Consider the following 116214-nt stretch of genomic DNA (forward strand, 5'->3'; position numbering starts at 1 on the left):
GTCTACGACTCTAAAGAACACTGGGATTCCATTGCATCCCTGCCTTCCTTCTTACAGCAGCCTTAAGGTTTCCTTTTGGGGAACTGCCTCTCTCCATTATGAGAATCTTGGTGGAAGAATAAATTCAGATGCCTTCCCTTCAACATCAGAAGTTGAAGGAGTTTGCCAACACTTTCCCCAGGACAACCAGAGCCAATCAGAGGGCCTCTCCCAAGACTTGACTCATGCGTGAGTAAAACAAGGGCATAAGTGTCTGGAATTTAATCATCTATCCCAGTAATGGCATCCTCACTAGACCATTTCTACTAAGAGATTACTCTCAGGGTTTTTGCTTTCTCGCTTTTTGGAGCTGCTTTCTTCCCACCCCTTTCTAATCCTGGATCTCCAACCTTCCTGTAAATTCTGAAAGCCCAATCCTACCAATGAACTCCCTTCTACTCAGTTAACAGAGACTGTTTCTGTTGCTGGCCAATGGCACCACTGGCCAGCTGTGTGTGGTCTTAAGAAGATCATCTAACCTCTTTGGATACTCTCTTCTCATCATGAAAGGATGGGTTATTACTAAAGTGTTTTCCACTGTGAACAATGTATCACAGCTTTGAATACCTCCAGAAGGCCCTCTTTGTACCAAGTAGGCCCAAATGGACTTCAAAGCCTGGATTATGGTTTTAGCTACAAGAGTGGAATATAAAAGTCCCAGTAGAAAAGACAACTTACAGCATTGGGTGCTGCTACTGGAGCACTCCTTACACAATTAAGCCTAGATAGATGCTAACCAAAACCTACTCCACTTCTGGTGGCACCAGAGTACAAAGTTTTCATTAGTAAACAGGCACTAGTTAGTGTCTTCTTGCCATAATTTCAAGGGTCCACTTACAATTCTATAGTTTCAATTGTTCTTATTTATAAGACTTCTTAATTGCACCACCATAAAGTATGTTTTTAGGGAGTATTTGTTTTCCACTTTAAAGCCTCTTCTGCAGCAGACATGCAAGTGCCTTACAAAACTTCAGAATAAAGGGCAGAGGCCTTTGTAAATTCATAGTCTGTATCTTTTTTTTTGTATCTTAAGGAAAAATTACTTTGTTAGAACAGCAAAGTGGCCCCAGTTTGGCCTTATTTTCTAGCAAAATTTCATTGCTTAGCTGCATTTAATAATCCATGAAATATTTCTATTAACTTTAGTGTGTGAATTGTGTGACTGAAGAATGGGTAAAAAAGTGAGAAATAGGAATACAGAATATGCAGAAAATGAAAATAAATAAGATCTTAAATATTTGATCAAGGCCTCTATTTTCAGGTAACTAGTTACCATTTTGAGCCCTCAAACCCCAACAGAAGCCACAGAACACCATTCTGAATTATTGAAATGACTAGGGGAAACTTTTTTGTTTTTACTACTGTTAAATGAGTATGTAGCCTTTTAAACTAACCTTCGCTTAAATATTTAACACAGACATTGGGCCAGATATAAAAAAGCGAAAGTTCTCAGTCTAATACTCAACTGTAATTATAAGTAAGATTATGTAATACAACTTGGCCACTTCATTTTATTTTTTCTTTCTGTGTTTTAACAATTCTTTTCAGTTTGAGAGGAATCCAATCTAGATTAGTTGAAAGTCTGCATTCTAGAATATTTTTATCTGTATATTTACTGATTATATTTTTCATTAATTCAATTCAATTCACTTATTCATTCAACAAATATTTATTGAATACCTACTGGGTGCTAGGCACTGCTCTGGGTAGGGTGATATATCACAAAACAAAATATATAGAGACTCAATCCCTTTTGGACCCTACACTTAAGTGAAGGAGACAGATAATTAATAAAAATATACTGCAATGACAGGTAAGAAGTACTGTGAAGGGAGTGGCATCAGAGTGGGAGTGTCTGTTTCTTTGTTTGGAAGGGTGGCCTGTTAGAGAGCTAATGAATTAGGTGAGTTACCTTGAGAGTGAGGGAGTGTTTCATTTCAGTCAGTGAGAACAGCAATATAATGGCTCTGGGGTGCAGATAGGTGGTGTGTTCAAGGGACAGCAACAAAGCCAAGGAGACTAGAGGTGAGGACGGCCAACCTCGGAGAGCTTGTCAGAGCCAACCTTGTGAGGGCCTTGCAGGCCATGGGAGGACTTGGGGTTTCACCCTAATGGTGGTGGAAGCCACTGTGGTTTTATGAGCAGGGGAGTGTTACGAATTGAGTTATATTTTAAAAGGATCACTTTAGTACAATAGTGAGTATGGCCAATGGAGCCAGGGTGACAGAATGGAGGCTTTCTAGGGGGGCTGCTTCAATGGCTCTATAAGAAAGATTTCACATGAGCATTATCTGTTCACGGTTTATAAGAAAACATCCACCTTCTAAAGTACTTGCAGTGATTGAAAAGCTCGCCCTCTCTGGTCATTCGAAAAGTCCACCAGTTTCCCTCTCACATTTTATTTTTACCCAGTCAGTGCTTGCTCTTTCTCAGTGAAAGCTCAGAAGTCAAGGTTAGAATGGGCTCATCGAACACAGAGGCTGACCTAGCCTACAGTCTCATCACAAACTTTCCACGAGTGAGTTTTCCAGAAGGCCCTCAGGCCTCGTCCCAAGACTGTGACTCAGCCATCCGCACATTGCTTACTGCCCCAAGTGTTCCTACTGAAACTTCATAAGGAAACTGCAGAATAGTATTATTTTATAGCTCAATGTCATTTTGGTAAACACTTTTTTGTGACTACAAATAATGTCTTAATTGTTCAAAAATATGAGCTAATCTGTCAGTTCCAGTTTTTTCTCCTTAGTGACTTGCCTCCTACAGAGTTTCCTTGAGTGGGATAATTCCAAGGCATGTTCTTCATTCACACTACTTTCTAGACATTCTCCCCAGGATTAAACTCTGATCACCTTTTATAGTGGCTGGTTTAACAATTCTTTATGGGCTCCCTTTCCTTCCCTGTACTACTCCACTCCTCTGCTGGTGTTGCCTGAACCACCCACATAAACTACTTGCATTAGCATTCTCGTCTTGGGATCTGCTTCTGAGGGACTCAAACTGAGACATCCTCTATGTAAAATCCTCCTCCTTTCTGAGGTGGCATTACCTGGCCACCCTCCTTGAGCCATAGTGGCAGATAGGATCCTGAAGAAATGAAACACACCAACAAAGGGGAGATCCAAAAATATTATTCCCATTATACCCATGATCCAATAGCCCTTTGTGAGCTTAAGCAAAGGACATGATTTGCATCTAGATATTCCCCCTTCTACACAGTTAGGAGCTAGTTTCCTCTTCAGAATGAATTTCTCAGCCACTGCCCTTCCTCCACTTAGGTTAGGTAAAGCTTGGCTATTGTGTGAGGTTCTTACCTCCCACCACAGGGGACACTACTTCTTGCCCAGGAAACCAGGCTTCCTCCTAGACCAAGCCTTAGTCTTCCCTACCCCAGAAAAAGAAAGCTTCCCTTAGGAGGGGAAATCATCGCCCGGCCTCTTCACTTGCTCTATGACTTGGCCCTTGATTTTAATACAAGGGTTCTAATCAACCTGTGGTATCACATGCCACACACAGATACTTAGAAATTCCTAAACTTTCTCATAAGCCTCCCATCCTGCTGGGAGACAAATTGACTTAATTAATAAGACAATATCCAAAGATAATTATTCTTGCACACTTAGATATTAAACCACTTAATCCTCCCAAAAACCAGTGTGGTAGGGGTTATCTCCAGTTACAGAAAAAGAAACTGATGCTTGTAGAGGTAAAGTGACTTGCCCAAGGTCACCTTGTAGAGCCACATTTCTTATGGTAAGCAGGAAAAAAGGAATTAGAGAGAGCATGGATGCTGTGTCTTCCATGTGAGGGAGGAAGTACCTTTTACCTGGGCACTTACTGGGTGCTAGCTGTGTTAGAGCCGGTTCCCCTCGGCCCCAGGAACAGAGAGGCAGAGTCACCGAGGCTGCAAAAGGCAAAGGAGTTTATTGGCTAGCTCGAGCTAGGATCCAAGTCCCAGAGCGCCAACGCCAAAGCAGTGGTCTCTCCACAAACCAGGACCCCGCCCTGGGGTAAAGGTTAAGCTTTTATACTTTTCTGTATGCTAGTTTTCACACGACACATTAGTCTGCACACAACATACTGGTCTGCACATGACATACTGGTCTGCACTCCATCCCCCTTTAGTTTATTTGTTCTTTTAGAAGTGGCTGATCGCGTTGGCTCCTGATTGGTTGACTCTAAGCTTCGGGCTTTTCGCGCTGGCGCCAGTTGTAGTTAATGTCATTTAGGGGAAGAGGAGGGTCTCCGACGGGGCGGGGGGGAGGGGGGGCTGTTGTTGCATACCTTCTAGTTTTTGGTTACAAGCGATACTGGGAACACACGCCCTGCACTGGCCTTTCATGTGCTGATCATGTCTTGCCCTTCTTATCTACTTAGTTGGTTGGAGGGCCCCTGGACTCTCCAGCCCTTTATCAGGAAGTAACTTGCGGTTACCTCCCTGGGGCCTTGTTTTCCTTTACTTTAGTGAAGCCTGCCATGGCTCCACTTACGCTAAGCACCAAGCCAGCAAGCCATATATACAGAAGCAGAACTAGGCTGGTAGCTTCTCACATCCAGGAAGCCTAGCCTATCATGGAGTTACCCTTGCTCTTATACCTGTTTTTCATTCTGATTAACTATATTTTTCAAACAACTAAAAGCAAGCACAGTCACAGAAGCGAATAGCATCAGTTAGAATCAAAGAGAGCACACATTTTCCTACTATCAATTCCTGTTCTTCAGCTGCATGCCCCCTGCACTGATACAAAAGGGACAAGTTTATGGGCCCTCCTCTAAGTGCGGACAGTGTGCCTGCCCAGCCAACCTCATGGGAGAACTGTGAGGCTCTGGTGACAGAGGCAGGGTCCAGAGTCAGCTTTATAAATCACTGCCAATACTAAGGTGAAGACTTGTCACTGTGGCTAGGAAAAGCTGGAAATTGATTGCCTAGCAATCACAAAACCTTGACATCATCCTTGATGTCTCTCTGTCTTTGCACTGCAATTCACTCCATTAGGAAATCCTATTGGCAGAAGTTGGTGGAATCTTGACCTTCAGGGCCCCTCCCTGCAAAGCCCATGTGAGTGCTGGGAGTTATGGAGAGTTCTGGGTAGCCAGAGGAAGCCAGACTGCATTAGGGAAGCAAATTCAGGACCTAAATTACCTGAGAAAATCTCAAGGGATAGGGAACCCAATCTCCAAGGTTCCAGGATTTTATGATTTCTTTTCTCATTCTAAATAGATGTTCACTTGTATGCCATAAATTCTGTATTCTCTTTCTAAAACAGTCCCTTCCCCTTTCCTCCCACAATTGTGTAAGCTTCAGGCTCCAGAAAACCTTCATCCACTCCTGGTTTGAGGTCTCAGCGCTCACCAGGGCAGGGCTTGGGAATAGAGGTGTAAATTTGTCAGAAGGATGTGTGGGCGGCGCAGTAAGAGAGTAAATCCTCATCTAACATGGCAGGAAGTCAATAGATAAATCAAGAAATCGCTATGTAAGCTTATTTTTTTAGCGACAAAGGGGCGACCACCAGAACTACATGGAGGAACTTAAAAAGGAGCAAGGGAGAAGCGGCCTGTTGCTTTCCTTATAAGCAAATCTAGGTTAATTTTATTTTGTAAAAGGTGCTCGTGCATTACTTTGATATATATTTTTTAATTCAGTTGTTAAAAAAGAAAGTAAAATGAAATAAAAATAAGAAATAAACGCAATACAAAACATAGGAAAATAAAAAGCAAACGCTCACGCACTACAAAAGGTTCCCTGCGGTTGAGAGCCAGTGGGCGGGGCTTGTTCCAAGGGCGGGTCTCCTTAGGGCCCGCCCCCAGCGAGGGGGCGGGGCGCAGACTGCTTCCCTCAGACTCGGTCTTCCCGGGGGAGCTGGGGTAGGCCAAGGTCAAGTTCGCCTTAGGCCCCGACCCCCAGCGCCGGAGCAAGGCAGGCTAGTCCCAGGCTGCCCCCCGGAAGGCGGCCTGGCGTCCCGAGACCCAGTGCCACCCACGCCCAGTCCTCGCGTGCGGGGCCGCGCTGGCCAACAGCCGCGGTTCGGCCCTCCGGTCCCCCAGTCCCCTGCAGTTCCCCGAGACAAGCCGAGCGCCGCTACTCGGCCCCGCGACGCGCAGGTAAGCGCAGCCTGGGGCCCTGGTCAGCCCGCTCCCGCCCGCGCGGGCGCCCGCGAGGACCCGGATGGTGGCCAGACTCCCGGCCCACACCACCGGGCCGGGGCGGAGACCTGGGCGCCGGCTCCCGGGCGACAGGTGGCGGCGGAGTGCCGCTCGGGTGCCGCGTCAGACAGAGCCGGGAACAGCTCCCTCCTACCTCTGCGCGCCGCGCGTTCTCGCTGCACCGTTATCGACCAGACCCTCAGTACTCCCTTGGCTGTGACCCGAGCCCCAGCAGACATGAGTTCAGATCCCACCCTCAGCAATTATGCACTCAGCATTTAACACATTAACTGCCACGAGAGTTGTGTTTAACCATGCTAGTTTTGAGCCCGGGGCCTGGTGAAGCATATGTAACTCGCAGATTTCACCTTGAGAGCGCGAAAACCATTTTTCAGCTTGCATATAACTCACGCACGGAAAACAATACAAAATAACAAATTTTCATTAAATTAGAAAGGATCATTTTGTTTTCGAAGTTTTCTATTTTCATAATAAAACACCGTAGCCCCAAGGGAAAAAAAAACATTTTTTCCTAGTGTGGCAGTCAATGTGTTAAAAATAAACACAATATCTACTTACCGTGGGCCACTGAGTGCCCACCACTGGGCTAAGTGCTGAGGATAAACTGGTGGGCCAACTAAGGTGGGGCCCGCCCTGTGGAGACACAATCCAGTGTGGGAAATTTACACCAAATGGATCCATACAAACAAATTGCAAACGTTAAAACTAAGGTGAGAGCTCTGAAGATAGAAAGTGCAGGGTGCTGGAGATCTTTTATCAGGGTCCCCTGCTATAAAAAGTCTACTGGAACTAAAACTTCAGAGAATTCTAGGGTGGAGAACAACAGAGCAAACACATTTTGTTGGGAGAGGATGTTGGCTTGTTTGAGGAAAGGAGTGTGAGTGGGGCTGGCTGCAGAGAGCTAGGGGAAGGCAAGTTCCTTCACTTTGACTTCCTTCTCTGTATAATGGAACTGTTCTGCCCATAGAGGATGAAAACGGTTGAATGTAAATGACCTAGCACTGTTTTAGGTGTGCAATAAGTGAAGCAAAGATGAAGATGTTCTGGATGGAGGCTGGATGTTGTTGTGGGCTAAACACAGTGTGCCTGCCTCTGAGCAAACTCACCCCTCTCCTTGAGGCCCGTTTCCTCCTCTGTGAGATAAGGGGTTCTGAGTAGAATCTCTCAAACAGCCTGTTCTCTAAAATGATGACTGGTTTAGTCTGGTGTAGTCCTTCATTCTTGGAACATTTAACTGGTACCCCTTTACCCTGGCTCTGAGGATTCAGAGAAAAGTCAGACAAGGCCCCTGTCCTGGAGCCCATGTGGGGTGAACTGGTGAAATAAAGCGACAGTTCCAGCCTGGCAGAGCCCAAAGGAAGGGGTCCGACCCTCTGGCCTTGCCAGGGAAAGCCCTCTGCTTCTGGCCAAGTACACATTTCCCCGAAAGCCAGCTCTTTGAGTCTCCAGAATGTGTGGTTGATGCTACTCCATGAACAAAGGTTCCTTCCTGACTTTCACTGGTCACTCTCAGCTTTTGGTGTCACCCCCTAAAACTGGCCAGACTCCCCAGAGGCAGCAACTCTGCTAGTCCCTTGCTGAGGACCCCTAAGACCTTGAGACTCCATGAATTTGGGAGACCTTTTTAGGCTTTAGGAGATACCCGTCAGCTGCTCGCTGTATTTTATTGGCTTGAGTGATCCCAATTTCTTCTTTGGCTCTATTCACACCATTGGTGTAGACACAGGATTTGCTCCATGAAACCTGGCTGGGAGGCCCAGAAAGTGAGGAAACCTAGCTGAGGGTGGAGTCTGGCACAGTTTGTGGGGAGTGGTCAAAAACAGAGGACAAATGTTAACAAAGGGTGCCGGAGGGAGACGGGGAGAGGGCAGCCTTTGTGCAGCCCCTCTGTTCACCTCTCAGACCACAGCAGTGTCCCAGCCAAAGAGAGAAGGGAAGCTCCAGGCTTGGTGGTCACAGACCTGACACTTCCCAGCCGCGTGACTAACCCTGGGCACTTAGCACTTACCATCTGAGTTACAAGGATTGTGCATACTTGACAGATGCTTGGCACGTAGTTGGCCCTGAAGAAATATTAACTCCCACCCTCTTGTTTCCCTGAATGAACTAAAATGGGAACAATAAGTGCCTACCTCAGAGGGTTATCATGGGGACTTAATGAGTACCTACAATACGTAGAGCAGCATCTGACATGTAGGATATTACTGCTAGTAGTACAATTGACATTATTCCTTAGTCTGGACAAAAATTGGTGAAACAAGGCAGCTGAGGGCAGGGCGATTAGCTGGGGAGTTGGGTTATCTGTTGCAGTGGTTTTTCCAGAAAGCATCAGCCTGGAAGCAGAGAGGGGTGTTCTGTGTGATAAAGGGCTCTTGGGCAGCCACACTGTCAGAAGGCCCTGCAGTTTCAGTGTCTTTGGGGACGTGGGCCAAAGAAGAGACAGCAAAAGTTGTGGGGGGGAAACTAGTGTTGAAAAGGTCTAAAATTGTCTTTTTCAAGATATTATCTCTAACTCAAGGCTGGGTGTGGGTCCCCTGCAGGGGCTGCCACTGTCCCTTGCTGGCCTCTGCCATCCTTATGGGCATGGTAATTGCCTGACACTGGCCTGGCTGTTTGACTGGCCTGGGACCTGTGGAGTCTAATTTTGTAACCCTTGTACCAGCAGAGAACCAGGCATGCCAAAAGGCATGCATGAATGAACGAACAAATAAATGAACAGAAGCCCAAGAGGCAAACTTTTTGTTGTGTATTATGTATATTTAAAAAAAAAAAAAAAGGAGTGTGAAGATAGGGAAAGACAACTAATGTATTTAAGCATTTGCTGAGGACCAAGCATTTTCATGTATGTTGCAGCTTAGTGGTGAACACTACAGCTATGTAGTCAGATAAAATTTCTTGTGTGACCTCCCATACATCACCAAAGTTCTCTAAACCTAAGTTTTTGCATCTGTAAAGTGGGAATGTTTGTGCCTAATTCATAGGGCTGTTAGGAGCGTTAGTCAGGATAAGTATGTGAAGTGCTGCCTTCAGTGCACAGCATGTAGTATGGTAATTGCTCAGAGAATAATAGCTGCTGTATTATTATGACATTTATTAATCCTCCCAATGATCTCCACTCTGATGAGGAAACTGATGGCCACAGGCACAGATGGGTGGCACTGATTCAGAACTCAGTCCCTCTGGAGTCAAACTCTGCAGACACCAGCCAGATAGCTTGTGTGAAATGAAGTCAACCTTATATGCATTTCATTCATTACTTAAAGCATTTGACTATGTGAAATCTTAAAAAAGAGAGAAACTGCAAAATTATAATTTATGTGCCTTTCAAGTTCAGGTATTTTATCATCTAGATAAATCTTCCATGCATCCATGTTAAACCACTTTGGGCTGTCGAAGCTCTTAAATAAAGTGGCTTATCCTGACCAGTGTCTGTCTTTGCTCATTTATCATAGTTCCCCAGTAAAGATGGACAGATCCCATTTTGCAGTGCAGGCTTCAGGATGGCAGCACCTGCCCCACTGTTTTAGCCATGCAGTTCTTCATGATGGTGTTTAACAAACCACAGTGGACTCATGATTCCTTCATTATTGTTACTCTCGCATACACACAGACCCATGTGCCAATCTAGGAATTAGGAACAGAAAGGCATTCTGTTGCTAGTGTGAATCTGGGAAATCAACTGGGGAAATCTAAGATTCTCTGTAATGGGTTTCTGGGGTAAGAGTGACCGCATTTTCTGCAAGCCAGAGCTGTCTGCTCCTTCCTCCAGGACTGCCATCTCTGGGCCTGGCCTCCTACCCAGTGAATGCCTGATCTGGATCTCTATGCCTCCCTGCTGTCCCTGCCTCTGGCCAGACCTGCCCCTAAAGCCAGAATCCTTGGGACAGCTGCAGAGGCCCAGCCTGTTGCAGGGAAGCCTCCCTGAATCAACTCCTGTGCCTTCCCACAGTACCAGTGGGCACCTGTCAGCATGCCCTTCTCCAGCTGCCCTGAATTACCTCCTCTGCTGGGCTGTGAGCTCTTCCACAGCTCTTGGACCAAGTGTTCCCGGCACCCAGCACTGTGCCTGGCACATTGTCCTCCCTCCCTCACTTTCTTCCCTTCTTCTACAGATACTTCAGGCAGTGTCCTGGGGATTTGAATGGTGAGTCAAAATGACACAGTCCTGACCCTTGTGGAGCCCACACACATCATGAGACAGTTTTACTAAAGACAGAATTAAGCACATAAGCACGCAGAGTAAGAGATTATAAACTGGGTTAACTGCCCTGAAAGAGGAGCCTGGTGTGCCATGGCAGCGTGCAAAAGCGAGGCAGATACAGAAATGCAGGCAGTATCGGTGTGGCCAGAGTGGGCCTGTAAGTGGTGTTTGGAGGCTTATGTTCATTTATTCATATACCTTTGAAGACCACTGGATGGTATTTTTCTATAAACTCTGGTAAACAATGCTTTATGCTGCCAAAGTAATCTTATTGAGAATGTGTATTTTTAAAAACAATTGTGCTGCAGCTTCCAAATGGGAGAATAATGCTAATGCTCTAATTTGCTTACCGCTTTAGAGTTTACAGAGCCCTGTCGGCTGTTGTCTGGTTGGGTGCTCAGTTCTCAGCGTCGTATGTCTCACACTGGGTGGCAGCAGCAAACGGGGACCCAGCTCACCTGAGGGAAGATCTGGTAGGGGTGAGCACTGGGGGTCTTTCCCTTCCAAGTGACAGAGTCCACCTGGGGTCCTGTTTATTTTCTCCTTCTCTGATACCGCTGGGCACGCCAGACTGAGGTTCCAGCATAGATTTTATCCCGCTGTGGCTTGTGGCCTGCCCTTTGAGAGGAAAGAAAGGCAAAGCTGACTGCTGTCCAGAGGGTGGGCCTGCTGTCTGCACACAGCGGTGGCAGGGTGAGCTGGCAGCTATCCCGCCCATGCAGAGCTGTGCCATCTCAGCACGGTCCCTCGTGAGGGACACCATGCTTGCCTTCCAGCCCATTCAGTTCCACTGAAAACAGGGAGAAAATAACACTAAAAAGGGCTGTTTTAAATAAGACGTAATCCAGACAGCCCCAGGAAACATTCTCTCTGCATGCCTGAATGTTATTAGAGAGTTATTTTGTTTGTTTGGACAGAACTGTTAACAAAATACATCTCCAATCCCCACCAGTCTCAGATGCAGACCTTATTACGAGAGATGAGCTGCTATCTTCTCCACACAAGGCAAGGTTACTAGCATAACCACGGTGGGTTTGACTGCCGTGCGTAGGCCTGTGAGGAAGGGCTGTATTCTCAGGGTACAGCTTTAATAGGGTTGTAATTGTGTGGCTCTTAGCCATGGAGAAAAGAAGTGGTTCTGGAAATCTCCCTTCCATAAAGGCTGACACAGTGACAGTATTTATGCCTCTTGAAAGTGCATGTTAAGTGGTGGATATTTATGAAAAGGGTTCTGAGGAGTAAATGTGTCCATCAGTCAACCTGGAACTTTTTAGAGCTCCTAAGATGGTTTTAAATTAGAGCCAATCTTCTTCCTGCCTTCCCCCTTCCATCAGCTCCCCGCCCCCTTTGCTTCCTCTTATAAAAATGAAGTGTCAAAGCAGGACAGAGCCCAGGGGGAAGGTTGGAACTGCCTTGCAGAAGCACAGCTACTGTATTAAAGGCAAGTGTGTGGGGGTTAGTGCCTTGATTCTGGTACTTCTCTAGTCACAGTGTTCTGAAGAGAGAAGAATATGGAGCCAGGCTGACAAACATGGTTCAGCCTAATTGCATCCCAACTATAGCCATCAGCAACTCTACTGTCAGCCCGGCTGCTCACTGAAAAGAGTTTGCAACTGGAGGGGAAAAGAATGATGAAAACAACTGATGCAAACTAACCTGAATTTGGGCGCAGTAAGTGGCAGATGGGAGAGAATGAATGTCAGTGTCAGTGAGGGAATCACACCAGGTCAAGTAAAGAGAAAGCTTTAGGAGGCTGGAGATGTCTCTGTGAGCAGGTGATCATTAGGACAGAATGCCTGTTACAAGAATTAGTGTGTGGGAGCCTAACTTGAAATTATTATTGACTTTCAAATGTTCATTTTAAAGATCAGAAATAGGTGTTTATTGCATGAACCTTATACTTAGTATCAAAGACTGCTTTGCTTTTAATTTCCCCATCTGGTCTTCTCCATAACTTTTATGATACTATTGGCCATTCTTGTTTTAGTGTTTTTTATAAGAAAAAGGAAGCTAGTATCTGTTACCCACTTTATATTTTGTAAGTAATCAAAGAACGATAGATGATATAAATAGAGGGGCTGCCTGTTTCAGGTGCTACTGAAATGCTACTACCTTTTGGCTTCTTCTGGGATTCAGCTTTGAAAAGAAAATAATCTGAAAAATGGAAAGAGCCACTATATAAAAAAATACTCTCTGCATCATTATTTCTAACGGTGAAAACTTGGAAGTGCTCTGAAATACAGTATAGGAGGATAGTCAAATTACAGAACACCAGTGGTGGTGGATATTTATGAAAAGGTTTTGAGGAGTAAATATGTCCATCAGTCAACCTGGAACTTAATGCCAACTCTCCCTGTGACAGCTCTATATCCATGTATCCTTTGCTCCCTAATGCTGGCCAAAGCCTAGTGCATGGCCAGTGGTATGCTCTAAATTGAACTTGTTCAGTTGGTCCAACATTGAGAAATCATGATACAAGACAAAGATTTGAGTCTGAGTAGTTTATTTGGAAGGAGATCCCAGGAAGCACTAGTAAGAAGTAGGGAAATGAGCCAGTGGAGCGCACTCTCAAGCAGGCTACCAGGTTACCACTGTGGGCAACTGAACTTTAATCCTGCTTGGATCTCCAAAGTCTGTGTAGAACACCCATCCCAGAGTTATCCCCTCGTGGGGTTAGGGGCTGGGTGTGTACACACCATTCCTGTCAGTCATTGGTTGAGCATTATTCCTTATGGGAAGTCCATTCTTGAATTCTCCTGGCAGGTTCCAGTCGCTAGGTAAAGCACCTGGGCAAAGAGATACAGATGCTGGCAGATGGAAGTCAAGCTGGTTTGCGCTAAGATGGCCAGGCCTGGAGCTAAGGGCACGGCACTCACAGTGTCTGCTGTACTGTCCTTCCCTAACCGCCATGAACATTAACAGTGTACTATGCTGAAAATAATCAAATCCACAGTTCCCTACTAAATCTCAGACCTGGTTACACTAAATTGAAGAGTGCATTAAGTAATAAGCAACCCCAAAAGTTTAAGGAAAAAAATCATGGGAAGAAAACTTTAAATAAGAAAAATATTACCATATTTTCCCAGGGTATTGAAATAAACTACCAATATTTGATTTAAGTGGCAGAATGCTAATATTCTGCAGCTATATGGTTTGAGACCCAACACTTTAAAAGAGGGCCTGAATATATAAGATTTATCTTAATGTGGAAATGTTTTCCCCTCTGCTATAGCTTGATTACTCCTCTTATTTCTCTAGTAGATTGAGATGATTTTAAAAGAAAAATTCACTGGCTAAAATATTTAACCTCATTTGTATCCACCCATGATTATATCTCCAGTGCCATGTTTTAATATTAATACTGGATTTACTGTACTCACTAACACCAGAGGATGGCAGAGAATCTCTATAGTTATGGCTCTAGGCGCTATGATAAATGTTTTGTAGTCATTGCCTTTATATAGAAACACTCCATCTCCAATTAAAGATTTAGTAAGCTCTTCATCAAAGTATCTATTCACAATTGAGGCATAGGAGATGGTTGTGCTGACATTTCAGCTTAATTCACTCTATAGTTTTGTGGGTCCCAATCCATTTTATATGTTTTTTCCCCTATGCATAGAGGAGAAATAGCAGCAGAAATTTGGGGCTTAATGCAGATTCTAGAAACACTTTCCATGTATTTACTAAGTATATTGGAACATTTGTCACTGTAAATGAAGGCCTTACTCTAAGAAATGATTTAAAATTGTAAATCATGTAGAAAGCACAATAGGGTTTAGCAGCTAAAGTTCACATGCTTTGATTTATGGGCATTTTAGAATTTGTATAGAAAGATTTTAAGAACCCAGTGTTTTAGAGAAATGAAGCCATTTTCTTTTAAGTTGTGGTCCAAGATGCATTTCATAAAGACTATGATGACAAATATCTGGTGTTCATTCCCGTGCCCTGTGCACATGGCAGGCATCATTGGCTTATACTCAAACCTGCATCCTCTTCTACAAAGTGCTCCACGCAGCCAGCTGCTACAATTCATCAGAACTGGTTCACCAGATGAAGCCTAGGGACTTCCCATGCTCTTGCATACCTTTTTATAATACCTGTTCCTGCCATTGCTGGGAATGGTCAACAAAGGAAGCTTTCATAGTCCCCCTACAAAAAAAAAAAAAAAAAATGAATTCAAGAGTCAGGTGGTTTGCTCGCCTAGTGCCTTTTTAGTCACCTTTCTGCCATCAGATGATAGGTATTCAGTTTGTCAATGATTGTCTCCCTTCCATTTTTCCTTTTGTCATGTGCATTTTGATTTTTTCTTTCTTCTTTGTGTCCTGAAATGTTGCTTAGAAGATAAAGCAGGAAGCCCCAAATTATTTGTTATTCTCTCCCATAAAATTTAGTTGAAGTCATTTGTATTAATGGAAATGCATTGAAATTGTGATTTTTTTTTTCTACCACTTCAGGAAGAATGCTTTGCTGTAGGGCACTGGCAACCTCCACATTATCAAATCTTACAGGCTTTTCTCTCCATATTTTCTGTGCAACATTTGATACCTCTGACTATATCCACCTTTTGGTTTCTTGGATTTTCTTCCCTCCTCCCTGATTATTTCTTCTCTGACTTCTCTACTTGTTCTCTTTCCTCTGCTTGCATTTCCAGTGGGTTGTCCCCAGGGTTCTTCCCTTGCCTCCTCTTGTCCATGGAGTCCACCTGGAAGATTTCATCCACATACTTGGTTTTTAACTATAACCTTTACACAGATACCTCTCATATTCTTATCTCCATCACATCCCCTCTCTGGAGCCCAGACCTCTGTGTCCAGCAGCCTGTTAAATGTTTCTTCTTGTGGCTGCCATAGGGATCCAAAGTCAACATGTTTCATTTGTTCTAGACTATTTCTCCTTTAGCAGGGCCAACTAAATATTTGTCCCTGTCAGGTTGTTTCTGCTACCTCCTTGGAGTCATAGGTACGCTGTTCTGAACTTGTGAGAAAGCTGTGTCTTGGGGAATCAAATATAAGACAAGGGCTCATACCAAAACTATGCTTAAAACTAAGGATCTTAAAACAAAAACAATCATTTGATTATCTCTCGCAATGCTGGGGGTTGACTGGACTCAGTGAAGCAGTTCTCGCACTCGGTCTCTCATCCAGTGGCACTTAGATGGTAGCTGGGGCTGGAGCCACCTCAAAAGCTTTCTCACTTAAGAGACAACCTGCAGAATGGGAGAAAATATTTGCAAACTATCCATTTGACAAAGGATTAATACCCAGAATATGTAAGGAACCCAAACAACTCAAAAACAAACAAATAAAAAATATTAAAAAATAGGCAAAAGACCTGAATAGATGTTTCTTAAAAGAAGACATACAAATGGCCAACAGGCATTTTTAAAAATGCTCAACATCACTAATCATCAGAGAAATGCAAATCAAAACCTCAGTGAGATATCATCTCATTCAAGTTAAAATGGCTGTTATCAAAAAGACAAAAAATAAATGCTGTCAAGGATGAGGAGAAAGAGGAATGCTAGTATACTCACAATTGGTGGAAATATGAATTAGTGCAACCACTATGCAAAATAGTATGGAGGTTCCTCAGAAAACTAAAAGTATAACTATCATATGATCCAGCAATTCCACTACTGGGTATATATCCAAAAGAAAGGAAATCAGCGTATCAAAGAGATATCTGCACTCCCATGTTTATTACTACATTATTCACAATAGTCAAGATATGGAAGCAACCTGCGTGTCCATCAGTGGATGAATGGATAAAGAAAATGTGGCATATATACACAATGGAATGTTATTCAGCCATAAAAAAGAATGAAATTCTTTCATTTGCAGCAACATAGATGGAACTGAAGGACATTGTGTTAGGTGAAATAAGCCAGGCACAGAAAGACAAATGTATGTTCTCATCCATGTGAGAGGTAACAAAGTTGATCTCATGAAGGTAGAGAGTACAACTGTAGATATTAGAAGCTGAGTAGGTGGAAAGAGATGAATAGAGGTTGGTTAATGAGTATAAAATACAGTTAGGTAGAAGGAATAAGTTCTAGTGTTTGATAGCACAGTAGGGTAACAATAGTTAACAATAATTTATCATGTATTTTAAAATAACTAGAAGAAAAGATTTGGAATGTTCCTAACACAAAGAAAAGATAAATGTTTGAGGTAATGGATATCCTGATTACCCTGATCTGATCATTACACATTGTATTCATGTATCAAAATATCACAAATACCCCATAAATATGTGCAATATGCATTAATACTTTTTTTTTTCTTAAAAAGACTTCCTCACTCAGTGGCTGGCAGTTGATGTTTGCTGGCAGCTGAGACCTCAGCTGGGATGCTGTCTGGAATGCCTTGTCATGTGGCCTGAATTTTCTCACAGCATGGCAGCTGGGTTCTAAGAACAAGTATACCAAGAAGACCAGGTGGAAGGTGTATCACCTCTTATGATCTGCCCTCAGAAGTCTCACACCATCCCTTTTGCCTGCCATTACTCATACCATTACTAGCCTGCCCAGCTTCAAGTGCATGGGACATAGACCTGCCTCTTGATGGGAGACATGTCACAGTCACATTGTGAGAAGAGCGTATGGACAGGAGATACTGTTGTGCCTGTGTTGGAAAATACATTTTGCCACAGGCCCCCAACACATCTAAGCATTCCCTCGAGAGCTACCTTAAATGCCACAGGTTTCTATTTAGGTGGATTATTTTTTATAGGTAACATATTTACATGATTCAAAAGTTAGGAAAAATAAATGTAAATGTGCACAATGAAAATATTCCCTCTCATATCATAGTTTCTACCTCTACTTTCTGTAGACAATCACTGTTAAATGTTTTTATATCCTTTCAGAGTTTATAGATATTTTTATATATCATCCTATCGTACAAAACAGTGTTCTATATATACTGTTCTACACTTTCCCTTTTTTTCACTTAACAATGTATCTGGACATAATTTCCTTATCAGTGCACAGAATCAATCTCTGTCTCTCTCTCTCTCTCTCTCTCTCTCTCTCTCATGCATAGTGTCCTATTGCTCTATTGTGTGGCTTTACCGTAGGTCACTTAATCAGTTTTCTGTGGGTGGGCACTGAGCTGCTACACACAGTGCTGCTACACACAGCGCTGCAGTGAATAACACACATACGCCATCTCGCATGGGAGAGAATAAATTAGGACGCCTTCCCCAAGAGCCCCGGCCAGTTGTGGGCATCCTTCTTGCCTCAGTGCCTTATATCTCATCCCGCCACATCTCCTCTCACCAGACCATGGGCTCCCTCCCGGAGATTACAAACTGTGGCCGTTGTAGCTTATTTCCACACTGCTTAGCACAGGAAGCTACGTGTCCACATGGTGTAGAGGAAGCCTATGCAAGGAGGGAGGAGGAAGGAAGAGCAGAGGAGGTGACCGAGTACCAGCACCTGAGTGGCCTTGTTCCACCTCGTCTCATTGCCCTTGCAATCGCATTTCTTAGTGGCAGTTACCACTTCGGGCCTGTGCAAAACTGGAATCTGGTCCTACCCTGCTTTACCTGGCTTCCTGCAGAGGGTATGCCCCAGAAGGCTCAGTCCCAAAGCCCAGTTTTTGCAGTCTCCCAGATCAGCCCAGGACTACTCCCTGCACCGGCAGGGGTTTGTTGTGAGAGATGATGTGGGTGGTGGTCATCACATAGTACTAAGATATCATGGATAAATTGCTGTCCTGATTTAAAACAGCAAAAAAAAAGAGTTCTCCTTTGTCACGGAAGTATTCTTAAATCACATGCTTTTTATTGTTTCTGTTAGGAACATTCTTTAAGGAATATAGATTGCTTTTGTTAAATTAAAGAGGCCAACCTCTAATCTCCACAAGAAAGATTGACAGTTGCGCTTGTTGCTTTAAGGAAAGCTTTCTGGGAGCGTTTATGTTCAAGATTCTTTCTATCATAAGGAAGAGAAACGTCCCTGAAACTAGACTAAGCAAAACTACAAATATGGCTATCATAATGGAAAATTTGGGGGTATCAGGCACAGCTGCATTCAGGTGAATCAGATCGATGATAGCACTAGCAAGCCCACTCTCTCTGTCTTTCAGCTCTTCTCACCACCGTGGTAGCTCCATTCTCTAAGGTAGGGAAGATGGCAGTTCCAGGCTTACATGGAGCTTACAACCCCTCATCTTCGAAGAAGAAACTGTTGTCCAGCGTCCATTTTGAAAAAGTGATCTGATTTGTTCTTCAGGAATCATGTGTCCACTCCTGGACTAATGATTTTTTCCAAGAAGTGGAAGTTTTCTGTCCATCCTGGTTGACAGACCTTCCAGAATGGTGAAGAGTTATATATGGCTGAGCAGCTTTCAAAACAAAGGTGTTGCAGGACCAATACAATGGAGCTGCCTGCCATGGATGTGATTCAAAACCTGAATTTTAGACTGTGAAGAGTATCTGAATTGGTGATGGTTTACCTGATAGTTAAGAAAAGGTTCATTATGCTGATCTCTCTTGTTTTGTATATGTTTGAAGATTTCTGTAATAAAAAGTGCTTTTTTTAAAAAAAAAATGCATTAAAAGGAGAGGAGCTTTTTTCTGCCTTTTTTGGGAACTCTCCACAAATAATCCTTCACATTCCTGTATGTTTACTCTCTGATTTTCTTGCTCTGTGTTTTTCTTTTCATTGTACAAAGAAACCTTAATCCTTACTTTCCTCCAAGCTGGGGATTGGGAAGAAAACACACAGTACTTGACTTTAGATTTGTGTGGTGTGTTTGGAGGCGGTTGAGCGGAGGACAGTCAAGTGCCCTTAAATCCTTGTCTCCATGGTTCCCAGGACAAAAACCTCAGGAAATTCCAGCTGGGGAGAGAAGGATGTCTATGCTGTGACCATGAGTCTGCATCTCCACCTTTCATGGGCAGTTACTTGAGCCTGGGTGAGTGTGGACAGGCTTTCTGATCCATGTGTGTAATTAGGGAGGCCCGGAGGCTCAGAAGGTCATGAACTGACTGCTGGAGGAAAGCTTAGAGTGTTTAGGCTGCCTTTTTATTTTATAGGTGAGGAAGCTGAGGCCAGAGGAGTTAAGCGACTGCCCTAAGGTCACACAGTGAAGTAGCAGAGGCAGAGGTAGGTTTAAGTCCCCATAATCTGACTTTGGGGTCTAGTACCACTTAATAGCTGTGTGACTTTGAGCTGTGTGACTCCTCACCTGTTCGGGAGGCAGAATGATGACCCTCCAAAAATGTCCACATCCTAATTTCCAGAACCTATGAATGTGTTAGGCTCCGTGGTATGGGAGAATTAAGGTTGCAGATGAAATTAAGGTTGCTAATCAGCTGACCTTAAGATAAGGAGTGTATCCTGGATCATCTAGCTCAGCCCAGTCTAGTCACAGGGGTCCTTGCAGGTGAAAGACAGAGGTAGGAGAGTCAGTGAGAGAGATGCAGCATGAGAAAAACCAGATGGGCCACTGCCTGCTCAGAAGATAGAAGGGGAAGGTAGAAGCTGGAAAAGGCAGCAAATGGATTCTCACCTAGAGCCTCCAGAGAGGAATACAGCCCTGCCAACACTTTTGTTTTAGTCCTTTTTGACTTCTGACTTCCAGAACTGTAAGATAATAAATGTGTGTTGTTTTAAGCGTGGGGTGATTCATTACAACAGCAGTAGGAAACCAGTACCCTTGTAAGGGGAATAACATGCCTCCCCAAAAGATTGGAATTTAGAGTCAGGGAGTTGATTTCCCAGCAAAGATCCTGGAACATGGTAGATGCTTAATAAATGGTAATGTTGACAGTGGATAGTGGTGGTATAGGCAGTGGTGGTCATTAAAAGGGAGAGTAGCTGATAGGCAGATGTCTTTGAAGAACTGAAGCTAGTGCCTTGTGGTGAGATTCAGGGCCATTAATAGGAGGCCAGTAGGAGACCCCAGATGGCCCAGTTGGGTGGCCAAGGGCACCCTGCGGGAACCCCTCTGTGTCTAGGGTCAGCAAAGCCTTCCCCCTGCAGTTCTTCGGCACTTCCATCTCCGGCAGCACCGCCCTACATCGTAGGAAGCAAGAGCTTGGAAAGGCTGACCCTGTGATCCCTTCCATCAGGTAGAGCCCTGCTGGGGGTGTCTAGTGAGATGTGGGCCTCTCTCCGAGCTCTGAGCTTCTGCCTGGCCTTCACCCTAAAGCCATTGGGTGGCCTTAAAGATTATTACTGCCACTCCCAGTGTCAGAAGCTGAACTTCAGTGAGCTTACTATGGGCCAGGCAGCATGCTAGGTGTCCTGTGACCATTGTCTCATTTAATCTTCACGACCGCCCTCTGAGGCAAGTCTTTGTTTCCCATATTGCAAATGTGCAGATAGAGGCTCCAAGAAGTTTGACAGCTTGCTCAAGCTCAAACAGTGGTAGAGCTAGAATTACAAACTAGGTTTGTCTGACTCCGAATCTAGCCTCATGGACAAAACGGGTCACCAGGTAGGAGAAGAGAGATGACTGGCATTTGCCGGCTGGCTGGAAGGGTCTTGGGAGTGCTGTTTGGATGCTGTGGGCCTGTTGGAATGAGAGCCCCCAAATATCCAGGAGGAGGCCCCCCACTAGAGGGAACACCCCCTCCTGTCCTTGTGCACCTCTGGGAATGATGGAATGGGGTCCCCCAGGGGGGATGGGGGTGAGGCACACATGCTTCTTGGGGACTCTGTGGGGGCATTCACATCTGCCATTCTCTGAGTCACCTCGCCTGTATCTGTGTTTTACTTTCCAAAAGACATACACTGATATTTGGATTGGTGTTAGATGATATTAAGGAATTTTTGTTAATTTTTAATATTGTCAGGTGTGATGATATTGAGTAAAAAAGTGTCCTATATTTTTGAAGTATTTAGAGGTAAAATGTCATGGTGTTTATAATGTAACTTAATATGCTCTGGGGGGGGAAAGGTGAAATAAATATGGAAACAAGTTAATGGTCATTTGAGGACCTCTATGTGGCAGTCCATTATATTGTTTCCTCTATTTTTTTGTATGTTTGAATTTTTCATAACAGAAAGTTTTTTAAAAAGTCATTCACTGAGCACTTGGGTGTACACAGTTTAGGCTGAACTAGAGACAGCCCTGCACGCCGAAAGAAGACCCACAAAGAAGTCATTTGACCGCAATGGAAGAGGCACCTTGACCGGGTGGGGCGGAGCTTAGAAGCAGAGGGGGTGGGGTGGGGCAGCTGGGAGGGGCAGGCTCTGCAAGGAAGTCTTATCCCCGTTCTGATTCTCAGATCACCCGGTTGCACAGGTGTTCTTGTTGAGCTCTTTATTGTCAGTCCTCAGTCAAGTAAGTAAGAAATAGTTGGCTGAGTCTTTTCTGATGCCTGATCATTGAAAGAGTCCTTACAGTGTGCCACTGTCCTTCCACAAACAGGTGGGCTGATTTTTCCTCCGAAGTGACATTATTCTTTTGCTGCATTATGATAATAAAAAAAGACCATGGTGTTTTGTCAAACATTTTCTCATGGTACATTCTGCTTAATAGGCATTGCCTTTGTCACTTCAGATTTCCCAGCACGTTTTCTCTGGCAAATTCTGTAATCTTTTTGGTTGTACATGAAAGTTCATTTTTCAAAGTTAGCATTGGAACAGATAATCAGATTCCTTGATCTCCCATTAGCCTCCTCTTACTTTGTATTTTTCCTTATCAAAATAGCCAGCTGGTGAGGAGGAGCAGCTCTCGGAGTGTTTGTTCTTACATTATCTTCTCTCTAACTGTAAGGTAACATTTCCGACGACTTTACCAAATCTGAAGAACTATGTTGAGCATCCTTTAATAGAGATATCACTGCTAATCAAGAGGCCAGGCTTTGCCAAGTTCTCTGGTTTAGCTCTTGAAATAGTGTTATCCTTCAAATAAAACTCTATTCCTTTCCTATAAGCCTTCGGACATATGAATGCATAACAGGTGACCTCTAAGTGATAATTTCATAAATTCTTGGTGAAATGAATTGTATAAGATCAATATATCTGCAGACTCATCACGTTTTTTGAGCTGTGAGGGACTTTAAGATGAATCTGGTACAGCTCTGCTAGTGGAGGAAACATTCATTTTAACTGTGTAGTCAATTCTCAATTAACAAGGGTAATGGAGTGGAAGGAGGTCACTGATAATCAAAAATCATGGTGAAAATAAAATTATAGTCAACACTCAATTTTCTAGAGGATGAATAATTGGTTTGTGGATTGAGGTTAAGACACAGTGGGCCCTAAGATGTCATCCCTTTGGTAATTGGCCAGCAGCTGCACAGCACGTGGCACCCACCCACCCTCTCTGTCCCAGGGAGGGAAAGGGCTTCTCAGGGGCTGGATCAGGCAGACCTGGTTGACCTTGGCTGCACTGGTACCACAGTGGTGTTGACCTTAGCCTTGGGAGCTAGGTAGAGGTGGCCTTCAGGGACTTGTCCCACCGGCTTGTAAAGCAGTAGGTCTCAAACTTCAAGCATCAGAACCACCTAGAGGGCTTGTTAAGACCCTGATTGCTGGACCCCAGCCCAAATTTCTGATTGAGAAGGTCTGGAGTGGGACCTAAGAATTTGTATTTCTAACAAGTGCCCAGGTGATGTTAATACTGCTAGTCTGAAAACCACGCCTCTCTCAGCCCAAGTTGCACATTAGAATCACCTGGGGAGCTTTTCAAACCTGTTGATGCCTAGATGCTCCTTGACCAATTACATGAAAGGCTTGTGTTGTGGGTCCCAGTAGGGGTATTTTTTAAAGCTCTCCAAGTGGTTCTAATGTGCATCTAGGATTGACAGCCATTGCTCTAGATAATGTTTCCCACACCTCAGACATCTGCATACAAGTCTGATGATTTTTTTATGTCTTTACCCCTCTTTTAATATTTTTCTTTAAATCGGGTATTTTGTCATCTAAATACATTCATTTAAAAAGTACTCGAGGCACAATGGCTCATGCCTGTAATCCCAGCACTTTGGGAGGCTGAGGCAGGAGGATCACTTGAGGCCAGGGGTTTGAGACCAGCCTGGGCAACATAGCAAGCCTTTGTCTCTATAAAAAAAAAAAAACAGAAAAATTAAGCAGGTATGGTGGTACATGTCTCTCCCAGCTACTTGGGAGGCTGAGGCAGGAGGATCAGGAGTTTGAGGTTGCAGTAAGCTATGATGACGACACTGCACTTGAGCCTGGGCAACAGAATGAGACCGTGTCTAAAAAAATGGAAAAAAAAAAGCAAACTATATATCCCCCACATGTAGGAAAACTAGTTTCATAGGCCACAAATAGGACATAATTTTATAAAAACAAATCATTTAGCTGTTAACATTTTTAAGTTCTCACCTGAAATCATCTTGTATCCCATCATGCTTTGGGAGTATTTACTCTAGAACTTTGATTTTCTATCTTTTTTCGGTCACAAAAGTGATGAAATATATTACTTATGTTCTGTGTATACTCCCATGGGCCAGAGAGCTGTGCTAACTCTGAGCATACCTGATCTACTGCCCAAGACAAACAGGTCTGAATGCAAGTAGGAGTGACCATATTATAGAATAGCCTCAATTAGGGGATAATCTTTACTTTAAAAAAAAAGTAATTCATCAATGGGAGAATAAACTGTGGTATACCCAAATAATGGAATACCACTAAGCAATGAAAAGGAACAAACTGCTGACACAGAGAACAACAGGGATGAATCTCAAAAACATTGCGCTGAGTAAATCCAGACACAGGAGACTACACAGTGTGTAATTTCATTTATATTTAAAGGCATGAGCCTGTAATCCTAGCACTCTGGGAGGCCAAGGCGGGTGGATCGTTTGAGCTCAGGAATTCAAGACCAGCTTGAGCAAGAGCAAGACCCCATCTCTACTAAAAACAGAAAGAAATTATATGGACAACTAAAAAGATATACAGAAAAAATTAGCCGGGCATGGTGGCACATGCCTGTAGTCCCAGCTACTCAGGAGGCTGAGGCAGGAGGATTGCTTGAGCCCAGGAGTTTGAAGTTGCTGTGAGCTAGGCTGACGCCACAGCACTCTAGCCCGGGCAACAGAGTGAGACTCTGTCTCAAAAACAACAACAACAACAACAACAAAAAAAAGTTCTAAACTGGGAAAACTAGTCTGTAATGTAAAAACTTAGAATAGTGGTTGCCTCAAGGGTGGGACAGGGAAATTGAGTGGGAGGGGACACAGGAGACTCAGGGTAAAGGGGATATTCTGTATGTTGATAGGGGTTGGAGTTACATGGGTGTGTACATTTGTCAAAATTCGTTGAATGGTACCTCGAGATACGTGCATTTCATTGTATGTTCAAAGGAAGGAAAGAAGAATGCTAAACAAATACTGAACTCTAGTTAATAATATGCATGCCGAAAGGTATAGGGATAAGTACACTGCCGTCTGCAACTTACTTTTTTTAATTTCAGAATATTACAGGGACACAAATGTTTGAAAGGCATCAGAAAAATAAGCTGGGCTCTTGGGCTCCTGGGCAGGGTTCCTGTTGGTTTCTGTGCCTCCAAAAGCAGTGGGAGTGCAATGGCCTGGCCAGCCCTTTGCTACGGGAGCTTTTACTTGCTTGTTTCCTAGTACTGCATCTTTGGACCAAGCCCCGAGCTTCGGTGGCCCCTTCAGAAACAAGATGATTGTACTTCTCTGTACAGTGTTTGCAAAGATTAAAGATAGCACAGAATACATTGAAGTGACAGGCACAGTAGAGGTATTGCCAAAATGAGAGTTAGGTGACAAAAAAGTACCTATTACATAATACACTTTTAGCTATTGTTATTGTTACTATTGTTGATTTACTATGATTATGATTTATTATTGTCATCCATGAAGGTTTAAAATATGAAAAGTGTAATTTTGGAATTTCTGCAGCTACAATAATATGATTTTTTTTTTAACCACAAATAGAACTTTGAACATTTATGTAGCTGCTTGTTTGTTCTGTATCTGACTACTGCACTCAAATTAGTTTCTCGAGGGCAGGGACTGTATCCTCCACACCTCTGTCCCACAAGGAAGATGTTAGGAATTTGTATGATTGGCACAATTTCTTAATGAGCAAGTCATCCCAATGACAAAACTGTTTAAACCGAGCTGCACTTTAGGAAGAACACTGCCAACAGCACCTTTAAAACCATGGGTGTGTTCTTATTTACATGCTACTCTGTCAATTAATGTTACATGCCAATTAAATGGGACATTAAGCTGCCAATAGGTCTGCAACTCTGCATGGTGGAATTCTTTTCACTTCAGCCAGTGACCTGAATTCATTGCCTCCCATCCATTAATTACCAAGGCTTGTCCCCAGGCGCATCCCTAGTCATCCCCTACCAGAACAGAAAGGCAACCAGACCTGGCCCTGCCCTCCGTCTTGTTTAGGAGGGATCGCGATGCAGGTTACCATGGCTGGATTCCAATCATGATATGAACAGACTTTGTAGTTGCTTGGATGCATCTGAGTTAGTGACATTCCTATCTTTTGAAATTCATACTAGAAACTGAAAAAGCAAGAGTAGTGCCCAAGAGCGTGAGGGACCTGCCCGTCAACTAAAGCCGGGCAATTTCCAAGGAGCTGCTCTTGGAGAGCCCTCACAAGCTGCAGTTCTGCTGCCAGCCGAGCCCTCCCCTGGTTTGTTGCAGTCCAGGCCAGGTTTTAGATAAACTGGTGGCAGTGAGCAAATGTGCCCATGTGGAAGGCCTGGTCTAACACAGCAGCAAGCCTCGCATTTCCTTTTTCAGACTCTTGCTATTATATTGCCTTTGGCAAAAGATGCAGCAGTGGTTACTACTTTCCTCCCTCTGTGGCTCGGGCACTTTAGTAATTTAAAAGTGCTTCTTCTCCTTCTTCATCTAGAGAAGTAGAAATAATTATAATAGAAAATGGGTAATTTGCAGCTACAATGCCAGGCTGATAATCAAAAACTTGTAAATGGAAACATGAGCATATGTTTATCACTTCTTGAAATTAGAATGCAATTGAACGTAGCTGTGGCCACAAACAGGGCATTATGGTAGGGAAGGCAGGCTTAGTTGTTAGTTGGAGACCTGCCTGCTAATGAGGTTTTTAAGTTGCTGTTGCCTTGGGAGCAGTGAATAAAGGAAGGCACACCTGAGAGCTGCTCAGCTGTTCAGAGGACCCTCAGGTAATCACTTGGAGATTGATCACTCCCCTGTGTAAAACCATGCAGAGGCTCACCAGCCACCACCATCAGGATCCAGGTCAGCCTTGCCGACCACGGTGACCTGACCTATCCCCCTCCTTAGCCACTCTGTCGAACCTCTTATGGCCTCCGCACACCTCATGCCCCTCTCACTTTCCCAGGCTTTTGCAAACTGTTTCCTCCTCCCAACTTAATTACTGCCTAATTCCTATTCATCCTTCAAAACTGAAAACACCTGTTACTTCCTCCTAGAGCCTTTCCGTCAACCTGGCTGGGCTGGGGGCCATGCTCTGCACCCAAGCTCCCTCTGTTTCCATTTATGCCAGCTCTCACCACCCTGGGTAGTGACCATCACGAGCCTTTCCGCCTCCCACAGCACGGACAGGTGAGCCTCTGGGCAGGACTATGGCACGTCCTGTCTCTGGTTCCTGGCATAGTGCCTGACACACAGTGGCTGCTATTTGATGTTTGCTGAATGAAGGGATTATTAATGGCAGTCAAGGACTTTGGAACCATTTCAAAGTTTGTCTTTGAAAAAGCAGAGTTATGACATAGAGTTATTGACAAACTAAATCCCATAATGCCTTCCCCAGCCAACTGGGGTACTTGGATCCTCTTTGTCTGTGTTCATTTTTGTGAGAGACTGAGGGTGGATCATTAGGTAGTCCTGCCCAGAGAGACATAATGGTTTTGCCTCTGTCTTGAATTCTTTGTGCCTCTGTACTGTAATCAGGACAGCATTGTGTTTGCTGCTTTGCATCTTATTTTTGTGATATTATTAGAAGTATTGAAGGGCACACAAATGCTTTTGGCATCAAAAGGAGGTCAGTCTTATTAATGAATCAGTTGTGAGCCCAGAAAGCGAGATTTCCCACTTTATCCTCTTGCTCTGTAACTCAGCATTTGGCTCTCTGTCCCAGGTAGGCCACGGGACTTGTGGCCCTGCCGGTGAGTGGGCATGTCTGCCGGTGGCTGAGTTTTCCTCACCACCCTTATTCTGAGTCAGTTCCAGGCTCATAGGTCAGTAGAGACACAGTGTTTACATTTAAATCAGCCCCCTGGTTTGAAGTTGACTTTATTTTTATCTACAGGTTAATTGCCAGATACTTGGCTTTTCAGCTAATCAGCTACCTCTCATGCCCCTAGACATCAGGAAGAAAAGGGGAGTCAGGAATGATTCCTGCCTAAAGGATCTCACCCATAAGACACGGAGAGCAAGGATAGTCTAGAGCCGTCCTCGTCTCGGGGGCTGTCCCAACACAGGACTCTGTGTGTGCTGTGTGCTCTACTTAATCCTAGAGACCAAGGGACAAGAGAGGATCGGAGTCAGGGCCAGGAGGGCAAAGGAGAAGTGCTGGTCACAAGGCACTGTGTGCTCCCACTGATCTCTAGCTTGTCTCCGTCTTCCTGACCTACAGAATGATGAGGCCAGACTGGAAAGTGCCTCTAGTCCCTTTCGCCTTGTTCAGAAATGCTGCCACACTCCGGGTCTGAGTCAGAACGTGCTGCTGACTGTGTGACTCAGGCAGTGAGTGCGTGGAAGTGCAGAGAGGAGGGAGTGTCTAGGCAGCCTGGATTTGCTGGAGGAGTTCCTGGGGATGAGCTAGGGCTGGTCTGTGGGGAGGCTCATTTATATCCATTCCAGCAGCATTTCCTGAGCCCAGATTATGTTCCAGTCCTGTGCTAGGCCCAGAGACCCTGAAGGCAACGAGCAGAACCCTCTGCCTGAATCCTCCTGCGCCACCACGTGTGTACTGCACTTACCAGTCAAGCCTTTGTTTCCAAATGTGTTGAGGTCGGTTGTATTTGTTAACATAGTCGCATAACTTTATTAAATATAACATAAACTGATGGAACTATGAGTATAAACGGAAAGAGTAGGTTTTGCTGATAAATGATCTGTTTGCTCAGAAAATAATGGCTTCAATTCACATAAGCATTTTATAACTTCTCATTTCTATTATTTTTAAATTGAACAGTTTTTTAAAAATTATGACGTTTTTAACAATATTACCTTTTGCATTATTCCATGACACATTAAGAGGTGTGAGATATTTTTGCATTTTAAAAAACACCTCCGAGTCCCACTGTATTTGCAGGATGACCTCTTAGGAGCCATTTAATCCAACCATAAGTATTTCTGTAAAATGCAGTAGACAGAAAATGACAGAATAACAGCAGTAAAGTGACATTTATGAAAGCAATGATTCCTTCACTGGAACTTCTGGCATTTCCCCCCATATCTATCCTTTCCTTTAACATTTTAACTCCATTATTTCAATAAAATGAGGGTGAGGTACTTATCATGAAACCCATCTTGTACTTTTGAATCTTTTTTTAATCCTCTCTTAAGTGAATGTGCCTCTGACTGGTTAAGTGCATCAAGCTCCAGCTTTTCTTTGGTTGCATTTGCTATTGGATTTGTAGAGTTACAGTCAAAACTGCTGTCCAAGAGGTGATTCCCAGCCTCTCTTTAGGGTGGGAAGAGATGATGGTTTATTAGATCTCAATTCCCTCTCCTAAGGGAAGAAGCTGTAGGGCATCTGTTTGTTTTGCTTTCAAATTAAAGTAGATTTAATTTGGTTTTGGAAGTTTTGCAATTTCACTTAAAAATATTGTACTCTTGGGAACCCGGTCACTCTGTCATGGCTCCCTGAGAAGTGCTGTTGCCACCTATAGGCTGCCCTGTTCCCACCGAGGGTGTCAGTACTACACAGCCCAGCCGAGATACCAGGAGAACCTGAAACTGCGGGGTGGAATCCCAGCTCGCTCCTCCTTGCAATGCAACCTTGAGCAAAAAAGTTAACTTCTCTAGGTCCCAGTTTCCTTATCTGCAAAGATGGAGTAATAGCATCTAATTGAAATATGTGTGCCCCTTAAATGGTTGGTAATATTATCCAGCTCAGATGCTAACTCTACAGTTTTCCTTGGATTGTCCACCCAGAGCCATTTAGCCTCACTTCTGAGTCCACTGGCATTTGTGGGTACACAGATGACCAGATTATGGCTGCCAACTCGTGTAGCTCCTCCACCGGCCCCAGGCTGTCACAGGGCAGCAGTGCTGCTGAGTCTCCTGGGACCCCACACCTGCCTGAGCACAGTCTGGCTTGGGGTAGACCCCAGGATGCGAGGATCTTCCTGAAGCATGGCTTCCTCCCGAGCATTGCTTCCAGGCTTGGCTTCTGGGACTCTACCTGAGGCTCTAGAACTTTCTCTGTCGGGCCTGAAGCTGGGTGGAACCACGGGGGCTTCACGCAGATCAAGGAGTGGGTCTATATATGCTGTTTGCAGGAGAAAGGAGGATGTGGATTCCCAGACTGCCAGTCTCCCTCCACCTGGGGAAGGAGCGGGGAGCAGTCAGAGAAATACTTGCTTTGGAACAGCAGAGAAGGGGAGAAATGGCTCCAATAGGAGCACTGAGTTATAGCCACCTGGAGAAGCTTTAAAGGGCCATTAGGGGATGGGATGGGGTGGCGGGAGAAATTAAGGAAGGCCACTTTGCACCCTTGCCCAGAGCCTGGGATGCTGAGGCCAGGACAGCCTGAGCTGCACCCACAGATGTGGGCCCCCTTAATTCCAGCAGCTGCCTTTGAGGTGCACCTCTTGATCTTCCAGAGCCTGGACTGTCATCAACTCTGATGGAATGGCAGTTCCAAGCCTTTGGCATCATCTGCAGATAAAGTACCACACATTATTAGCTTCTCCTCTCTTAATATCATGGGTGTTAGGCAGACTTCCTCCTCTCAGAATAACCTCTGGCTTTTGAATCATTTGGCATGAATATATGTGGCATCATTGGAGTTTTCAATCTATTTTGTTTTTATTTTACTTTTCCATTTCAATCACTTGGAAATGTACCTTCTTAAGCTAAGACCTAATACAGAAACTACTTTGTAAAAAAATGGGGTCTTATAAAACTTAAAATGAAAATCATATGGTGGGAGCCGTCACTGAGTTTCTAAGTCATGAGTTTTCATGTTTCAAACGTTTTATGCTCGGCAGGGGTCTATATATTCTAGTTTCTACCAAAGTTCTTTATACAGCCAGGCCTGAGTGAGTCTCTCACATTCTTATCAATCAATTCTTACAAAAATCATAGTTAAGGTGTCATGACAACTCCATGTTCTTCTTATTTTCTAAAATGTTTTCCGTTTGCAGTAGAAGTGTTCATGTTGGATTAAACTACAAAGTTATTTTAAATAATCACTTGTGAGGTATTGAAGTGAGGAAGATTTTATATTTTTTTATTTAAAAAACTATGTGGTGATTTTCTCTGATTATTTGTTGAATTCGACTGTTAGGAGAAAATCAGATATTCTCTTTTGTAAGTGAAGTTATGAAATCTTCCCTGAAGGGTTTTAGAAATAAAATAAATACTTCTCACTTGGCATGATGTCAGCACCTTCTGCCTCAAGGAAGGGAAATGGAGTGGAGAGTCCCTCCAGGTCCTTTTCAGCCGTCTGTTTCTCTGAATTTATTACCTTCACAGAAGGGATCTCCCACACCTTCCACATTTGTCCCAGGGTGTCAGTCTCATTAGGCCTGGCAATGAGGGTTATATGTCAGGATGCATTCCGTAGACAAAACCTAAAAATCTTCATAACCAAAGAGCTTGGTTTATAAGGTGGTGTCACAGTGTGATAGAAGTCTCAGCCCTGAGCTGGGAGTTTGAGCCCGGAGCTCTGGCTCTAGCTCTGTTATTAACTTACTGTGTAACCCTGGATAAGCAACATCACCTCTCTGGTCCTCAGTTTCCTCACAGAACTGTACCATAGAGGGTTTGGACCAGATGTTAACATTCTGCAAATGGAAGCACAAAACCGACAGGGTTAAATATTTTGATTTTGATTCAGCATAAGCCATCTAGATAGAGTGGTCCCTCTGCTTAAGGAAAGATCCAGCTCCCAATCTGTGTGTTTTTGTAACAGTTTCTTTAAAATACAGAAGATGAGAGTCTTTCCTGAAATTCGTAATAAGAAATCATAAAGTGCCATGACTTTTTATGATTTGCAGCAAATCTTAGAGAAACATACCTTAAAAAATAAACATGAAGGAGAGAGAAGATTGGTTGCTTTCATTCAGCAAAAAGTGGTGATTTCACTAAGAGCCACCACTTAAGAAGTGTTTGTAGAGACCTGTCATCTTCATAGCACCGTGCTCATGTAGCATCCGTTTGAGGTAGGAGTGACCCATGTCCCTTCTTTTATTTACCCAAAAGGTAATTGGGCTCATAGTTTCTTGTTGTCCAGAAATCGCATCTTTGCTTTGGGGTCTTGAGACACACTCTCATTCTTCTCCTCAGTGACCGTGAATTGAATGCTGTGAGGTCAGTACATATTTCCCGTCTATATTAATGCCTTGCGGGAGTGCAGTTGACCAGCTTGACTGTGCATTAATCCAAAACAGTGTTTGAAATCAGCAAGTAAGGGGGACTCTCTTGATCTGAGAACTCTCCCTCTGTGTGTAGAGTTGCATGGATCGCGTGTACTTTGGGGTGTGGTCCAAGGAGTGGGACCAGGAATGTCCTTTTCCCAGGTAGAGTGCCTTCCTTCCTGGTGTGCAGCTCACAGACACAAGGAGGGCTGTGTACAATAGCTAACCCTGCAGGAACTCTCTGCTCACTGGTGAGAAAACTGCCTTTCCAGGAGGTAAAACAGCCTTTGGAAACATCCTTATATAGAATTTTTCAGGAAGAAGTGTTCAAAAGACAGAATCCCTTGGCTTTTTTGTGAAACTGCTGAGTCAGTGAATAGTGACTTTACCCCACTCTTGTAAAAGAGACAAAACACACACTTGCCTGGGACTTTGGCTACTGACTGTGCCTTTTTTTCTTTTTGAAAATAAAAACATGGCAGCATCAACAGGGAGCTTGGTGTAAAAACCAAGGTTTTTTGCCCCCTGCCCTGCCCCATTAACATGTAACAGGAACCCTCCAGAAGCCACAGGCAATCTATAAAGTCCATCTGCTGCACAGCCATTTGTTGAGTACTAAGGGTCTCCACTGTTTACCAGACATCATATTAAACAAGGTTCTCATAGCATATTTTTATTGCATTTTTATCTTCTCTTTGTTTCTTTGAACTACAGAACAAGTACATGCTTAGGGGGAAAGTGCATTTAATATAAAGTAATATGAATAGAGCCCAAGTCTGTTCACTCCTCCTGCCATTGCCCCAACTCCACCTCTTCCCGCAGAGGTAATGACGGTTTGATGTGCACCCATGCAGTGAATTTCTAAACCTACATAGGTGTATATATATTGTATAGTCTTTCTGTAGATCACAACATAGATTGCTTTGTTTAAAAAATATGAGATAATACTATGATACTGTTTGCAACTTGCATTTTTACCCAATATTTACTCATTAATAATCCTCCACATCACATACGTAGAAATACGTCACTCTTTTTAGCAGCTGCATAGTATTACATGGAATTTAACCATTCTCCTGTTGGTGGACACTTGGGTCTCTAATTTTTCACTATTGCAGCTAAACTTTCAGAGAAAAGCCTGATAAAATATATTTGCAGGCATCTGGCCGTGTTAATTAACAATTATACTGTGTGTGTTTGAAGATGTGCTTCCCGGACACGTGGACATACCTGTGCAGCCTAATCTGAGCTATGAGGTCAACTTATGGGAAGTTTCTTAAATCCTTGGTCTGCCCCACCCGCTTCACACTTATCTGTTCAAATGTTGGCTTCAAGAACTACACATTTTTTCCTCATGCCCTCGGTCTCCTGCTTCAGGAGGGAACATTGCCCAGAGCTGGGCCTTGGCTGCCTGCTTTTCTTAACCTGTGCTCGCATTCAACCCTCTCCTGTCCCTCTTGCTGAAGGCGGGAAGTTGGATTTTGCCAAATACCATCAAAGAACCATAGAATGTTTGGGAGAGCTTTGGAATAAACTACAACTCTTCCCTCCAGCACCTCTATGAGTATATTAGTTTCCTATAGCTGCTGTAACAAATTACCACACACTTGATAGTTTAGAACAACAGAAATTTATTTTCTCACAATTCTGGAGGCCAAAAGTTTAAAATCAGGTATCGCTAGGCCAAAATGAAGGTGTCAGCAAGGCCTCATTCCGTTCAGAGGTTCTAGGGAGGACTCTGTTCCTTGCTTCTTCTACCTCCTGGTGGCTACATCACCCCAACCTGCAAGGCCAGCATCTTCAACTTTCTGTCCATCCTCATACAGACCTGTGTGTGTGTGCGCGCAAAATCTCCCTCTGCCTCCCTCTTATAAAGCTACATGTGATTGCATTTAGCCCCTCCCCAGCTCAAGATTCTTAATCAGATCTGCAATGACCCTTTATCCAAATAAAGTGATTTTTATAGGTTCTAGGGATTAGGACCTGAGATCTTTGGGGGATATTACTCGGCCTACTTTGATGGAGTTGTTCAACCTCTTTTCCAATATATTTTAACATACTGCTGGGGCACACTTGATATTTCCTTTGAACCCTTTGGAAGAATGTATTTTTATTTATAAGGAAGGCAGAAATAGATGTTATTTTGCTCTGTGCATTGAAAAATTGGTTAGAAAGGTGAGGTGGCAGAATCAAGGTCAGACAGAAAATCTCTGGCTTACAAGCTCTTTAAACCAGAGACTGCATGGCATGAACTGCACACACAACTGCAATGATTTAAATTAAAACATGCCTATCTTCCCTTTTTAATTTAGAAATAAATTAAATTAGCTGTATGATATTTTGTATGCCCTAGCCAGGATGAAGTTGAGAAGCTGTTACACCTTCCTTCTTGCAGATCAAACCACACCCAAGCCATGACATTCGTTTTTTAAATCTGCCCAGATGCGCATACAGGTGTTCCACTGTTGTTAAAAATAATGGAGGGTGTTGGGCAATATTAAGGGCATAAGTCCAGGAGAAGTGCATATCTCTTAGGTAGTTCACAGCATTGCAATATTTAATACAAAGGTGAGGTTCATGAGCACACATTTAGCTGACAGAGTATGTCTGCTCCTTCGAACCCTGCATTCCTCCCTGTGAAAAGCCTACTACAGTTTTGGACTTGGCCCTGCCCTTGCCATGTGAATGTTAATGTCTTATACTTCCATTTCCCAATTTCACAGCAGACCTGCATGCTCATAAATTAAACTGCATCGCTCAGCATTATCGTGTGCATTCTAGGATTTAGTCCAAAATGGCCCAAACTACTGCCTATTTCAGCAGAACTCCCTTTGGCCACTGCCTGTTAATATATTATAGGGACATTAGGACAGTGATTTGAGAGTGCAGACCAGGCAGGTAGAGAACATACTTCCCTGCAGAGAGTTCCCCGGGCATATGGGAGTGGCCCGGGGGAGTGAATGTGGGGAGATGCTGGCTGCTTCGTTTCAGACAGAGGACGGGGCATAGGTGGACCTGCCCCACCAGAAACGGAGGGTGATGCATCTGCCAGAGTCTGTCTGATCATTAAAAAAAAAAAAAAATTCAATGTGAATGGTTAGAGTTTAAAAGATAAATCAATTAAAAGAAGTAAAATAAAGAAAGCCCTGATTATGATTGGGTTTTGTCACTTTCTAAGCCAGTGATAGGGATTAAAAAACATACTGAAATGTCCACTACAGAACCAAGTCGCCAAAGATAAAGGGAATATAGTGGTGTCTTGCTTCCCAATATAACAAATACTGATTTTTTAAAAAATCAAAATAATATCTGCGCATGGGTTTAAAAAAATAATAATAATACAGAATGGATTTTAATGAATAGTCACGGCTCTGTCCCTACTTCCCAAAGGCAAGTTCCTTTAGCCTCTCAAGTCTTTCAACTATTTTGGAGGTTAAATGCTCCCAAGCTTTAAATTTTATGCCACTGAGTCCCATTATTAAAGATAAAGATTTAACTCATTTATACTCTCCACACTCTACCCTTCCTCCTTTCTTTCGTTTTTGGTGGTTCTATTATAATTTTTATTCTTTAATTGGTTACTTTTTTACTTTAAATAATATACTTCTATATCTTGAGTCACAGATGGCAAGATAGCTATTTTCCCCTTGTTACTTATTAAAACAAACCCAATTTTGTTCAGAGCAGCAGTGTATCATCTTAAAAAAACTACACTTTTCAGTTTTTCTTGTGATAGTTGTCCTTGTCATTGTGTTCTGGCCAGTGAGATGTAAGCAGAAGTTGTTTGGTGGGGCCTCAGGAAAACTGTTTATAAAGGGGGCTGACTCAGCAGGTAGGTTTCTTTTGCCTTTCTCCCCTCTTTCTCTTTCTTACTTGGAACACTGATATGATGGCTGGAGCTGCACCAGCCATAATGTGACCATGAGACAAGCTTGCGGGTAGCTAGAAGGCATGTTCTAAGAATGACAGAGAAAAAAAAGGTAGAAAAAAAGAGAGATCCTGGGATATTGATGACATCAGAGCTGCTGCACTAGCCCTGAACTACCTACCTTCCAACTCCATTATATGGGAGAGAAGTTTAAGCCTTGTCTTGGTTAAGGCATTATTTCCCGATATTTGTTATTCACAACCAAATCTGTGATTCTTGTTCATCAACTTTAATCAGTATCTAGACTTTCCCAGAGGTAAGAGAAAAATATTAGTGCTTCTCCCCTTCTTCCCATCATTCTTTCCCCAACTGCTTCCTTCTGGTTGCTGTATTCTTACATTGCCAATGCTGCTAACGTTACCTTTCTATTGTGTAATCACAATTAAGCTTTCTGTGCCTTTTCACTAAGATTGACTTTAAAAGTTGAACATCACTGAATAGGATTTAGATCATTATGACCACATGCATGTTTGCTCCTGGGTCAAGTAGCCCTAGATCACTCAAAGGGAATTCTTAATATCAGGGTCAAATGAATTTTCTTTTCTGATGTTCTATCAAAGTCTTCAAATTATGTCACATTTAAATTTAAATTATTTTTGGACCATGTTACTTATATAGCTTTTTTGTTTTACTTGGATTTGTTGTCATTACTGTTGAGAGAGAGGTGTTCTCACCATATCCTCAGTTTACCTAGCCTCTCCAGCATTCACCTTTTTGCTTAGAGGCCCACATTTTCATGCTCTACCCTAGGCTGGTGCTCTCCAGCCTGTACCACTTTCATTCTAGTTTCATCATCCTCCTGGGTTGAATTACTTCTACATTTTTTTATTGTTGTTGTTGTTTTTCTTCCTAGTTTCGCGGGAACACATCCTCAAAGAACTTCTTAAGAAGGAGTTCCTGAAAGGTAAACGTTGAGTCCTTGCATATCTAAAAATGTATTTACTCTATTTTCATACTTAATTCATAGCCTAGATTTAAAGTTATTTTCTCTCAGAAGTATTCAGGCATTGCTCATTGGCTTTTGCATGTAATGTTGCAAATGAGAGTTCAGATAGTAGTCTTATTTTCATTCCTTTTTCTATGTACTTTCTGGAAATCTCTAGTGTCTTTTCGTTATTCTTAGTGTTCTGTTATTTCAAACCATTTATATTATCAACTAGGTTGATTTTGGTTGTGTCACACCAGCTCAGATTGGCTTAATGATAAAAAGGGTATTTATTGGCTCACATAATTGAAATGCCCTAGATAGGATTGACCTTAGTTCTATCAGGACTCTGGCACTATTTTGGCACTCTGTGATTTTCTTGGTATAGGCAACCAGGTAAATCTAAAAACGATCCTGATAGCATAGAAAATAAGGAATCAAGACAGAGGTTGACAAGTAATGCAGTGGACTTGGAGCCTAACATCAGAGAAGGCTTAACAAAGGAGAGCTTTTATTTTAAATGTTTAATTGTGACAAAGTATACACAACAAAATTTATCATCTTAACCATTTTTAAGTATACAATTTAGTAGTGTTAAGTACATTGACGTTGTTGTGCAACCAGTCTTCAGAACTCTTTTTATCTTACAAAACTAAAATTCTGTAGTCATTAAACAGTAATTGTCTATTCCGCCTCCTCTCAGCCCCTGGTACCACAATTCTACTTTTCTATCTCTACGAATTTGACTATTCCAGATACCTCATATTAGTGGAATGATACAATATTGTCTTTTTAGGACTAGCTTATTTTACCTAGCATAATGTTCTCAATTGTTGTAGCATGTGTCAAAATTTCCTTCCTTTTTAAGACTGAATACTATTCCATTATATACATACAATGTATATTTTGTTTCTCCATTCATCTGTTAATGAATACTTGAGTTCCTTCCACCTTCTGGCTACTGTGAATAATGCTGCTGTGAACATGGGTGTATAAATATCTGTTTGTGTCACTGCTTTCAATTCTTTTGGTTATATATCCAAAAGTGGATCATATAGCAATTCTATTTTTACTCTTTTGAGGAACCACTATACTGTTTTCCATAGCAGCTACACCATTTTACATTCCCACCAACAATGCATAAGGGTTCCCATTTCTCCATATCCTTACAACACGAATTATTTTCTATTTTTTTGTTAATAGTCATTCTAGTGGGTATGAGGTGGTATCTCATTGTGGTTTTGATTTACATTTCCTAGGGATCTTTTTGTGTGCTTCTTGGCCATTTGGCTATCTTTAGGGAAATATTTATTCAAGTCCTTTGCCCATTTTTTAATTGGGTTGTCTATTTTTGTTGTTGTTGAGTAAAAGAGCCCTTTATGGGTAGTCTAATATGTGCTGAGTATTGGAGGAGCAAACTTTAATAGGTAGACATGGGTGGAAAGGGCATTCTGGCCAGAGGGCGCCGCAAGAGCAAAGGCACGGAGGTGACAGAGTGCAGGGTGCGTTCACGGTCAGGCTTCCTCAAGTCACCAGGCTGTGTTGAGCCATAAATCACAGTAGGGAAGCAGCCAGCAGAGAGGCGGGAAAAGCAGGGCTGCCCCACCCTGTGGAGAGCTGGAGTGAGGAGGCTGCCTGGAAGGTAGTGCCCCTCGGGAGCCATCAAGAGTGTGGAGACTGTTCTACCTGATGCAGAGCTGCCCTCAGCAAGGTCCCGATGCAGCCATGGGGACATTGAATGCAGTTCACAGGGGCCTGTTAAGAGGCTCAGTCAGGAAGCAGCTTCCCTTGGGGTTAAGTTACGAGGTCATAGTGTCAGCCAAAAATCATGTTTATTCAAAACAGTGCTGAAAAATTCCCAGTGCAGTGCCACGTTGGGACATACCATCCCTCCCTGGGTCCCACACAACAAGGTTTCCTCAAGCACAGGTGCAGTCTGTCTTGACTGCAGAAGGAAGTAGCTTCACCCAGAGGAAGTAGCTGCCTTGATTTTAGGAGACACAGTATACAGAAAGTACTTTTCTTTATCTTCTGGAATCACATTAGGCCCATGGAAGTGCACACACTGTGGGAGAAAGGCAAGAAGCTAGGCCTCCTGGGGTGTATCTCTTTGGATGACTTGGGCCATAAGTCACTGAATACTTGACCAGCAGGAGCTTCAGCATAAAAATATTTTAGCACTTCGTAGAATAATAAGTCTAGAGAAAGGTAGTACTGTACAAGGTTAATGAAGATGAAGCTCTTTAGGCCTTCCCATCGTGGTCTCAGGAGGGCCACAGCAGCCCCAAGAATCCCATCCCTACCCAGGACAGAGGGAGGGAAGTGGCAGAAAAGGGGCCTTCGCATCAGTGTTCTTTCATCACCTGAAAAATCTTTCCGTGGGTCTCCAGGCACTTCCTCTTGCATCTCATTGGCCAAAACTGGGTCACATGCCCACGCCTGACCAATCACTGGCAAAGGGCTTGGGACAACCATGGTGGATGTGGTGCTGTGTTCCCCCTTGTCCCTGAAGTGGAACAAAATCGGGGTGTGTTCGCCAGGAGAAAGGGACTCGCTGTGCTGCAGGAGGACCAACAGATTTTCCTCAGCTACATCACACTCCCTCTGGAACATCTGCTCGTGGAAGACAGCCTAACTCATTTTATGTCAGCCTACATTTTATTTTATACTTAAATTGTTATTTTATTGATTTGGTGAGGCCAGCACGTTCAGGTGAATGCACATGAGTTGGATGCCTGTGGGATAAAGCTTTACTGTGTCAGTCTTGGAGCTGGTACGTCCAGATGTCTGCCCTGGGCTTTAGCCCATCTCTGGGCATGGGATACTCTTTAGTTCCCCTGGCCTGACTGGACTCCAGCTCTGCCCATTGACCCTGAGGCCTGGGGATCTGCCGTTGCCCTGGAGCCAGCCCCTCCCTTCCGGAACCTCTGGGCAGGCTGTCTGCTCCAACTACAGGGAACCTGTGCTTGTGCTGTGCACACTCACACATTGCCGTGAATCACAGTGGCCTAACAAAAAGAGCCATTGGCCAAAGTATGGCAGAAAAATGCATTAGTTCTTCAGCAGTCGTAGAAGCAAATTAACTCTTTGTTAGTTTTTAAATTCATACATAGTAAGGAAAGTCAACAAGTCCTCACTTTGTAGGACACATTGTGTGTAACTTGCTGGCAGATGTGTCAGGCTTCTTAGACTGCCCCAAGCCAGGCACAAGTCAGCTGGACGGCTGGCTCCATTAAATCCCCAGTTCTGTGCTACGCAGGGCTGGATGCCCTCAGACAGACAATGGCTTCGTTTGGCCTGCTCTTGTGGGGACAGGTGGAATCTGTCGTGAACAGTAGTGTCTTGACACAGGGATAGCACAGGTAACTCCAACTCCCCGACTGTACAATGGAAAGCTTCCTCCTCCCCTTAAAAAGGTATCGGAGGCACAGTCCTCAGGTGTCTTTTAGTTCATCTCCACTGAACCCCCCATAGGTGCGTGTTGGGTTAGTCTCATTTTAGAGAGGACTAAAGGGTTTGCTCAAGGTCACATAGCTTGTGAATGCCAAGCTCTTCCCATTCCAGAGATCCCCCAAGTGCAAGTACAGGCAATCTTAGTTCAAGGCCAGAGTAAGTGCTTCATGCCTGTCACTGTCTGAGAGTACATATCTTTGTGTACGAAAGAAATGTTCACCTATACATAGGCTTCGGTGGGGACAGGGATAAAGACTGTTCTGCCAGTCTTACTTATAAGTTCTGAAGCAATAACTGAAGGAAGAAACAAAATAAAGTTTGTCTGTTTAAAAATCATAGACTACAGTGGTTACTATGAACTACCCACCATTCTGGCCTAAGTTCCAGCCAACACAATGGCAATTATGCATACTATTAAATATATATTGGATGAAGTTAAAATTTTTAATTAATCACAGCCCCAAACCTGGCTCAGGTCTGCTCTGACTTCATAGATCACTGCCCAGATTTGCAGTTATCTGCTCATCACCATAGCAGTCTGCTCACAGCTCAATAAGGAAGGGAAGATGGGCTGCTTGGCTCATAGTTTCTAGAGGAAATTATATTGCATGAGCTGAACTTGGTTATGTTATGTGCCCAGTGAAATTCTCAGGTGAACAGCTATCCTTGAGCATCAAGGCTCTTTGCCTGCGTATGCCCTACTGTGATTCACTGTATCTCCATTGGTCTGTTCTGCTTCATGGGGAGCCTGGCCAAGTTTCCACCCTCCCAGGTGTTTCAGGATTTCCCTGTTAGCCTCCCATTGCCTTGTGGAACTTGGTAGCAATGATAACTTGTTTTCTATTTGAGTGAATGAATGAATAAACAAGCTGAAACAAGTGGACCTTTTTGATAGAATTTTTAGATTATATTTTAGATCTGGCCCTAAAATTCAGTCCAAGGGGATTTGAGATCTTAGGGACTAGGCTGACAGTAGCATAGGAGAGACAGCTGTCACCCTATATTCCTCAGCAGTTTTTTTTTTCTCTTTGTCATAATCTTCATTCCTCAAAACTGGAAAGCAGCCTGGCTGACCTCCTGAGTGCTCTTCCCCATTAGGCTGCTTCTGTGCACTGAGGCACAGGACAAGCCTCACAGGGCAGACACTGGGCCACTAGCCCCTTCTGTTTGACTTCATTCTGTTGTCTGGAATCCACCACCCACAATGATGCTCATGTTACCGTTTCTACTAGAGGGTGTCCAGGAGCCTCATGCAAGCACAGCTTCAGGCAACCTGTCCTGCCCTCCACCCCCCAGTCCCACCATACACTATCCTCACTGGGAAAGGGGTTCGTTCCCCTGATCCCTCGATATGAGGACAGCTGAACTGCAGTTGTAGATAATCATTTTTATCAGCGTCTCTTTCTGACAAAAATAAAAGAATTTTATTATGCTTGGAAGAAGTGTGGTGAGGGCCTTGGGGCCTCTAATATCGTCTCGACATCTTTCTCAATTGTCCCTCCCTCTGTGGTATTTCCTGGGTCACCAGGGGCAGTCCACAATTGACTCTTATGTCCATCAAGAACTGTAAAGGGTCTGACGAGTTAGCCTGCCGCAGCTTCATGAATGCTGGCAGAAGACATGGAGGCTCCTGGGTCAGAGACAAAGGATTTCATCACTCACAGCAACAACAGAAGCCAGATGTCAGCATTTTCTTGTGCCACTTCCCCGAGCCACAGTTTCCACAGGGTGAAGGAAAGAGAGTCAGGTGGCACTCACACAGGCAGTGGATTTTGTTACAGGGGAGGGACCCTGTGCCTAGGGACCCCAGATATTTCATCAGGGCAGTAAACATGCCTCTCCTTTGCCCCAAAAAGAGATATCATCTTTGTTGTACTGGACAGTAACTAAGCCTGCCTTTGCCCCAGCAGGACACAATATCTGTCTTCCAGGGCTGCTGTTGGCTGTACAGATATCTTTGAAAGATAATTCAAAACAATGAGCAGCCAATGCCTTGCCTGGAAGACATGCAGAAACATGAGCAACCTATGAAGAATTGCCTCCCAACATTGTCCTTGTCTTGAACTCATCCATACATTTAATTTGATTATTTCACACACGTGTTTTACAACTACCATGTGCAAGGCTCCGTGCTTGGAGCTGAGGATACAGAAAATAAAACCTATCCTTTGCCCTGAAAAAGCTCCAGTAGGATAGACAGACAATGGACAAGAGAGTAAAGTAGGATGGGATTAGATAGGAGAGGAGGGTCCAAGGGGATGTGGAAGGCCAGAGGAGGGGACCCCAACATAGCTTGGGAGGAATGGGCATTGAGAAGCTTTCTGGAGGAGGTGAATTCTAAGTGATGTAGCCCATAAGAGCATAAACTCTCATCATAAATGGACGAGAGGGAGCACAGTGTTTAGGAGAGGATGAAAAGCAGTTTGATGGAACAGACGTGGAGAGGGGGTGGGAGGGTAAGTAATGAGGCTGGGGAAAGAGGTGATGACCAGATAAGGGGTTGTGGATGACACACCAAAGTGTTTTAGGATTATCCAGAATGTGACTGGTGGGGAAGGGGATTAAGCAGGGAATCAACATGTTGATATGCATATTATAAAGATTCCTTGGGCAGCTGGGTAGAGGATAGATCAGAGGAGGTAAGATTGGAAACAGGAGACCGGTTAAGAGTGCATTCAGGGCTTTCAGCCCCAATCTAAGGCAGTGATTGTGGAGTCTGAGAGAAGGGTGGATACTAAAGATACTGCAGAGGTGGCACTGACAGGCTGTCAAGGCGAGGGAGAGGGAAGAGCCCAGATGGCTGCCAGTTTTGTGGTTTGGGCACTAAAGGGCCATGGTGCCATCCCCTGCTGCCATTATGAATGGCTGTTTCTGCATTTTGCTGCCACCCAGGGAAGTCCTGCGGGCTGCAGAAGGTGCGGGACTCCTCTTCCGACACCAAACACGGCATATTGCCCACTGCTGGACTGGAGTGCGGGCCTTGGGCATCGACCCCAGGTTAGGCAGGGCAGAGGCAGAGAGAGGACAAAGGAATCAAATGATGCCTCTGAGGTGGGAATCAGGAATCAGGGTCTTTGGGTGGGGTCCAGCCAAGGCAGCAGACACAACTTATGGGGAAAGAACAAAATTTAAGTTCAGAAGAGAACTGATACCCCATATTGGGAGACAGAAACTCTCAAGGGATAAAGCAAACTGAGCAAACCAGAAGTGCCAGATGTTGAAAGCAAGAATGGGGATGGGAGGGTGAGCAAGCCTGGGGCTCTGCTGTTTTGATTTAGGGGTATTTTTTCCTCCACTACTTCGACCTACTTCAGCCTGGACCCAGCCATGAAGCAGCTGTTGCGCCCTGGCTCCCATTTAGATCTGCTTTTCACTTTTGCCTTGTCCCCACTACATAAGGTGAATATTCCTCATATTCATTCTCCACTTTGCATTAGACCCTGTGGGACCCCTCCCCTCAGGGATTGACAGTGTGCTAGGCAAGAAAAGAGTGGGGGCTCAAAAGTAGAGAATAGACAGCGTGTCACCTCTAAGAGGTCAGAGGAAGGAGCACTGACTTCCAGATGGGCCACCAGGGAAGCCCCACAGGACAGTTGGCGTGGAAGAGAACATTTCAGCACTAGGAAATGGCATAAACAGAGGCCCAAGAAGCAGGAACCCTGAGCAGACACATGAGAGAACAGTAGGTGATCCCAGCTTGGTGAGGATATGGAGAGCATGCAGGAAATAGAGAGGGTAGTTGGGAGACAAGTAGGAGAGGTAGAGTGAGGCCAAAATCTCCAAAGCCCTGATGCCAGATGAAGGACATGGCCTAGCAGGTAAATGCCAGTGGAGAAAAAATTACTCAGTAGTTTATCACTGGGTTGGCATAAGGGCCCAGATTTTATACAATGCTTGGTAAGCACTCAATAGTTTATCACATTAGTTTGAGTGATTGAACCTAGGCTTTAGGACAGTTAATCTGCTTAGCATATTGAGAATCGATTGGATTGGGGCCAAATTGGTGGTAGGGAAAGGATTCAGAGTTTCTGTCACCTTAACAAGTGCGGGAGCCTTCGCTGGGCTGGGGTAGGAGGTGTGCAACTCACGGCAATTGCCCCTCTCTAGGAACAGCATTGTACACTGGTGTGAGGCCAGTGACCATGTCTGTGCCATGAGACCCTGTCCATGCTGAGGCCGTGGCACTGTCCTGTCTTGTCCACCCTGAGATGTCATGTTTAGCTCTTCCTGTATTCTGTGAGATGGTCTGGTAGCCTTCTGATAGTGCTGCATGCTCCTTCACTGCTTTGCCTTTGGTGGGGAGGGGAACCAAGATAACCAGAGGTTGCTTCTCTTGTTTGCAATTAAAAAAAAAAAAAAAACCCATTCATTGATACAATAAGGTAATTAAATCCTTTATACAGTAAGTGGGTCTCAGTAGTGGGGGAAAATGAAGTCTTTATGCAAGGAATATTGGCTGTACTTGGAGGCTAATTGTATTGGCCTGAGAGGGGTCTGATGAAGGATGAGGAGATGTCCTAACTGATGAGCAGGTTTTGATCATGGGTGACTAGAAAAATGGCAGAGTGTTTTTCAGATAAAAGGTACAGGCAGCCAGAAGCAGGTGTAGGAGATAGTGAATTACCTTTTGAATACAAGTAAAGGACAGGAGCTCATATTTCTGGAGGAACCTCCTATGTGAGCCAGGCACTATTCTGAGTGCTCTTTATGAGTCAACTCTGATAACCTTTATGACAATCGTAGGAGGTGTATGTGATTATCTCCATGTTCCATATGGGCCACTGAGGCTCAAAATGGTTAGTCACTATAGTAAGAACAAGGATATTCACAAATATTTCTGGCTCTCTACCTTCAGCACACAAAGTCCAATTGTACTGTCTAGCTCACTCTAGTTGGTGGGGTCTGTGGAAGTGACATATGCCAATTTGGGGCCAAGCATAAAATTGCTAGTGAGGGACCTTCCAGAGCCTTCTTTTTCTCTGCTGCAGTTATTGACTATACTCCAGATAGTGGCTAATCTATCATCTTGAGTCCTGGATTGAGGGACAAAGATGACACAGAGCAGAGGCCCCAGCCAACATGGAATGAGTGTATATTATGAACATGAAATAAACCTTTATTGTGTTAGGCCACTAAGTTAGGATAGCTCACCTGGCTTCTCCTGATTGAAGCACTCAATTAGGAAGTGCCCATTGGCTTTGATTCCATGTCTTGTTATCAAGCCAGTGCCAGGTGGACATCTGTGGATCTGTAGGAGCTCATAAGCAAGGTCAAGACTAGAACTGTAGATTTGCTCATCATCTACACAAATGTGGTAGGGAATGCAAAGAAAGGAATAGGTATTTAGTCTATAGGCTTTGGGGTAATGCTCCTCTCTCTCTCATGTTCTTTCTTTCCCATAGGTTTGTGGTCATCTCCACATGGCCTGTTGTTAAGGACATCACTGCTGCCTGCAGGGTCTGGTGGTTCAGAGACGTTGGCTTGAGCTTGTTGACAGCTGCACACTCATACCAGTGCTAAAAACTTCATAAACTCTGACGCCTGGAAATAGCCCAAGTGATTTGAGGTTTTGCTCACTTGTAAATGTCTGAGTGTTTTGTCCACAAATTGCAAATTGAGTAACTCAATTTTGAGGCACAGCTGTTATTTGGAAAAGACCCATCTAGGAATGCAAGCTCCTTGCAAAATAATTGTGCTTCATTTTTGTCAAGTATCAGAAAACCATTAAACTGCCAAGCCATATGGCAAATGCCCACTCGAAGCAGAGTGTGACAACTAACTATAATGAATCTGTTTTGGGGGGGAAGTAGATAGGACAACGTCTGGTTTCTGTGATCTATAGAAAAGCAAATTTGCTGCTGCACATTTCAGCCTTCCAGGGTCCTGAGTAAGGAATTTTTCTCCCATGAAAAATTCATATAAAAAATTAAGTTATGGTAAATTTTTTTCTTAGGTATATTTTCTCTTTCAAACAATATCCATTTGAGTTTCTGCATATAAAATAGGTTGAACTGGGGCAATAGGAACTTCTAAAAGTTTACATACTTTTCCATTTTTTATATACTAATTCAATAATCACTCATTAGATATCAGTATATCAGTTAGAATTAAGTTTAGCTGCATATAACAGAAAATAATGGTGGCTTAGAAGATTATTTCTTCCCCAGGTAAAAGAAACTTGGAGATAGGTAGTCTGGGGCTGGTGTGACAGCTTCAGGGACATCAGGGTCCTGGTTTTCTCTTAGCCTATTCTTTGTCACACCTGGAGTTGGTGCCTGTTTCTATTCAAAAATCACTGGCCAGACCTTAGTCACCTGGCTTTGCCCAACTGTCAAAGACACTGGGAAAGGTAGCAGTATGCCCAGCTCCAGACAGAGATTCTATGACTAAAGAAGAGGGGAGAACAGATATTGAGAAGTCACCATCAGACTCTACCCTCCCAGAGGTCCTTGATGTTTGTTCTTCCTGCAGGATTGTAACCTTGGGGACAGGAACAGATTTTACTTATCCTTTTATCTTCAAGGCACTAGCCCAGTAGCTGGTATTAATAGGTTGTGTTTTTAATGACCTACTATTTTGTATTTCTCACAGCAGAGCCCAGGCACTTCTGGTCTTCTATCCCCTCTTCTGCTTTCTTTGTTCCAAGTTGGGACAAGTCAGCTGGGATTTGGGCACATTTCTTTTTCATCATCAAAAGATGTTATTTCTACCAGGATAACATTTCTACCAGGATAATCAGTTTTTTAATATTGACTCTTAATTCCAGGGACAAGTGCTTAGAGCTGAGTGGTTATGGTTGGAGCTAGACGGAAGGCTGTGGCAGTCTGTGGGATTGGCCTTCCTCAGCAGCACCTTCCATGGTGACATCTCCCAGGCCACGGGGGTCTGAGCAAGCTGCCTCACAGGCAGCAGGATGCTGAATGTGTGCCCGAAGCCTGCCCGGTCTTGATTATGGGTGACTAGAAAAATACTGGGGTCCTTTTCAAGCAAGGTAAACAAGCATCTGGAAGGAGGTGTAGAGAATGGTGAATTAGGTTTAAACATAATGAAAGGAAAGAGAAAGGAGCTAATGTTTCTGGAGAACCCCCTCTGGGCCAGGTACTGTGCTAGATTGGTCAACTCTAAAACCCCTCATGAGAGCTCTAAGAGATATATGTAATTATCTCCATTTTCCGTGTGGCTCGCTGGGCTTAGGGAAGTTGATTAGGCTCTTCACCAGAAAGTAAGCACCCCTGCCAGGCGTGTTAAAAGAATTAGCATCAATGTGTGTAAAGTTTTTAGCACAGCCTGTCACTCAGTAAGCCCAGTAGCTGTTAATCTGCTCCACCTTATTGTAGCAGCAATTGAAATCAATCCCAAAGTCATGCCTGTGGCATTGCAGAGACCTCGTCCTATTCCTTGTGCTCCTTCAAATCTTGTGAAAGTTCTCAAAACTGAAGAGCCGGCTGCCTGCTTTCCTGAGAGCCTCACAATTAGGACGAGTGCTTAATTGACATGTTTGTTTCCTCCAAGTTCTGGCTGGCAGAGGATCCTCACACCAACAAGGAAGGGTTGCTTTGCTTTTGTTCTTCGCAGCACTATGTGCCCATAGCAACAGTGGGCAAATCCAGCAAAGTTGAAAAGAAAAAGTACTGGAGTTCGCATGAAGGTTGATTGCCCTGGAGAAGTTGACACGCTTGCACAGATGGAAATGATTTCCCCAAGTCGTGAAAAATGTGGTCGTCAACCCCACATACAAACCGTGTCTCCTGTTTTCTTTAAGATGAGGAGTCCGGTCAAGAGGTCTGTGTAATGAAAGATGTTTGTAGAATCCATTTCCGTTCTGCCTGAAGCCATCTGCTTTATGTCTATAATAAACAGGGATGTTTTCAGCCACTTTCCTGGGCCTGGGCCCGTTAGAGGCGTTCACCGCGAGGAAAGGTAAATTGACTGCCTCCCAAGCGGTGAGCATTAGCACATTACATCTGCGGTGGCGGCACTTAACCTTCCGGCTCGCCTTGCTTTCTGTGCCTCTGTGACCGCCTGTGACAAATGGGCCGAGGGGCACATGCGGAGTTAGAATTTAGTACACATGGGGCATTGGCCAGCATCACATTACTTGGTGAGTGCAGTGAGATGTGAGCAGCAGAAAAGGCCATCACCCAAGAAGCTGGGGACCGCCTGGCCTTTGCCAGGCAGAAGAGCCCGGGACAGCTGGCCCTCCTGAGGCTTTCCTGCCATCCTGAGGCTTCCTGATGCACATCCTGGAAGCGCTTAAGTGCTCTTTCTGAGACAGAAACCTGAGGAAGTCACGCCCTGTTTAAAATCCTTCGAAGCTCCTTCTTGCTCATAGGATAGTATCTAAATTCCACAGGCCCCAGAGGTCTGTGTGCTCCTTCCACGCTCTGCAGCTTCCTCCTGGGCCACTCACACATCCATCAGCTCACAGCTTTTAGTTCATTCCCCACCTTAAGCTGTCTTGTGGTGCTGGTGATTTCTAGGCCTTTGCTGTGCTGTTCCCTGTGCCCGACACAGGTTCACTATCCTCCTCCACGTCTCAATTCCTATTCCCTCCCTGCCCCAGCTCAAAGGTCACTTCTGGCATCCTGGCTCTATGTAGGCGAGTGTCTCAGTTTCCTGTGGCTGCTGTAACGAATCATCACAACAGCCATAGGAAACTAATGTGTGGCTTAAAACAACACAGATTTATTCTCTTAAAGTTCTGGAGGTCAGAAGTTGGAAAGGAAGGTGTGGGCAGGCCTGCGTTCCTTCTAGGGGCTCTAGAGACTGTCCTTTCCCTACCTTTTCTGGCCTTTTCTAGCATCTAGAGGCCTCTTTCTTTGCTTGGCTCATAGCCCCTCCCTAGCACCTTCTCTCCTCTCTGACCACTGCCTCCTCCATACATCTTCTTTATGTATCTGGCCCCCTTGTCTCCCTCCTGTGAGCACACTCCTGATAAAACTGGGTAATCCAGGATACCCTCCCCACTTCAAGATTCTTTAATCACACCTGCACAGTCCCTTTCACTATGTACCATAACATATTTGCAGGTTCCAAGGATTAGCAGGTGGCCATCTTCGGGGACCATTGTTGACCCTCTTGCAGTGAGGTGTGAAGCCCTGAGCCCTTGCCCTGGTGGCAAAACACTTGGTCAGGAACAGTCACTCACTCTTGTTCATTCCACACACATTTCCTGAGCACCTATTATGTGCTAGGCACAGTGCTAGAAGTTGAGGGAACCAAGATGGATAAAAAACCACCCTCTAGGAGTTTACCTTCTACTTGAGGAAGAGAAACCTGGGGAAAAAAGCAATGACAAGGCTGCGGTGATGAAAGAAAAAAGTGATGAAATGTGTAACAGGTACAGTGTTAGCATGGTGGGGAAGGGTAAATACTCCAAGGAGAGGCCATGAAGGCAGATCAGGGTGGCCAAGGTGATGAGAGTGTTTCAGGTGGTCATAACCACATTTGCAGAAGCAGCATGTGGTGTTTGAGGAGCCGGATGAAGAGCTATCCAGATGCCTGTGGAGTGGGAGGTGGTGAGCTGGAGAGAGGGCGGGGGCCAAATGGGGAACAAGTTTGCCTTGTCTCCAGTTTAATGGTAAATTCCAAGAAGCCCATATGCCACCTTCTTAACTGGTTAGCTCCTGCAGCAGCAATTATTGCTTGCTCTGTGGGCCTCCACTGAATGCCTGTTGATGAGAAGCCTTTCCCAACAGCAGAAGTCTCTCTTACTTGCTTCATCTCACTAGATATTATTAGATGATAAGAGCAGAAGGGTCACTTTATGGCATGCATCTTGCCTTGTGTCTAAGAGGTTTGTACTCCAATCAGAGCCATTTATTCTCCTGGTGGACCCTGGAGTTAGCCCATTTCAACCCTGTCATTGTGTATGTCTAGGCTGGGGTTGAAAGGGTGCTCAGTGAAGCAAGTTGGAGCACGCAGGTGGTGCAGGAGCACACTGACCTTGGTACTGTGCCTGGGAATGTGCATTCACTGTGTCCTCCAGCCTGAGATGTGGCCCAGACAGGGCAGTCACCACTAGAGCAGTGTGGCTCAGTGTGCCCATGGCAAGGAAAGAGAAAGAAAGAAAGGTGCTTAGTAAAGGTCATTCATGCTCCTTCCCAGCATCATACTTCATTGCGGTTGACGCTACTGTTCAAACAAATGTTCTAATTTACAGTTTCTGGGAACTTTTAGAAAAAATGGGTCAAAACCTCAGGTTACCAGAGATGCTGCAGTTATATGTTTTAATGGCTCTAACAATTTATATTTTGTCAAAATGAAATACAATTTTGAAAGGCTTCGTAATAGTTGCGAAAAACAGCCACCCTCTTCAAATACACTCATCATGAGGCTGCTCTTATGAATAGCTCGGCACATTTTGCAAATAATGTCTCATTAAACCATCCAACCTCCCCCGGGAAGAAGCTAGCAGCAGCCTGTTGACTGCCTTCTTCCCACGCAGGAGGGGGTGTTCCCGCCGCCTCAAAGGAAGCTTGGAGAGACCAAGCCTGCCTCACCTGAGAGCTTTTCCTCTTCACACTGTAGCTCGTAATACATCGAGAACAACTTCTGTGTGTGCAGTAGGAGGTGCAGTGGGCCTTGCCGCTACCAGGGGCAGCTCTACTCTCCAGCCGGCTGGTGCCCCGTGTCAGTCTCCACTGAGCCCTGCTCTGGGCCAGCCTCTGCGCTTGCAGCTGAGATCCAAAGAGGAAGAAAACACCACTCCTGCTCTTAAAAGTTTTACTGTCTGGTGGGTAGGAAAGATACCTGAGCAGGTTTTTTCAATAGAATGTGGCATTTGATCTACTAAAGGGAAGTCGGATAAGCTAATTCAAGCTTGGGGTCAGAGAAGCCATCTCAGCAGCCTCTACACTCCCAGCTCCCAGACAGTTGTATCCGCAACTCTGTGGCAGCCCCTGTGGACTAGCTAATCCAATTCCCAGTCCCCTTTCCCTTGCTGTTCCCACCGGAGACGCAGTGAGGCTAAATGTGTGCCTCTCGAGCCTCTCCCTTAGCTAGAGTGGTTAGGTGACCTAGTTCTGGCCAATGAGACAGAAGCAAAATCTACAGGGGGGTTCTGAAAAAGCTCTTGTGTTCTTGATTAAGAGGGACAACCAGGCTGGTACAGCTCCTTGCTCCTTGTCCTTGCGTTGATTGAGGTCAGGATGGCTGTAGCTGCAGTAGCAATCTTGTGACCAAGAGAATTGCAGGTGATTGTTGAGCCCATTATCTAATGCCATCAGCTGCCTACTTCTAGACTTTTTTTTTTTAACTTCAAAACTTTTTTTTTATTCATATTTCAGCATATTGTGGGGGTACAAAAGTTTAGGTTACGTATATTGCCCTTGCCCCACCCCCGATCAGAGCTTCAAACGTGTCCATCCCCTAGACAGTGTGCATCGCACTCATTATGTATGCATACACCCATCCCCTCCCCCCCCCACATCTGCCGACACCCCATCAATGTTATTCCTGAATGTTCTCTTAGGTGATGATCAGTGAAACGAATTTGATGGTGAGTACATGTGGTGCTTATTTTTCCATTCTTGGGATACTTCACTTAGTAGAATTAGACTTTTTTTCATGTGAGAAACAAGTGAACCTCTATTTGTTTAGGCCACTGAGGCTAGGCTTCTGGGACTGGCATCCAATGCATCCCTAACTGATGCAAGCACCTAGTATCTAGCACCTAGTAGGTAGTCAATAAAGAATGATGGAAGTCGTAAATAATGTGATCATCTGAGTTGAGTCTTAACAGATTGAAGTGTGCTCAGGGTGTTCTGGTTGGAGGAAACCAAAATAGCATGTACAGAAACTAGAAGCAGGAGGCCATGAAGCACTCACAAAGGAACCACTGACAAATAGTTCATTGTTGCTAGAGTATAAAGTAGGAAGCTGGGTTAAAGCCTGGAGAAGTAGACAGTAAGGGCCAAATTAAATTACTTCCCTTAGATACAAAGAGGGTCCCAGGTTCAGTGAAGGAGAACTCTCCATGTTACTCCCAGAACTATAGGATTGCAGCCAAGGCCACCATAGCTGCAAGAAGTAAGGAAGTGAATGCTTTCCTCCCATTGGTCGCTGTATTCACAATCGCTGCATAACAAACTACTCCAAAATGTAGCAGCTTAAAACAATACATTTAGTTGTTATTTTTATGTATTATCTAACAGGTTCTGTGGGTCAGGAATCCAGGTATAACTTAACTACATCTTCTGGCTCAGAGTCTCTTACAAAGCTCAGCCAGGGTGTTCACAGGGCTGCAGTCTCAACCGAAAACCTGGCCGGGGAAAGGTCCACTTCCACCAACGCACATGGTTGTTGGCAGACTCAATTCCTCATGGCTGCTGGACTGAGGGGCTCAGTTCCGCATGGGCTGGTGGCCACCAGGCGTCTCCCCCAGTTCCCTGGCCATGGACCTCTCCACAGAGCCACTCACAACCTGGCCGCTGGGCTCATCACAGTGAGCAAGAGGGAGCCAGGGACCTTTTGTAACCTCATCTTGGAAACGGCATCCCACTACTTTTGTGGTACTCATCAGAAGCAAGTTACTGGGTCCAGCCCCTATGCAAGGGGAAGGGATTAGAGGTGAAGACAAGGAGGGCCGTTGGGAACCATCTTAAAAGCTGCCTGCTGCAGGCACACTGCCATCGCCTTTGTCCTCCCTCTCGCTCGTCAGGGCAGCAGCATCTCTTTTACCATTGTCATCAGCAGCAAGCACAGCCGCAGTGATTACTAAATGCTCCGTATGCACCAGATACTTTCCATATGAAGCTCATCTGTTCTCCCTACAACCTTATAAGAGTAAGTTACATTACCCCCACCTTGCAGATGAGGAAGCTGTGGCTCAGAGAGGTGCTGTGACTTGCCCTAGGTCTCACAGCCAGAGAGAGCAGAACTAGCAGTCAGGTCAGGCCAGGCCCACCTCCAGTGGAGCTCGTCACCACCCCTGGGGGAGGCAGCACCTGCCAGCCTGCCCTGGAGCCCAGGCTAGTCCTCGCCCTTAACTTACCTGGTGCTGGAAGCAACAGAGTGGAGAGGACAGAGGGTGGGCTGTGCCTTCTCAAAATACTTGGGCCCAGATAAAGGACAACAGGTAAAATCAGAATATGGTCTGTAGATGAGATAGTAGTCCTGAAACAATATTGATTTCCTGATTTTAATCATCATTTTTTCAATTGTGAAAGAAAATGTCTTGGTTCTTAGAAAATATATACTGCAGTATTTAGAGGTAAAGCGGTATTACATCTATAACTTACAAACATGTCAGAAAAAAATTACTTATAGGTGTATACAGATGTGTGTGTATATGGAGAAAGAATGAACGATAGCAAATATGATAAAATGTTAACATTTGGGGACTCTAGATAAAGAGTATATAAAATTCTTTGTATAAATTTTGCAACTTTTTTTCCAATGTCTGAAGTTATTTGAAAATAAAAGTTTTTTAAAAGTGCTGGTCTATTCTGGGACTTTGTGAGTTCTATTTGGACTATCAGAGATGACATTATGGGAGGCCTACAGACCTCCTCTTGACCCCAAGGTGACCCGTCAGAGCCCAGGAAGGGTGTAGAGGTTAAGAACAAAACATGAGCTATGGGTCCGGCTGCCGGGGTTCCAGTCCCGGCCCAGCAGCTTCTGAGGTCCCTGAGCTATATGAGTAACCACTCAGGGTTGTTAAAAAGGATTTGGCAAGAGAAGATGTATACCATGGCATAGTTTCTGGCCTATGGTGAGCCCTCCATAAATGTTATTGTTCTTATTGCCTCATTGGTCATCTTACAAGTGAGGACTAATGGCTCATGTGTGGTTTAGAGACACTGATCTGGACAATTATCTTGGTGCCAACTCCCTGACGTGACTTCTTGCCCCCATAAAGGCACGGTGGCCACTGTCGTGGGTGCGGATGCGCCTAACATGATGAAGAGCCGAATCCCTGTGGTGCTCCTGGCCTGTGGCAGCTTCAACCCCATCACCAACATGCACCTGCGCTTGTTTGAGGTGGCCAGAGACCACCTACACCAAACAGGTTGGTCAGGGGGCCCCGAGTCCAACAGAACTGGGGGGTTGGGCCTCATGGGGTTTTGTAGGCTGCTGTCATCATTGCCATTATTGAAATGGCTCAGTTTATTTATGCGTAGCATAGCTGGTGGCATATATTTTCTCATAATTTGACACCCTATAGTTTTATGACATGTATACAAGTCATGTCCCTGGCCCTAGAGTTGAACACATCTCAGGGCCTCCCCTCCCTGCCCACCTCATGTTGTCCTTGAATGCAAAAAAGACAGAGGCACTGTCTAGAACCTGTGCCTCAGTCAGGGTGCCCTTCCTGGTGCTCCCAGCATTTACCTACACAGCCAGGTAGGCAGGTAGCATGTGCCTTGGAAAGCTTCTGATGCTCTTCAGTGGGTGAGCAAATGTTCAGTAATGGCAATTTTGACATTAAATAGATCTTGGATGATTACAAATTAGCGATCTTGCATATAGAGCATTTCCAATACAAATGGCATGAATTTGCCAGAAATATTTAATCAGGTAGCAATATATGATCTGGGAATGTTTCATTTCCTTTACTTTCTGTTTCATTATTAAGGGAGTAAAATGGCATTTGGGATCTGTATGATTATTTCTAAAGAATATAAGTCACGTATATGTTGATGTCAGATATATGTGAAATTATTTACTTATATATTTATGTATGTCTTATGTATTCAAATATGTATTTTGTATTTTTGTATTGTTTGAAAAGTTTGCCTTTAAGGGTATTGTTTTTACACCAGAGTCAATTCCCATTTACTTTTAATATAGCAAAAAGTATTTAAGTAACATGTAAGTCATTTCTTCAAATAAATCATGTACAAATTAGTCTATTTTAAAGGAAATGTCTTAATTTACAAAACATATTTTTTGTTTGTTTTTTTTTGGGGGGGGGGTTGTTTGTTTGTTTGTTTGACAACCGCAAAGCTTTTTATTTACACCAACCCTTGATTTTAAGCTATTTTACATTTGTTACAATTCCTCACATTCTTTGATTGCCTGTCGATATTAAACACATATTGAAGATGCTTTGCAAAATGTCCAGATACAGGAGCTCTAATGTGGAGGAAGGAAATTAATATTTGTCAGGGAATCCCAGGGACAAACTTGGTATAGAAAATTATTATAACATTTTATTTCAAAATTTTTATGGGGGTACAAATGTTTAGGTAACATAGATTGCATTTGCACTGCCCGAGTCGGAGCTACAAGCATGCCCCTCCCAGACAGTGCACACCACACCCATAAGGTGTGCATTTACCCACCTCCTCCTCCACCCTCCCACCTGCCTGACACCCGATGAATGTTACTTCCATATGTGCACATAAGTGTTGATCAATTAGTACCAATTTGATGGTGAGTACATGTGGTGCTTATTTTTCCATTCTTATGATACTTTTTTACTTAGTGGAATGAGCTCCAGTTCCATCCAGGATAATACAAGAGGTGCTAGATCACCATGGTTTTTTGTGGCTGAGTAGAACTCCATGGTATACATATACCACATTTTATTAATCCACTCATGTATTGATGGGCACTTGGGTTGTTTCCACATCTTTGCAATTGTGAATTGTGCTGCTGTAAACATTCAAGTGCAAATATCTTTATTATAGAATGTCTTTTTTTCCTTTGAGTAGATGCCCCCATAGTAGGATTGCTGCACCAATTGGTAAATCTACTTGTATCTGTTTAAAGTATCTCCATATTGATTTCCACAGAGGTTGCACTAGTTTGCAGTCCCACCAGCAGTGTATGAGTGTTCCTATCTCTCCGCATCCACGCCAACATTTGTTTTGGGACTTTTTGATAAAGGCCATTCTCACTGGAGTGAAGTGATATCTCATTGTGGTTTTGATTTGCATTTCCCTGATAATTAGAGACATTGAGCATTTTTTCATATGTTTGTTACCCATTAGCCTATCTTCTTTTGAAAAGTTTCTGTTCATGTCCTTTGCCCACTTTTTAATGGGGTTATTTGATTTTTTTCTTACAGAGTTTCCTGAATTCTATATGGATTCTAGTTATTAGCCCTTTATCAGATGTATGGCCTGCAATATTTTCTTCCATTCTGTAGGTTTTCTGTTCACTCTACTGGATAGTTTCTTTGGCTGTGCAGAAGCTTTTTAATTTGATTAGGTCCCATTTATTTATTTTTGTTATTGCTGTGATTGCTTTTGAGATCTTCTTCATAAATTCTTTGCCTAGACTGATGTCTAAAAACTTATTTTTTATTCTTGAAAAGTGAAAGTGGTTTTCAATCCTTAGTAAATAAATAGCTCTTACAAAGGAATAAAAAAAATTCAAACAATTCTTTAAAACTGATCAGTGGCCATTGGTAGACAATCTACCAAAGAAGAAATATAAATGGCCAATAAACCTAGGAAAAGATGCTCAAAATCAATGAAAGTGCAAATAAAACATGGTAAACTACCACAAGGGTATTAGTACCATGAGGACAGCTACTGTGGCTGCTTGAACACCACAGAATTGTCACCGTGTGTCATTAGGCTTATGGTTGGTGCTCAATAAATATCTGTTGCAGGACTAAATAGTTTTAGCATATGAGATTGGTAAAGATCAAAGATTGACAAAATTCAGTACTGGTAGAATAAGAAGGGAAACAGACACTCTCATGTACTTGTTATGATGGGATAAATGATAAAACATTTTTGAAGGACAATTTGGTATTCTTTAACATAAAAATTTAAAGTTTGTACCCACACCCATAATGAGAAGACAAATTAATCTATAGAAACCAAACCCGAACTGATGCAGATGTTAGGATTAACAAAGTTATTAGAATTATTTCATTTATAATAACTGAAAACAGTTATTACAATTAGGTGCCATATATTAAAGTTAAGTAGATACAAGGAAAATATAAAAAGGACCCAAATGAAACCTCTTGAGTTGAAGACTACAGTGTGTGAGATGAAAAATATACTGGATAGAATTAACAGATTAGACATTGGAGAAGAAAAGATTAGTGAACTTCAAGCTATAACAATAGGAACTATCAAAAATGAAATACAAAAAGAAAAAAGAATTTTAAAAATAAAGAAAGACTATATTAGTAAGATGTAGGATAACTTGAAGCAGCTTAATATACTTGTAATTAGAATCCCAGAAGGAGAAAACAAAGATGGAACTAAAAAGTATGTGAAGAAATAATGACCCAAATTTTATGAAAACAATAAACCCATAAATACAATAAACTTTGAGCACAAGAAACATGAAGAAAAAAATACCAAGGTATATGATAATCAAATTTCTCAAAACTAGTAATAAATTGAAAATCTTAAAAGCAGCCACAGAAGGACAAAAATAAGGATGACAGCAGATATCTTGTTACTGAATTCACCAAAAAAGAATTCAGTGGAATAACATCATTAAAGAACTGTAAGACAAAACTGTCAAACTAGAATTCTATATCTAGCAAAAATATCTTTCAAAAACAAAAGTGAAGTACATTTTCTGATATACAAAAGCTGTAAAAGAACTCAACTCCAGCAAACCTGCACTATAACATATGCTAAAATATTCCTTCAGGCAGAAGGAAAATGATACCAAATGGAAATATAGATGTATACAAAGGAATGCAAACCATTGGAAATGGTAACCACATGTGGTAATTTTATGAGATTTTTTTTCTTACAATATAAATTTCTTTAAAAGTAATTGACAGCTTAAACAAAAATAATAACAATGTCTTATGGGATTTATAACTTACATAGAGGTAAAATATATGACAATAGTAGCATAAAGGCTGAGGGGGTGAAATAGACATATACTATACATAAAGTGGTATATATAATATCATTTAAAGGTAGACTGTGACAAGCAAAAGATATATAGTTTAAATGCTAATGCAACTGCTAAAATAACAAAGCAAACAGGTATAGTTAATAAGCATACAAAAGAATTAAAATAGAATCAGAATATACTCAGTTAATGCAAAAGGAGGGAGAAAGGAAAAGGGGAACAAAAAATAGATCAGACAAATGGAAAACAAATAACAAAATGAGAGATTTAAACCAAATTATATCAATAATCACATTAAATATAGATAGCCTAATGACTTCTACAAAAAGGATTGTTAGATTTGATAAAATAAGCAAGACCCAACTATATATAGGAAACATACTTTAAATATAAAAACACAAATAGGTTAAAAGTAAGGGAATAGAAAACTGTCCCATGCTAACACTAGTTAAAAGAAAGCTGGAGTAGCTCTAGTAATATCAGAGAAAGTATATTTCAGAGGAAAGAATATTACCAGGGATAAATAAGATCATTTCATAATTATAAAAGGATCAATTCTTTAAGCGGAAATAATCCTAAACCTTTTGAACTTAATAGAACCTCAAAATACATAGGAAGTGAAAACTTACAGAATTGCAAGGAGAAATAGACAACTCCACAATTATAGTAAGCTATTTTCAATGCTCTTCTCACTAATTAATAGAATAAACACACAGAAAATATGCATATAGAAGATTTGAACAACACAATCAACTAATTTGACCTAATTGACATTTATAGACCACTCCACCATACATCAGCGGAATACACATTCTTTATAAAGGCACACAGCACATTTACCAAGACAGACCATATCCTGAACCATAAAAGAAGTCTCAATAAATATAAAAGGATTGAAGTCACACAAAGTGTATCTCTGACCACAGTGGAATTAAATTAGGAATCAATAACAGAAAGACCTCTGGAAGATCCCCAGATATGGAAATGAAATAACATACTTCTAAAAACCCATGGGTCACAAAAAGAAATCAAAATGAAAATTAGAAAACATTTTAAACTGGATGAAAATGAAAACAATATATTAAAAAATTGGGGATGCCACAAAAGCAGTACTTAGGGGGAATTTTATAGCACTAAATATTATATTAGAAAAAAAAGTCTCAAGTTAGTGATTTCAACTTCCCCCTTAAGAAACTAGGAATAGAGGAGTAGATGAAGTACCAAACAAACAGAAGAAAGGATATACAATCATGTGCCACATAACATTTCAGCCAACGACAGACCATATATATAACGGCGGTCCCATAATATTATAACAGAGCTGAAAGATTTCTATTGCTTAGTGACGTTCATAGCATGATAGTGCAAAGCATTACTCATGTGTTTGTGGTGATTCTGGTGCAAACAAACCTATTGTGCTGCAAGTCCTATAAAAGTATAGCACAGACTATTATGTACAGTGTATAATACTTGATAATGATGATAAATGACTATGTTACTGGTTTATGTCTTTACCATACTAATTATTATTTTAGAGTATACTCCTACTTATTAAAAAAAAAATGTTAACTGTAAAACAGCCTCGGGCAGTTCCTTCAGGAAGTATTCCAAAAGAAAACATTATTATTGTAGGAGATGACAGCTCCATGCGTGTTACCACCCCAAAGACCTTGCAGTGGCACAAGATGTGGAGGTAGAAGATAGTGATGCTGATAATCTTGACCTTGCATAGGCCTGGGATAATTTGTGTGTTTGTGTGTCAGTTTTTAACAAAATTTTAAAAATTAAAATACAAAAAATTTTAATAATAAAAAAGCTTATAGAATAAGGATTTAAAGAAAATATTTTTATACAGCTGTACAATGTGTTTGTGCTTTAAGCTAAGTATTATAACAAAAGAGTTGAAAAGTTTTTTTTTAAATGACAACTTTATAAAGTAAAAAGTTACAGTAAGCTAAGGTCAATTTATTATAGAAGAAAGAAAAATATTTTTTATAAATTAAGTATAGCTTAATATATAGTGTTTATAAAGTTTACAATAGTGTACAGTAATGTCCTAGACCTTCACATCCACTCACTGACTCACCCAGAGCAACTTCCAGTCCTGTAAGCTCAATTCATGGTAAGTGCCTTATACAAGCATACCATTTTTTATCTTTTATGCCATATTTTTACTGTATCTTTTTTGTGTTTAGATATGTTAAAGGCACAAATACTTACCACTGTGTTACAACTGCCTACAGTATTCAGTACAGTAACATGCCGTACAGGTTTGTAGCCTAGGAGCAGTAGGCTATACCACATAGCCTAGGTGTGTAGTAGGCTGTAACTCTAGGTTTGTGTAAGCACACTTTGTGATGTTTGCACAATGATGAAACCACCTAACGTTGCATTTCCTAGAACATATTTCTGTTGTGAAATGACACGTGACTGTAATGAAAATCAGAGCCAACATCAGTGAAATAGAAAACAGAAACAGAAAATTAATTAAACCTGTAGCTGTTTCTTTGAGGAAATCAATAAAATTGATAAACCTCTAGTCATTTAAAAATCAATCAATATGATTTAACATATTGGCAAACTAAAAAAGAAAAATTATATGATTATCTCCATAGACACAGGGAAGACAATTGTCAAAAGCTAAAATCAATCTCTAATTTAAAAGAAAACCTCTCAGCAAACTAGGAATAGAAAGGAACTTCCTCAACCCAATAAAAAAGGCATCTATGAAAAACCTACAACTAACATCTTAATGGTGAAAGACTGAATACTTTACCCCTTAAGATATACTTTACCCTTTTATCCCCATAAGACGGGCAACAAGGTAAGGATGTCCATTCTCACCATTTCTATTCAACATTGTTCTAGATGTTCTAGCCAAAACAATAAGGCAAGAAAAATAAATAAAAAACATCCAGATTGGGATGGAAAAATGAAACTCTATTTGTTGATGACATAGTTGTCTATAGAGAAAATCCATAGACATCTACAAGAAGGCTACTAGAACTAATAGGTAAGTTTAGTAAGGTTGCTGGATATACAATCAATATATAAAAATCAATTGTATTTTTATATATTAGCAATAAAGGATCAAAAATTAAAATTTTAATCTCTATCAAGGATAATATAAGAGGTGCTAGTTCACCATTGTTTTTTGTAATTGAGAGACTGAGCCCATCTTTCGAAGTGAGGTAGCACAAGAATGGAAAAACATGCACCACATGTACTCACCATCACATTGGTACTAACTAACTGATCAACAATAGGGTGCCCACGTGGTAGTAATACTCATTGGGTGCTGGTCAGGTGGGGGTGCTGGCAGGGGTAAACCCACAACTAATGGAAGTGGAGCGCACTGTATGGGGGAAGGGCACGCTTAGTAGCCCTGGCTTGGGCAAGGCAAACGTATTACATGTAACCAAAATGTTGGTACCCCCACAATATCCTGAGTTTTTTAAAAAATTAAAATTTTAAAATAATATCATTTACAATAGCATAAAAAAGAAATATTTATGGATAAATCTGACAAAAGTGTGCGAGACCTATACACTAAAAACTACAAAACATTGTTGAGAGAAATTAAAGACAGACTAATTAAAATAAAGAGATGTACCTTGTCCAAGGTTTGGAAGACTCAACAATGTTAAGATTTCAATTCTCCCCAAATTTATCTATAGATTCTATACAATCCCATTGGGCTTTTTGGTTGAAACTGATAAGCCGATTCTAAAATTCACATGGAGATGGAATTGATCTAGGATGGCTAAAATAATTTTGAAAAAATACAATGTTGGAGGATTAACACTATATGATTTTAAGACTAATTATAAAGCTACAGTACTCGTGACAGTGTGGTATCAGTGTAAATATAGTTAAATAGATTAATGGAACAGAATAGGAAGTACCAAATTTGACCCCTACTTACATAGACAACTGATTTTTAACAAAGGTACAAAGGCAATGCAGTGGAGAAAGGATAGTGCTTTCAACAAATGGTGCTGGAACAATTGGATATCCATATGCCAAAAATGAACTTCAATTCATAGCTCACACCCTATACAAAAACTAATTCAAAGTGGATCATAAACCATAACATAAAACCTAAAACTACAAAATTTCTAGAAGAAGACATAGGAGAAAATCTTTATGACCTTAGGTTCGGTAAAGATTTCTTAGATAAGACACCAAAAGCATGATCCGTAATAGAAAAAAATTGATAAGCTGGACTTCATCAAAATTAAAAGCTACTCTTCAAAAGACACTGAAGAGAATGAAAAGACAAACCACAGACTGGGAGAAAAGATTTGCAAAGCATATATCTAATAAAGGACTTGTGTCCAAAATATAATAATAACCCAATAAAAATGGGCCAAATATTTGAACAGACTCTCTACCGAACAGTGTATATGGATGACAAGTAAGTACATGGAAAGATGCTCAATAGCATAAACGAAATGCAGGTTAAGACCACAATGCACTGATACTGCACCCCCACTAGAATGACTAAAACGAAAGACTGACATGCCCAGTATGACTAAGGATGTGGAGCAACTGGAATTTTCATACACGACTCGGTGGGAATGTAAATGCTGCAGTGGCCGTGGAAAACAGCTTGGCAGTTTCTTAAAGCTTAAATGTACACCTACTGTATGATTCAGCCATTCCATTCCTAGATAGTTACCAAAGAGAAGTGAAAACATATGTTCGTGCAAAAACTTGTGCGTGAATGTTCAGAGCAGCTTTAAATATAGTAGCCACAAACTGTAAATAAGCCAAACATCCATCAACATGTGAATACTTAAACAGATTGGGAGTTATTCCAACAGTGGAATAGTACTCAGGGATAAAAAGGAATGAACCAACAATAGAAATGAATCTCAAAATAATTATGCTGAGGAAAGAAATCAGACCAAAGACAGCATATGTTGCATGTATTCCATTTATATGAAATTCTAGGAAGTACAAATTAAGCTACAGTGCCAGCAAACAGATTAGGAGCTGGGGACAGGGGAGCAACACAGGCCAGAAGGGAAGCAGGAACTTTGGAGGATGATGGTTATGTTCACTATCTTGCTGGTGGTGTTGGTTTCAGGGATGTACATATATTAAGACTTGTCAAATTATACCCTTTAAATATATACAGTTTATTACATATCAGTTACTGCTCAGTAAACAATATCAAACTTTAAAAAAAGACTCCTCCACAGCATTGTTCCAGTTATATATAATATGCAATAAATTCTTTAGGACAAAAGACACAATTTCTTCAATAAATAAATAAAGCAAGAAAGAAAGAATAATTGGCAACTGTATAATTCAACAGAGATTTAAGACACATATAAACCAAATACCATGTATGGACCTTATTTAAATCCTAATTCAAACAAATCAACTATAAAATGATATTCGTGAGGGAGTTGGGGAAATTTGAAGACTGGGTATTAGATGGTATTAAATTATTGTTTAATTTTTAAGGCCAATAATGGTATTGCATTTGTGTTAAAATAAAACATGTCCTTATCTCTTAGGAAAAATATTTGTACCCTTGGTCTAGCAGGGGAAGAAAGGATGTATTCCCTATATATCTTAAAATAGTGTGCAGAATTAAAGTTATTTTCAGGGTATATAACTTCTGCTTGGCTTGATATAAACATCTGCTTGACTCTTAGCCACCGAGTGGCTTTTCCTGCCAACCTTGACTCATCAGAAAAGCCCCCAGCTTCATGGCTTGTCTTTGTGGTGAGGTTTATCAGGGGGCAGGGCCTGTGCTCTACTCTGCAGAAAGTGCTGCTTCTCAGACAGCTACATCTTTACGCTGTATTGGAGACTTAAGACACTTGATGTTGTACTTACAGGCTTTCTTTTAGCCTCAGGGGTAGGCTTTGGCATGGCCCAGTGAGGTTTCAGAGAGTACTCCTGGTCCCCAAAGGTTATGGTAACCACAGAATGCACAGATAATTCATCATATTGGATATGTTATATGTTTATGTTATATATGATTTCTATCACTTGGGATATTAATAGGTAGAAGGGCCTTGGTCACACATGACCTCAGTCACCCTCTTGTCTTCATTTTTAGTCCTCCATCTATGGAAAGTACTTGGTCATTTTTGAAAGTCCAGAATGGGCTCTTCTGCCCATATCTTTGAATGCCATACATTGGGTTGCCACGTTTCAATGTTCCACAGATATTTACTGCATCTTCTCCAAGCCAGGCACTGTTGCTGGAAATAGAGTTGATTAAATTGCATCCCCTGCCCAGAAGGAGTGAACAGCGTAGGTGGCAATCACTGCATGGTAGCAGGTGACTGTGGCACTAGGTGCAGAGGAGGCGCATCTTCCACCTGGAGTTGGGGGGAAGCTCCTTGGAAGAGGTGACACACAAGACTTGAAGATGTAAAAGACTTAGCCAGGCACAGGTGAGGAAGCAGTATAGGCAAAGAAAGCAGTATTGATAAAACCCAGAGACAGAAGAGAATCACGTTCCAGCGTATGCAAGAGAGATGAGGCTGATGAGGTAGGGAGGACCCAGTTGTGGAGATGGGGAGTTTCTTGCCATCGTGAGGGGGGTGTGGTGTGAATTTTCCTTCCCTGCACAGTCAGACATCATCCACTCCTATCCACAGCCCCAGACGCTGGCCACAGCCTCCTACAACCAGCAGGTCTGTGCACTGAGCCATAACCCAACCCATTGTCTCTCCAGTGACAGATATATAAATAGCGCATTTACTATCCATCTGCATCAAGTCACGATTAAGTCCCAATGAAAATTTGGCCCTAAGCTTCCTTTTTTCATGAAGAAAACTAAATCTCACTTCAGTTGGTGTATTTTCACTAAAACAACTCACAATTTTAATTCAATGTTGCATGCATATAAGTTGAAGTAAGCCAGCCAAAGCAATTTGTTTAGTACCCTTAAGTAGAAATTAATAGTGTCTTCCCAGTTTGCTGTAGCAGCTCTGACTTCTCTTTTGCTTTGAACTCTTTCCCCTCTTGCAAGCCTCCCTTCTTCAGTCTGTAATTGTCCTTCCTTCCTTTGTTTATTTCTTCCTTTGTCTCCTGAAATAACAACATAACCTTAAAAATTGACAGAGGCACTATATAATATATCAAAACTTTTAACTATCTTTAGTCCTATGATAATACACGTCTTTATAATGAAAAAAGTATACATTAGATAAAAAGAAATCCACATCTGTAGATTTTCATTGTCAAAGTCATACCTGCTCAAGGGATACAATGTGGAAGCCATCTATTTTTTCACACTCCTTTACTTTAAAGGATGTTTGAGAAGAAGCCACGGGCGGGTGCGAATGTGCGGCATCCGTGGGTTTTCTGTACTGTGCAGTGTGGTCCCTCGGTCACAGGCACATCCGGGCCTTGCGCCGCGGGCTGTGCGGCTCTCACAGGAGATTCCCACAGGCTTGGTGGATGGATTTGTGTGCTGGGTGTGGGTGGTTTTAAAAAGTTCGTTTGTGGTTTTTATTCTTATTTTGCTGATTTTTGACAGAAATGATTCAGCCCAACATATGACTAGTCAGTAACTTCAGACATACCTAAAGTATTCATTGACTATATTAGGAATTTGAGCCTGCCTTTCTCTTAAGATGTTGGACATATTCCCAGTTGTAAATGCTTGTTTTCCTAACATGTAAGTAAGTTTCCCAACAAACTTCCTAATGGAGGTTAAATTAAATTTAAATTCTGTTTTCTGTTCTTTAGACAGTTATTTTTAGTCAGTATAATTTGGCTATTGGCCTGTATTTCAACAATAGTCCACTTGTATTTTTTTTTATCAAAATTTGTCAGTTTAATTTCTACTTACTCATTTAACAAGTATTTAGCACCTGTTCATTTTATGTATTTAACAAACACTTATATCTTCCTTACTATGTACCTGGTTGTATTCTAAGTGCATTATATGAACTCATGTACTCTTCATAACAATCCTGTGAGGTGGCTACTGTTACTCTCCCTATCTTGCATATGAGGAAGCTGCGGCTAAAGCTCAGAGAGATTTAGTAACCTGCCTGAGATCACACAGCTAGGAAATGGTAGAGCCAGTCTTCCCCAGGGTCCGTGCTCATAACCACGAGGCCGTGCTGCCTCCACTCATTCAACCAATCTCTTGCTGAACAACTGTCTGTGCTGGGTGCTGTGCTAGATGCAAGGACGCATGAAAATGGAAGTAGCCCCTGTGCTCCTGGAAAGGACAGACGCTAATCAAATCCCACAGAGACAAAAATTACCAAGGCAGCATATGCCACTAAAGGGACACTCCCCATGCCATCAATGTGAACAGCGTGGCAATCTGACGTAGGCAGAGAGTCCAAGGAAGGTGTTTTTGAGAATGTTAAGGATTGAATTGGAGAAGAACGATGAAGCACTTCTTGTGTTAAAGGTGAGGTTGGCTGGGCTCAGGGGATACAGGGAAAGAGCATGTGCAAAGGCCCTGTGGTAGAAAAGAACATGGCCACTGAGGAGGGACTGGGAAGCAGGGAGCAAAGGGAGATGTTACAGTAGGTAAGGTGAGAGAGAGAGAGATGAAGGAGCAAACCTTAAGAGCCTTGCAGGCCATTTGTAAGGAATTTAATTTTTATCCTTAGAGCTGTGAGAAGATGAGAGTATCCCTCCCCCCTCTCTCCTCCTTTCTCTCCCTCTCCCTCCTTCTCAACCTGCCAGCACACAGACCCAGACCTCCCACCCAGCCCTGGCTTACTGCCCACCTAAGCTCAGCTCTGACTTGGTTGCTTCTGAGTCCTGGGATTCTCCTCTCTATTTTTGCTTTCCCTTAGATGCCACAACCCAGAAAAGAAATAACTGCACAATGGTGGTGAACTTCAGACAGGACACTGCACCTCTCATGACCATGGTGTCACAGAAAGAGGCCACTGACTTTGGAGTCAACCTTGCTGTCTAACTCACCCACTAGCTACATGACCTGAACAATTTGCTCCACCCCTTTAGCCTGTGCTTCCTCAATTGTAAATTAGGAATAGTATCTCCTAATCTTACAGGGTTATTTATTTTAAGCCTTAAATAAGATGATGTACATGAACTGTCCAGTCTATGCAATATATCCAATATATGTTTGGTCTCTTCTCTTGCATCCTGAGTAGGACCCAACTCGGTGCTGGCTTAAAGCATCCCCTATTCCTGTGGCCAAGACCAGACAGGTTAACATAATATTCTCATATCTATGCATGGAAGGGAGAAACCACAAAACAGTTTCTCCTGTTTTCTTTTAGCCCTATTCTTGATACTTTATGATGTTATTTCCTAACGATCTTGCCCCACGTGCTTGTGGCATCGCAGATTAAATTGCATCGTAAAGATAACAACCCAGTCCAAAGCCTTCTCCTTTTTTTTCCCCCTTTGGACAACCTTGAAGAGGGGAAAGGTATTTTATGGCTCTAAGCTTTTCCTCTCAGTGACTTGCATTTTAAATTGAAGCATATTTATTTTAATATCATTTACACCAGCAACTTTCTGTGTTAAATAAAAATGTCTGATCAGGGTCCAGTGTGATACACATCACTTTTGTTACTACTATGATTTTAATTTTAATTCTCTATTACACAGTGAGTACGGAGAGAATTAAATGCATTATGATAAGGTGGTGCAGTACAATCTGCGATAAGGGAGAAAATTAAGCTATAATAATTCCACTTAAGGCAGTGACGAGTGACGGCCCCAGTTCTGGGTCTTCTGGGCTTCAGGAGATACCATGAGAGCGTGAGTAAATATTATATAAGCTCAGCATGTTACTTTAATCTTGGAATCACATGGATAGTTATTAATCAAATAGAGTGATTTTAATATATATCCATGGGTAGTTCTCCAGCCTGGTCTAAAAACCTGTTCATTTTCACATTACTAGTTTAAAAGATTTTACTGGAGAAGATAGATTTAAGAATGTTGAATTACTCCAGCAATTGTTTTGAACCAATTTTTTTTCCTATTGTGTGAGGCTTCAAGGATTTGAGGTTACACGTGTTACATTCCAAATTCTTTCAAAAGGAGGAGCTTTCCTGGTTTAATAACAAACCAGCGTTTTGCCTTTTCCTATATATTTACCTTGAAATGTGACTTAAGTGAAACAGATCTTAAATGGATCTCTGAGGAGGCAGTTTCCATGGCCTGTGTTCTAGCACCAGACTGAACTGTACCAGGGTAGCAGGTGAGCAGCACTTCACAGGTGAGTGTGCTTTATATTGAGGCCCTCGGGCACTTCCCGAGGCCCCTGTGTTCTGGACTCTACTGCCCCACTACTGCTGAAAGCAAAGCTGGGCCCTTGTCGTCTGGCCGTGGGGTGCCCTTCTCCTGAGCAGACCACGCTGTCTCTGCTGCCTGCTGCCGCTGCGACCCCAGCCAGTCAGGCCCGGCTCTCGACTCCCTGAGGAGACAGCTCCAGGGTTACTCTGCCAGGGCCAGGAACCATCTCTGTCTTCTAAATGGGAAGCAAGGATCTTTCAGAGTCAGGAACCAGCATTTGGCTTCTTTGCTAAGCAGATCATAAAGAGAATCCGTGCAAAGAGCATTCAGAAAACCCAGACTGACGTCAGATAAAGTGGCCAGTGAAGTAAAACTCCCCCCAGCACAAAGGGCATTAATTAAAATGAATTGAATAGATGTGTCTGTATAAATATTCCTAAAGATGAGATTGTCAAGACAGAGTTAGACCTCAGGGAAATTTATGTTACTGATAATTATAGGGAAAATAAATCTTAAAAGGACAAGATCATTTAAGAATAGATTTTATAAACTAATGAGATTGGTCGCTTACAAGGGGTGGATGGGAATGGAATAGAAAGATTCGGGGGACGCAAAGGGGTAGAAGCTGGATGAGGGCAGAGAGACCCATCTGTGGGTGTACCTCTTTCTGTAGCTCTGACTCAGAACCATGGAATCACATGCCAGAAAAACTAAATATATAATTAAAGTCAACCAGGATGCAAGAGGAGCCCAAGATGAAATACAAGCAGTAACAGATCAGCCTGACTCTATTACAAATGAATACACAATCACACTGAAGGCAGCAGGAAAGAAAAGAGCTTCACCTCCGTAATGGAAAGCAGCATTATCACTGGATACCGTGAGGCTAAGAGGCTAAGGACAAAAAGCATATGTTAAGTACTGTTCTCTAGTTAGTAAATTTGTTTTCCACAGGAGTATGGATGAGCATTTGAAACTACTAGATGTAAATACTAGGATTAAGCAAATGAGTAAATTATTGCGAATGGTAGAGCCAGATTTCTTGCTGTTGAAAAAAGGAATTACAAATAAAGAAAGGAGGAGCTAGAATAAACTCTTTGGTGTTGGATTGGAATTGGAGGTTTCAGTATGAACACAGTTTCTAATATATATACAGACTGATAGTTTTATAAATAAATACAGAGAGGATTGTGTACACGTGTGAAGATAGACATAGTTTATATATATATATATATATATATTTTTACATGTATATAAAATTTCTTAGCTCTGTCCTCTAAGAGGAACTAGAAACCATGAAACCCGCAGTAGCAATGAGTACATGTAATTTGCCCCCTTGGTTTCTATGCCATCCTTCAAGCAAAGGAACTAGGGCTTCTTGGAGAAATGGTTGATTCTAGGGATGGGGCAGGGCTATTACTAGATAAGCCTGAACATCTTGTGGTTCCAAAAAGCAAGGATTGCTTAATAAATGGTGGGAGCATGTCAAAAAAGACATAAGAGCCAATTTAAAGGAGCTTCCACTGGACAAATCTGAGATAATTTAAGTAGCAAAATAAATAATGATAATGGATTACACTCCATAGAATAAAATACCCATAAGCTCATAAAACTCATGTTAAAAATAAATGATTGAATAAGTAAGTATAGGAGAAAGGGCAGTTCTTCTTTACAGTAGAACTCTAATACTATGGAAGGAATGTCAGAAATAGAAAATCACCATTTTGCAAACATCACACTTTTAATTGTTGCAGACCAGAATCATCAATGGATGCTAAAAATAGTGGGCAAAAGTATGATGGGCTATTGACATAGTCTCAAAGTGTTTTCTAATGAGATACTTATTAACTATAGATACACAGGGGAGAATAGTAACTTCACTGTAGAGAAATTTTGCAGATACCACCTCAGCCAAGTATCAAAGTTAATGTCACCAGAATCAAGACAAATCAACATCATGTACCCCCTAATAGAATGCACTGAGAAGGGCACAGTAGCACTTCTCACATGCAATGTGAGATCCGGATTGGACCCTAGGTGGGAAAAGGGGCATTCTGGGACAATAAGGGAAAGATTAATGAAATCTCTAGATCAGTGAATAGTGTTGAATTAATGTTAATTTCCTGGTTTAGATCATTAACACATGGTTATGTAGGATGTTAACATTAGCAGAAGGTGGGTGAAGGATATATAGGAATTCTTTGCACTCTCTCTACAACTTCTGTAAGTCTAAAAGTATTTCAAAATAAAAAGAAAATATGTAGAATTACAAAGTAAGTCAATTATGTTAAAATCATTATCTAAATATTTAAGTAAATTTGTTACAGCAGAAACAATTTTATCACATGAAATCAGAATAATATTAGTAGTAATAATATTACATGTGAATGACTCCTTACATTTTAGAAAATATTTTTACATCTTATTTAATCTCCAGAATAATCTCATAATGTTGGCATTATTCCCCTCCTATTTTAGAGATGAAGTTTTAATCTAAGAGGTGCTTGGTATAGTTAAAACAAGCCCAAAACACATAAACAGGCAAAAAGTACAAAGCCAGACAAATGGACCTGCTTTCGAATCCCAGAACTACCAATTTCCAGCCTGTGCAACCTTGGCCAAGCCAATTAAGAAAATTTAGAGGAATTCCAGCAATCACCTTTTGAGATTTTTGTGAGGATAGTAATCCTATAAACACTCAGCACAGAGCCTGGCACATCCTGGGCACTTAAAAAGAAGAGGATGATGAGGGTGATGATGATGACGGGATCTTAGAGCGGAGGGGCATCTTTGGGCTCAGCCCAGCAACCTCCCCCTGTACAGAATTGGAACAGCCCTGACAATGGTCCTTGCCCCACTGCAAACACTGTGGAGTGGGGCACGGCTTAACACTGTCTGAGGGAGTCCTTCTCTTTTAAAAAAAATCTTTATGCATGTCTGTATATATGTAGAATATACATATGTTTACCTATGATTGTATTTTTTAAAAACTAACAATAGGTTCATTTGTAAAGCGATCATTTCTAATATCAAGATGTCTAAGGAATGAACAAGGATGAGGTGGAAGGATTGATGACTCCCTGGTGGCACCCTCTGCACTGCCCCTCGAATCATCCTTGATCTATCTCTAACAACTCTTGCTGTCCGTGGAAGTGCTTGGAAAACTTTACAGCTATTCAAACCTGAGGCATTTTTTTCTTGAGACCCACGCAGGGCTTCAACACACCTAATGAGCCGTGGAAGGACCAGGAGGACCACCCAGCACACCACAGCTCCTCATTGCGTACTTACTGGCATTGGTACTGACCTGCCTTTGCCAGAGTAGGCGTTGCTCCATGTTTCGCACCACATTGCTTTGCACTTTGGGCTCTTTCATGTCTCTTGTTTCCCCTTAGATTTCAGTGGACGTGCATCTCCTCTGGGTCTAGGCTCAAAAGTCAGCACGAGACAAGTCACATGTAATCAACAATCCCTTAAATTACCCCAGGCAGGATGATGTGTATACAGCTGATGTTTATACACTGCATCTGTGCAGACAATGTTCAGATAGTATGTTAACAGTGTAGATCTTTGGTTAAGATCATGTGCCCTGGAACCAGACTACCTGAATTTAGATCCCGGTCCTACCATTAATTAGCTTTATAACCTTGGGCTAGTTATTTAACTTCTCTATGCCACAGTTTGTGCATTAAGAAAATAAGCATGATAATCACACTTCTTTCATACAGGAGTTGTAAGGATTAAAGAGATAATATATGTAAAGCCTTTAGCACAGTTTCTGACTTTGTTAGCACTCATATATGCCACGTATTATTGTTATTAATATACATTTATATATGTGCTATATATGGTAGTGCATACATTAAAAATATAATTTTAAAATAGCTTAATTACCTAAACAGGGCATATAATTGAGTAAGTTAAGTACTTGTCTGCTGTGACACCCTCCACCCCTGAACTGGCTCCTCAAAGCAGCAGGAAGCTTCATTTTGTGCTGGTTTTAAAGCCCCTCTGTTGTTGTCACATGGCTGCCACCATGGGCTACTCCCTAATAACTAGCTGAAGTCCACAGTCCGCATTTCTGAAGGCAGATTGGGGCTGAATCTTCCAGTAAGGTTAGCTGACATGCAGCCCTGTGTGACAGCTTTGACTCTTGTCGTGGATCAGAGGTCCTGTTTAGACTCCAGACTTTAGATCCCAGGATTCTGCTGTGATACAATGTCTAGTTCCACTCAATGGTTACTGGGATGCCATAGTAACTAGGGGAAAATATGTGTAATGATATCTAGCCTTCTGACCTCTGAGTACAAGCTAGAATAATGACACTGTGCTTTCTATCTCCTCTCCCCATCTGGACATGGGAAGGATGGTAGCAACAGTGGGAGCAGTGGTGGTGGATGCTTTAATAGCAGTTCTAGTGGCTGCAGTGGTGGTCATGTTTGTACTAGTGGCAGTGGTGGTATATAGATCACAGTAACAATGGCAGCAGTGTTGGTTAGTCAGAGTATGGTGGTGATGGTGTTGGCGGTCATTAGCATAGCAATGGGGGTGGTAGTGCTGGTGTCAATCATGGTGACCTTCATGGCAATGATCTTGCTGGTCATGGTATGATGGTGGTGGTGGTGGGTATCATGGTGTTGGTCAACAATGCAGATCATGATTTGACAGTGACAGTGTTGGTGATGATCAAGTAAATTGTGATTCCCATAATTTAAGTCAGTGCTTAAAGCTGGATGTTAAGAACGGGAGATTTGTATTTGAGGAAGCTACCCCAAATGATCTCATATACACCCGAAATTGTAAAATACTTTCCTAGGCCCAGGTTTCATGGACAGTACATCCAAATGGAAACAACCTGATCCCTGATAGAATTTGCTTGTAGAGTTAACCGAGTATTTCTCAAAGTGTGGTCCTCTGAATGCTCATCCAGCAGAATGATCCACAAAAGCTAAAGATGCTTGATAAACCCTTGGATTTATGTCCCTTTCCTGGAGAGTTACTGTGCACATCTATGCATCAGGGGTTCTCAGAGGATCTGCAATCTGCACTAAAAATGTGTTTCACTTTGTCTACCCCAGTGTTTCCCAAGCATATCTGGTGACTGAACGCTTTTTCTTTGGGGGAGGTAGTAGGTGCCTATTATAGAACAATTAGAGAAACATTAAATACTTGAAAAGAAAAATAAAACTTAAAAAATAGTGTTTCCCCACAGTAATTTTTAGGTGCTTGGTGAGAGTGGTTAGCTTTAGGTTAGTTTAAATTAAATTATGTCTTATATTACGAGTGGGAAAGATCATCTTAAATTTACTTAATCAGAATTGACCAAGGAATACATTAGATATGTAAATTAAGGGTATTAGTAGAAACAAACTTCAAAACTGAAATTGCATTAACTTCATAAAACATTTACAACACCCATATACTTTTATTCCATACTCATAAACTTGGCAATTTGATCCTTGTAGAAATGTGGCCCTTGTTTACTTTGGTGCCCAGTCTGGGTTAATAAAATAACCTTGGATGACCAAAAGGAAATACGATGTCTACAGTCAGTGCCCATCTGTGGTTCTCCACTAGCATATAAGAATCACCTGAGATGCTTATGAAAAATTAAAGTTCCTAAGCCTCACTGCCAGTGAGCGGGTCTGGCTGCAACCTGGAATATGCATTTTTAACAATGACATAAATGCAATCCTCACTTTGAAAAATACCAGAAGAACTGATGTTAGAACATTGTCTTCCTTCTGCTCATTCTCCCCAATGTCAATCTTAGGGAAAATTCCTGTTTCAGGCTTCCTATTCCTATAGCAGTTGCAGGAGCAGCCCAGGTTGGGGAGGTGGCCTGGGGGCCACCCACGTCTCTTTCCGAATGCCCTGTCTGTTGACCTGGAGGCAGAGTTCACAAGCACACCAGATGCGCTTGAAGAATTAGAAAGATGGCTTCCTGATTTCCATAGTGATCCCTCCCATTTACTGAGTAATCATTAGTCTTAACACGAATAATGCAAAAAAGGCAGCTAAGCAGTTTAAATTGTATCCATAAAATCAAGCCTTCTGTTTCACCACAGCATTTAACTCCATGACCTATTTTATTGAATCCCCTAGCAGATCTTGGACAGTTTCCTTGAGTGTAAATTACCATGAAGGTAAATTGAAAATGTATCAAGAAATGGGCCAGGATATTAACGCAGAATCAAGGTATCATCAAGCTTCAGTTGTTCTGAAGACTTTTCTTAAGTCTCTTTTCAAAGAATTCATCTGACTAACAAGGCTTCACCTTTCTTAGGTTACCGTCTGCCTTCTGCATTGTAGGTGACTCAGTTTAGATGTCTCATTCTTCAGAAAACCTGCTGCAACCTGTTCAGAGCCTTTTTCAGGCTCTTGAGGCTTCCCTGTATATCTTTGCCCAGCTCTGACTACCCACGTGGTGACTGTCCCCAGTTGTTTGTTAACAGAGAACAGCTGCTTTGCACAGAGTCTGCGTGCAGAGGATGCCTGTGACTCCTTCTGCGGGCTACGTACCCAGCCAGAACTCCCTGATTACAACCTGTCCCCACCACCCACTGCCACAGGCCTTTGTTCCTTTGTGAAGTTCCTGCTTTAGGGCCCCCCCCCAAAAGAAAGTAATGAGTTTCAGAGGAGTCATGGGACCCTAACATTTGGAAGTTCTGGTGAGTTCTTTTTAAAACCCACCTACTTTAAAAGGACAATCATTCCATTCAGCAAGAAGAGAGACACAGCTGAGAGTGGAATGGGGGAAGATAGAGGTATGCAAAAGAAGGGTTCTAACACCTTGAAAGCAGGTAGGACCCCAGTGGGGCAGCCACCCCACCGGAAGCTTTGTCCGTGCTCAGACACACAGAAGGCGCTGCTAGCCGACCAGCACCACGTGCCTGAGATGCAGGGAGATGACTGCAGAAGAGAGGGGCAGAGGAGAGAGGAAACAAAGACGTGCTTTCTATCCAGGACCAGAGGGAAGTTTAAACCCTATGAAATATTGCCGCTCTGTTGTTTACTTTGCCAAGTTTTAAAGAAATTGCACACAAAGAAAGCAGGACATTTGGAAATGAAAGAAAGAGAAACCTCATACTGACAAGCCCAGGCATTGAAAGATTCTGGAGACCAGAGGGGGCTTTAGAGTGTGCAGAAAGTTTGCTGATTGAAAGACTCTTCACACAGAAAGAAGTAAGGGAAATCGAGGGCAGACAGAAGAGCAGTGCACTCCGAGGGCACTGAGGAGGGAGGGCAGACTATCACACTTCCAGTGACGTCCACCCCACCATGGCTCCAGCCAGCCTACGGTGTTGTCAGAGGGCCTGACTCTATTTGGGGTAATGGGACTAGCTGGATCTGTTCTCCCTGTTCCAGGCTTCTTCCATCCAGGCATGCAGTGGCCTGTGCAATTGATGGGTGCTCCTGGCCAGCAGGGTGCAGAGTGGAGCAGTAAATATTAATAGGTGGTCTCAAGTTCATTTAGACCATAAGGGATAAGAGCTCTCTGACTGAAGATACAAAAGAATGCAAAATTTGTTAAATAAGCTTGAAATCTGATGAAGAAAATAAAGAAAAGGGTGCCAAAATGTCCTCAAAGCCTCAGTCTGATCATGTTTTACACATACAGCCTGGAGGCAAAGTTTAATCACAGTAATCTCTTTTTAAAAGCATGTATAACCATGTAGTTGAGATTCTGTTGTTTTTTTTTTTAACCTGCTATACTACTCCACCTTCCTTTCCCTGTTGCTTGATTCCAGCAGCACTTGCAACAGCTGCTCCTATCTCTTAGATTTTTGCCTTTCAAGCCTTTGTTTCCCAGGGTGCCGTTTCAGCCAGCATAACCAAAGAAAATGGACAAGAGGGTGCATGCGGTGGGTAAGGGTAGACTGTGCTTGTGCCCATTAGATGCTGAGCTGCTTTCAGCGAAAGCCCCAGAACCAAAGTCTGCAAAAGAGAAGAGGAGAATTATTAAATAGTAATCAGTCTATGCTACAGGGTAGCCACGTCTGAGCATTACCTGATGTTTTTCTCAAAACAACGTGTAGTTTTTGTTTTAAATATGTATGGTAATTCTTAATAAAAGGCTGATAAATGTGCCAAGGCATTCTCTGTGGAAATAATGAAGTCTTTACAGTTTGGAACACTATTAAGTCTTTGCTTCACGGTTTGTGAGGCTGCTCGCATTTTAAGCAGCAATAACATTTTATTGAAGGCCAGTCGTGGGGGACATGGTCTCATTTTTCAGGTCAGCTACAGAGGGAGAAATTTCCCCATCTTACCCTAGAGTGACCTGGTTTGGAGCTACACGTAGACAGAGGTGGGGCTGCCTAGTGGTACCCTTCTTAGCCCTGCCTAGCTTAGCCATCACCTCTCCTGACTTCACTGTCCCTCATCAGTACAGTAGGAAAAGTACAGGCAGACCTGGGTTCATATCCCAATCCTACCCTTTTCTGGTAGTATAACCATGGGAAAATCACATACACTTTTTGAGTGTCCATTCCTGTTCCAGTTATTATTACTGCGTAACATACTACCCAAAACTTAGTGGTGTAAATTGACCATTCTGTACGCTCATAGATTCAGTGGGTCAGGAATTTGGACAGAGCATAATAGGGGTGGCTTGTCCCTGTTCCATGATGTCTGGGGACTCAGCTGAGAAGACACAAAGACCAGAATTGACTGAACAGCTGGAGGCAGGAATCATCTGGAGACTTTTTCACTCACACACCTGGCAGTCGATGCTGGGTATTAGGATGTTGACCATAACACATGTCTGTGGCTACTCTGTGGGGTCTCTCTGTGCAGGCTCTTTGTGCTTTTACAGCATGGCAACTGGGTCACTTATGTGACCTGGCCTTAGAAGTCACACAGTATCGCTTCTGCCACTGGGTAAAGCAGTCACAAATGCCCACCCTGGTCCAAGAGGAGGGGCACAGACTTCACCTCTCATTTGAGGAGTGGTTAGGTTCTAGAAGAGCGTGCAGACCAGGGATAACTGGCCATGTTTAGAAGAAACAATATTCCACAATTCTCTCCTCTGCTGAGCCCACCAGGCCTGGGAGAGGAGGGAGTAATGATTGCTGAGCACCAGCTAAGTGCCACGAACTGTTCATATGTTATCTAATTTTAATTAAAGTATTTAGGTCTTAAAAATAGTATTCATGCACTTTTTTGTTTCCAGATAAGCCATTATACTGGTCAGCTTCAGCTGCATAAAAACCACTAAATATCAATGGCATGCAAGAATAAGCAGTTTATTTCTTGATCACAGATCTGTGGGTTGCCTGGGACAGGTGTGTTCCTCCTCTCCTATTCTGGGGTCTAGGAGAATAGGACAGGCAGTGGCTACCATATGTATTCTTCCCATGGGGAAGGCACAGGAGCAGGATTGCAAGCCCCACTAAGCAAGCAAGTTTTGAGTTTCTGTTTATGTCCAATCTGCTGTTACCCCATTGGTCAAAGCAGTCTCATGGCCAAACTCCAAAGTCAAGGGGCAGGGCAGTACATTCTGCCTTTGTGAGGCTGTGGCAGAGGTATGTAATGCTATAATGGAATTGGGAGCAATAACTCAATCTACCATAGCTATTTTCTAGCGCAAAGAAAATTGGGTAAGGATATTGTGGCATTACAGCTATGCTTAACAGTATAATCTTGGGTGCAAAATACCCATATAAAGTAGTAGGTTATCAAATTGCTAATAAAAGAATAATTCAACAAGACCAGGTAGCATTTATTCCAGGTATTCAAGGACAATATACCATAAAGATATCTATTAATATATTGTATTACTAAGACAATATATTTTTATGAAACCTAAATCATCGTCTCAATACACACTTAAAAGTCATTCAATAAAATCCAACATCTACTCAGGGAGTTTTTTATGCTCTTAGTAAATTGGAACTATAAGCATAATGCATAATGGCATAACACTTCGGAATCATTCCCACAGAAGCAAGGAAATAGAAAAGAATGCATACTCACCACTCTTATTTTCCAATGGCATCAGTCAACAATAAGAAATATAGAAAGGAGACTCTGTTTTCATTATTTGCAGGTGGTGGTACTGTATCCCTAGAAAATCTCAGAGAAGCATTTGAAAAACTAGCAGAATTAATAAGTTCAATATGATAGGCCAGATTCAAAACAAACCAGCCAAAGTCAGGGTTTCCTGTATAACCATTGTAATACAATGCAAAAAAAACAAAATATGTGATAAAATATAAGAAAGATCTCATTCACAAGAGAAACAGCCAAGGACACGTGTCCCTGGGGCCAACCTGAACAGATTCGTGACGGGCATGAGGCCGGCAGCGCTGCTCCTCTGCTGAGAGACTTGACTAAGTGGAAATACGACCAGCTCCTCGCAGAAACCATCATTTATTGATTGGCTTTCCACTGAAAATGCCAGTGGGTGGATATGTTTCTTTATTTAGTTAACTTGAGGGAAAGTATCCCGAGGTTCTCCCAGAAGACTAATCAGGTGCTCAGAAAGCTCTCCCAGATATTAAAATGTAATTTTTTTTTTAAAAGAAGTGATTAACTGCACTAAGGAACTGACTAACAATGCCTGATATCTAGTAAGTACTTAATAAATGTTAGTTCCCTTCCATCATCATGGCATTTTGACATCGTTTTCCTATCTCATTCTAGATTTGCATTAGATAATGCAGTTACTATCAGCCAAAATAAGAAAAATTTTATTAATGGTGACACTCATACAAAGTCTCTGGTCTGCCCCTCATCATGTGTTAAAAATATAAATAAAAGTCTCTGGTGCCCTTTCAGCCATTCTGGAAGCAAAGATACAATTTTGGAGGAGCCAGATGTCAATGCCAGGGAAGGTTTGTTATTGGCGAGTCTGTGATAGTGGGAAAACATCTGCCAATATACATTCCTGGAGCCTGTGGCACACGTCTTGACAAAATCAACCAGTGACAAGAGGACACCAACGGTGATGCAATGTATGATGGCAAATGGGAATGAGAGAGGACTGGTAAACCGAGGAAGGAGGCACTAGCAGAGGCAGCAGAGGGGCTTGGTGCTTGCAACAAGGCTGTAGCTTAAAAAGAATAAAAAGGTTTTACCTTCACAGCCACAATCTATCTGTCCGCTCCGATGGAGGGCATCATTGATGAGGTCTGGCAGGCGCCCATTCAAGTCCACTGATGCCAGACTTCCCTGAAAGCCATCCCGGGAGGCCACGAGCTTTGGGAGGTTGCTGTACATGCCTTGGGCCAGACCAGCCATGTAGAGGTCTCCTGGAAAAGAAAGGAAATAGCAAAAGAGAATGAGCAACCAAAGCCAATGCACTTTAGACTGTTCATTAGATACTGATAATATAGCTGGGGGAATAACAGCTTAAACAAAATAATTACCAGAGTTTCTATATTGCAAAACAAACCAACATCTCTTATGTGTCCTTCATTTTATGCACATCATCTCACAAATTTTAATCACCGCAGACGAAATAAAGGTTAACGTTTTCAACAACAACAACAAAAAAAGTGATTAAATGAGTATGATATTGACTCCAGACAGCATAATGGAACATAAAGTCCTTATAAAAAGATAGCATGTGATAATGGAAAATAATCAGTGAGGGTAGAGGTGGATTTATTTAATAAAAAGAAACAAGGCACTTAAGTTTAGAGGAAAAAAAGCAATTTGATTTCCTACTTCATATATTTCATTCAGTAAAATACTAAAGATAAAACCTGTAAGTGGAGAATTCCCTGTCAATGGCTGTTTCCTTTGACCTGCAGCTACCTCTTTGAACTACACAAGCAACGTATTCCTCAGGTACAAATAAAAATTATAGTAAGCCTAAATGTTGCCTTTATCTTTTTGCTGTGAATGAAATAATTAAATGGGACCTACCCAGCTGCCCTTACTGGATAGATAGGCCTTTCTAGAGGAGGCTAACCAGTCAGAGAAAAATCACAGATTACAGGAAAAAGGACTGCAGTTCCAAAGATGGTGCCAGGCTATAGATTTGGGGCAAGTAGCCCTCCACTTAAGAAGAAGATAAAATTTTTAAATGTCTGATTCTCCATGAGACTCCAGAGGAGAATGTGATAATAGCAAAAGAACAGCCTGTCATGCAAAAGAGCAGTTTGAGAACAGGTCAATGTTTTTGGAATGAATAGCATCATTGCCCAGTTAGTTCTCAGGGGAGACAGGGCAGCAGGGAGGCCATTGCTGGCAACTAAATAGAGAATTAGAACACCAGTCTGAGGAATTCTCCCAGAGCTCAAGAACAAGATAAGGAGATGAAGATTATAAGATGAGACAGAGAACTGATGCAACACAATAGAGCAGAGGATCAATAACAGTCCAAGAAATGACAGAAGAACTAATCCCTAAGATGAAGACTGGAGGCTTTACTTCACGTGAAGGAGGAAAACTGAGTCAATCTAGGACCTGGGCCCAATTCCTAGCAGCCAGACAGGAGTTGGGCAAAAACGTCCATGATTGGAAGAGGGTCTTCTCTATATGGTTGCCAAAAGACCTAATAGACAAACAATAATATTAGTAATGATAACAGTTGACCCTCCATATCCATAAGGTCCACATCCCCAGATTCAACCAACTACAGATCAAAAACATTAGGGCATCTGTACTGAATATGTACGGGCCTTCTTTTTGGTCATCACTCCCTAAGCAATACAGTTTAGCAACTATTTACATAGCATTGACATTGTATTAGATATTATAAGTAACTAGAGATGATTTAAAGTACACAGAAGGATGCACAGGTTATATGCAAATACTGCACCATTTTATATGAGGGACTTGAGCATCCAGGGATTTTGGTATCCGTGGGAGGTCCTGGCACTAATCCCCCATGGATACTGAAGGACAGCTGCACTTGTTAAAAAGAGTTCCTACGTATCAGTAGATAGACAAGCAGTGAATGTGAGCAGGCAGTTCACAAAGGGAGAAATATAAATGTCTAATAAGTAATAAAAATCATGTAAGTAATTTTAAATGCAAATTTTAAACTACAAAAAATTCCTACAGATTGGCAAAGATGTTTTTAAATGAGTAGTCCCAGTACTGGCCGTATGCAGTGAGATGGAATCTTTCATACCTGCTGGTGTCTCTCTCCCCTTGCTCAGAATTTCTGAAAGGCAGTTTAGCAAGATGTAACAAAAGCCCCCAAAATGTTCAATTTCCTTTCTAATAATCTGTCTTTAAAAACTATTCAAAACTTGCAACCAAATTCTACAAAGATGGTCATATATAGATTCTAGCACAAAAAAAATTGATTTTTAATCTCCATCATTATGCAGCAATTAAAAATGATGTTTTCAAGAGTGCTAATGATCAAGAAGAACATGTATGATATTATCCAAATAAAGAAGATATAAAAGTGAATTTACATTATATGAAGTATACAAGAAAAATACAATGAACCAAAATATAAATAGTAATATCTCTTAGATATGTTTTATTAACTTTTGATCCCTTATACTTTTCAGTATATTACAATATTTCTAGTGTGCATTAATTTTTAAACTAACTTTATATATCATGTTTATAAACTTATATATAATAAAAGTTAAGTTACCATAAGGCTTATTTCTTCCATCCCTCCCTATGCCTGATTCATGGTTCCCAGAGCAGTCACTGTTTTCTCTGATATTTGAAATGTGTAACAAGCTTATACTGTTGTTTCTTGATTTTTCAGATTTAGCTATTATCTATTGGCTTCCAGTTAGGAATAATGAGGATTTAGCTCCTTCACACCTCCACCCTCACATTCACACTTCACTTCCACAACGGGCTCCCAAATTGATTAGCTCACAGCTTTGGGTTCAATTAATATTTATTGTTTACATTTACGTCCATGTAAATAGTATGAACTAAACCATGGAGTTCACTCTGATTCCATTGTCTCTCACATAAACCTAGTTTTTTCCTAGAGTTCATTGCTTCATTTATTTATTGCCTTAGTTTCCTATACCTATCACTAATTCAGTCCCAAATTTTCCAAAAAATCCTGAAACTGTTCTTAGTACAGACTCATGGGATGGTCTGTGTGTTCAGTTTTGTTCTGCTCATATCCCTGCTGGAGCCTTCCAGCTCCTATCTAGACAGCTAGCTCTCTATGTCCACTATACCTGACTCAAAGCCCTTGTTTCTTGGACCCCATGCCTTCCACTCACTTGTTTGCTTTACTTATTTACTTGTTTTGGTGGATTGCATCCTCCAGCATGTTTCAGAGAAAGGCTATATGGGAGGCACATTTTCTGAGACCTTGTATATATGAATAGAACTTTATGCCATACTCCAATTCAAAGGCTAGTAAACTACAGCCCACAAGCCAAATCTGGCCCACAGCATGAGTTCATTCATTTCATGAGCTAAGAATGGTTTATTTACATTTTAAACATTGTTGGCCAGGCACAGTAGCTCATGCCTGTAATGCCAGCACTTTGGGAGGCCAAGGCAAGAGGATTGCTTGTAGGCCAGGAGTTCAAGACTATCCTGGGCAATACAGCAAGACCCCATTTCAAGAAAAGAAATGAAATGAAAAGAAAAAAGAAGGGGAGGGGAAAGGAGAGAGAGGACGGGGCAGGGGGAGAAAGAAAGGAAGGAAGGAAGGAAAGAGAAAGAAAGAAAAAAAAGAAAGAAAGAAAAGTTTGAAAATAAAAGTTGTTTTTAAAAAATATGTGACAAAGCTTGTATGTGGCCCACAAAGCCTAAACTATTTATAATCTGTACCTTAATAGCAAAACTTTGCCAACGCCTGTCCTAATTGATTGGTAGTTTGGCCACATATAGAATTCTAGGTTGGAAATCATTTTCCTTTAACATTTTGAAGGTTGCTTCACTATCTTCTGGATTTCAGACTTGCTGGTGAGAAATTCAATGCTATCCTGCTCTCCAGTCCTGTGTATTTGACCTCTGGTTGTCTCTCTGGGAACTTTTAGGATCATCTCTTTAAACCTAGTGGTTGAAATTTTATAATGGTTTGCCATTGTGTGGACCTTCTTTTATTCCAAGTGCTGAGTACTCGGAGGGCCGTTGATTCTGAAAATGTATATCCTTCTAGTCTGGGAAAATATTTGTCTTATTTCTTTGATGATTTCCTTTCTATTATTCTCTTCTCTTTCAGAAATTTCTACTAGTTAAATGTTGGACCTCTTGGACCAAACCTCTAACTTTATCTTTTCAGCATATGATTCTCTCAAATTAATTTTTAATTCTTCTACTAATTGATTTTATTGCTGTTATCATCTACCAAAGTGTAAAGTCATGAGGGCAAGAATTGGTGTGTTTGATCAGCAATGTATTTCCCTAGTATCTAGCACTATACCTGGCATATAATATAGGCAGTTGGTGAATATTGTTGAATGAGTGAATATTTGTTAATTTCTAAAAGCTTCTTCCTGCTTTCTCATTGTTCCTCTATAAAACACACCATTCTTGTTTCATGGACAGGACATCATCTCTGTAGTCTTTCTGACAATGTTATGTGGAAGTTTTTGAAATTTCCTTTTGCTCTCTGCCTTGCCTTTGTGTCTTCCAAGTTCCTTTGCTCCTGGTGGTGGTTTTTGACTCTGTCTTTCATAGTCGGCACCTTTCTAAAATGTGTCTCTTCCCAGGCTGTCCACTCATATTTGCAGATCAGGCCCTAGGTGCAGGCTGGAAGCTCTGGGTGTGCCGGTAAAGCTGGTGGCCATATGATCAGGCCCTAGGCTCAAGAACCCCAAATGTCAACATGTGTCGATGTCTACTGGGTGGGTCTGTTTCCCCAGAGACGCATCCCTAATCTGGTATTCTGGGAGACAAACTTAATCCTCCTGTCTTAAAGATGTCCCTTCCCTTTCCCTTAGCTGTGTCTATATCTGAGAGTCAAGGTTCTCTCTGGTCCAACCTAGGCAGAAAGCCGCTATCTGGCCTTCTGCCAGGATGGGAGAATAAGGTAGGTGATTAGGGGCTGAGGCGGATCTAAGGGCTCCTTAGACAAACTCTCAACCATTCTTTCCATTTTCGGGCCCTCTGGCACCCCCACCTAGAGCGGTTACTGGCTCCTCCAGTTGTTGAGCCCCTCTGGGCTTCTACTGTGCATGGAGCTCGCCCCCCCTGCCTACACGCTTGGCTTGGTCTGTTACCATTATTCATCAGCTCTTCAGCTTCCAAAATGGTGTTGACTTTTCCCAACTATTGTTATCTCCTTTCTCACTCTCTTTGCCATTGTGAGTCCGTACTTTTTTAATTCATTTATTGCCACTGTATTAGTCTTCAGAGGGGGTGAAGATAAACAAGGAATTCTATTGCCATATTAGGAAAGCAGATAGCTTCATACCAACTGATGTGCTAGGCATGTTACCCAGAATGAAAAGACAAGGTCATGTCCTTAAGGAGCTCTCAGTCTCATGGGAAAGGCAAGGGCAGATGGATCATTTTCATGCAAGTGCTGTAATGGATGTATGTCTGAGCAGCAAAGAGTCAGGAGAAGCACCTGCACCTAATGGAGCGGGGGGATATTGGGAGTGGTCACTGGGATTGTGGCCAAGAGCAGTGGGGAAGGGAAAAGGCTGGGACTCATGATCATTTGGAGGACAAGGAGTTTCAGCTCAAATTGTTATTTTTATTGGCTCTCCTCTCCTGGGTGCTATAAAAAGCATTGATTTCTCAATGCAGGACCTGCCCTGTCAAGATGAGCTAAATCATCACAGGTGACACCTGGGTATCCAAGATGCCCAGCAGAGCTGCCTGGATGGGCCCCTGTCCTCCCACCCCATTTCATCCTGTAAAACAGAAATTAATGTGTAGGTTAAATGTATGTAAATTTCCCAAGAGGGTCAGCAGCCAACAGGAGTTAGCCCTCCCAGCCCCCATTTCTTTTAAAGAGGAAAAGAGAAGTAGCATAAATATGCCATGTATAGCATGGGACTCATGTGCAGAAATGTGATTTATTTTGCTTTCTGTAACACTGAACTTGCTCTTAAGGCACCATTTCCATGAATGGTGAAACAATTTGCCACTCTATTGTAAGCTATCTTCTAATTTTAAACTTAGTTTCTTTTTTTTTTTTTTTTTTTTTTTGGAGACAGAGTCTCACTCTGTTGCCCAGGCTAGAGTGAGTGCCGTGGCGTCAGCCTAGCTCACAGCAACCTCAAACTCCTGAGCTCAAGCGATCCTCCTGCCTCAGCCTCCCGAGTAGCTGGGACTACAGGCATGCGCCACCATGCCCGGCTAATTTTTTTTTTTTTCTATATATATTTTTAGCTGTCCATATAATTTCTTTCTATTTTTAGTAGAGATGGGGTCTCGCTCTTGCTCAGGCTGGTCTCGAACTCCTGAGCTCAAACGATCCGCCCACCTCGGCCTCCCAGAGTGCTAGGATTACAGGCGTGAGCCACCGCGCCCGGCCTAAACTTAGTTTCTTACAGGCCAATTATTAATCAAGTCCATCTTTTCCTGCCTAGCTCCCCAAGAGTGAGTTAAGCATCCTGAGTGGCTTAGCATCCTGGCATCCAAAAAGGGGCAGCTGGCCCTCCCTGCCCTCTAGCTGAGGGGTCTGCCCTCAGTCGTAGGCATTGGCCTTTGTTTTCTCTGCCTCCACTATTGAAGCTGCCCCATCTTCTCTTGTCTCAGCTGCTGTGTCCCTGCCATCTGGGCCCGTGCCTGGGCTCTCTCTGGTACTGCCAACACTATGGTCTCTGGCTTTGGGCTGCACTCCCTTGCCTCCCCTCCTCAAGTAGCCCTGCTGACTGTTAAATCTCAACCTCCTTCACTACTCCTCTCAAGGAGCCTGTGCCATGCCCTGCTGAGACTGAGGAAGCAGGTGTGTTCTGAAGCCCTCTCTGCCTGTACATGCCACATTGCCATTTGTCCTGTCAGTGCTGTTCTGTTTGCACAGGGCAATGCAAGATGGTCTCCTCCCAGAATTCCAAGTAGGACGCAAAACACAAGCCTGTCTGCCCCACTGTTTCCAAACTTACCTGGGCCTCTTAACTATGCCCTTTCCAGCCCCAACACAAACAAGGCTTATCTCTGAAGAGTACAAGAGTGTAGGGAGCAGGCCTTAACTGGTGTCTGAACTCTCTGTCACCATGGACCTTTTCTACCAAGCTCTTTTCTGCCCTGATGCCCATTCTTCCACCCCACCCAGCCTCAGCCCAGAAAGGGCCTTTCATTTCCATTTCATACTCTCTTCTTCCTACTACTCTGTGCATTTTAGTAAAACTGTGTGCTCTGATTCCCTGGGCTCTGCTCCTTGATTTTTTTAAGGGTAACTTTTTAAAATTAAATAAACCTTTTCTCTCTCAACAAAGCCTGGCTCTTACAAATGAAAGCTTTAACCTTCACAAGTATTACCTCTGAAATGAGTTTTAGGAGCCAGTTCTGGAAGTCAAAAGCTGCACACCACCTCCTTGTTCTCAGCTGGGTCCTGCCATCCCCTTGAAGCAGTGGATACCTCAGCCCCCAGGAAGGAGGGCCCTGCCAGCTAGGATTACTAGGGATGGAAAATGCATCAGAGAACTTCCAGCTTCCAGGGGGCAGGCTACACTCCTAGGACAAGTCTCCCATGAAAACAAGAAATGGTGATTAGAACGTTTCCCAAACTTCACTTTCAAAGCTGAAAAGCTGAGAGAGAAACACCTGTAACCAGGGAGGTGAGCAGGCTGCTGGAGCAGCAGAGCCCTGATGCTCTGCAGGCACTTGCAGAACTGCTCACTTAAGCTTGAAATCAGCTGCCATGCAAGTCAGGAGGGACAGATCCAAAGGCAGGAGCCCTCCCAAGCTGAGGAGCCTCACAGTAGACTTCCGCCACAGTAGGGTGCACTCCCAAGAAACTACACCCTCAGCACTGGGGTGAACTAGATCTTAGCCCACCTCCTCTCCCTAATCCTAGAGGACTTCAGAGAAGCCTTGGTGCCTTAGTGCTGAGGCAAGCAGGAGAAGAAAAACAAAAGGATAAAATATCCTTAGGAAGAAGAGGTCACACATGAGTCTTTGCTCAGATTTGCAACCCTCAGCCTGGATCAGCCAAGATAGCTCAAGCTGGGAACTTGATTTAAGTTCATCCATGACTTTTAAGAACTCCAGGTGCCTGGCAAAAACAAACATGAAGCCTCTCTGGAGGAAGGCATATCTATCTTAGGTTTGGAGAAGCTCTTAAAAATCAGGGTCATTGACTAGCATGCTTTCAAAAATAAGCACAAAAGAAACAAAGCAATATGACTAAGAACTAGTAGAAAAAACAAGTAGCAGAAATAACTTGTACAGACCTTGAAATTGGCATTGCCAGATACAGATTTTAAAAGTTGTGCCTCTACATATAGTAATAACATTCATCGGGTGTCAGGCAGATGGGAGGGGGGAGGAGAGGATGGGTATATACACACCTAATGGGTGTGGTGTGCACCGTCTGGGGGATGGACACGCTTGAAGCTCTGACTCAGGTGGGGCAAAGGCAATACATGTAATGTAAACATTTGTACCCCCGTAAGATGCTGAAATAAAAAAATAAAAAAAGTTGTGCTTCTATTTGAAGAAAAACTATGAAAAATGACTTACCAGATGTGATGAAGAACCTCTCAGAATTTATAGAAATGATGACTAAAATAAACAAAATTAAAAGTTCAATGCAGGTCCATTAAGAAGACATAATAATCCTAAATGTGTACACACCAAAAAACAGGGTCTCAAAATACATGAAGCAAAACTAATAAAGCTGAAAGACAAAATAGACAAATTCACAATTATAGGTAGGAACTTCAATACCCTACTCTTGTCAATTGCTACTACTAGACAGAACTACTAGACAGAACATCAGCCAGGTTAAGAAGGAACAACGCAGTCAACAGCAGGCTCTAATTGATGTATACAGAACTTTCTACCAACAACAGCAGAATATACTTTTTTTCCAGCATCCATGGAACATTCACTAAAATAGTAAATTCTGAGCCTTAAAAAAAACCTCAACAAGCTTTAAGCTTGAATTGGAATCATATAAAGTATGATCTCTGACCATAATGGAGTCAAACTGAAATCAATAAAGGAAAAATAACAGAAAAACATTAAACCATTTGGAAATTAAACAACACACTTCTGAATAATCCATAGGCCAAAGAGAAAGTTCAAAGAAAATTTTTAAAAATATGTATAAGTAAATGGAAATGAAAATACAGCACATCAAAATAAGTTGGATGCAACTAAAGCAGTGCAAAGAGGGAAATTTGTAACACTCAATATTTAGAGAAAAAGGAAAAGTCTCAAATCAAGAATAAAAGACATACAAATTGGAAAGGAAGAAATCAGATAATTCCTATTTGCATATGACATGCTTGTCTATATAGAAAATCCCAAGGAATCTACAAAAAAAATCTCCCAGAATAAGTGAGTTCAGTTGCAAGATAAAGATCAGCACACAAAAATCAATCACATTTCTATATACTAATAACAAACATGTACAAACCAAAATTAAAAGCACAAATTCATTTACTAATGATCTAAAGAAAATGAAATGCAGGTATAAATCTAACAAAACATAGAATTTGTGTCCTGAAAACTACAAGATGCTGATGAAAGAAACTGAAGATCTAAATAAATGGACAGACACACCATATTCATAGGTTGGAAGACTCAAAAGTTCAATGAATGATTTTGAACACTACATTTTGCTCTATCATATTAGATAGTTCTATCAAATTAGATAGAGCAAAATGTAGACTTAGTGAATTGGAATATAGATCAAATGAAATTATACAGAATGGAACATAGAAAAAGATTTAATTTTAGCAGAGAGAGTAAAAGACTGGAAGCTACAAATTTACAATGAGAGAGTGCAAAGAAAAGGGAAGGAAACAGGGCAGAGGCAATTTCTGAAGAGATAATAACTTGGAATTTTCAAATCTAATGAAGGGCACAGATTTAAGAGACCTAGTGATCTCAAAGCATGTTAAATAAAAAGAAACTCATATGTAAACAAAGGAAATTTTTAAACCACCCAGAAAAATACAGATTGCCTTCACAGGAATGGCAATTAGACTTGTAGATGACTTCTCAGCACCAACAATGAAAGACAATGGAACAATAACTGCAGAGTATTGAAAAAAGTGATTGCAACCAATTATTTTATACCCAGTAAAATGGCTTTCAAGACTGAAGGTAATATTTTGAAAATGTCTTTCACCAATGAAGTCACTAATTTAAGGAAATTCCACAGGCTGCATTTTGTAAGTAGAGTGATTCCCAGATAGAAGGTCTGATATGCAAGAAGAAATGAAATGAAGCACAAAGAAAACAACAAATACATGGGAAATTTTAAATGAGCATTGGTTATATGAAACAGAATAATAAGGTCTGATAGGGTTAGGGGGAAATAGACTTAAAATAGCAGCAACAATAACATGTAAGTCAGGAGGGTAATAAATGGAGTTACAGAGTTCTAGAGTCCTTGTGTTATTGAGGAAGAGGGTAAAGGTCTTGATTTACTTTGGAAATAAAGCTGTGTATGTAACTTCTAGTCTGAGAGAGAAAAAATGAAATAATAAAATCCAAACAGAGTCAAGAAAAATGGAATAAAGGAAACAGAAGAGATGCGACAAAAAGAAAAGGCAAAATAAGATACTAGCTTTAAACTCAAATATATCAGAATTTACATTAAATGTCAGTGAACCTGATGTTCCTGTTAAGTCAATAATTATCAATCTTGACCCCTCAAAAAACAATTTTTAACCCAGTTATAGGCTATTTATGATAGTCTTGCCAAAAACAAAAGTGTAGAAAAGTTGAAGATAAAAGGGTGGATAAAAGATAAAAGCATATGCCATGCAAACACTAACCAAAATAAAGCTGGTGAGGCTGTATTAGACATGTAGACTTTAAGTCAAAAAAAATGACTAGAGATAAAGAGGCTCAATTCACAGAAGGAAGGATACATAAGAATTATAAATATGTAGGCACTTGATAGCATATCCTTAAAATATATGAAACAAAAATTGAAAGAACTAAAAGGAAAAATCCACAATCATAGTGGGAGATTTTAACATGTCTCTCTCCATAACTAATAAATAGGCAGACAAAAAAATAAATAAGATTGAATGGTAGGTCTACTTGTAGTTCTTTGAGGAATCTCCATACTGTTTCCAGAGAGGTTGTACTAATTTGCAGTCCCACTACTAGGTAGATGGGTATTTACCCAAAAGAAAAGAAGTCATTTTATCAAAAAGACACCTGCACTCAAATGTTTATTGCAGCACAATTCACAATCGCAAAGATGTGGAATCAACCCAAATGTCCCTCAATTCATGAGTGGATTAACAAAATGTGCTACATGTGTACCATGGAATACTACTCAGCCATGAAGAAGGATGACTTAATGCCTTTTACAACAATGTGGATGAAACTGGAGACCATTATCCTAAGTGAAGTATGTAAGGAATGGAAAAACAAACACCATATGTACTCACTATTAAACTGGAACTAACCAATGCACAGGGGGAAGTATAATTCAATGGAAATCAACCAGGGGAGTGGGGAGGAGGGGATGGATGAAAACCTATCTAATAGATACAGTGAACACTCTCTTGGTGATGGGCACACTTATAACCCTGACTCATGCGTTACAAAAGCCAATCCTTGTAACCAAAAATATTTGTACTCCTGTAATACTTTGAAATAAAAAAAAATAAAAAGAGGAAAAAAAATCAGTAGGAACATAAATTTAAACAAAACAATTAGTAATCCTGACCGAATGGACAGAACATTATCTCCAACAACTACAGCATACACATTCTTTTAAAGCACACATGGAACATTTACCAAAACTCACCACATACTGGGACGTAAAGGAAGTATCAACACATTTCAAGAGAACAAACATAGAATATGTTCTCTGACTATAATGCAACTAAGCTAAAAAAATCAATAACAAAAAGGTAACCAAAAATCATGATATGTTTGGTAATTAAGAAAAATACTTCTAAATAACTCATGGATCAAAACAGACATCATAATGGAAATAGGAAAATATTTTGAACTGAATGATCATGAAAACACTGCATATCAAAACTTGTGGGATTGCTTAGAGGGAAATATTTTAGCCTGAACTGTGTATATTAGGAAATAAGACAAACTGCAAACTAACTAGCTAGGCATACATCACACGAAGTTAGAAAAAGAACAGCAAAATAACACCGGGAGAGTAGAAGGATAGAATTAATAAAAAGAAGAACATAAATTGGTAAAACATAAAACAAACCTTCAGTAGAGAAAATCAATATGCCAAAAGTTAGTCCCTTGAAAAGACTAATAAAGTGACAAACCTCCAGCAATATTGCACAAGGAAAAAGAAAGGAGACACAACCAACATTAGGGATGAAAAAGGACATCACTGCAGATGGTGCAGACATTAAACAGATAAGTGAATATTATAAAGAACCTTATGGCAATAAACTTCAAATTTTAGATATGATGGACAAAGTCCTAGAAAATGTAAGTTGCCAAAATTATAATGAAGTAATGAAAATCTGAATTATAACCATTAAAGAAATTAAATCAGTAACCAAAACTTTTCACACAACTTAAACTCTAACCTCATAAGACTTCGCTGGTGATTTCTATCAAACACTTAAGAAAAAGTGTTATTTTAGCCTTATGCGTAAGCTCTCTTAGAACATAGAAAAAGAGGGAATTCTTCAGCACTTTTTTAAGGCTAACATAACCTTGATACCAAAACCTGATTAGGATAGTAAGAGAAAGGAAAATTATATATCTGTCTTACTTCCTAAAAAAAAAAATTAGCAAAGCAAACCCACCAATATATTATAAAGATAATGTGTCACAACCAAATCAGTTTTGTCTCAGGAATGCAATTGTTAGTTTAAGATTAGAAAATTAATCAGTACAATCCACTATATTAACTGACTAAAGGAGAAAATCACACAATCATTTTAAGAGTTGCAGAGAAAGCATTTGATAAAATTCAATATTCATTTCTGACAGAAGCTCTTAGACTAGGAAATGTCTCTTAAAGTAACATACTTGTCATGGTAGAGTAGGCTAGTTAGGATAATAAATCTTCCAGTTGCAGGGGCTTAACACATGTGAAGTTTATCTATCATCAGATAAATCTCATGTGGGTTCTACAAGGTGGCTTGATTGCTCATCACCAGAGCGCACATCTGTCCCAAAGAGGATCTTCCCCTTCCACTGGCAGCACATTCTTCCAGCGTCAACAGGGGCCTGTGCAGTCCATCTTCAGCCCATCCTCCACCAACCCTGGCTCATACTGAATCCCATCCTTTCATCTTTCATCCTCAAAGTTTCCTATTTAGGCCAAGAAACTACATATAACTAGTGCTCCTGTTAAGTCCCACACAGGGGAAGTAAGTCATGGTGTTCCTCAAGCACATTCTGACCCTAACTGTCCACCCTGCTGTAGGGACCCCTTGCCCGAGCTCCACCCTCACAGCCTTCCTCTCAGGAGAAGTGCCACTCCTGGGCATAGACTACTCTGGAGGGGAGGCACGTGGTCACTTGAAGTAGTGGCATTACCCTTGCCTAAGGGAAACCCACCCACTCCGCCACCCCTCACCTCTGCCACCCCTCAATACCCTCACCCACCCTGGAGAGAATGCCAGCATCTCCTCCTACTCATCAAGAGGCATGGAGATGTTTAGCACCTGCCTGGCAGCAAGCATCCATCGATATGTGCAACACCACTGCTCTCCCTTGCCTAGGAAGGTACCAGGTGGTCCAGGGCATCATCTCTCCTGTCAATGACCACTATGGGAAGAAAGACCTCGCACCTTCCCATCACCGAGTGGCCATGGCCCGGCTGGCCCTGCAGACTTCCGACTGGATCCGGGTGGACCCCTGGGAGAGTGAGCAGGCGCAGTGGATGGAGACGGTGCAGGTGCTGAGGTAATGGGGGTCACGCTCCCGTGTGATGTCCAGGGGCGGTGGGAGACTTCTGGAGAGCCCGCAGGGTGAAAGGTAGAGCAGATTGTTGAGCAGGGATTCAGCTAGGCCAGCCTTCTTAGCCAAGATCTGAGAAGCATTTCTATTTCAGGGGAGAGAGACCAACAAATTCACATTCTCAGAAAGGTCCCTGAGCAAAAAAGAAAAGACAATATTACAAACAACTGTCCTTCAGGTGCACTTTGTCGAAACAATCTTGTTTCAGAAGGCTGTAGCATCGGGGTCCAGGGCCACCACCAAGTAGCTGTGTGACTTTGGGCAAGTGATTTAACTTCTCTGAACAAACATTTCTCACTTGCAAAATTAGGACAATTAAACCTAATGAGGATTTTAAAAATGTAAATAAACTTCCTGACCCATAACTATGTAATAATGTTTAGTAAGTGGTGTCTTTTCATATTTTTATCATTGTCTTGGTTGAAAACTACATCTATGTAATAAGCCATCTTTTCTAATTGTACAAATCCTGGGTTTTATAAATCCAGGCTTTTATGTAAAATAGAAAAAGAGGACTATAAATCCAGAAATAGTTAACTCAGGATTATTTCTTTCTTCTGCAATTGCTATTGGTGTTCAGCATAAGTAATATAGCTGTTTAAAAGCCCCAAGCCATCCCTGCACATTAGGGATGTTTGCCAGAGAAGCGGGAAGTCCCACCTGTCCTGGCTGTCAGAGGGGATTGTGAGGTGGGCCTGCCTCATCGCTAATGACAACCAGCTCTGCTGGAAGGGATTGCAAATTGGTCCGTGTCTTTTCTCTGTCTGGAAGCACTAGCATTGGCAGGGAGTAGGAGGCATAGAGGACAGGTGTAATTATTGGCAGGCCTGTTCATAATGAGTTTCGGTTTTCATTTTTTACTTATCTTCCAAATCACTTGGAAGAAAAATGTTTACCTTTTTAGTAAAGGTAAACATTTAGTTTCCATATTCTGGTTCTTATTATTTATCTTTTACTGGGGAAAGAGCCAGCTAGAAGCATCCAGCAGTTACAGTGCTGCTTCAGAACCTGTTGCCAAGCTAAAGGGAGTGCAAATGTGAAATAACTGTTAGGACATGCTCCCTATTATTTTTTAAACTACCCATTGGTGTAAGCAAAGACTCGTCTATTGAAAATTATATAAAGAATACAATGGACACCTAGATCATTTTTTTAGACTGAGTCCTATAGTCACCTCTCATTTTTCTAGGCTAAGAGAGAGGAATAGAAGCAAAAGAAATAGCTAATGCAAGAAATAATTTAGCTTTAATACGTAGGCAGAAACAGATGCTTTTTCTCCACCCTGTGAGAGGAAGTGTGGCCTAGGGCACAGATTTTGGAGCCAAATTTACTGAGTGACTTGATGGAAGCAATTTAGCCTCCCTGAGCCTCAATTACTCACCTAATAAAATGGAAATGACATCACCTACTTCACTAGGATACTGTGTGAATTAAGTGAGATAATGTAGGCAAAACACCTGGTTTATGGTAGGTGCTTAATACCATTAGCCACCTTCCCTGCATCCCCACCTGACACTGGCCCGTAATTTGTCCTTGAAATGGGGAAGCCATTCATGGATAAATAGGAGTTGACCATAACACTATTTAAAGTTACCAGTGCTTCTGCTGCAAAACGTAGGTGTGAACTAAGATTTTGCTGAACACATTCTTTTTTTTATTTTTTATTTTTTTTTACCGTTACATATCCTTTAGTCCAGTGCTTCTCAACTCTGGCTGCACACTGGAATCACCTAGGGAGCTTTTAAAAATACCCATGTTTGGGTCTCACTCCAGAGACAGAGATGTCATTGGTTTGGATGGGACATCGGGATTTTTAAGAGCTCCCTGGTGATTCTGATGTATGGCTAGGGTTGGCCCCACAGCCTCAGGTGCCAAGTATGTGAATTAGGCTTGTGATCAGTACAGAGACCCAGCCAAACCAGCAGTCTCAACTCTGACTGCAGGAATCACTGGAGAAGCTTTTGCTAAATGCTCGTCACTCCACACCCCTACCCCCAGAGATTTTGATTTGTCTGGGGCCAGCTCTATTTTTATAAAGGTCCCCAGATTATTTATTTTTTGTAACCAAGGTGAAGAATCATTGATATAAATAGTCAACACAGTTTTACCAAATAACTAATTAAGATTTTTTATTATTAATATTTGGAGTGAGCTCCATCTTTAAACTGTATCAATTGCATTAGAAAATGTGTTTTATTACAAACGTTTTCCTAAAATTACCAAAAGTGGGTTTTTTTGAGATCGAAAAATCTGGCTAAAATTGTAGTCAGGTGTACCTGGTTGATCCTGCCAGCAGAAAAAAAAAAAGAAAGAAAAAAGAATTGTAGCCAGGTGGTTTTAGAAATGTGGAAAAAATCCACCCATCCTTTGCTCCGTTTAATGTTCTCTTGATAGAATCCACAGTGAAGCTACCTCATAGTAACAGGTATCTACAGGATGTAAATTCACTGCAGGGCTTATTGAGGATTATTTTTCTCTTTGTCAGACTGGGTTTTTTTTTAATTCTAATTTTTAAAAGCTAGGCCAACTTTCATGCATTTAGGGCATTTGATAACTTATTTCACTTACCTTTTCCCATGTTGAGGGGGGAAAGGCCTTAGTCACAAGGCCATTTTATATGGTCTGTCATCACCATTTCATGTACCCCTTTGCAGACATGATCTTATGGTGCCTTCATTATACAGATGAGGAAACCGAGGCTCAGAGAGGTGAAGTTAATCACAGTCACACTACAAATAAGCAAGAGGTGGCACTCCAGTCTGTTCAGCGCTAAAGCCGTGCTTATGGCCCTCTTCAGAAACAGGGGTCTGCGATTAGGAACATCATGGTGCTGACTTTGCTCCTGCCACAGTTACCCTCCAATGGGGCTTCCCTGGAGACCACAGAAGCTGCTGAGGACACAGAGAACATGTGCCCAGGGTCAATCCACAGGCCCAGGGTACCTACCACTCAGGCAGGCAGCAAGAAGCAGCAGTGGCCACTGCCCCACAGAGGCGGAGTAGAAGTCTGTGGGGAAAATGCATTTTGTACTCAAAGTAATCATTTGCACAATAAAGTTCAGAGATTCCGCTATGTTCAAAGTAGGATCAACTTGAACTAGAAGCTTCGAGGTAAATAAAATAAAATGCCAGTCACCACCTTTGATTGATCACCTGCTCTATGTGCCAAGCTCTTCCACATATATTATATCTCAGCCCAGCCACTCGGAGAGGTAGGTGAGTGTAGCCCCATTTTACAAACAAAGAAATTGAGATTTTAAAAGGCTTATAAAATATTCAAAGTTCTACAGTTAGAAAGTGGAGATGAGACTCAAACATACTTCAGTCTGATGCGAGAGGCCAGACCCACCAAGAAGTAAATCTTCAGAGATGAAGCTTACCAAAACCAGGGTAATAAAACAATGATGAAAATGAGTCCAGCCAGGCTCTAAGAAGACTCCACTGAGTCTCGGAGATAATCAGGAAGGGCTTTGACCCAAGGTTAAATGTATTCGTGCATCCATTCCTTCCATTGTTGCTGAATTTGGCAGACTTTAGGGGAGCATTTTCCTAGGTGCTAAGAATGGAAAGATGAATTAAATGGGGTCCCTGTTCACAATCTGGTGAGCAGATAGACTGAGAGTAATAATGATAATAACAGCTAACATTTACTGGGCTCTTTCTCTGCATGGGCTGGTACGAAGCTCTTCAGTTAATCCTCACAACAGCTCTCTGGGGTAGGTACCGTCACTATCCCCCATTCTAGAGATAAGGAAACTGGAGACAGCAGGATTGCAAAACTACTAGTTAGAATCAGATAGTCTAATTCTAGAGCTTAAACTTTCCACTGTGCCCCCTCCCCATAATAATCAGCAGCAGGCCACTGCCCCAGCATTTGGCAGAGGAGAAGCACTTGCTCTTTCATGGTCTTGAGATACCGGGTATACATAAGGCCAGCATTAACTTTTATGACCCATTAACAGATGAGGTCAGTGAGGCTCTGACGGTGTTAGTGACTTCTCCAGGATCATTGCAAGGAGGACAGCCTGAACTTGAACCCACCCACTCTGGCTGAAAAGTATATGCTTTTTCTAGTAGGCAGTGCCCCCTCCCAAATGCATAATACAGTAAGTGGAAGACGGAAGATCAAAATGATACAAGAAGGGGTATATAATGAGTGCCCGTGTTTGATAAGAAAAAAAAGTACAGATGTCTCTTGATTTGCAGAATATAGATCACTTTGAAAGCTGGACATGCCAAATTCATGTAAGGCTAATCATATTTTAAATGTTCAGTGCACTTTGCATACATTAACTCCTTTAGTCTTCGTGACCACCCGTCAGAGGTGGACACTATCATGATTCCTCATTGGCAGATGCAGAACCATCCACATAGAGACCTGAAATCACTCACCCAGGGTCACGCAGCCAGCTGGTGGAGGAGCTGGGATTCAACCCAGGCCATCTGGCTCCACGCCCTATTGGAGGTTGGCCATCACCCTATTGCCTTCTAAAGTACCATCTTCTAATAAGAGTGAGCAGCTTTTTTAGGAGCTAGCTGTGGGCCATGTGCCGTACCAGCGCTTAATGTGCATGGCTAGTCTACCTTCACAAAAGTCTAAAAGGAGGTGCTGTTATCCCTGGTTCACAAATGAAAAGTGTGTTTTGAACTCAGGTCTAATAGCCCACGTCTTTAACCCTTTAACCCCTACTCAACACTGATTCCTTTTTTTAAAGTGAAAAATATTTAAGAAAATGTTATAAGAGTAGAAATGTGCTAATTTCCCTGCTTGTACCCAGATCGCACAGAAGGTAGTGAACTATGTTGGATAGGGCTCCCCATGAGGCCCCACGGGGCTTCCTATCCCAGCACCGGGCACAGTGCCTGCCACACTGTAGGCCCTCAGCAAGCATCGGTGGAATGAGCAAACTAAAATGGATAAAAGCAGGTTGAAACTTAAAATCTGAGAACCCCTGGGTGGCTTTGAAGGCTGGAGGACAGATACCCTGAGCCCGTGTGTTTACGATGCAGGCATCATCACAGCGAACTGCTCAGATCTCCGCCCCGGATGAAAGGGCCAGACCACGTCTGTGCAGGTGGGTGCCGACCCTCTTGTCTGTAGGAGGGGGAGATGTCAGGGATTCTCTGAGACCTGGGGTGGCTGGGGCAGGGGGGGTGGTGATCAGTCACAGCTGCAGATGACTTGAGTCCAGCACTCGGGGCACAGATAAGGCCCTGGAGACCTGCCTGGTGGGGGGTGACATTTCCAAGGTTGAAAGGTCAGATTAGACAATCTGCCCCCACCCACTGTAATTTACTGCGTTAATTTGGGATTATCTGCCCCAAAGGAGTTTACCTACCCTTGTGACTTGTGCTTATGACAGGGATTACGGTCAGGGCCACCCGGGGATAAACTGATGAGCGCTGCTGGGGTTCTTTTCAAAGCTTTAGCTCCTTTGAATACAAAATATGCCATTATAAAACTCAAACAAAGAGACTAACACTTTATAAAAGTGTTACTCAGAAGAGGAAACCTATTTTTTAGGGGATTTAAAGTCGATTCGGATTATCCTTTTAATTTGTAAGCCTGGGTTTATAACCCTGTTGTCATACCCTGGTGTTTGACGGAACCTTGTAGGCTGTGATTTCAGAGTATGAGCTGCCTTGGTGGCAGGGTCGAATGCACAGCCCTCGTGCAAATAGGAAGAGCATCGTGTGCTGCTCGGAGGGCAGCTTCCAGCAGGCCCCCATCTGCAGGTTCCCTGCTGCAGGGTCTCACAACTCTAGTGGGCAGAACACTACTTCCAGATCAGAAAGACTCAGGAACGCCAAGGTTAAACACACCTAAAATAATTCCTTTACTGCAGGACTTTTCAGAGCCTTTCCTATGTCCACATGCATTATGTGGAACTCTTTTTTTAATGCCTGTTAATATTCCTCAGAACTAGTGCCCCCCCGGAACATGATTAGGAAACATTCTTCTAAAAGGATTTGGAAATGCCACCAGGCCCTAAAGGTGCCATGAAGCAGTCCCCAAATGCTGGCCTAAGGATCACTCACAGCAGAAACCTACAGGGCTTATTAAAAACACTAATTCCCAGACCCCTTCCCAGACCTCCTGAGTGGGAGTGGGACCAAGGAATCTGGATGTTTAGTGAGCACTCCGGGGATTTGCTCTAAGCCAGTTCTGGGAACTGTGCACTAGAGGAGGAATCTAAGGAGTTATAGTGTCTCCTACATAATCATCATATACAATGTTCGTTGTAGTCCTCTGGTCTCTCTGTCTGTCTGTCCACTGCCACATTCAAGCTCCTTCCCTCCTACCCCTGTGAGCACTGTGCCCAGGGGTCATTTCTAGCGGCTGCCTCCTTTCTGCATCGTCTCTGGCCCAGCAGGCACTCCTAAAAGGATTCCAGACACTCCCCGAGCACCTCCCCAGGCCAGGCAGGCTCAGAACAGGGACAGCCAGCCCCGCCCCTGCCCCTGCCCCTGCCCCGAGCTGGAGGCAGGGTGTGAATGGAGGTGAGTCCAGGCATGGATCAGGGGGGCCGCGTGGAGGAGGAGACACCTGTGCCAAGACTTGTAGGATGAGTAGCTTATTGAGATGGGGAGTGTTTCTAGGCAGAGGGCAGCACAAGTGCAGGGCACTCTGTGCCACGGGGGGAGATGCTGGAGCCTCCAGCCAGAGGAACCCAGGAGGGACGCCACGCCAACGCTGTCAGCCTCCCCACACTTCACCTTTCTGCAGATGCTTCCTGAATCTCCGTCTCTGCTCTTTACCTGCCCCTCCTTGCCCTTCCCTTCTTGGCTCCCCTGTTGAAAACTTATCTGTCCTGGGAGGCCCAGTTCAGGATCCACCTTCCCTGTGAATCCAGTCCCGGCTGCTGCCACCAATACGGGCTCTCTCCCGCTGCCACAGCCCATTCAGTGTTCTTTGCAGATTCATTTTCCAGGAGCTGCAAGCCTGCTCTGCTCGGCCGTATACGGTCGAGGTTTGTCCCTTATCCTCCTTCTCTCTGTGCAGCCCCTAAGTCCTGCTCATCTTGTTCTATTCTGAACTGTTTTAAAAAAGGAAGTTTATAGAGAATGAAAAGTGAGCTTGTCAACTGACCAAAATATATCAGAGACTTTAAAAATCTTTGTGATCTCTGCTTGATAAATTCCCCTGTAGGAATCTGGCTGAGGAAATAATTAGAAATTGGGGCAAATATGTATGCAGAAAGATGTTTATCACAGTGGTTTTTATGATGGCAGAAAATAAAAGCAACCTCAATGTTTAAATATAAAGGAATGTGTAAGTAAATTATATTATATGCATAGGATGAAGAACCTACATAAAAGGTTTTGATGATATGGAGAAACACTTATAAAGTAAGTGGGAAAAAGTCAGGATACAATACTGTATGTATCTTCTCAAGTATATAAAAATGTGAATATACTTTCACATCTGTTTGCATGTCTAAATATCTAGAAAAGACTAAGGAAATACACCAAAATAGTGAGGGTTTTTGGAGAAAGCAGAATTGTAGTCATTATTTTCTAGTTTAACACATTGACTGCCACGTGAGTTATGTTTAACTCAAGCTAGTTTTGACCCCAGGGCCACATTAGGCAAAGCCTGCAGTTGGCTCACGAACATCTTACTTGTTGATGTTCTTACTGTTACAATTAATACTGACAATTTAATTCTAAAAACGTGGATTGTGTTGCATATAACTCATGCACAGAAAACAATAAAAAATAAAAAATTAGGAAAAAAATTTTTTTCTACTGTGACTGTCAACGTGCTAAATACTTATGTATTTCTATACATTCCATAATGAGCACGGATTTCATGTTTGTAATCAGGGAAAACTAGAGCAATTTAAGAAAGGAAGGTGGAGTTTTTTTCAGCATAAGTTTGGCCTTTGGTAAGATGGCATGTATGTTACTAGTGACATATTTTCAAAGGACCATTTTGTGTCTGTGTATTTTATTGGTGTGCTGTTAGGCTCTGGGGTTGCAAATTACGTGATGAGCTCAGCATTTTCTGGCTGCAGGGCCCTGCTGTACCCTCTCTGCTGTGATTTGCAGTCCTCCTTGGACTCACCCGGAGTCTCATGGATTGCTAAATTCTGGGCTGCTTGGGTGTGACACTTTGGGATGGACGATGCCTCCAGTCCTTAACAGCCCGACTCTGTCCTTTGTGAAGGTGGCCCCCACCTCTGACTGATGGGGCTGAGCGCAGTTCAGCAATGTTCAGAGGATTCTCTTTCCGTACAAACAGAGCAGGCACTTTACCTGCTTCCATTTTACACTGGTTATTCCAAGGTGGCCTTGTATAGTTAGTTTAGGTGCTGTCTGTCAGATGCTTCATCTCTGGGGTCCTCTTTAGAGGACCTCTCAGAAGTCCCACACTTCTGAGAGTGTCTGTGAGGTGCCACGACAGACGTCATGGTGGCCATGTTCATGTGCTGCACCAGGCAGGAAATTTGCATTGCATTATGTTCATCACTCAATTCCCATAACTTCCAGAGTAGGTTTTATTATCCCCATTTTACAGCTGAGGAAACAGACCCATAGGCTAAGGAACTTTCCCAAGGTCCCAGCAGATCTAAAATTCAAACCCAGGGGTGTCCAACCTCAAAATTGGTGCTCTTTGATGTCATAGACTTAGGACAGTCAAAGAAAAGGTCCTGGTGGCACTTTCCTCACAGTCTATATAAATTTCCTCTTCATTTGCTTTTCAAAGCCCTTGGCTACTCAAAGACAGGACACACTGCCCCCAACATGCCCATGGTCATCCTGTTTATGTCACTGTATCACTGTTAGGACAAATCATATTGGCAGCCTTTATTCTACACTCTGCAGTTTTACATACTTTGGACTTGGACAGAGTCACTTGGTGTGAAAATTTTGTGGCAGTGTTGTGAATGGATTTGGAAGGGATATGTCAATGCCTTTGTGATCCCTGAAGACAAGATTGCCCAGAGTTGGAGTCTGAGTCATGTTCTGCCATGAGAAGTTATCCATCACATGGTATTGTCGTCATGGAGTAATAGGCACCACCAGCATCACAGATGTGCCTTTGATTTGGGAGAGCAGGGGAAGTATGGGTACTTGTCCCCTCCAGGCAAGGCTCAAAGTCAATAGTATTCCTTACTGTCATTGTTCATGAATCAAACAGTACTCAAGATAGAAGCCAATATGTAAAAATTGTCCCTACAAAACAAATCTACTGGGAGAATAAAGTGGTGTCTTTTTGTGTTCTCTGATCTGTGGGAACAGAGGGGATATACCACAGGCCCCAGCAGACCCTGGAATTAAATGCACATCGTTGAACCTCCCCTGTAAGAAGACCATGTAGAAACCACCCAATTGTTTGAGAGGCCAAGGACTGTTCTCTTGCAATACTATAGTGGTTGGATAATTAAGAAATTAGAGTAAAATCTCACAGATGCAGAACTGTTCAAATCTACAGATATGCTATGAGCAATGGGAATGTCCCAAATAAGTGAAAAGTGTGAGTTACTGAATAATTTTTTTTTTTTTTTTTTTTTTTTTGAGACAGAGTCTCATTCTGTTGCCCAGGCTAGGGTACAGCACGTCATCATAGCTCACTGCAACCTCAGACTCCTGGGCTTAAGTGGTTCACCTGCCTTAGCCTACTGAGTAGCTGAGACTACAGGCACATACCACCATGTCCAGCTAATTTTTCTACTTTTTGTAGAAATGGGGTCTTGCTATGTTGCTCAGGCTAGTGTTGACCTCCTGGGCTCAAGTGATCCTCCCGCCTCAACCTCCCAAATCACAAGGATTACAGGAGTGAGCCACCGGTCCCAGCTGACTGAATAATCTTAAATGTAATTTTAGTGGTTTTAAAAGGCCAGACACTCATTTATAAACTCATTTATAAATGTTGAATGGATGTTTTGGTGAATAGATTGGTAGATAAATGGGTAAATGAATAAGTGCATGAAGGAAGGAAGGATAGTTAACACATATCACACTCTGTGTCAAGCACTGTTGTAAGTACTTTACATTTTTAAACTCACTCAATTCTAAAATAACCTTATAAAGTAAGTACTATTAATAATCCTCATTTTAAAGTTGAGATAATGTGAGCTTTTGAATGGCAGAACCAGAATTTGAATGTAAGGTGTGTAGCTCTACAGTCTTAGTAACCACCAAGAATTCATACATGCATGAATGAAGGAATGTTTGAATATCATTTACTATAGCAATATTATGCTGCTAGAGTGTTTGAAAACCACGTTTCCGTAATTGCATCTGTTGCTTTAAACGAGTCCAAGGTCCATCATCTCATGGGTGGGGGAACTGAGGCCCAGAGGAGTAAAAGTCTTGGCTCCAGCCCCGCAGCGGCATGTGCCCAGCTGAGGCCAGAACTCGGACTTCTCCATGACGCCTCCAGTCTCTTACTTTCCATTCCTCAGCGCCCCTGTGCTCTTCTGTAAACCCGTCTCTCTGGTCCGAGTTCAGACTCCTTGGAAGTTCCCCAATGGCGGATCCTGAACTGCCCATTGACACCAAGCTTTTCCCAGTGTGTGGAAGCCCTGGGGCCCTCCTTACTGAGGCTTCACGGTGACTGAGAGATGCCTGTGCTCTAGCAGCCCAGCCTTTGCCATCGACGGAAGCTAGAGCCACCTTCTGGAAGGACCAGATAGCCTGAAGCTTGCTTCTACTGTGGACTTGGTTCTTCCTTTTCAGATTAGCCCACTCAAGAGGGACAAGCTCCATGCCAGGAAAATCACAGTCTGGCCCCCAGCGCCCCAGAAGCTTCTCGGTTATGATGCAAGTGCGGATTCCCACCAGCAGGCGGCAGCAGAGCCTCTCAGTTACAAATGCCCCAGCTGGAGGATGGCTGCCTGGGTTTGAATCCGACTTCTCTGCCTAGCTGAGTGAGCTCAGGCTACTCACTTGCCTCTCTGTGCCTCAGTTTCCCCCTCCACAAAGTGAGCACACAATACTTACCTCATAAAGTTGTTCTGAGGATCATATACACATAAACCGCTTACTGGTAATAACAGTGTCCATAATAATCACCCAATAAATGCTAGGTATTATTTTACCATGACAGCATTCTGTTAGAACAAATTCCAAAGGATCAGCCACATTCGTCAGTTGTTCTAGAGCTTTGTACCTTTTTTTGGAAACTGAAATGGAAAGACCACCAGCTGGAATCTTAGAGACCTTTCAGTTATCCGAAGAGTCTTTATAATTTCTATGATGAGGCTTTTATATAAAAGTACCAGGTACTAGTACCTAGTAACACTAGGGCTGAAATGGATTTCAAATAGGGCTTAGACTTGTCCAAGGCCCACAACCTGTTGGTCGTAGGGCTTCCAGAACCTTACCTTCCATCAGAAGATGTGGTTCTGGGTGTAGCAAAGCCATTTTGGGAGCCCTCTGCATGATTCAAAGCAACCACAGACAGACTTCTGTTACAACACTGAAAAAAAATAAAAAAATAAAATCTCTTTTGTGTTACTTGGCACTTTGCCAATATTAAACAAACGGTGTATTGATTAAATCATTACTTTCAACTGTATTCCTTGAAATAGCTTCAGATTCATTTACGTGCTTTTTTCTTTTTAAGTCATGAACACGGAAACATTGAGTTCTCGATACATTCCACAAAAAGTGTTTTGTGAGATTTTCCAGGGGAATATGATGTTATCTTTCCTGGCAGTGACCCTTCTGTAACTTTGCTGAGTCCACCCTTGTTTTTGCAGCTGTGCCTGAGCTGAAGCTCCTCTGCGGGGCAGACATCTTGAATACCTTCCGGACCCCCAACCTCTGGAAGGAGGCACACATCCAGGAAATAGTGGAGAAGTTTGGTTTGGTGTGCGTGGGCCGAGCGGGTCACGACCCAAAGGGATACATCTTGGAATCACCCATCCTGCGGAGGTACCAGCACAACGTTCACCTGGCCAGGGAGCCTGTGCAGAATGAGATCAGCGCCACATACATCAGGCGAGCCTTGGGCCAAGGGCAGAGCGTCAAGTACCTGCTCCCTGACGCTGTCATTGCCTACATCAAGGACCACAACCTCTACACCCAGAACAGTTCCCCGGAAGGCAAAAGCACCCAGAGCAATGAAGGAAAAACAAGCTAGGGAGAGACCCAGCGGGCAGGCCAGCCACTCCTCCTCCACCAGTCTCCTGCCGGGGAGAAGGCAGTTCAGGTTTTTGTTTTGCTTTGATTTTTGCTTTTCCATTTTTCATTTGTTTTATTTCTACAATGATTTTACTTCGAGTAGTCTTCTGTCTCAGAAAGAGATAGATACCTTATTATGGAGACAGGGAATGTGTACATCACAAAAATGGACATTTATCAAAGAAGTTAAAATGGTGTGGCAGGTCATTAAGATTAGGCAAAATCTCTCAGAACGGCTGAATGAGGAGGCCTTCTTATTTTGTGTAAACGGTAATTATGGTGCGCACACTGAATGCAGTTCTGAGCATGGCCGGGGCCCCTGAAGGTCAGATCAGAATTGCCCACAATGCGTTTTTTTTTTAACTAGGACCAGATGCAGTGAGCTGGTCTTGATTAGAGAGATTTGACAGGATGCTAATTACTGAACAGTAGGCTTTGTCAACGCTCTTGTTTCTAACAGAATACTAACTGAAGAGTCAAAAATTTGGAAACAGCACATTGCTGATTTATATTGAATTTCCCCTTGCAAACCATTGTCTGACAGCCTCCTGGCCTTTCAAAAAATTTAAACTAAACTTTTTCTAAGTAGTGACCCTCAAGCAATATTTTTGATATAACAAGTATTTTTGATACTGCTATACCATAAATGTCAGGGTTCCTGATTTCCAAGTTTCTAAAAAGGAACTGAGGTCAAACAGATGCCTATATTAAAGGATGTTTTTGAATGTTTTATGACTGCCTGCCTGTTTGAATATTGGCAAAGGGATAAATAATAAATTGACATCAAAAAGTACTAATAAAAAGTTTCTCTTTTTTCTTCTTTTGTTATATTATTAATGATTGATGTGCCAGCTGTTGCCCTTCTTTTTAGCTACTCTGTGAAATTTGCTACTGTACCAATCAAACTGGTATGAATCTAAAAGTTTGTGTTCCCAGGTAGTAGGAGTCGAGGAAACAATTGCTTTTCAGTGCCATGCAAATGAGTTTTTAATTGAAAGCTCTGGGTCAATAGCTCTGGGCCCTGAAAGCTGAGAACAGGAGCCTCACGTGTGTTCAGGATTTGTCATTCCACTCCCAGATTAGAAAAGGTTTTGATTGGCCTCATTCTGTTTGAGTTTACTCTTTACACTTGTTGGCCACATGACTGAACACATTCAGAACTTACTTCTCCATAGTTTGACTCTGGTTCATCCTTGCTACAGATTTAGTCATGCAGAAAAACAAAGGGCAGTTGGAAAGAATCTAATATCTGTCCCCAAATATCCCAGTGTTCACATGTGTGTCATGAAATAGACGAGTGGAGTAGAAAATCAGAGTTTCCTGGGTCCAGAGCAGTGGGACCTTCCCTGCAGTCACTGAAGCTGCCAGCCATTCCCTACTCTGATTGAGCTCTGCCCTCCAAGAGGTCCCTAAGGACCCTGATAATTCAGGAGAAGAGGAATCAGACAGCCTTGTCCAAAAGCTGCCACTGTAGGCTGTGAGCCTTCAACCAACTCCCTTCCCCACTGTGAGCCTGGTTTCCCTTGCCTCTCAAACGGGGGGTTTGATTAGACATCCTCCAAATTCTCTTTTTTTTTTTAATTCAAAATATTATGGAGGAAAGCGGGAGGAGGCAATGGGCAAAAACCTACCTAACGGGTGCAAATTCTCTTTTAGCTCTGATTTTCTAAGACTCTTGTGTGCCTCTCACTTCAGCCTATGTAGCCTGCTTTGGGTCCAGTACATTTCTAGCCAGACTAGAAGCTCCTCAAGCTCAGGGCATCCTGGTTTTGTTTGCTGATGTATCCCAAGTGCCTAGAAATGTGTTACTCAAAGTGCAGTCCCAGGCCAGCAGTGTTGGCATCCCCTGGGAGCTAGGAAGGACGGCCGGCTCTCAGGCCCCACCGCAGACCCACTGACTCAGAATCAGCGTTTTAATACGATTCACTGGCCTAGAACAGTGCCTATGACAAGTATTAGCTTTATTTTTAATAAATAGAATGTATGATTGAAATTACATGATATTTACTCCAGTAAATATCTTCTCCCTTATCCTCAAGGCCACATTGCCCCACTTTTCAGTGTGGGGCAGAGAAGAAAAAAACAAGTTTCGTACAGTTGTCGTGTCCAGAAGAAGTACAGAGAGGGAGCCTGCGGGCTGCGGCAGGGCTGCTCAGCCTCGGCAACACTGACGTTCTGGGCTGTGGGGCTCTTCTGTGCATTTAGGATGATGAGCAGCGTCCCTGGCTCTGTCCACCAAATGCTGGTAGTATCCCCTAACTGTGACATCAAAAGTGCCCCAAGACATTGCCAGATATCACCCGGGGCACCAGATAATCACCCGGGAGGTTATAGATCTCGCTGGTTTAAGGATGTGGCTGTGAGGAGTGTGCAGGTGGGCAGGGTTCCCTGTTTCCCAACAGGAGAAGTCAGGAAGCAGCAGCTTTAGAATAGTCTCCTTTTATAATGGACTCGGCGGGGCAGTGGGGACACAGTGCCGTCCACAGTAGGAATTAGAGCCACATCCATACTCATAGGCACCCCCACCCCAGCTTTAGCCTCCCTTTTGTTCCAAGCACACTTAGTGGCTTTCCCGTCCATGTTGTTACAAGCTGAGGATTCAACAGACTCTGGACCCTCGTGCTGACATCCAGGGCCTGGCAAGTGGAGACTCGCAGTGAGTGGGAGCTAGTAGTTTTATTACTATTTAAAATTCAGGTCTTACTCATTCAAATAACATTTACTGAGAGCCTCTCTTGTGTCACGCACTGGACTAAACACTGGGGTACAGTGGTGAGCAAAAAAGACACGGTCTCTGGCCCTCGAGGAGTCCACAGTCCAGTGGGGAGTGGACAGGAAGCAAATGATCACGTGTGGGATTCAAGCTGTGATGAGGGCTCTGGAGGCAAATGCACCCTGTAGTCCGACAGCCAGAGGCAGCAGGGTCACTGCAAAGCTAATGAAGCTTAAGCCTCAGTCCCTCACTTGCCCAGGCCCTTTCCAATGCCCCAGAAGGGCCCTAATTGTGTGGGTATCTCATTTCAAATTCATAATTTTTATTCTTTTTCTGAAAAGGGACCTTCAAAAGTGTATAAGGTTTAGACTCCGTAAAATGGATTCTCCCTGATGACAGTCTTGACAGCAGGGAAGTGACAATGGATTTGAGACCTGCAGGATGAATTCACAAGACGTAGGAATGGGTGGAGACAACAGTCTTTCAGAAAGGAGCAGCACGTACAAAGGCCCTGAGGCAGAGGGGGCAGAATGGGCAGCATGATGAGCACCTCCTTGGTGGTGGGAATGGTGGGGGGGAGTAGATGATTGCATCGTGCACCTGACAGCAGATGTCCTTGAATGCCACTGTCTCCTGTCCAACCTTTCCGTAGGCTCAGGGCACCAGGCCCAATGAGGCTTGGAGGTGATGCCTTTGTCTTCCTGATCCATGTCTGTATCATGCGGCTCCCTCCAGGCAAAACATCAATTCCTGAGCCTTTACATTGTCTCTTTCAAAATAAAACACCACCACAACAAAACCTACTTTGTTAAAAATATGTATAAATAAAAAATTATATATCTTAATTTCTGTACTGTCACTTTGTCTCACTGATACATGTAGCCTCCCTTTTCAGTATCAGAGGAGAACATAGGTATCGCTGCTGCGCTCCTGATTGATTGCGTTGACACTGACCTGCATACCTGATCTCACATTCCTTTCCATTCCCTCAGGCCTTCTCCGCATCTACTTTGCGGGGTGTTTTGTTTATTTTGCAAGAACAGAAAAACAGTGGTTTGGGCTCCTGGGTAAATAGAATTTCCAGCCTTAAATAAAGGTTCCTCTGTGATAGCAGACGCTGCCCAAATGAGAGGAGTTCTGTATCCTAGCCTGGGGAAAGGATTTTTCATTTACAATACCGTCTGTGTCGCTTGGGACAGAATGATGTGAAATCCCATGTTAAACCGACAGTGCTCTGGATTTGCAAGGTGCGTTTGGTAATTGGGTTAATACATGAATATGAATTTCCTCATCCTCACCCTCATGCTTTCTGTGCTAACAATGTCTCTGCCCTCCCTGTTTGCAAGGGTCTTCATGCATAGATTGTGTTCAATTTCAGTCATGAAGTTATTTTCTTGGACCAGAACTTGGCATTATAGATATACATGTGTGACTAATAAACAATCCATAATAATACCTAGGCATGTGCCTCAGAATATTTTAATATTGTTAAAATAACCTCAAAACGGATTGTTTGTGGCACCATAGACTGTGAGGACTAAGGGGGACCCTAAAGTTCATCTGATCCCACATTTCCAAATTACCAAACACACAAATCCCACAAATGAATAGGAGTTTCACTACTAAAAACAATAATAATGTGTTCTGCGGACAACTTAGGGGAGCCCTACCTGTCTTTCTCCCGCTGGCAATCTGCCATGTGTGTTTTGCTTGCCCTGTCAGTCTCAGTCCTACCTTCCACACATCCCTCATACGCACCTGCTTCCCTCCTGTCACCTCCCTGTCCAAGCTGCCATCATCTTTCTCACCCGGACCCCTGCAGCAGCCTCCTAACAGGATTCCCCAGTCCCCTCCTGGCCCTTGCAGCCCATTCTCCACAGAGGAGCCGGAGCAGCTGTCCACGTGCCCCGTACGGGCATATCAGTTCCCTTCCCAAACTCCTTCCAAGGGACACCATTCAGAAAAGGGAAAGACAAGCCACAGACTGGGAGCAAACATTTGCAAAAAAGTATATCTGATAAATGACATACCCAAGATATGCAACAGAAATAAGAAGACCAACAACCCAATTTAAAAAGTGGTCAGAAGGTGTGACTACACCTGTGCAGGAGAGGGCTGACACAGCAGCCCGCTGATCTGTGGAAGGGTTTCCTTGTGGGGCTGGTCCTTGCCTGGCATCTGACAACCTGGCTTTTGCAGTGTTCCCTATGTTTCTAACTGATACGGCTATTTTGTCTTCCTGGGGCCCCGAGTCCCGCTGCAGCAGCTGGCCTAGACTGTTGGAATATACAATGTGATTTATGGTGAATACTCGCTTTCCTTCTAGGAGTTTGGGATTTCAGTAACCACAGTGGGTCCTGTGACAGAAGAGTGCCCACCTCACCAGCCCAGGAAAAAACCCTGGACTCAGAGTGTCCGGCAGGCCCCGGGCAGAAACAATGCACACTGTCGCTGCATTTTACTGCTGGAGAAAGAAGCATGTCCTGTGTGAAGCCCCACCCCAGGAGGGAGGAATTGAAAGCCTGCACCTGGACTCCTCCAGACTCTAGACCCTGCTGTGTCTTTTCCCCTGCTGTGTGTCCTTTCACCTGCCTCTGAGGTCAGTGAGTCCTTCAAGCAAGTCACCAAATGTAGAACCCCCAAATAAGACACTTCCCCAGAGAAGATATATGGATGAATATAAATATGGGCATGAAAAGATGCCCAATACCATTAGTCATTAGGGAAATGCAAACTAGAACCACAAGGAGAGATTGATACAATTAGAATGGTTAAAAGCAATCCAGCAATTCTATTTCTAGGTATCTACACCAAAGAGATAAAAATATATGTCCGTTCAGACTTACATGCAAATATTTATAGCAGCATTATTCACTGCAGTCAAAGACAGGAAACAGTTCAGATGTCCATGAACTGGTAGAGGTATAAACAAATGTTTCTATCCATGCAATGTGATACTGTTCAGCAGTCTTCACAAGGCTACTGATACCTGCAACAGCATGGATGAACCTCAAAACACGCTAAGTGAAAGAAGCCAGACACAGAAGGTGGGCATATTATATGATTCCCTTTCTATGAAATTTCGAGAAAAGGTAAGACTGTAGAGGCAGAAAGTGGCTGCCTGAGGACAGGAGTGGATTGATTGCGAGTGGGCATGAGGGAACTTCGGTGGGTGATAGAAACGTCCCAAAACTAGACTGTGGTGATGGCTGCACAACTATATAAGTTTACTAAAGCCCATCAAACTGTGCACATAAAATGGGTACATTTTGTGGTATTTAAATTACACCTCAATAAAGGTGTTTAAAAGAAAAATCCTTGTGGCCTTCCTCTGCCTGCCCTTGGAGTGAAGACCGGACGACTCCTGGGGTGGCTGGCTGCACCCCCAGGCCTTTCCCTCTCTGTTCCATCCAGGGGGCGCTCTCCAGCCTCTTACCCACCTGTCTGTCCCCTGAGCGCTGTAGCAGGGGCGGCTCCCTCTGCCTGGCGTGCTTTCTCCCTCCTCCCCTTCTTTGGACCAACTCCCGTTTCCTCTCCAGCACCGGCCTCACACCCCTTCTTGCAGGAAGCCCCCTCTGGGCCCACCCCCAGTCCCCCCAGCTCCCGGCCCTTTCCTCTGTGACGCTCCTAACTCCTGAAACTGCTGACTCTTCCCCCAGCATGGCTCCTGGCCCACAGTGGGCGCTCAATAAATATTTCATAAAATAATGTCTGAATAAGCACCTGAATAGTACTGAGAAGCCCATGATAAACAAACCTGTTTAACTTTGTGTAAACCAGTGTTTTTGAAGCATGTTTGCACACTGAATCCCTTTTTATACACATACTTAATAATATGTGGAACACAGTACTCGGAGGAGCAGTTTAGGAAGTTCTTATCTAAATTTTTTTTCTAGCCTTTTGCTGCCACAAACAATGCTGCAATAAACACCCTTCTGCATAAACCCTTACGAGCCAGTGCTTTTGTAGGATGAATTCCCGGGAGTGGGGTTGATGGGTCAAATGGTGTGTGTACTTTTTATTCTAAAAGATGTTATCAGATTGTAGACACTAGATTTTTTTTTTTTTAAGTAAGTTGAATGTTTTTCAAAAAGCAGAATCACATAGAGCTGCTGAAATTCTCATTTCCTTATTCCTTTTCAGAGAATCACCTTCATTATCTTTGGCACAAGCCAAAGCAAAATCCATTTCTTCATTTCAATAGGTAATCTGTGAGGAAGAATTTCAGGAATTCATTTGCCACAGAGAGACATACCAATTCATGGGCAAAAGCATGGTGTTTTCTGGGTGCCTTAGTCAAGGATTATTTTTTCTTTTTGGCAAAAGGAACACTTAAATTAGCCTAAATAATGGAAGTGGGAGCATCAGAGAGCATAAGAATGTCGGGAATGAGAAGGAACCAAGGACAGGACATGTATACATGTTGCAGGAGAAACTGGAAAAGAAGAAATTGATGTTTCCTCTTCTCTCCCTTCTCCCTCCCTTCCTCCCTCCTCCTCCTCCTCTTCCTCTTTCTCTCCCTCCTCTCTCTCTCTCTCTCTTTCTCTCCCCTACTCCTTCTGTCTCCCTTTTTCTCTCTCCCTCTCCCTCCTCTCTCCCCCATCTCCCTCCAGACTGGCTTCTCTGCTCCTCAGCTCACTGCCCAGCAGCCTTAGCACGTGCCCAGGTGAACTTCCCCCTTCACCCCTCATCTCAGTGTCACAATTCCAGATTCCCAGAGACACACACTGGCCTTGAATGGACTTGTCCACGTGGCCATGGCTGGCAGGTCAAGGTCACATGTCTCTTCTTCAAACTATGGCAGTGATGTTTCTGTAAGGGGGAAGGATGGGCAGGAAGGAAGGAAATGATGGACATTTCCGACACTTGAGTGAGTGCCCATAAAATCACAAAGTAGCCCAAGTAACCCAGCATTTTGTGTACATGCCCCCTTGCTCCTGCTTCATTGGAGGTGGTGGCCTAGGAGGGATGTGGTAGCCAAAGCACACCCCTGGAGGGAGCAAGGGAAGCTTGGAGGTGATGGCATCAGGTGTCAGTCACTCCTCTCCACTCTCCTCCCTCCATGTGGGCAGCAGGGACCTGGGCCAGGGCAGGTGGGGCAGAAGCTGGAGGGAGCGCCCCTCGGCCCCAGGCACTGTAGCATGTGCTTGAGTGAATGTGGGCTGGGGGAGCCTGACTTACACGGGGAGGGCAGAGTAAAGGGACTGCAGCCGGCTGGTGAGCCATCACCTTCAGCCCCGTTCTGCAGAGAAGCCAGGTCTTCCTGCCCAAGGTGAGTTGAGCACAGGACTTGGAGCATTGAGCCAGGCGTAGGGTCTCCATCCTCTGCGACAGCCCCAAAGCCTTGTCTTATCCCTCACAACCTTTCTGGAGCCCTAATCTGCCCAAAAAGAAGGACAACCAATTTGTACAAATGGATGTTTGTGAGGTGGGGACTTCCCTCTTGTCTCACCATGTCATCTTATCCAGAGACCTGTCTTCCCTGACACTGCTCCCACCTCCCTCCCACCAAAGCTGGAGGGGAGCCTCTCCTCTGTGTGCCTGCAGCCCTACATGTCTCCTGTCACAGCCCAGTCACCTTGGTGCCCTGTTTCCATGGCCATCTCCTTGGAGTGACTGTGTACCCGGTGAGGGCAGGGGCTGTGTCGGAACCAGCTCAGTGTCTCACGGTGCCCAGACCCAGTGCCCCATGGAGTGGGCTTCCGGAGAGACTGGTGCAGGGCTGCCATCCACTGCCCCCTCATGACAGCATCCTGTCTTCCTTTTAAGGGCTCCTCTTCGTCATCTGGTGGTGCATTTCCAGATGCCCACTCCCAGAACTGAAATCTGGAACACAGCAACAGACAAAAAGACTGGAGTTGTCCTGGTGGCTGTGTCCTAACCAATTTCTAGCATGCAGTCATACTTGTTTTTCCTATTTCTGTCCCCGAAACTCTGTTGAGTCCTTGATAATCTTTCCAGTAAAATTTCTTATTTTTTCAGTTCTCCAGAATCTGTTTCTGTTGTTTGCAACTTAAATAGGAGGGAGGAGGGAAGGGAAATTAACCCAAAGCCTCGGTGAGTGAACGAATGAAACAAGACCACAATCTAGCTGGCAGGCCACCATCAGCAGGGCAGAAGTGGACAATGGTGAGTGACCATGACCATGATGGGCAATACCGTCTTTCTGGAATAGTCAGGCCAAGCCCAGATATGACATCTATGTTAATGCTGGACCAGCCATGGAAATGATCTCAGAAAACTCTCCTGGCTCTCACAAGTGTCATCAGGCCTATGGTGTCCTCTACCGTGGGAGTGATGACTAACGGACACCTACCGAGCTCCTCCTTTAAAGAGGGGAAGATCACAACCCCAGCCCTCAGCTTGCTCCCAGGCTGTCGGGAGAGCTCCCTAGATCGAGTGTACACCTGGCAATTCTCTAGTGCCAGGGTCCGAGTGCAAGGAAGGAGCCAGGGCAGTGGAGTTGTACAGATGTCAGGCCTCAGGCCCCCAAATGCAGGGAGCATAAGAATCACCTGGAGAGCTTGGTAAAGATGACACTTGCTGGGCCCATCTAGGCTGTGATTCCATGAGCTGGAGTAGCCCAGGAATCTGAGTTTTAACAACTCCCCAGGACTCTGAAGCAAGAGGTCTCTCTTTGGGAGACACTGAGAGTTGAGAGAAGGAAGAAGAATACAGGTGGGAGTGTCCTGGAGCAACAGGAAGCTTGGCCTCCGAATGACCCTCTGCAGAGCTCTGAGAGGAGGGAGCGCATCTGTCCTTTACCCCCTCCCAGGATAATTCCTCCCAAAATATCTCCATCTGTTGCTGCTGTCACTCTGCTGTCAAAACATTCAATAGCTTCCCATCATGTCGAGAGAAAGGCCTGGCTCCCCAGGCAACATTTGAGCCTCTGAGCCTTGTCACCCCCTTCTGCTCCTGTCTGTTCTCCAGTTGTTTATCCATGAACTCTCTCCCCTGAGCAGCGTGAGAGCTTCTCTGTTGCTGTGACGAATGAAGGGTTTCCCACCTTCCAACCTTTGCCTAGGCCATTTCTCTGACCCGGAATGCCCTCCCCTCTCCTCTTACCCTCTCTTAATACAGCCCTGTCCTTGGAACCCTCTTGGGTTCCACGTTTTCCCGAAAGCTCCCCTCCCCACTCTGGTTCCCCTCCTTTGACCTCACAGCTCTCAGTGCTGTCACTTTGCACTAGATGACTGAGGCTGACAAGGGGGTTCTCTGTCCCTGAATCAGGGAATGTCAGAGAGTTAATGAGGAGAAGTCCATTCAAAATGCCTGACTGTAACGGACTTGGGAGTGCGGGGTGGAGGCAGGGTGGGCAGATTTCCAGACACTCTTTTTTTTTCCTTTTAGAGACTTGCTGTATTGCCTAGGCTGGCCCCTAGGCTGGTCTCGAACTCCTGGGCTCAAGCGATCCTCCCGCCTCAGCCTTCCGGGTAGCTGGGACTACAGGCTGGACTCACTCAGCTGATTTCCAGAACTCTGAGGTCTCCAGCCCACCGCATCAATTCTTAGCGGCTCACTGGGCATCCAGATCCAACCCTAAGTCCAAAGTTGACCAATTGTATTCTTGTTTAACAACTCCTGTCTCCCTGAACCCCTTTCTTTGCTCCTGTCTTCTCTCTGCTGCGGGCTGCGTTGCTCCCACCTGCCCTCACACCCAGCGTGGTTGCCAGGCAGCCAGGGCCCCAAACAAGATTTCCTTGGTTCCTCAGGTGGACCCCAGACTGACCGAAATAAAACTGAAAGCCATGAATTCAATAAAGATCACACCCTATCCCATACCTCCAACGAGGCAACCCAAATAAATGACTCTGCAGTATAGAAACAACAGAAAAGGGCGTGGGCTTCAGAACCACATAGAACTGGGTTAGAATCATGCTTTTTACTTAAATCTATGTTTGTGGCCTTGAGACAATTACTTACTCTCTTCAAATTTTATTGTTTATATCTGTAAAGAAGTGATAAGAATACCTACCTCATGGTGTGTTCAAGGATTAAATTAGCTAATAGATGCAACATGTTTGTTACATGGTGACCACCCCCACAGTGACTGGGATCATCCTCATCATCATCTTCATCAGGCTTTATGGATGGACAATATTTGAGCTGTCTTTGATGGTAAATTCTTTGTATCTCAAGGAGGTTGTTTATATGGATGGTGGATTATGGGTGGGTAAGCAGATGACGTTCACACACCGCT

The 116214-nt window shown here is 42.8% G+C and overlaps 1 protein-coding gene across 3 annotated transcripts; it reads left to right on the plus strand.

Moving 5' to 3' along the window:
- The first annotated feature begins 5901 nt into the window (after positions 1-5901).
- On the plus strand, positions 5902-105731 carry NMNAT3 (nicotinamide nucleotide adenylyltransferase 3). 3 transcript variants are annotated; one of them, XM_069473161.1, is made up of 5 exons: positions 5902-6138; positions 54088-54237; positions 92927-93110; positions 98174-98238; positions 104875-105731. In XM_069473161.1, the coding sequence occupies exons 2-5, from the start codon at positions 54126-54128 to the stop codon at positions 105255-105257; spliced, it is 744 nt and encodes a 247-aa protein (XP_069329262.1). In that variant the 5' UTR covers positions 5902-6138; positions 54088-54125; the 3' UTR covers positions 105258-105731. The 3 variants fall into 3 exon arrangements, with proteins under 3 accessions (XP_069329262.1, XP_069329264.1, XP_069329263.1); XM_069473163.1 differs by lacking the exon at positions 98174-98238 and having other exon boundaries at positions 104875-104943; XM_069473162.1 differs by lacking the exons at positions 92927-93110; positions 98174-98238.
- The last annotated feature ends 10483 nt before the right edge of the window (positions 105732-116214 follow it).

The sequence above is a fragment of the Eulemur rufifrons genome, chromosome 7 (assembly GCF_041146395.1).
Source record: "Eulemur rufifrons isolate Redbay chromosome 7, OSU_ERuf_1, whole genome shotgun sequence".
Classification (NCBI taxonomy): domain Eukaryota; kingdom Metazoa; phylum Chordata; class Mammalia; order Primates; family Lemuridae; genus Eulemur; species Eulemur rufifrons.

Excerpts from the sequence above, each read along its gene's own strand:
- NMNAT3 (XM_069473161.1), top strand. The coding sequence starts at position 54,126 with ATGATGAAGAGCCGAATCCCTGTGGTGCTCCTGGCCTGTGGCAGCTTC. Across the intron at positions 93,111-98,173 it reads GAGACGGTGCAGGTGCTGAG|GCATCATCACAGCGAACTGC; the intron begins GTAATGGGGGTC and ends TTTACGATGCAG. Across the intron at positions 98,239-104,874 it reads GCCAGACCACGTCTGTGCAG|CTGTGCCTGAGCTGAAGCTC; the intron begins GTGGGTGCCGAC and ends TTGTTTTTGCAG.